Source organism: Papaver somniferum, chromosome 3, assembly GCF_003573695.1.
Source record: "Papaver somniferum cultivar HN1 chromosome 3, ASM357369v1, whole genome shotgun sequence".
Classification (NCBI taxonomy): domain Eukaryota; kingdom Viridiplantae; phylum Streptophyta; class Magnoliopsida; order Ranunculales; family Papaveraceae; genus Papaver; species Papaver somniferum.
In genome coordinates this window covers 5,401,831-5,546,009 of record NC_039360.1, presented here as the reverse complement: position 1 = coordinate 5,546,009, position 144,179 = coordinate 5,401,831, and the positions used below count along the sequence as shown (strand labels likewise).

The 144,179-nt window shown below is 38.2% G+C and overlaps 5 protein-coding genes, 1 long non-coding RNA gene and 1 pseudogene across 20 annotated transcripts; 4 read left to right on the top strand and 3 right to left on the bottom strand.

Moving 5' to 3' along the window:
- Nucleotides 1-22,231: 22,231 nt before the first annotated feature.
- LOC113358948 (codeine O-demethylase-like) lies at nt 22,232-22,854 on the top strand. The gene is made up of 2 exons (XM_026602657.1): nt 22,232-22,489; nt 22,639-22,854. The coding sequence occupies exons 1-2, from the start codon at nt 22,232-22,234 to the stop codon at nt 22,852-22,854; spliced, it is 474 nt and encodes a 157-aa protein (XP_026458442.1).
- Nucleotides 22,855-28,778: 5,924 nt separating this feature from the next.
- Nucleotides 28,779-35,503, top strand: LOC113358947 (annotated as a pseudogene).
- A 7,819-nt stretch (nt 35,504-43,322) lies between these two features.
- LOC113358946 (putative vacuolar protein sorting-associated protein 13A) lies at nt 43,323-46,800 on the top strand. Its single transcript, XM_026602656.1, has 13 exons — nt 43,323-43,382; nt 43,689-43,770; nt 43,859-43,962; nt 44,087-44,182; nt 44,337-44,384; nt 44,496-44,540; nt 44,747-44,850; nt 44,996-45,113; nt 45,514-45,615; nt 45,723-45,923; nt 46,024-46,181; nt 46,448-46,603; nt 46,704-46,800. Exons 1-13 carry the CDS (start codon nt 43,323-43,325, stop codon nt 46,798-46,800), a joined length of 1,371 nt encoding a protein of 456 aa, XP_026458441.1.
- Nucleotides 46,801-48,526: 1,726 nt separating this feature from the next.
- On the bottom strand, nt 48,527-50,097 carry LOC113355207. 2 transcript variants are annotated; one of them, XR_003362207.1, is made up of 3 exons: nt 50,028-50,097; nt 49,820-49,924; nt 48,527-48,830 (listed from the first exon to the last, which is right to left on the bottom strand). It is a non-coding gene; the product is annotated as an uncharacterized LOC113355207 (long non-coding RNA). The 2 variants fall into 2 exon arrangements; XR_003362208.1 differs by lacking the exon at nt 48,527-48,830 and adding an exon at nt 49,052-49,401.
- Nucleotides 50,098-73,991: 23,894 nt separating this feature from the next.
- LOC113355202 (L-type lectin-domain containing receptor kinase IX.1-like) lies at nt 73,992-76,543 on the top strand. Its single transcript, XM_026597992.1, has one exon. It carries the CDS (start codon nt 74,277-74,279, stop codon nt 76,374-76,376), a length of 2,100 nt encoding a protein of 699 aa, XP_026453777.1. The 5' UTR covers nt 73,992-74,276; the 3' UTR covers nt 76,377-76,543.
- A 4,630-nt stretch (nt 76,544-81,173) lies between these two features.
- LOC113355206 lies at nt 81,174-85,088 on the bottom strand. Of its 14 annotated transcripts, none has more exons than XR_003362202.1 (8): nt 84,836-85,088; nt 84,587-84,729; nt 84,437-84,491; nt 84,233-84,304; nt 83,623-83,748; nt 83,097-83,249; nt 82,181-82,282; nt 81,174-81,490 (listed from the first exon to the last, which is right to left on the bottom strand). XR_003362202.1 is itself a non-coding variant. In XM_026598003.1 (7 exons), exons 4-7 carry the CDS (start codon nt 83,665-83,667, stop codon nt 81,467-81,469), a joined length of 324 nt encoding a protein of 107 aa, XP_026453788.1. In that variant the 5' UTR covers nt 83,668-83,748; nt 84,233-84,304; nt 84,437-84,512; nt 84,587-85,088; the 3' UTR covers nt 81,174-81,466. The 14 variants fall into 14 exon arrangements, 9 of the variants coding, with proteins under 9 accessions (XP_026453788.1, XP_026453786.1, XP_026453783.1 ...); XR_003362203.1 differs by having other exon boundaries at nt 84,587-84,691; XR_003362206.1 differs by having other exon boundaries at nt 82,181-82,350; nt 83,029-83,249; nt 84,587-85,088.
- Nucleotides 85,089-102,680: 17,592 nt separating this feature from the next.
- Nucleotides 102,681-125,449, bottom strand: LOC113358945. Its single transcript, XM_026602655.1, has 6 exons — nt 125,337-125,449; nt 124,921-125,039; nt 124,141-124,216; nt 114,087-114,205; nt 103,168-103,286; nt 102,681-103,079 (listed from the first exon to the last, which is right to left on the bottom strand). Exons 1-6 carry the CDS (start codon nt 125,447-125,449, stop codon nt 102,681-102,683), a joined length of 945 nt encoding a protein of 314 aa, XP_026458440.1.
- Between the last annotated feature and the right edge of the window lie 18,730 nt (nt 125,450-144,179).

The following is a 144,179-nucleotide window of genomic DNA, read 5'->3' as shown; positions in this document are numbered from 1 at the left end:
AAACTGGTTACATCCTGCCTATTTTTATATTTTTGGCCATTTAAACAGTATCAAAATCTAACTGTACATTTCACCCAGGAATTGTTGATTTTGGTCTTTTTAACCAATTTTGTGTAAACGGAAAATGGGTCATTTGTCCAAATTTTTCTAAATCATGGTTCAAATGGACGGGTAAAAAATAGTTTGGGTGAAATGGCCAAAAAAAATAATAAGGACATCCTAGCTTAAATTTAAAAAATAGCAAGGATGAAACTGGATACATCCTGTGTAAATATTTGCTCGTCAATAAAAGAGCCAAATTTCGCAGAATTTAGTGCGCCGAGCGAGTCACAGACGAGGCCCGATATGGTGAATGACGTTTGAAAACCCAACGTAGACCCAGAAGTAACCTGGGGTAGCCTCTGCAATACTTCTGGCTCAACATTAACCACCTTACTCGACACAGATGTTTCGACCAACCGTTGATTGCCGGACTGTAAACAGGAAGTCACATCAGCGACCTCCACATCCTTCTCGGTTTCCTTCTCGTGAAGAGAGTCATCGCCGAAGATATCATCATCATCGTCTTGGTCAGGAATATCGATCACAACGTTTGCACCCTTCAGAACCACACCCTTTTCCTTCTCGTGAAGAGAGTCATCGCCGAAGATATCATCATCGTCTTGGTCAGGAATATCGATCACAACGTCTGCACCCTTCATCACCACACCCTTCGCAGCTACCTTACCTCGGGGAGGATTACGCCTCGGAACGTGCCCTTCACCACCTACAATTTCAAACAAAGCGTCAGATTGATTCCTTGCCGACCCTCTCAAGAGCTAAGGCAGGAAGGGACGAGGGATAAAAAACTTACCACCTTGAGCCGAGGACCCTCCGACATATTCATCTTCACGCCTAGGTAACTTCTGCATAAGCCTCAACATCAGAACACGTGAAGGAAAAAAACAGGGCAAGTACATGTACTTAGGATAAAAGATGTATGTTTGTTACATTCCCCTGATCTTCCTCGACCCTTGTGCTAACACTCCTTTTCTTGGAAATAAGAGCCACCTTACCAGACTCGTCATAGGGCTTGGCCTACGACGAGAAAATGATCAACACCTCAAGCCGATACAGTGGGAGTCAAAGAAAATTAAGAATGAACAACATACCTTATCATCATTAATCACCCAGAAAGGATACGGTTCAACAGGAAATTCAGGAGGAGGAAAACTACCATGCAAGATCTGGTCGCGAACGAGAAGTGGAACTCGGTCCCAGTAGGGGTCATTAGTGTCACGAGCACGCTTGTTCGAACCTTTGTCAATAGGGTCGGCATCTAGCATCAACCTTGAAGCACCCTCAAGAAGAACCTTTTGGCGATGAGGACTAGTGGATAACCCAGCAAGATCGCTCTTCCATTCGTTCATCACCCGAAAAGTATTTTCATTCCACTGAGTCAAGGCCCGATGCGGAAGGAGCTGCGACAACACCTCATAGTAGAATGGATCTTCAGGGTTCTATAGAGGAAAGCGAAGACCAAGCTGTAGTTGCCCTCGGGTAATGATAACCGACTCAGACGACTGCTCATACCTTTCGACATCGGCCTTCTTCAACACACCAGTTTGGTCCGATACTAGGGTTACCTCATAGCTCTGAAGAGAAAACTCGTCCTTCAACTGATAGATAAATTCTTCATCAGTCAAATCGTTGGAGGTTCTCTTATCATCCCTACATGAAAAAGAATGAGAACCATCAGGGAAAATGGATTTTATAGCACGGTAATAGTGATGTGAGGGACTCTCAAGCAAAAATAAGGAATCAAGGGAAACAACATCGCTATCAGAAAAAGTATCACTCACGCACCTCTTTTCGGTCATCGATGGATAAGAAGTAGCCATGGCGAAACCAGTTGTAGAACCCTGAAAATTGATGTCAAACGAACGAAAAAAGGAGCAAAGAGGAAGGACCAGCGACGACTATCACAGCCTTCACCAGCAAAGAAAGTGAAATCAAGTGATAAAGAAAACATAGATCACCGGAATCAATGACGGCAGTAGGGAAGTAGCGTAAGAAAGAAATAAATTGGTTCCTCGATTCTCAGAAAATCGTAAATGAATGAAAGATAAAGTAGATGGAGGTATTTATAGGGAGGGGTACTTCGACCGACAGCGACGGTTACATGTCATAAAGGGGTGATAGTGGGTAACTGCATGGCGGAATTCACAGCATGCCCAAGGACGTGGGAAGATTGAACGATTTTCTTGAAGAAGGGGCATAAATGTAGATTTAAATAATCCACAGGGCTAGGTGGAAAAATCCTAGGCTAGAATACACCAAGGAATGAAGAAAGGCGAAGCACAGAATAGATTCAGGTGGCGTGAAGAATAAGGAGTCACGTGGGTCGGACGTGATGGTCCTACAGTTGTCGGGTGTGACGTGACCCTTATCATCTGACAGGAGTAACGGACGAGAAAGGAGTACTCGATCAAACAAAGGAAACTGGTCAAAACCAAGGGGACGACAAGGAAGAATGGCGATATCGTGACTAATCAAGTACCAAGGACTCGGCCTCGGACGAAAGGATGTCAAAGACCAAGATTCCATCGGCCACACCAGAAAGACGGGCGCGTAACTAAGATAGGTCTGATAGGGAACAACAGAGTTGATGTATTGTGACTAACACTTTAATTTTGTTGTATCTCGACTATGGCCTATAAATATAAGGGCTTGTCGAGAGTGAGAGGTAGGTTGAAAAGGGGAGAGAAGAAAGGCATTACACTTGAGAAAAGGAGAGATAGTTCATTTTGAGAAAGAGAGCATACTTTGTAACATAAAACAATAAGTAATAACAATAATCCTTTCACCCCGTGGACGTAGGTAATCATGCTGAACCACGTATATCCTTGTGTTCATGTTTGAGTATGCGTTTCTACTTTTTTTAGTTTATCTTCTTCACCCTTGGATGTAGTTTGTGGTTTTATGCAACTACATTCTGGCGCTGACTAAGGGGAACGTCTAATTTCTCCGGATACCTTGGCCGCGTACATCAACAGAGACGATTAATACAGCTCCTAAGAACACCTCGTGTGTAGTAGTTGATGCTATGAGATGAACTCTGCTTGGTGAAGCATCTTTTCTATCTTTTGTTTCTCGAGTTTTCGTTAGACAGTTAAAATTTCTTTTCATAAAGTCGTGTGGTAGAGAAAAGTTTTTCAGTTCTGTCGGATTTAAGCAGTTGAGTTAGCAGGAAGTCTTTCGAGAGCTCCCAAATAACGCCATCAGCGTTTGGTCGAGACCATAGAGAGACTCTGTTGACAGATCGACTGGTTGTGCTTTGAAACGAGTAGATTCGAGTGTTTGTTTTCGTCTTCGATAATTGTTTTCACTACCGACAATATAATAGTTGAGAAACTTCACAAGACTCCCAAGTAACATCTTTGATGTCGGGTTGAAGTCACTTGAAGTTCCGTGCTGACTTACCAAGTGTCAGAAATTTTACAAAGTAGCTAATAAGCTTTTTATTTCGAGATTAGTTGAAACCCCTCTCGACAGATCGACTTCGAACCATGGAGTCAGATCCTAAACAGGGAACAAAGTAGTCGGACGGCGAGATCAATAGTTGCCGGAGAAAACCCAAGGAGTTAAGGGAAGTCATCCCTGAGTAATTCCAAGGAAGTTAATGAAATTTTGTCTAGAATTGATTTTCAGTACGGATTTGAACCTTGTACTTATAAAACACTAGGAGTTAATGATTTGGAGCATAGGGAATGTAGGACAAACTGTTATTAATGCAAATTCGGGTATTGAGAGCGACGTCATGCAATACTGAAAGCGACGTAGCGTGGTACCTGCCTAAAAGAGTACTTAGGGTCAAAGCAGGTCAGGTTGGTGAGGCTAGCCTGACAAAATAGAGGGAATCATACTTTTGGAGTCCAGTTTTGAGTGTCAGCCCCGTGTAATTTAAATCTGTACGTATTAGAAAAACTTTCAAAAAAGCAGATTAAAGTAAGGTGTTGTTTGTCTTTGCTGACGTAGGTAGGGACGATCCTTGGGCCTACGACATACCTGATCATATGGCAACCACTTCAAGGACGGGACGAATGCTAAGGAACCGCACAGTTACCAGCGGCAGCGTGCAAGAAGGAGTAACAGTTCCGAGACAAGAGAATGACCAACCACCACCACTTGAGAGACCTCGGGCAGATACAAGAGGTACGCCGACTGTGGAGGGGGAAGTTGAATTGGGACGAGATGATGATCCCATGCCATTGGAGCGGATTATCCCGACCCAGAGGATGGCCGATCAGATAGATGGGCTTACTGTGTCAGACACAGAAGATAACGAGGAAGCGATCATCGTGCATGCCCAGAGATGCAGAGCGAGACAACAAGCTGAATATCAGGAGGCTGTAGGGAGAGAGCAAGAGAGACTTAGGCAAGTTCAGCTAGTCCGAGAGGCAGTTAGTGGAATCATCCCGCCACCATCGACTCAAATACCCCCTATGCTGCCAGTTTCACCACCGTTGACAACAACACGACCTCCTGCTTACTTGAGCCACCCGAACGGTCATTATAGTCACGAGAGTACGGATCCAACGCTACTCGCCACTCTTGAACGACAAGGGAGACAAGAGGCGCATTAAGAGAGCCGCAACAGAGGAACCTGGCGCTGGAATTCGAGAACTATCAGCTGCAGAACCAGAGGTCCAGGTTTAGAGGATCCTCCAGCCGAGGAACATCGGGTAATCAAGGCTGATCAGGGCGATTACCACCAACAGCAAGACCGAGCAATCATGGCCGATCAGGGAAACCCCCGATACCCCCAAAACCACCTACCCGAGGGTATGGTCCACCTGAGGATTCATCAACAGAAGAAGAAGGGGACGGAAGAAATGAGAGGTCGGACACTCAACAGAGGCCAAGCTCAGGGAGTTAGAAGCGAGAATAAAGAAACTATCAGGAAACGGCGAGGAGGATAAGTTATCCGAGGTCATAAGCGAGGCCGAGAAAACCCCCTTCACCCAAAGACTTGAGCAAATGGCGTTTCCACCCAAGTGTACACTCCCTTCATTTCAATCTAGATTTGATGGGACGGGCGATGAGGTGGAACACATAAAAATGTATACTATGTCGCTAATCCAATGGAAGAACAATGAGGTGGTAATGTGTAAGTTCTTCCCAGCAATCCTAGAGGGCGAGGCGAGGAAATGGTTTTACGCGCTTTCACCAGGGTCGATCGACAGTTATGAGGGTCTAATTGAAGCCTTCTTAGAAACTTACATGCGTAACAGTAGACCTCAGCCAGATTCAATAGATTGTTCACTCTGGCTCGAAGGTTCAAGGAACCCCACAGAGCATTGATTGATCGGTGGAGAAAACTGTGCACAGAGATTGGGAAAGTTCCAGTCGATCAACAGATTTTTGGATTCGAAAATGCGTTGGGAAGGTAGGACCCCATATGGATAGCCATGTTTACGGAAAAACCGCAAACACTGAAAGAAATGCGGAAAATGCAAGAACACTACATCGCGCTGGAAGAGATCCAAGAAGAAGCGAGGGGTAGGGGAGTACAAGAGGCTAGTGCAACAACTAGGGCGACTCTAGGCGACACTCCCAGACGACCCGAGAAGAAACCAGACCCACCACCACGAGGAAACGGGAAGAAGGAGTGGATAGCAAAAGGGAAAAAGCCGATATACGAGCCGAGACCTACACCCCATTGAACACACCGTTGGAAGAAATTTTCAAGGAAGTCGAGAAGAGGAACGACATCATCAACCCGACATCGAGGGGGGTACAGTTCGAAGAAACCAAGGACCACCCCGAGTACTGCCATTACCATCAGTACAGAGGTCACTCCACCAATAACTGTCGAGAGGTGAAAGACATCGTGCAACATCTTATCCGAGACGGATACCTGAGGCAGTTCGTCCGAAAAGCACCACAGGCGACCACCGCACCCGATGCACCTTTTCACCAAGTCCGAATCGGCAGATCAACTCAGTTTGTGAACACCATATCACACTCATCCATACAGGAGTACAATCTAAGTCCGAGAATCACCTCTAGAATCCACAAGAGGGACCATAATGGTAAGAAATCTTCAGTGTAGCCAAGACCCTGCCGATAGAACCTTGGATGATGCAACCCATTTTCTTCTCGGCCAAGGATGTCCCGATGAACGGTCAAGCCCATAGCGACCCCTTGGTCGTCACTTGCTAATTGAAGAGTGGGGAGTGAGAAGGATATTGGTAGACAGTGGGAGCTCAGTCGAGGTGCTTTTCTACGACATCTTCAAGAGAATGGAATTGTCAGATGACATTCTCGTCCCCTCAACATACCGAATTTACGGCTTCAATAGGACAATGACCATCCCAAAGGGCGAGGTAACTCTGAGAGTATCGGATGGGGGCGGATATTTGGATACTCTAACCACCTTCTGTGTAGTCGATGTCGCCTCACCCTACGAAACCATTATCGGGAGACCTTGGATCGCCGGTATTAAATGGGTGGCATCATCCTACCATCAAAGGCTGAGATTTCCAATGTATAAAGGTATAGTAGAGATCGTCGGCGATTCATAGGCGGCCAGGCAATGTATACAAGTCGATATTCAGATAAATGAGGAACGACGATCGTAATGATTGGCTTGAGGTTTATATCTCTGATAGGCAAGATAGAAAAGTAATCATAAACATCTTTGTCTCATCGTTAGTGATTCTGTAATATCTTTTTTCACTGCGTCGATTAAGATTATTGTGAGGTGATTGATAATACTAGGCTGTTCTTCGGGAATATAAGTCCGGGTTATCAATTGGTTCCTGTTCACCTTGATTTATCAAAAGACGGAACAAAACTCGTAGGTATATTCGTAGGAGACGAATTTATCTATTACCGTAGACTTTTAATTTGTGTGATACAGATTTGTTTATTAAAGTCTTCGACTTTGGGTCGTAGCAACTCTTAGTTGTGGGTGAGATCAGCTAAGGGAATCAAGTACGTAGCATCCTACTGGGATCAGAGGCGTAGGAGCATAACTGTACCTTGGATCAGTGTGAGATTTATTGGGGTTCAACTACAGTCCAGACCGAAGTTAGTTTGGAGTAGGATAGTGGCTGTAACGGCTTAATACAGTGTGTGTTCAATCTGGACTAGGTCACGAGGGTTTTCTGCATTTGCGGTTTCCTCGTTAACAAAATTCTGGTGTCTGTGTTATTTCTATTCCGCATTATATTTGTTTATATAATTGAAATATCACAGGTTGTGTGTTATTCAATCAATTAGAATATCCGACCTTTTGGTTATTGATTTAAATTGATTGACACTTGGATATTGGTCTTTGGTACCATCCAAGTTATCTCTCTTTGATAAAGACTCGCAGATTTCTATTTGCTTGAGTAAAGATCAAATTGAGAGATTGAGATATAAACTCTTTGATATACTTTTCTCTAGATTGTGTCTAACTGTCTAATAGATTATCTGGAAAGTATATTGGAGTTTGTCCATACATATTGCTAATCGAATTATTGGGTGTGGTTGTGGTACCCCCGCTTTTTCAGTATTGTCTCAACTCAGTCCATAGACGATCACTTTCGGACAAAGAACTTATAGGTAGGAAAAGTTTTAGCTTGATGTATATTTGGGTACCCTCGCCTTTTCAATTGGTATCAGAGCAGGCAAATACAAAAGGATCTAACAATCTGTGTTTGGTGCGATCCAACCTATAAGAAAGAATCCAAAGGATGATTCAGTTAACGTAAGCCAAGATGATAAATCCGGTCTTGAAGATAACACCTTGTGTGAATCTACTGATCAGGCTGATCCCTACAATGTAGACTCTGGTGATTGGCAAACTTGCCTTCAAAAAAAACTTGATGAGATTTCTTAAGATGGTGATTCAGAAATTGATCAAGATGTTGAAGATAATCTATCTGAATACTCTTCACTACTAGAAGCTGTCTCTACAAAGAAACTATCTTCCTCAGATGTGGTTGGACTTCTTGCTCCTCTCAGCAGAGAAAACAGAAAACTAAGAAAAAAAATTTCTGGCTTCTTCTATGGATATCAAACCTCCAGATATCTTCTTAAAGACTACAAAGAAAGTCTTCACTCGAAAACCCTTGAGTTTGAGAATCTCAACAGGAAGCATTTCTTATTGAATAAAAAACTTCTTGAGACAGATCTATGATTAATTCTCAACATTCAACAAGCAACGTTCAACATGAGTCTGATTCTGTGAAAGAAAATCCTCTTGAAAAATAACTAGTTGAGTCTCTTGAAAAAATCAAGGTGCTAGATGAAGAAGTTGTGAGGCTGAGAAGACTTAATGATATCACAATTAACTTATCTTCCATGTTAGACGCAGGTAGATGTCATGGCGACAAACGAGGATTAGAATATGATGGGATTGATACTTCATCGATCACCAAAGAAGTAAAATTCGTAAAGGTTGTCTATTTTCCCACTCCTGAAGATCCACCGATACAAGTATGCTTACATGATTCACCCAAGTGCTCAAGTGAAAGTTCATCAGAAAAGGTCTCCGAATACAAACATAAGAAGAGTCCAACTAATAAGCAGTGTTTTTATTGTAGAGAAAAAGGTCATATGCAAAGGGAGTATAATATTTGAAAGATGCAGAATGCTCTATCATATGTCTCAAAAGAGTTGGATAACTTCTTTGTGAAAAAACTCTCAGATCACGATTGTCCAATGAGACAAACGAATTTTTACACAAATTCAAAATCATATCCAAAAGGAAACAAACCTAAAAGGAGAAATAATGTAAAGGGTAATACCTCTTTCAATAAGGATATGAGATCTGATGTTTCAAGGTGAAAAGATGCAATGTCTCCAGAAATGAAGAACCTTCATTCAAAGTCTACCGAAAAATTGTTACCAAAATCTGAGATGGTATCAAAAAGAAAGTCATCTAGAACAATGTATAAAAAGGAAAATCATGTTTTAATCCGAAAGAAAAACGTCTATGAAAGTCTAGTAGATAGACTCAAACAGGATCTAGATATATCCAGTGATATCAATGTGAAAACATCTTTTGACGATTTACTACAAAGTAGAAAAATAATGGAGGAGCCGAACAGGGTTCTAGAACCTCTCAAACCATAGAAATTGTTTCCTCACTTCTGTACGGAAAGAGTTGTTCTTCGGAATCTGTTAGAAAAATCTTTCCTTTTTGTTCTAAAATAAGGATTATAAATAAGTCCGATTATGGTCACCTTGTAATATAGTTTACATTGCTTTCACCGTTTGAAGAAAGTAAGGAAGACTTGACAGAAGAAGTTTCGGAAATAATTAGCTTTTGTATTACCTTACCTCGTTCAAAAATTCTTTACATGATTACTTTTCTATCTTGCCTATTCATATAAATGAGGAACGACGAGCACGTCAACGAAGGGAGAAGAACAAGGCCAAAGAAGCCAACGCGGCAGAAGAGTTGGAAAAGGTTATCTTCCAGGCGTTCATGGCGTACGAAGCAAAGGAGCAAGGACCCTTATAGAAATCACAGGAATCGACACCGGTAAGGGAGCCAAAACTAAACTTCTCGTCCGTAAATCCCACCCGAGAGATCAATTTGGAAGCGGAAGAAGAGCCGAGGATAGTAAGGATCGGGTCATTGTTATCGGATGAACAGATGAATCGGCTCACAAAGGTCCTGCGGGAGAATATGGATGCTTTCGCATGGAACATGCACGATATGGAGGGCATAGACCCGAAAGTATGCTACCGTCATTTAAAGATCGATCCAAGTTTCAAATCTGTCCGACAAAAGATGAGGTGAATCGCACCCGAGTTGCAGACGGCAGTCGAGAAAGAACTAAAGAAACTGCAGGAAGCAGGAATAATCCGAAAATCCCAGTACCCACAGTGGATATCTAACATGGTCGTAATACCAAAGAAGAATGTAGAAGTCATAGTATGTATTGACTTCAGCGACCTAAACAAAGCTTGCCCGAAGGACAGCTTTCCTCTCCCAAGCACCGATCAACTGGTAGAATCAATAGTAGGATATGAGGCGATAACCTTAATGGATGGGTACTCGGGGTATAACCAGATACCATTGGCCCCCGAGGATCAAGAACATACCTATTTCTTCACACAAAGGGGCCTACATTGTTACACCAAGATGTCGTTTGGATTGAAGAATGCGGGTGCCACATACCAAAGACTGGTAGGTCATTGTTATCGGATGAACATATGAATCGGCTCACAAAGGTCCTGCGAGAGAATATGGATGCTTTCGCATGGAACATGCACGATATGGAGGGCATAGACCCGAAAGTATGCTACCATCATTTAAAGATCTATCCAAGTTTCAAACCTGTCCGACAAAATATGAGGCAAATCGCACCCGAGTTGCAGATGGCAGTCGAGAAAGAATTAAAGAAACTGCAGGAAGCAGGAATAATCCGAAAATCCCAGTACCCACAGTGGATATCAAACATGGTTGTAATACCAAAGAAGAATGGAGAAGTCATGATATGTATTGACTTCAGCGACCTAAATAAAGCTTGCCCGAAGGACAGCTTTCCTCTCCCAAGCATCGATCAACTGGTAGAATCAATAGTAGGATATGAGGCGATAACCTTAATGGATGGGTACTCGGGGTATAACCAGATACCATTGGCCCCCGAGCATCAAGAACATACCTATTTCTTCATACAAAGGGGCCTATATTGTTACACCAAGATGTCGTTTGGATTGAAGAATGCGGGTGCCACATACCAAAGACTGGTAGGTCATTGTTATCGGATGAACATATGAATCGGCTCACAAAGGTCCTGCGAGAGAATATGGATGCTTTCGCATGGAACATGCACGATATGGAGGGCATAGACCCGAAAGTATGCTACCATCATTTAAAGATCTATCCAAGTTTCAAACCTGTCCGACAAAATATGAGGCAAATCGCACCCGAGTTGCAGATGGCAGTCGAGAAAGAATTAAAGAAACTGCAGGAAGCAGGAATAATCCGAAAATCCCAGTACCCACAGTGGATATCAAACATGGTTGTAATACCAAAGAAGAATGGAGAAGTCATGATATGTATTTACTTCAACGACCTAAATAAAGCTTGCCCGAAGGACAGCTTTCCTCTCCCAAGCATCGATCAACTGGTAGAATCAATAGTAGGATATGAGGCGATAACCTTAATGGATGGGTACTCGGGGTATAACCAGATACCATTGGCCCCCGAGCATCAAGAACATACCTATTTCTTCATACAAAGGGGCCTATATTGTTACACCAAGATGTCGTTTGGATTGAAGAATGCGGGTGCCACATACCAAAGACTGGTAGGTCATTGTTATCGGATGAACATATGAATCGGCTCACAAAGGTCCTGCGAGAGAATATGGATGCTTTCGCATGGAACATGCACGATATGGAGGGCATAGACCCGAAAGTATGCTACCATCATTTAAAGATCTATCCAAGTTTCAAACCTGTCCGACAAAATATGAGGCAAATCGCACCCGAGTTGCAGATGGCAGTCGAGAAAGAATTAAAGAAACTGCAGGAAGCAGGAATAATCCGAAAATCCCAGTACCCACAGTGGATATCAAACATGGTTGTAATAACAAAGAAGAATGGAGAAGTCATGATATGTATTGACTTCAGCGACCTAAATAAAGCTTGCCCGAAGGACAGCTTTCCTCTCCCAAGCATCGATCAACTGGTAGAATCAATAGTAGGATATGAGGCGATAACCTTAATGGATGGGTACTCGGGGTATAACCAGATACCATTGGCCCCCGAGCATCAAGAACATACCTATTTCTTCATACAAAGGGGCCTATATTGTTACACCAAGATGTCGTTTGTATTGAAGAATGCGGGTGCCACATACCAAAGACTGGTAGGGGACATGTTCGAGGACAAGATCCATAACACCACCGAAGTCTATGTCGATGACATGCTAGTAAAAATTCGCCTAGATAAGAATCACATCCGAGACCTTCAGGATATCTTCCAGACGATGAGGGAGTACAAGATGAAGGTTAACCCTCTTAAGGGTGCTTTTTGGGTAACCTCGGGCAAATTCTTGGCATACATCATCACACCCAAGGGGATAGAAGCGGATCCCGACAAAGTCAGGTCCATCCTCTAGATGTCACCGCCTGCAACAGTGAAGGATGTGCAAAAGCTAAACGACAGCATCGTGGCACTAGGACGATTCATATCCTGGTCTTCGAACAAGTGCAAAAACTTCTTCAGCACTCTTAAGAAGGGAGAAAAATTCAAGTGGACAGACGATTGTGAAGAAGCCTTTCAAAAAATTAAATTACATCTCGCAAGCCTCCTAGTATTGCAGAGAACCGAGCCATCGGAGGTCCTTACCCTATACCTCGGAGCAACTTCATATGCTATCAGTGCAGTCTTGGTTAAGAACGAAGGAAGCGAAGAGAAACCCGTTTACTTTATCAGCAAAACCTTGAGCCTGGCCGAGAAAAATTACACAAGGATGGAGCAAATAATCCTGGCATTAGCGTTCTCCTCTCTAAAGTTGATGACATATTTTCAAGCCCAACGGATCTGAGTACTCACAAAATCGTCCATCGAAGCGGTGCTAGACAATGTAGGACGATCAGGAAGAATTTCTAAGTGGGGGGCACAAATTAAACAATTTAACGTTTTCTACGATATGAGAACTGCGGTAAAAGCTCATGTGGTGGCAGATTTCCTGGCAGATTTTTCATAAAGTGACAAAGACGAGGTCGAAGATATCCCGGGAATGGAGGAAGATCGGGAGGATCCGGCCGACCTACTGGAGGCGAGCATCCCGACATGGTGGGAAGTGTTCGTCGACGGAGCATCGAACAAAGATGGATCAGACCTTGGGCTAGTCTTCACCACACCCAAAGGAATGAAGATAGTCTATTCATTTTGATTGGAGTTCAAAGCAACGAACAATGTTACGAAGTACGAGGCGGTGAACCATGCTCTAAGGATAATCATCAAAATGGGACTACGTGATGTGAGACTGACTAGCGACTCGCAGCTGGCAATCCGACAAATTACTGGCAAGTATGCCATCTATGACCCGATTCTGCAGAAGTACTGAGAACTCGCCCAATTCTACATCGACCAGATCCCCAACATCAAATTCCGTCACATATGAAGAAAAGACAACCGACATTCCGGCGCTTTTTCATACATAGCGTCTCAATTAACGGATCCTAGTGTGGAAGGCATCCGATTCATGAGGCTCCTTACACCCTCAATACCAGAAGTACGCATCGACGTCGTAGTCAACACGGCATATAGGTACCAGGAAGGAGATTGGAGAAAGCCGATCCATTTGTACTTAGAAACAGGCGAGTTACCCAGAGGGCGACCAAAGATCAACAAAATCAAGAGTAGATCGGCTGTGTATGAGCTGAGGGACGGGATCCTATACAGAAAGTCTTACTTAGGACCATTACTAAGATGTTTGAGCAAGGATGAAGGCCAATCAATCTTGAATGAAATACACTATGGAGCAGCTGGAAACCATAGCTCGGGATGGAGTCTGTCGGCTAGGGATAAAACGACGGGATATTTCTGGCTGTATATGAATGATGACGCAAAACATATGGCACCATCTTGCGAGGAATGCCAAAGGTATGGCAAGAAAATACATGCACCATCAGTAACCTTGAACTCAGTAGTAAGCCCATGGCCCTTCGCCAAGTGGGGAATCGACATTGTGGGACCACTGCATGTGGGATCGGGGCAAAGAAAGTACTTAATCGTGGCTAAGGACTACTTTACTAAATGGGTAGAGGAAGCACCTTTGAAACGTATCCGAGATAAAGACGTCTTCAGATTCATTTGGGAACACATCATATGTCTTTTTGGAGTAACAGCAGTTATCGTATCGGACAATGGAAAACAACTTCAAGGAGAAAACATCGATCTGTTGTTTAACACTTACAACATTAGAAAAAGTAAGGCCACCCCCATATATCCCCAGAGCAATGGGAAGGCTGAAATTACAAACAAAACAATCGCCGATAACTTGAAGAAAAAATTGGATAGGGAGTACGGTGAATGGTGCGAAGAACTTTACAACGTCTTATGGGCTTATAGAACAACTCGAAAGGAGGCGACTGGGCTATCGCCTTTTATGCTCACCTAGGGAACTGAAGCGATTCTACCAACAGAGGCGATGATACCCACCACGAGAACCGAAGCATGGAGGGGGAACATCTTGGCCGATCTTATTTTAGCCAAGCTCGACGACTTGGAAGAAACACGAGAGATGGTGCTACAAAAAATAGAAAACTACCAAAGGAGATTACAACGAGAATACAATAAACGAGTCTTCCAAGAGAATTCCTACCGGGGAAATTAATACTGAAATATCTAGCCGATTGGGAGCGTGATAAAAAGGGCGGTAAATTGGGGCAAAGTGGGGAGGACCATACACAATCTTTTCTAAAGCGGGCGAAGACGCTTATTGATTACTCAAACCAGACGGAAAAACAGAGTTAAAACCGTGGAACGCCCAATATCTGAAGCTCTATCACCCGTGAGGGGTTCGATAAAAACAGGTAAAGATACTTGTCATTTATTTCTTTAAAGCCACGAGGGGTAGGAAATATGACATGAGCGACTAATGGTCATTCGTACTCGGGGCAATGGCAGTGAGCAAGTGCCGAGGTGACTTACACTCGAATGGTCATTCGTACTCGGGGCAAAGCCAATGTGGAAGTTCCGAGGTGACTTACACTCGAATGGTCATTCGCACTCGGGGAAGTGGCAGTGTGCAAGTGCCGAGGTGACTTACAGTCGACTGGCTATTCGATACTCGAGGTTGTGGAAGTGTGTAAGTGTCGAGGTAGCCTAAGGGTACTGGTGGTTGGAAGCCATTTACCAAAGGTTGTTAGGATACAGTTTCTTCTCAGCCGGGTAACCTACTTACATCTGAAAGGTTACCCCCATCGCAAGTGGTCGTGACCACTTGCCCGAGTCGGTTGATCGATAACCACTCGGGATTATCGGGCCTAGTAACTAGGACGACCAATACCCTTCCACTGAATCTAAAAGATAGCGATGAGATACCTCGAACAGGACATGGTATCGGGCCCGATGACCCTCCTTGTTGAGTGTGTTCGACAGAAAAGGTTTTGAATACTAATATGTGTGATACGGAATGCAGGTGTGGAACGTAAATGACAAGATGACAGTAACAAATTCATACATCGTTAACTTGAACATAAAAAACAAAGGGTGTCAAAGAAAAAGCAACCAACAAACATGGCGACGCAGCACCCCATTAATAAAACTTATCAAGAAAGGATGGTTAAGTGTTTAAGCGAATTACAACCCAAGACAAGGGGCAAACTAGTGGCACAGCACTACAAAAGAACCATTCAATCTCTGGGCGAAACAACACCAACTCCTTCCCTCCTCAGAGCGATCTCTCGACGCTTCCACTCGATATATTCATTGATACCAATAGTAATCGCATCTGCAAGCTCGTTCTGATGAGCAATCCTCTCCTGAGCAATATGACGGGTAAGCTGCTGAGAAGTCGCCTCGGCAGTGTTAAGATTGGCCTGCATATCTCCCTCGACCTTCTTCAACCTCTGGACCTCCTGCTCCAGATCCTTGTCGCGACCTTGCTCGGCTGTAGCATAACACAAACAATTTATCAAACACGAAATTCGACATCATACAAAACAAGGACAAAAAGCTAGCCTAGTCCCGAAGTCACCCCGACATGCTCTCTAGAGACCTGTAAGGATTGGTAATACGAATTCTAGTGACTCAACAGATTTAGATAACTCTTCCTCAGCCTTGGAAAGCTTCATGGTCAGTTCATTGTAGTACTGCTCGTTGAACTCGTTGGTGGGGCAATACTTCTTGTGATCGCTCCGCTCGGCTCTCAACCGGTTATGAGATACTTGTAGCGTCGATAATTGAGATTGGGTCCACTCTAAGTCACTAGCCTGCTTATCAAATTCCTTAGTCCTCTCAAGAAGGTCTCTATTTGACTGTTCGGCCATAGTTTTATCCCTCAAGATTCGTCGCCGATCCTCATGAAGATCTCGATTCTGGAGCCGTAAAGAACGATTCTGACTTTCTAGTTTATTGGCGAATAATTTTTTATCAGCAGCAAGCCTTTGAAAAGTGCCTAGATGAGCTCGCAAGTTATCTATTTTCTCGGGTACATACTCGAACAGGCGATATCTATCCAACTCTTCTTGAAGGAGGTGGATCTCGGCCTCTTGACGGTCTATCTTCCCATCCTTGTTGGAAATTAGTTGCCGAAGATTCTCCATGAGATCTTTCTCGATGTCTCACTTCCTCTTCATGAGCCTATACTCCGAAGCAGCATCTAGATCTAGACTAGCTAACTCGGCTAGAAGAATAATACCCAACTCAGGATATTGGCACGAAGAATTCAATTACTAGCACAAGTGTCTAAAATAGCATACCTCAGGCGTCAGCAAGCTTGACCTCAAGTTCACGACATCGATCCTTCTCCAACTGCAACTGAAGCTTAACGGACTCAAATTGCCGGACCTCTTGTCGGCGAAGAGCAGCCTCCAATCTCGCCCGATTCACGGCCTACAGAATCCATCTCAAGGCAAGTCGGTAAGGTCCAATAACATCAAAGAAAAATCATAAACAAATCACTCACCACAGTGTCAAAGGTGGGCGCGATCTCGTGATACTGGGGCACGGCGGCGATCATTTGCTCATCAGTAAAAGAGCCAAATTTCGCAGAATTTAGTGCGCCGAGCGAGTCACAGACGAGGCCCGATATGGTGAATGAAGTTTGAAAACCCACCGTAGACCCAAAAGTAACCTGGGGAAGCCTCTGCAATACTTCTGGCTCAACATTAACCACCTTACTCGACACAGATGTTTCGACCAACCCTTGATTGCCGGACTGTAAACCGGAAGTCACATCAGCAACCTCCACATCCTTCTCGGTTTCCTTCTCTTGAAGAGAGTCATCGCCGAAGATATCATCATCATCGTCTTGGTCAGGAATATCGATCACAACGTTTGCACCCTTCAGCACCATACCCTTCGCAGCTACCTCAGGGAGGATTACGCCTCGGAACGTGCCCTTCACCACCTACAATTTAAAAAAAAGCGTCTGATTGATTCCTTGCCGACTCTCTCAAGAGCTAAGGCAGGAAGGGACAAGGGCTAAAAGTCTTACCACCTTGAGACGAGGACCCTCCGACATCTTCATCTTCGCGCCTAGGTAACTTCTGCATAAGTCTCAACGTCAGAACACGTGAAGGAAAAAAGCAGGGCAAGTACATGTACTTAGGATAAAAGCTGTATGTTTGTTACCTTCCCCTGATCTTCCTCGACCCTTGTGCTAACACTCATTTTCTTGGAAATAAGAGCCGCCTTACCAGACTTGCCATGGGGCTTGGCCTACGACGAGAAAATGATCAGCACCTCAAGTCGATACAGTGGGAGTCAAAGAAAATTAAGAGTGAAAAACATACCTTATCATCATTAATCACCCAGAAAGGTTACGGTTCAACAGGAAATTCAGGAGGAGGAAAACTACCATGCAAGATCTGGTCGCGAACGAGAAGTGGAACTCGGTCCTAGTAGGGGTCATTAGTGTGACGAGCACGCTTGTTCGAACCTTTTCCAATAGGGTCGGCATCTAGCGTCAACCTTGAAGTACCCTCAGGAAGAACCTTTTGGCGATGAGGACTAGCGGAGAACCCAGCAAGATCGTTGTTGGTAGCGGTCCCGCTCCGATAGTTAAGAACAAAGTTGGCATAAGTATACTCGGGAGCTTCAGACGGTTTGTAGGTTGACCACTCGGCCTCAGTACAACTACCCTCGCCTCGCCTCTTCCATTCGTTCATCACCCGAAAAGTATTTTCATTCCACTGAGTCAAGGCCCGATACGGAAGGAGCTGCGACAACACCTCATAGTAGAAGGGATCTTCAGGGTTCTATAGAGGAAAGCGAAAACCAAGATGTAGTTGCCCTCGGGTAATGATAACCGACTCAGACGACTGCTCATACCTTTCGACATCGGCCTTCTTCAGCACACCAGTTTGGTCCGATACTAGGGTTACCTCATAGCTCTGAAGAGCAAACTTGTCCTTCAACTGATCGATAAATTCTTCATCAGTCAAATCGTTGGAGGTTCTCTTATCATCCCTACATGAAAAAGAAGGAGAACCATCAAGGGAAATGGATTTTATAGCATGGTAATAGTGATATGAGGGACTCTCAAGCAAAAATAAGGAATCAAGGGAAACAACATCGCTATCAGAAAAAGTATCACTCACGCACCTCTTTTCGGTCATCGATGGAGAAGAAGTAGCCATGGCGAAACCAGTTGTAGAACCCTGAAAATTGATGTCAAACGAACGAAAAAAGGAGCAAAGAGGAAGGACCAGCGACGACTATCACAGCCTTCACCAGCGAAGAAAGTGAAATCAAGTGATGAAGAAAACATAGATCACCGGAATCAATGACGGCAGTAAGGAAGTAGCGTAAGAAATAAATAAATTGGTTCCTCGATTCTCAGAAAATCGTAAATGAATGAAAGATAAAGTAGATGGAGGTATTTATAGGGAGGGGGACTTCGACCGACAGCGACAGTTACATGTCATAAAGGGGTGATAGTGGGGAACTGCATGGCGGAATTCACGGCATGCCCAAGGACGTGGGAAGATGGAACGATTTTCTTCCCCTCGTGTCAAGTACACGAGCGGAAGAAGGGGGCATAAATGTAGGTGTAAATAATCCACAGGGCTAGGTGGAAATATCCTAGGCTAGAATACACCAAGAAATGAAGAAAGGCGGAGAACATAATAGATTCAGGTGGCGCGAAGAATAAGGAGTCACGTGGGTCGGACGTGATGGTCCTACAGTTGTCGTGTGTGACATGATCCTTATCATATGACAGGAGTAACGGACGAGCAAGGAGTACTCGACCAAACAAAGGAAACTGGTCAAAACCAAGGGGACGACAAGGAAGAAGGGCGATATCGTGCCTAATCAAGTACCAAGGACTCGGCCTCAGGAGAAAGGATGTCAAAGACCAAGATTCCATCGGCCACACCAGAAAGACGGGGGAGTAACTAAGATAGGTCCGATAGGGAACAACAGAGTTGATGTATTTTGACCAACACTGTAATTTCTTTGTATCTCGACTATGGCCTATAAATATAAGGGCTTGTCGAGAGTGAGAGGTAGGTTGAAAAGGAGATAGAAGAAAGGCATTACACTTGAGAAAAGGAGAGATAGTTCATTTTGAGAAAGAGAACACACTTTGTAACCTAAAACGAGAAGTAATAACAATCATCCTTTCACCCCGTGGACGTAGGTAATCATGTCGAACCACGTATATCCTTGTGTTCATGTTTGAGTATGCATTTCTACTTGTTTTAGTTTATCTTCTTCACCCTTGGATGTAGTTTGTGGTTTTATGCAACTACAAGGCCTATTTGAAGAAATTTATTTTGCATAAAACCGGGGGAAAATCATTCCTTGACTTCTTGAGGATAGGAGAACGTGATGAAGACAATAATTCACTTGTATAACTTATATTTATGAATATTTGTGTTTTCATGAAAGAATGTTGTTGCAGTACCGAGCTTTGGTATTGAATGAAGTATAATATATGAATTGTGACCATAGATGATCCATATTCCCTTCATTCTGTTGTGCATCCTTTAGATGCATCATTCACCGGCTTCATTCATATCACCATATAGATAAAATAGCCAATTTTGGTTAGTGAAAATTATCGTTTGGTCCTTTTTTAGGTGGGCCCATGTCTGTTTGGTCCTTTGGTCAAACGCCTTTACTGTTTGGTCCATAATTATTTAAAAATATTAAACTGACAAAAGTACCCTTCCGTGTTAATTTTTACTTATTTTCTTATAGCAGTTCATTCCAGAAATGAAGTCCATATAAAAAACTAAAAAAACAGAAATGAAGTCCATATAAAAACCTAAAAAACAGACTTCATTCCAGAAATGAACTCCATATAAAAACCTAAAAAATCAGACTTCATTCCAGAAATGAAGTCCATATAAAAACCTAAAAAAACAGAGTTCATTCCAGAAATGAAGTCCATAAAAAACCTAAAAAACAGAGTTCATTCCAGAAATGAACTCCATATAAAAACCTAAAAAAGAAGAGTTCATTCCAGAAATGAAGTCCATATAAAAACCTAAAAAAAACAGACTCCATTCCAGAAATGAAGTCCATATAAATGTTGGGGTTTTGTTCCGTGAAGATTCCGGAACTTATCGGAACGTAACTTGGGTGTTTCCAAAGTTATGTGGTTTCCTAGTTTAGGATTTCCTAATTAAGATATGAGTCTATTTTTAGGAGTTCTAAGACTTGGGGAGCAAGGATTTGTCTATTATATAAGAGGGTTTATAATGTGAGTATAAATTCATTCTCTTGGTTAATTCTCTTCGAGAATCCCCTCTTTATGGGAGTGATTGGGTCACAACCGTTGTGCCCTACAATGGTTGGTGATGGGGTAAAATCTATGTGAGAAGAGTGACTTGTAGAAAGAATGAGTATGGGAGAAATCTAGGGTTTCTAGGGTTCGAATGGGAGAAGCTAGAATTCATGATGTTCTTCATGTTCTTGTCTAAAGTCGAAGCAACCATGTCGGTGAAGGTTTATGGAAGAAGAAGAACAAAGGAGGAGGTAAACTCTTCGTAATATGTCTTGTTGTTTCTAACGTTTAGCGCTAGTGTGTTATATAATTAGTTGATTATATGAAATGTGTCGATGTAATAACTTGTTATGATAATGAAATATTCTCGGGGTGGTTTTGGCCGTGGATATAACCTACATAGGTGAACCACGTAGTCTTCGTGTCGTGTGTGATTGTCCATATCGTATTGATTATATATTCGTGCTAGTATTATCCGATCATGCTAATCTAAAGATGTAAGAGACGGATTCGAGCTAAGTTATCTAAAGTAGGATGTTTCATGGAATTGACTTCTATGGAAACATGCCGGTTCGAGATTAACGTAACCTCGGTATCCCGACAATAAAAACCTAAAAAAAACAGAAAAACTTAAAAAAACAGACTTCATTCCAGAAATGAAGTCCATATAAAAACCTAAAAATAACAGACTTCATTCCAGAAATGAAGTCTGTTTCCATATAAAAACATCATCATCTTCAAGGTCTTCAACACCAGCAACAACATCATCTTCCATCGTCTTCATCAAAACAGATCGGGTTCATCTTCATCGTCGTCGTCTTCATCAAACAGATCGTCGTCGTCTTCATCAAACAGATCGTCGTCGTCTTCGGCATAGTCGTCTTCATGAAACAGTCCGCCGTCGTCTTCTAAACGACAGATCTTCATCGTTTACAGTAGCAGATCAAAATCTTGAAAAATCGTTCACATCTTCAACATTAACACCAGTAGCAACGATGAAGAAAACCCTAGAAAAATTGTTTACATCTTCAACAGTAGCACCAGCAGCAAAAAACGATGAAGAAAACCCTAGAAAAACGTTTACATCTTCAATCTTTCGTTTACATCTTCATCTCTGTTTCTTGTTTCACAAAAGAAAAAAAGAGAGAAAAAAGTAGATCTGGAAAAAGAAAAGAAGATGAGAGAGAAAGTAAATCTGAAAATGATTCCATCTCTCTTACCTTTTGACTATATATATGGTCCTTATCCAAAAGGGTATTTTTGCCACTACAAGGTGACATTTACATCATCCATGACATCAGCCTAGGACCAAACAATAATTTTTAGAACCAAACTATAATTTATATTACCAAATAGGACCAAACAGAAGGTTGACTGGGTCAACTGGATTAGACCCTCTCTAATATTTTATTTCTAGGACCTAATGGTATTTCCTACTTTTGGTTAGCTAATGCGGGTCAAAGTCTTCCACCACACTGATTTAAATTCTGTTTGTACCTAATGCGGGTCAAAGCATGGTCAGAATATATATTTTTGGGATTTTGATTGATTTTTTATGCCTGATATGCTAGTAGTCAAAAAAATACAATTTTCCTGATATAGTCCATCTAATGTACATATATGAAGTAGCTGTCAATCTAAAACTAGTTAACTTCTATTTTTAATCAAACAGTTTCTTGTCTGACATTGATTAGTTTATTAAACAAGTTGGAATCGTAGTGAAACAAAAATACAGACAAATCATTTGAGAGAGTGTGACCGAGTTCATGTTTTGATATAAAGGAAAATGAGTCTCCTCAATCTGATTAGCAGCTATTTAGAGGATTCATGGAGACACCAATAAAGCTATGCGGTTCGTTGTTTGTACCTAATTTTCAGGAATTGGCTAAACAATCACTTATAGAAGTCCCAGCTCGATACGTACGCACTGATCAAGACCTGTTGATTAACGTCTCTGGTGCGTATGTGACAGATCATGCAATACCTGTTATCGATTTGCAGAATTTACCATCTCCGGAGCCCATCACTAGAGACTTAGAATTGGAGAGGCTTCACTCTGCTTGCAAAGAATGGGGTTTCTTTCGGGTAAATTTCATTTCAATTATTGATTGCGTATAGTCATTTTTTGATAGGACCATAGCTGGAGGAACAAAGATGCTTACGAGTTTCGGTTAGTTATGGTTTTGACTTGAACAAAGTAGCCCGTATGTTACTAATTTGAGTTTATGGTGTAGATGGAAAACCATGGAGTTGACATTTTATTGGTGGAGAAAGTGAAATCAGAAATTGAAGGTTTCTTCAATCTTCCCATGGATGAGAAAAAGAAATTCTGGCAGGAAGAAGGAGATCTGGAAGGATTTGGACAATCCTTTATTCAGTCAGAAGATCAAAAGCTATATTGGGGAGATATGTTTTTCATGCAAACTCTTCCTCGACATATGAGGTGTTAAGATATGGTCAAGATATGATATATCTTGACATTATTGTGTCTGTTATTTGGTTGTAACTGCATATATATTCTTTTTGTATATATCCTAGATATTGTTAGGTGTATCTTTTATTTGCATTATCTAGTTGTTAGGTGTATCTTTTACCTTATCTAGTTGTATAAACATGTATAAATCAGGCTTTTTCCTATCAATGAAGATACAGAGAATTATTCTCACAACTACATTATAATCTCTATGCTCATGTTTATCATGGCATCAAAGCTAGGAAAGATCTGAGAACCAGTTTCCACTGCAATATAATCCAGAGAAAATACAACCCAGAGAAAACATAGTAATCATGTCAAGAGAAGATTCTCAACCTATCACTGTCCGTTTTGATGGAACCAATTACAATCACTGGTCATTCCTCATGAGGATTTTTCTTAAAGGAAAGAGTATGTGGAAGTATGTTGATGGTACAAAAAAGAAACCTTCAACAAGCAGTTCTGTTGAAAAAGGGAAAGAAAATGAAACATAGAAAAAGGATCCAAAAGAAGAATGGGAGATTAACAATCACAGGATTCTCACTTGGATTGGAAACACAGTCCTTCCTTCCATAAGCATGCAACTCACAAGTTTTGAGGTAGCCAAAAATGCATGGGATTTTCATTCGAAAAGGTACACCCAAATCAACTTTGCTCAGAGGTATAAACTCGAACAAGATATTAGATCTATGAAACAATCGCATGATCAGTCTATTTCTGTTTTTCATTCTGAGATGTCTTTAATTTGGAATCAATTAGCACTCATGGAACCATTATGGACCGTAGATTTGGAATTGTGGCAGAAGTATAGAGAGGAAACACGTTTAGTTCAGTTTCTAATGGCTTTGCGTGATGAGTTTGAGTCTGTTAGGGAATCAGTCCTTCATCGTTCACCTCTTCCCACGGTGGAAGTTGCTTTGTCTGAACTTATTACAGAAGAAACAAGGAAAAGAATCACACCGGAGATATCAGGAGTATTTGTTGTGCGCTCACGATCCAGCCCTAACAATTTTCCAAGAAACTCAAATGCTCAAGTGCAACGTAATATGTCTCAAGTACAGTGTCATAACTGCAAGACCTTTGGACACTTAGTAAGGAACTGCAGTCTCCCATCGGCCAATACATCACCTGCTGCAACAATACCTGACACACCCACAACACAGTGTGGGTATTGTAAGGAATTTGGTCACTCATCTAGATTCTGCACCTCACCAACCTCAAGAAACATGAGAAGGATCAATGCTAATGGAGGAAACAAATTCAATACACCTACCAGATTTACGACAGCTCCAGTTTCATCTGCAACAGATCCATATGCAACATCGACAACCTCATCTGCATTAGTTGTACCTGGTGGTGGTTCAACACCAAACCTTTCTGATATTCAAGATATGTTTAAACAAGCACTCTCAATTGGTAACAACCCTACAGCTGCATGTGCCGTCTCTATCTCCTCAGGTATTTATTCAACAGAATGGTTTCTCGACTCAGGAGCATCAAACCATATGACTTTTAATCAAAAGTTTTTTGAAAGTCATCATCCTGTCATCACCCCTAAGATTCATACTGTTGATGGATCAACAGTAACTGCAAGTCATATAGGCTTGGTCAACAATTCAAATAACTTCTATGTACCAGATGTGCTTCTTGTTCCAAATATTATAATGAATCTTATTTCAGTTGGTCAACTGTGTGATCAAGGTTATAACACATATTGTTATCCTTTTGGTTGTGCTATACAGGATCCCAAACCGGGAAGCTAGTTGGGATAAGCCGTAGAGTTGGTCGGTTGTATCTCTTTCAATCTCTTGCTCTCTCAGCAGAATCTAAAAGTCACGTCGTAGCTGCTACTCCCACTGCACCTGTGTCAATATCTCCCTTCATGTCGTGGAATTCTAGGTTAGGTCATGTTTCCTTTTCTCGTCTTTCATATATGATCAATAAGGGTTTACTAGGAGATACTCGGTTAAATAAAGAAACAAATTGCATCTCTTGTAAACTGGCAAAACAACCAGCTCTTTCTTTTAATCTTAGAACTTCTGTCTCAACTGAACCTTTTTCTCTTATACATTATGATGTCTGGGGTAAATCTCCAATTATGTCAAAGGGAGGTGCTTTGTATTATGTCAGTTTTATTGATGATTATTCGCGTTATACATGGGTATATCTATTCAGCTCTAGAGCAGATTTTCTTAAGTTATATGTTGATTTCTCAACCATGATAAAAACTCAGTTTGGTAAAGTGATCAACGTTTTTCGTGCTGATCAAGGAGGGGAATATATTTCCAATCCATTCAAATAATTTCCTAAAACCCAAGGCATCATTCTTCAACCGTCATATACTGAAACTCCAGAACAAAATGGAGTTGCAGAACGTAAACACCGTCATATTATAGAGACAGCTAGAACTCAATTAATTTATGGCTCAGTTCCTTCAAATTTCTGGGGAGAATCAGTCCTTACTGTCGTCTACACCATCAATAGATTCCCAACATCTGTCATAGGAGGAATGTCACCTTATGAGCGTCTCTATGGTAAGAAACCAAACTATTCTGAGCTTCGAGTCTTTGGTTCAACTTGTTTTGTACTCCTTCCAGAACGTGAACGTCATAAACTTGGTCAAAAGAATGTCTTGTGTGTCTTCCTTGGTTATGGTATTGAACAAAAAGGGTACCGTTGTTATGATCCAGTTAATAGAAAGCTTCGTGTCTCTCGTCATGTCACATTCTGGGAGAAAGTTCCATTCTGGTCACTTCCAAGCAGCAAATCATCATCTTTTGAGTCTTTCACTTATTCTGATCCATTTCCTAGTGAATCCAATCCTAGCACTTTTCCTATATCTACTCCTGAAAGTCCATCTCCTCTAGTTGTTGATCCACCAAATACGGATGACCAAGACCACTCTACGACTCAACCTAACAGTGCAACTCAGGAACGAGATCCTGATTCTGAAGAAAATTCTTTGCCACCTCGCAATCGAAGACCACCAGCTAAGTATGCAGACTATCACTGTTCCTTGTCTTCTATTTTGTCATTTTATGAACCAAAAACATACAGAGAAGCTGCAGCCATTCCAGAATGGCAAGATTCAATGGATGATGAATTGGAAGCACATGCAGAGGCAGGCACATGGGAAATGGTGGACCTTCCTCCTGGAAAATCAGTTGTTGGAAGCAGATGGGTCTATAAAGTTAAGACCAAGTCAGATGGTGAGTTTGAACGATGTAAATCACGAGTTGTTGCAAAAGGTTATACACAAGAGTATGGTGTTGACTATGAAGAAACATTTGCACCAGTGGCCAGAATGGTTACAGTTCGTACATTACTTGTTGTTGCTGCAGCACGACAATGGGGCTTCATCAAATGGACGTGAAAAACGCGTTTCTTCATGGTGAGTTACAAGAAGAGGTTTACATGCAACCTCCTCCTGGTTTGCCTCATGAACCTAATCAAGTATGTAAGCTTCGACGGGCATTATATGGACTCAAACAAGCACCTCGTGCTTGGTTTGAGAAGTTTAGCAATGCAATTCTCCAGTATGGCTTTACACAAAGCTTCTGTGATTCAGCTATGTTTGTCAGATCGTCAGAAAAAGGAATTGTCATTCTTCTCTTGTATGTTGACGACATGGTTATTACTGGCAGTGATCTACAAGGTATTACTGAACTCAAATCATATCTCAGTGATTGTTTTAAGATGAAAGATCTTGGATCTTTAAGTTACTTTCTTGGCATTGAAGTTGGCATGTCACCCACTGGTTATTTCATATCACAAGTCAAATATGCATCTGAGATTCTACAGCGTGCAGGGCTATCTGACAATAAGGTAACTGACACACCTCTTGAATTGAATGTAAAATACAGTCCTACAGATGGGACTCTATTGTCTAATCCAACACTGTATCGTCAACTAGTAGGGAGTCTAAATTACTTGACCATTACGAGACCAGACATAAGTCATGCAGTTCACATAGTCAGTCAGTTTATGTCTGCTCCAAGGTCTACTCATTATGCAGCTGTTCTCAGAATTCTAAGATATATCAAGGGGTCTCTTCATCAAGGTCTGTGTTTCTCATCAAAGTCTGATCTCACTCTTCAAGCTTACTCAGATTCCGATTGGGCTGGGGATATTACAGATAGAAAATCTATTACAGGCTATGTGTGTTCTTGGGAGACTCGTTGATTTCATGGAGAAGTAAGAAACAAAGTGTGGTTTCTCGTTCAAGTGCTGAAGCAGAGTATAGAGCACTTGCTCACACCACATCTGAACTCATTTGGTTACGGTGGCTACTTCGTGATATGGGAGTTCTAATTTCTGCTCCTACACCACTGTATTGTGATAACAAGGCTGCTATTCAAATTACACACAATGATGTCTTTCATGAGCGTACAAAACATATAGAGATAGATTGTCATTTTACTCGTCATCATTTCAAGAAAGGTACAATCACTCTTCCACATGTTAAATCAGAATTTCAAGTGGCTGATCTTTTCACCAAGACTCACTCTGCAGCTCGTCTTCGATTCTTAATTTCCAGACTCAAGATGTGTACTCCACCACCTTGAGTCTGAGGGTGGGGGGGGGGGGGTGTTAAGACTCAGAAGATTCGCATTTCGAGTTTTCTGCTTGCACAGAGTAAGAACATAGAAATTACTATGAGGTGGGGAGAAGAGCTAGAGTGGATGACTCGCTACAATGAGTTGGAACTTTCCACTGAACCGTTCAAATTATCTTAATCTCGTATGAGTCACTAACCAAATCATCAAAGGACTATTTAATTTTTAAATTAGTATGACACATAGGATTTAAGACCTTTCTCACCAAAGTTCCATCTCCAATGCAAAAGTGAGGGTCATAGAAAAAGATGACATGACTAAAGTGGGGGTAAAGGAGAAAGTCTTATTTAGACTTTCTTCATGACCTTGGGTCATAAGTCCACATCATCTTTTGTCTCTAAATTTAAATAAAAAATGTTAGATTAGACCTTGGTGATTGGAGATGAAATTTTAGGTAGAGAGTGTTATCTTTATTAATTTTTGTCATGTAGTAAGTGACCCACAACTAAAAGGCATAAATAGGACCTCCACATAGGATTACCTTGACCTCTAGCATTGGAGATGCTCTAACGCTACATGGTTCTCAAAGGACCATGAATTCACGGTTGAATATATCCGTTTTTACTTTTTAGAAGTCTCATGCACAATATAAATCGAGTGGTAAGTAGATTTTGGGGTCACAGTAAAAATATTTGAGCCAGAAGGCAAATTTTTAACTTATCTTCCTTGTATACAGAAGGCCAATTTAGAAAAGAAAAAGCAAGCCTAAGTCTTATGGGCTAGATTAAGGTGCTAGATTAGCAACCCATGTGTTGCAATTCAAAAAAAAAAGTGTTGCTTATTTGTTAACATTACTTCTCTCCTACCATTTGCTCGCATGTGAATTAGCAGCTAGATAGTTACGCTGAATGATTCAGCGCTGAAAAAAGTACCTTTTCGCGGAATAGTTCAACGCTGAGAGATTTATTTTTGATATGACGGCTAAGATTTAAAGTGTTGAACCGTTCATCACTGGGCGCTGAATGGTTCATCGCTGGACGGTGGCCCCAGCTGACGTGGACTGCTAATCTAACTGCTAGATTAGCACTCCCATAAGACTTAGATGATTGTCCTAGATGACGTGAATTTCCAATCTAACTGCTAGATTAGCACCCATAAGACTCTAGACTTAATAAGATGAAGAGCACTTTCGGGAAAATAAAGAAAACTTTTCTTTTGTTGGTCTTCCAAGGAGGGGGCACCAGAAACTAACCCGGGCCTAGGCAACAAAGCACGGTTAGGTGCCTTTAGTTAATACTTATTCCTTGGGAAAATCAAATCTAGGGCTTCAAGCTTCCAACTTCAACTTCGGCACAGTCAATGTTCTTCTCTCTCTGAAGAACAACCTAGAATACTCCAATCGGTGAGATTTTTGGATCAAATGAGAACGTATTCGGGTGATAAATTGATCGTGGATCAAATGAGATTTTCTTTTGGTTAGTATTGGCGAACTTATTACAACTTCCAATTGATGAGTCGGTTCTTCTCCGCTTAAGTCGCTCTAATCTCAAAAGCTTCTCTCCAGATGTTCGTTTCTCTCTTGAGGTATTTCCTTTTTAGATTTCCGCAGAAATTAGAACTGATTTCGCGCTTATTTCATGATCCTTTTATCTAAATTTTCAATCCATTAGCCAAATCACTGTAGTGTCGAACCACCACAAAATAAACCATGCTACCAACCACCATTGTCAAATCAGAATTTATGCGTTATAATGTCTTTAAATTCGTGCCTCGGTGAAGCAGGATAGATCAACCACAGTGAATTGATGGAGAATTTTTCTGATACTATTAATTGAACAGATAATTAGCTTCTAAGTATGTTAATAAATCTAATCTTATGTACTTCATTCCTTACAAATTTATAGTTGACATAAATAGATGCATGAGTTTAGGTATTTGCGGCTGAATAATCGCATAGAAAGCATCAATACTCAATGGCCGATTGAATTTCCATCTACCTCTTTCTGATAAATGTTGTAAACATGAAATCTCTAGTTGCTATCAGATGACCGTGGAATCTGTGAAAGAGAAGCTCTGGGAAAAATCTGATACTTCTGTTGATTCAGTGTCCATTGAGCTTTTTGATGACACAGGAGTTAAAGTTTCAGACTGACATTTCCAAACCTTTCGGGTTTTACTCTCCACATGACGGGTGAGTGTATCTTCTTCTTCTTCTTTTTTTCGCTCTCACATACAATCTTTCATCCTTCCAATATTCATCACTTGCAAATTGTAAAAGCTATATTATGTTGTGCTTGATATGACAACAAATACGAAGGACATATATTTGCTGTAGTTAATGACATAGAAATTTTTAGTTACAGTTTCTTCTTAGTTTTATGCTATTTGTTTCCAAATGGTGTTTGAATCTAGAATTTGTTTGTGTTGTATTATTTTCTTTTACTTCTGATTTTATGTTCAGTTTTTAAATCATGGTGGTCCTCTATTTGCATCTCAATATTTCATTTGCCATCTTGCAAATATAAAAGTGGAAGTATAAACATTGTTTCACTTTCAAGTATTCTTCTGTCCAAATGAATCCCAATGAAAGAAGGAAAAGCATGAAATTTGTTTTTAGTTTATCTTCCTAGATCTAGTTGCCTTTTTTTCTGTACCTTTTTGTTGGAGTGAGAATAAAACTTGATACCGTAATTTGAAGCATGCATTTATGTTTATACCAAAGACGAAAAAGTAAGAAGAGTTTGGATAAACTGCTGAGATGGAACACATCATTCTCATATATGATACATGAAAACAATTTGTGAGCCTCTATGCAACTTAAAGTGTAGACTTTTAGATAGCTAAAATTGCTTATTTTCTTTTGAAATTCTTGTAATAAATGTTTTTCTTGGGTTTTTGTACTCATTGTGTCTAATTAACTTTTTTCTAATATATCAAAGGTATCGATTGCTGGATCCCTCATCAGTTATGGCTGGTGGCAGGCTTGAAGATGCCTCACTGGTGGAGAAGTACTCCATAAACTTGGGGGCAAGTTCCCTCATCTTTGCATTTGACATAGTTTATTGTGTTTTCCATAGTTACATGCGGAGGTTCAGTTTTATAGTGGTGGTTAAGATAAAGGTTGGTAGTATATTGTAGATTATACTCGTCGCCTTCTTGAAATTCATTCAAATTTACTGAGTCCCAATTTTTTATGAACTGAAATTAGTTATCCTCTGATGGATCATATGGATTTTATAACATGAGTACTTTAACCCAACATTACGTCAGTTTATTCAAAGTTTCCTGATATTGAAAAGATGATGTATACTGTGCATAATCTTAACATTGGAAACTTATCAAGATGACAAGAGTTATTGAGTATGCATTTTTATCTATTTTTAAATTATCAGGGTTGCCCAGTATACTCTGTTTTGGTTGGTGTTATTTGTATTTTCATTTCCACTTTCATTTTTGGGTTTATCTCAAGAATTCTTCTTTAAATGAAAATTGTGTAATTTCCATTACATTGTTACGTAGTTCCCTTTGACTCGCATGTGGAATACCTTTCCTAGCTCACAAGTTTAATCTGGATGGTTCAGGTACTTTTAGAAAATCTGAGGAAAAAATCGCTTCTCAGAGTCCACCAGTTCTTGAAAATAAAGTAAGTTGCCATGTTTTACAGTTTTCAGACACAAAGTAATGTTGTTTTTAGTCTTGATAACTGTGTAAAGTAACTTAGTTTTATTCATAACTCGTATTAAGTATCTAGATAATTATTCTCAAAAGTTTCACTTTTATTTGTTATTTTATTTGCCTTATTGATGCTTGACAGACTTGATATGCTACATGCATTATATGTACTTGGATGAACGAGTAGGTACCTGCGGTTACACTTGCGTTTCACCAGCACTTGCTTGTTTCAGTGAAATGTTTGGTGGGACTGTACAAAATGTTAGTTGTTATTAAGGAATATTTTGGTAGAAACAAAAGGCATTCTGGAAAATATACAATAATTGTATTCATTCAGATACTGATTAGAAACTGTAAAAAACAAGAGTGGAGGGATTTATTTTCTTTAGGTTGCTACTTAATAAGTTAATACTGAAATTCCGTACTTGTGCCTCTATTGACCCTTTTTTTCCCCTCTTATACAGATAACAGATGACTACATGGATGATCTCTGTGAAACATCAGGTTAGTATAAAAAGCTTACCTTGGTTTCAGTTTCCTTCCGTAGTTATATTAGTTGTTAGAAATCCTACCACTTCGTCAGTAACTAGTTCCATGTGTCCATGGTAAGCATGACTAATCTAAACTTTAGTTTTCTTAGTTTAAATTTTAGGTTTTAGAAGAGATGTAGTATGTGGATAGTTTCCCTTGAGAGATGTTTGGAAGACTGACAATGGTGTATTCCAAGGTGAAGGTTGTTCTTTTTCCTAATAAGTTGAGCAACATTGATCTTGTAAGAGCATCCACAAAGGCGGATGCCAAAATATCCAAGCTATAATTGGGTTTAGCTATGGCTTTTGGAACACTGGTCAACGATTGTATTATAGTCGCGTGGGATTTAAAAGAGAACCCCTAGAAATAAATTTATTAAAAATATTCCACTAGGCTCAGCTTTCAATTATACCCGTGTTCTTATATACCAAATATAGAATTCCTATTGCTTGGCGAAACTGCCAAATTTGGCTTTTTTAACCCAACATTGCAGATGCTCTAGCGTTGGGTAAATTTCTATTTACCCCACAAAGGAGCCACATTTGGCTTATACTCGAGATCACTTATAAAATGAGCAGTGAGCCTGGCAACATGGGAATAGCCTAGCGTGCATTAGGTGGGGTTTGCCTAAGGCTTATCTTATGGATTTATCATAAAAAAAGCTTTTATAAAAAAATAGGCTGACATTCAATCCCCGCTTCATTATACATCAATGTTTTCCAGTGAAGTTTTCGCCCAAAATCCATGGCTAAGTTTTCCCCGCTTCATTAGGTACCATGTCTTACATGCTTTAGAGAGTCTAAATCTATCTATATGCTATATTTAGTTGTTACTACAATTTGCAGATGGTGAGTCCAAATTTGTGAACCCTCGCAGAACCGGGGTGCAAATTCTAGCCAACATCATTGGTTTACTGTATTCTATTTGGTTTTCTAAACTTGTTCAACTTTTTATTTTTTATTTAAAGTTTTATTGGTAATAGACGAAAATAAAAACTTCGCTTGGTTTTTTAGGTTTCCAGTAACAACTCGTTCTTTCTTCTCTTTAACCTTCCCACCAACAAAAAAGAAAACGAAATGTCGAATCAATCAAGGATTGTACAAACAAGCAGCACTTGACATGTCTGTTTTTCACCTTTATTAGAAACCCTAGCAACATCAACATGTTGGGAGATCTAAATGAAAATTATGATTCCGGTGGTGATCGAGCTCATGAAGATTTAAAAATGATGGTAAAGAAAATTGTTTTTCTTTTCCTTTTATTTTTCTACTAAGATCTTACAAGTTATATGAAATTCAGTGTCGTGATTGCGTGTAGTAGTTTTTTTTTTCTTTTTTTCTTTTTATGTTTTGTTTTTGTGTGTGTTTTTTTGTCAGTTTTTAAAGATGACCATATTTTATTTTTAGTTAGGTTCAAAGGACTTTTTTTTTTTTGCTCAATCAAGGATTGTTTTCGTCTCTGCATTTGTTGTCAACACTTGTTAGCTTTCGTTGCTGTCTTTTATTGCAGATGTTTTTTTTGTGACAATTAGCTATTTGTCTAGTTTTTGTCTCAGTGTAGGCTAAGTCTTGTGGGGTGCTAATCTAGCAGCTAGATTGACAATCCATGTCAGCTAAGATAACCACCTAAGTCTTATGGGAGTGTCAGCCCATGTCAGCTGAGACCACCCCCAACGATGAACCGTTCAACGCCCAACGATGAACGGTTCAGCGTTTTAAATCTCAGTCGTCAGATCAAAAATAAATCTCCCAGCGCTGAATCATCGTAGGAGAGAGAACTAGTGTTAACAAATAAGCAACACTTTTTTTTTTTGAATTGCAACACACGGGGTGCTAATCTAGCACCTCAATCTAGCCCATAAGACTTGGTCTTAGCCATTTGTTTTTTTGGAAACTAAAGATGATCAAGTGCAGACATGGGATGGTTTTCCCCATTCTTCACCACCGCTCTATAAAAGCACATACAATTTGCTGTATTTCGTCAAAAATGTATGAAAAACAAAAAAAATGTGGTAAAAAATGTCGTAATGACTACATGATTTTTTATGTTCAATTTCATACTGTTCTTTATACTTGGTTACAATGACCAACATTTAACTACATAATAAAAGCCAAAGAAATTATTTCAAGCTAGTGGTGGTCGTTTTTACAAACAGATAGTGCGCGTCACAGCTGTACGGACTGGCAGTAGTAAAACTATCCCCTCCCGTTCTTCTTCCACTGATTTTTTCGGCGCAAACTATTACCGAGTTCTTTACAAACTATAACCCAATTTTTTTATAACTTCTTTATTACAAGAGTAGTGGAAACCTAAAAATCCGAGCGCAGTCTTTTTTTTCGTTTATTTCCAAGGAAATTTTAAATAGAAAAATAAAAAGTAAAAAAAGTTTTAGAAAACCAGGTAGTAAAATAGATCAATGATGTGGGCCGGAATGTGCACTCCGGTTTTGAGGAGGTGCACAAATTTGAACTCGTTGGACAGAGTAGTTGGTTTAGTGAGAGAGAAATGGAATATTTGGAAGTTCCTTGGAACTTGGGCGCAGAGGAGTGGAAGCACAGGAAGACTCGCGTATTAAATATTTGTATGTACAGTGATGTGTGCTAGTTGGACTTCTAGTGACACTAGAAGCCCTTAAAGATAGTTTGAATGAGTTGATCTAATGATAGAGAAATTAGTAGTTTCGGAAATTCATGGGGGCTGTGTTTACAACATTGATGTGATGGTGTTTTTAGGAAGTTCATGGGGGCTGTATTCACAACATTGATGTGATGGTGTTTGTGGCAAATGTAAGTCTCTGACTATTTGACGTGTTTGGGGAAAGTAGAGATTTCTTACAATTTGATGAGCAGTCAGTTACCTTGGTTCATAGAGGTCCCTCATATGCAGAGGAAGGGGAATGTCCGGTGGTACACTCTGGTATTCATGGAGGCATCGAATTCTCTCTTTAGCTGCTTCTGGTTACGGAGCTGTAGCTCCTGATTTACCTATGGCGATACGGATGCACCCACTTCTCCAGTCTTATACCTATTTTCACATAGTTGGTGATCTTGTTGGTCTTATTGACACACTTGGTCAAGACAAGGTTAGGATCAAGACAAGTACCCGATACAAGGCTGATACTATGTTTTTTCTTGTTGCTGCAGGTGTTTGTGGCAGGACATGATTGGGGATGCCATTATCAGCTGGTACCTATGCTTGTTTAGGCAAGAAGGTTAAGGCTTTGGTGAACCTAAGTATCGCCTTTCCTCCTCGCAGACCTACCGTTAAACCACTTGACGCTTTAAAAGCTTTCTACGGCAATGAATAATATATAATCCGGTTTCAGGTTACATTCCTTACGCCAAGATATTTACGTGCATTTTTTTTGAAAGGAGTTGGATCAAAAACGTTAAATTCCTTATGCCAAGATATTTACGTGCCAATAGTTGAGTAAGAATTAGAATTAAACTTAGCAAAGGACACCTAAATTTAATGTATGGTCGGAATTGGATGATCCAGTGACACTCAATTGGTTACAATTCACATGCTCTATTTTGCGTTGTCTGTTGCACTTCTTTGTGTTCTCTCATATGGAATATGTATTAGGAGCATGGAGAGATGAAAGCTGAATGCGCGCGTGTTGGTACTGAAACAGTCATCAGGAAATTTCTAACCCTCCACAGTCCAGATCCACTTATGATACCAAAAGATGAGGGGTTCCCAACCAATGGTCCAAGTACATTGCCTTCATGGTTGACGGAAGAAGACATTCGTTATTACACTACTAAATATGAAAAGTCAGGCTTCACCGGAGGATTTAACTATTACAGAAATTTTAATGTGCATGTACCAACAAAATACGAGGCAGTAGTTTTCATCCTTGTGTGATCCAATAAATGGTTTAAGCCAGTGTAGTTAATATCGGATATCGGTTCATCTCGGCCGGGACCGATACACTGGTACGATTTTATGTTTGGGATATTATCGTTGAAATATCGGTTCTAGATTTAGAGACTATAATTTTATATTAAACATTTCTCCACACATTTTCGGATAAGATATAATAGATAACATCAATTTTATCAAAAAAAATAAAAGAATAACTTTAGACTTGCTTCGAGAGCTACATGCACCTCTACTACCACCCGGAAGACTTTCTTCGCCAAAATTACCCTTAAACTTTATAGAAAACGACCAATACCGTCTCATATCAGGAAATGTAGGAAAATTTCGTATCGACCGATACGGCCGATATTTGACCGAAACGGCCGATTTTCGACCGATACGGCCGATATTATCGGACGAATATCGGGGATTCGTATCCCCGATATCCTTCTTATCGTATCGTTCCGAACCGATATCCGAAATACCCCGATATATCGGCCGTATGACTATATTGGTTTAAGCATACTGCAACAGAAACAACGGTCTATATATATGCTCAGAGGAACTTAGCTAACCCTGGTCTAAAACCGATATTTGCACAAAGACGTGGGATTATTTTAAATATAGTAAAAACTGATAATATTCTAATATTTAAGTATTATTAAAATAAAATAATATTTGATAAAAATATTAAACCAAATTAACAATAAGAAATATTTTAACGCTAAGCCTTCTGAAAATTAGTATTATACAAATTTAATGTATACGTCCTAAGAATAACTGAGGATCTACAGGATATTGTTTATTACTAGCCTTTCCCCTAGTTATCTGGATACTAGTTTTAACTAGGATGAACAAGGTTTTATCAAAGACAAAGGTTTATTTTCATGAAAATTGGACAATTGAAAATGCAGCCTTTTGCTTTTAGCAAGCTGACATGGATCACACAAAGCAGTGGAATGAGGGGTAGCTAAAACAATATGTTTTGAGGAGTGTAATTTTGAACAATGTTATCTGATGGATGACCTAACCTACTATGCCAAACATATGAAGGAGAAGAAATAGCAACAAACAAAGCAAGACTAGAATTAGATGGAAAAATAGAATGATGAATATGGTAAAGATTATTAACTACAGTTCCTTGAGCAAGCAAAGCATGTGTAGAAAGATCTCTTATTTCATATATAGTTGGAGTGAGTTTGAAGTAGCAGTGATTATCCCTTGTAAATCTAGCTATAGAAAGTAAATTATGCTTCATCTCAGGAACCAATAAGACAGTACTCAACCTAAAGCTAGTTTTAGGTGTTTTAATACTAGAGATTCCAGTAGAACTAATAGCAAGAAACTTACCATTTTCCACTTGTACATGGTCCTTGCCCTTGTAGCCAGAAGTATGTTGAAGTAAGATCTCATCACCAGTCATATGTGCAGTTGCACCAGAATCAGCAAGCCACTGTGGAGCAGTTGAAGTAGAAGCACTAGAACTGTTGAAAGCACCAGAATAACCCATGTCTTCATTCACAGATGTAAAAGCAGATTGTTGTGCCAAATTAGCTGACCATTTCCTGAAGTTAAACCAGAAGTATATGGTGGAGGATAATATCTGAAATGACACCTACTAGCAAAATGTCCTTTCTTCCTACAAATTTGACACTCAACTTGAGAATAATCTCTTCTTCTATTACCAGTAGCAGAGCCACCTTCATAAGAGGTATTAGACCTAAAATTACCATTGCCTGAGTTCTTGTTATTAAAATTTCCATTTCCAGAGTTCTTGTTGCCATAACTGCCATTACCTGAACTTTTGTTTTTATTTCCATTACCATTTCCATTTTTGTTATTAAAATTTCCATTCCCATTGGAATGATTATTTATTGAATAGAGACTAGGATTCTGAGCATCAAATGACATATTAGTATCATTAGTTTGATCAATAAGCCATTGCTCATGATTGAGTAATCTGGGTTTTAACTCTGCTAAGGTAAAAGGGACTGCTCTATTTTGTGCAGAAATCACAAAATATCATATACTATCCCTAGACCATCCAATACATGTATCACCAAATCCAATTCACTAACTCTTTCACCAATAGCTGCCAATGAATCAACTATAGTCTTCAAATTTTGCAGATAAAGCAATACAGTGAGATTTCCTTTCTTCAAGCCATACAATTGATTTCTTAGCATACTTTTTCTTGCTAAGAACTGATTTCTAAAGCTAACTTCAAGAAAAGACCAAATTTCTTTTGCAGTTGATAAATCCAATACATCTCCAGAAACCGATGGAGTTAAGGTTGCTTTCAAACATCTCATAACAAAAGAATCAAATTTCTTCCAATAAACCCATCTTGGATTTAAAACAAAAATTCCATCAGTAGTGTTATACTTAGAGGGTTCTCTTTCAGTACCAGTAACATAGCCATATAAATCAGTGGAAACTAAAATTGACTCAAACTGGTCGTGCCATAGAAGAAAATTTGTGGAATCTAATTTTAATGAAACAAAGTTTGATATATTCGAGAATGGTAAAGTGAAATTCATAGGATTACCATCTTGAGATGTACCAGCGGAAGCCATATTTCTTCTTCTTTGATAAACAATTACGAACATTAACAATCTAGATCTGAAATTGATGCCGTCCAAGAAACCATAATTCAATCTTGAAATAAAGTTCTGACCTAGAAGAAATCAGATTTGAATCTGAATTTGTAAAGAATCCAAAAGATTATTGTAGAAAGGTATGAAGAATTCTTTAATCTGCCTAAAAAAGTTGTGTAAGAAAGATTATTTGCAGAAAGAATATGTGAAAAATTTATGATAGGATCGTTCCCAATGATACCATGAGAAACCAATGACCTGAATATTATTGAAAAAGATAATCCTTACAGAAACTATCATTGGCTATTAATACAACCAATAACCGTGTGTGTAATGTTATTACAGGCACACACGTAGCCCACACACTTACACTCATAAAGATAGGTCAAGTCAACTAAGGTTGACTTGATAGACACACACATTATCTAATAGTATCTGCCAATATTTCTCTGTAATTTAGTTTTTCTCTGTAATTTGGATCCGAAACTTAGTATGTGAAAGGCATACTTTCCACTGTTTCCATGCACATCAACTATGTTTTCATGCATAGGATCATTAGTGTCAATAGAAGATTTACTTAAGTCATGCTCTTCACAGGATAATTGCACAATATCTAAATCAGTATCAACATCACATGCATATGAAATACTAGAAGAAATATCATTCATGAAGGTCGGGGCAGAAAAGCCTAATATATTTGAAACCAAAGGTTCCACAACATTTTCAGCATAGACATGTTCTTCTAACATAACATTATCATCATCATCATCATAGTAATATGCATACTTGTCCCTATTAGCAGTTGTGGTGTCATTAGTCAACTCATGTTCCTCTAGATTAGGTTCATATTCAATATCATACACATGAGAAGGACTAGACATGCTATTTTCAAAGTTCAATTCATTACCACCTATTTCATGTGACAGTGAGAGTAGTGGACAATTGAAAATGCAGCCTTTTGCTTTTAGCAAGCTGACATGGATCACACAAAGCAGTGGAATGAGGGGTAGCTAAAACAATATCCTAATACTTTATATACTTTTTCCCCATTCAGCTAGCCAACCTGACTTCACTTTCTATTCTTGAGTTAGCAGACTGTCAACTATATGGTTCAGTTCCTTACCTTCCTCAACTTACAGAACTCGACGTGAGTGGTAATTGTAATCTTTATCTTGATGCAACTAGGATGTTTAAACGTCAATGGCCTAAACTCAAAAAACTTAAGATATCATTCACCAAAGTAATCGGTCCCATTCTGTCTTTAATTTCTAACGCGCCGGTTTTGGCATGGCTTGATGCTTCATCATCTTCAATACAAGGAGCTCTACCTTTTTCATTATTCAATATTTGTGATAAACTGGAATATCTTGAACTCAGTGGCAATTCCATAACAGGTCCTATTCCCTCTCAAATCTCTCATCTAAAACATTTGTACTATCTAAACTTGGCTAGAAATAATACCCATAAGGGGAACCATTTTATATTTCCGCATTATAATTGTTTTATTATAATTAAAGTAAATTACACAAAAGTTAATTCCTATTTACTTGATAAGCAATCCTATTGAGTTTGGTTAAGTCCGAACCTTTGTATCAAGTAAACATACTTCATTGTTGTATTGTATCAATCTCATATCCATAGACGATCATACGAAGTGTGAACCGATTTGTTGTATTGTCTCGACTCAGTCCATAGATAATCACTTTCGGAGAAAGGACTTATAGGAAGGAAAAGTTTTAGCTTGAGGTATATTTGGGTACCCTCGCCTTTTCAGCGTGGCTATCCATTCTTCCCAAGTGTTAGTGGGTGGTCCACTTAGCTTGAATACCTCGTGGGCTTCTAAATTTCTTATGTTTTGAGCTAACATGAGGATGTCTTCGAGTAGCTCCTCCTGGCCTCCGCTGGAGAAGGTGATCATGTTGATGTATTTGCTGTCCTGAGGTAGTTCTACCCTTTTATTGGGGGCTACCTCGGTATCAGCTGGTTGTATCTGCACGTACTCCATGAATTTTCCTTCGTCTATGAATCTCTGAATCGTGTTCCGTAGGTGATAGCATGTGTCAATTATATGCATGTAGTACTTGTGGTACTCACAGTACTCCTTAGCCTCTTTTGTTTTATCCGGTTGCTTTCCTCTAGTATTTGGGTAAGGAAATCCCGTCTTTGCTCCTTCCTTGCTTAGAATGTGAGAGAACGTTGTGTAGATTTTATACACAAATTCTTCTTTTCCTTTTCCTCTTTTGCCATCTACGTATTTGGATCTTTTGTCTCAAGAGATGGTTCTACCCCCGGCATTGTTTTGCCTCTTAGGTATCTCCAGAATATTCCAGAGAGTTGGTTCGTTGCTTACGCCCTGGGGTTGTCCTTCTGGATTTCTTCGAGTCTGATGTAGCGATCTTGGACAACCCTAAGCTCTTCTTTGGAATCAAGGGCTCGGTTGTGAAGCTCCACGAAGATAGCTGAGGTTCTATCAAGTCCGTACTTATAACAGTTAATGTTAATTTATGAATTGACTTTCCCGATTGCTTGGCATATCTTCTGCCACCTATATGTGTATTGCATAAATATTTCCCGGGGTCCGATAGCTAGAGAAAATAGCCTATCTTGCCCTGCCTTTGTTGACTTGTTGTACATGTACGTCTCCAAGAACACCGTAGAAAATTGCTCAAAAGAGTCAATTGTGTTTGCTGGTAAATTGTCATACCATTCCAATGCTAATCCCATCAAGCTTGCAGGAAAGTACCTACAAAGTACTACCTCATCTCTTTCCCAATGGGCAACGACACGAGTGTAGTATCGTAGGTGGGATGCGGGATCAGAGGTACCGTTGTATGCCTGAAACGTAGGTACTGGGCATTTCGCAGGGATGGGTTCCCTCAAAATGCGAAAAGACAACAAAGATGTTGTCGCTTCCTGGATCACCTCTTCTAGCCTTGCTCCTGCGTGACCGGTTTTCAATCCTTGTATCTCCTTCCGCATTTTCTCCATTTGCTCCATGACCATGTTCACATTGTGAGCATCTCTAGAAAATGTATCATCATAATAAGATTGAGAGGGCTTGTAAGTTGGATCCATTTCGTTTGGATCATGTTGCGTTCTCCTGGATCCCCATGGTGGGTTAGCCTTTAGTGGGTTAAGATCCATACTTCGTCTTCCTGAGATAGCTCCGTTCTCACGCCTCTTTAACGGAAGGTGAGTTTGGGAATCTTCGATGTGCACATCCAGCATATCTTTTAGGTTCTGGTTCTCCTGGGCCATCACGTGCATTGCATCCTCATGCTCCTTGTTACGCAGTAGCAAATTTGCTACTTGTGATGCCATTTGATCTTCATTGTGGATTCCACCACCCTGAGGAGTGTTGTCGGCTGGATCCTCAGAGTCATCCACTTTTTCTTCTATGGCCGGAACATCGGAATCTAGCTGGATTGGAGTTAGGTTTCCCAACCCCGCCCTGTAGGAGCTAAGGTTCTGGGTAACCCTGCGTTGGCTGCAGGTGGCTTTGTTACATTAGGATGCTCCGGTAACGTCATGACGTAAAGTGGTTGAGCTCCCGATGTTTGTCACATCTCTTCAGCGGGAATGGGTGGCTTGTTAGCAACCGTTCTTCTTGCTATTTCACTTTGCCCGTCCTCTGCTTCTGTTCTTTGATTCGCTTGAGATGGCTTTTGAGATCTTCCTCTCGTAACTGATGGTCGTGAGCTTGTTGGTACATCACTTGGTTTTTGCATACTTTAGGTCTCTGGCTATCCTGTTGACACAGAAAAAGTGGAAAAATCTGCTACTTGGATGCCTTCGTTAAAAGTAGCAATTAATGCTCCGACACGGAAGATAGCTAAGCATCTTTTTCAGAAAAAGGACTTGAAAAAGCGGGGGTACAACAACCTCACCCAATATTTCGATTAGCAAACTGTATGGACTAACTCTAATATACTTTTAAGAGAATCAACTAGACAGTCAGACTCAATCTTAATAAAAAGTATATCAAGGAGTTAATATCTCTATCTCTCGATTTGATCTTTACTCAAGCAAATGGAAATCTGCGAGTCCAAATACTTGAGAGATAAACTTGGATGGTACAAAAGACCAATATCCAAGTGTCAATCAATGTAAATCAACAACCAAAGGTTGGATATTCTAATTGATTGATCTCAACGCACAGCCTGTGATATTTCAATTATATAACGAAATATAATGCGGAATAGAAATAACACGGACATCAGAAATTTTGTTAACGAGGAAACTGCAAATGCAGAAAAACCCCGGGACCTAGTCCAGATTGAATACCACACTGTATTAAGCCGCTACAGACACTAGCCTACTACAAACTAACTTCGGCCTGGACTGTAGTTGAACCCTAATCAATCTCACACTGATTCAAGGTACTGTTGCGCTTCTTACCTCTCTGATCCCAGCAGGATACTACGCACTTGATTCCCTTAGCTGATCTCACCCACAACTAAGAGTCGCTACGACCCAAAGTCGAAAACTTGATAGACAAATCAGTCTCACACAGAAAAGTCTATGGGATTGAATAAATATGTCTCCCATAGATATACCCAAGAGTTTTTGTTCTGTCTTTTGATAAATCAAGGTGAACAGGTACTAATTGATAACCCGGACTTATATTCCCGAAGAACAACCTAGTATTATCAATCACCTCACAATAATCTAAATTGTATGGTAGTGAAACTAGATATTGTGGAATCACAAACGATGAGACGAAGATATTTGTGATTTCTTTTTATCTTGCCCTATCGGAGATATAATCTCAAGTCAATTATTCAATTGAACTCCTATGATAGAAAATGGCAAGATCAGATCGCTCAACTACAAGGAAGTAGTTTCGTCTGGCTTCATAATCCCAATGAAGTCTTTCAGTCGTTAACCGACATGGTCTCGAGAAGAAACCTACGGTCAAAGGAGAATCGACTCTAGCAAAACCAACTAGTATCACACAGGAGGTGTGGGGATTAGTTTTTCCAGTTGCTTGATGTCTCCTTTATAGAGTTTTCAAATCAGGGTTTGCAATCCAAGTTACCTTGGTAACAAAGCATTAAATATTCATTGTTATGAAAAACCTTATTTCTCCAAGCTAATATATTTCAACCGTTAGATCGAAACTTAGCTTGTAACACAAATGAAATGTATTCATTTAGGTTTGAGTAACCGTACCTAAACGTGTACGCTTAGTTGGTTCACAATGAATATTTAACGGTTTTCGGGAAATGAGTAGTTATTGTAATTTGATTAAACGCGATATAAGCACATTCGACAAAGAACACAGGGTTAGAGTAGTTGCATGATGTAAAGAAAAGTAGTTGCGACTTTAGGATTTAGAAAGTTTGCAGTACTTTATGTTCTTAGGCAAGAGTTAGGATATAGAAGTTTCCCCTGCCGCTTTAATTTGACTACTGAGTTACAGATATGCTTAACATGCTAGTCTTTGAGGGACATCTGTATTTTAGTTAGTTTTTCAGTCTGGTTGACATAGGGTGCCACTGTCTGAATCCCTGATTTTTTAATGTTATACCACTAATGAACATATTTTCACCCTCTCCCTCCCTCCCTCCCATCTTTCTTTTTGTTTTTAGGTTCTGCATTTGCTGCGGAAATATTTAGGTGAATATGTCCATGGACTCTCAGCTGAAGCTTTAAGAATCAGCGTCTGGAAGGGTTAGTATCTCAAGTGTGTTTTCATGTTTTCAATGGCATCAATTTTCTCTAAAGAGGGTTTTTGTAATTGATTTCCCTGTCCTCGTAGGAGATGTTGTTCTTAAGGACTTGAAGTTGAAGGCGGAAGCACTAAATTCGTTAAAGCTTCCCGTAACTGTCAAAGCTGGATTTGTTGGTACTATAACGCTAAAGGTACTTTTAGTCGTTACTTATTCCTTATCCATTGGCGCTTCCCTAATATCCCTAGTATGTTCTTGTTTGTTCTGTTAAATCATGTTTCGGATTGACTTAATTTTCTTACTTATATCACCTTTAGGTTCCATGGAAAAGTCTAGGGAAAGAACCTGTGATTGTTCGTATTGATCGTGTCTTCATTCTTGCTCATCCTGCTCCTGATGGACGGACACTCAAGGTAAATATTCTTAAAAATGTTTTCTTCCTAGGGAAGGGATCATAACTAAGTTTTTCTGATATCTGCAACCTCTATTAAATAATTTATTAATATGCATTCATATCTTCCGCTGGCTTGATTTTTTGATTTTATGTTCTATTATAACTTTGTGCAGGCTGAAGACAGGGAAAAACTTTTTGAAGCCAAGCTTCATCAGATTGAGGTCTGGTTTTTCATCCATTTGACTCTATGTTTTCTTTTGTCATCTTGATTTTTGCAAGTTTTCTTGTACCATTGACTCACTTTCTTATGGAAAACTCCTTCGTTTTTGCAGGAGGCAGAGTCAGCAACTCTCGAAGCTAGATCTAAATTGGGAAATGTATGATCTATGACTGAATTTTATTTAAATCAAGTTTAGCATTATAACTCTCTCTTCAATAAATTGCTTGCATATCAATCACACACTATTTTTGTTTGTTACATTTACAAGTTTGTTTCATCGTTTTGATTAAAATTATTTGTTTCTGTAGTAGGTATGGAATATTTCTTCAATCTAGTTTAATTGATGGTTTCGGTTTTGTGCAGCAACCTGGTGGAAATTCATGGTTGGGTTCACTCGTTGCTACTATCATTGGGAACCTCAAGATCTCCATTACCAATGTCCATGTCAGATATGAGGATACCATCAGGTATGCTGAGACTGTTGATGGTGTATACCTTTAAGTTTTAACCCTGGCCTATTGCTATTTGAGTACATGGGTTTTCCTTTCGGGGTATTGTTCCATCACGCGTTGCAATCTAGCTAACATTTTGATGGTGCCACACGTGTCACAGTAACCCAGGCCATCCATTTTCTTCCGGTGTTACGCTGGCAAAGCTTGCTGCTGTTACAATGGATGAACATGGAAATGAAACTTTTGATACCAGTGGTGCGCTAGACAGATTGCGGAAGGTGAATTCTGCTTGTAACTTGAAAGAAAATACTAATGGTTATTGCTTTAAATTCTGGTTTGCATGACATTTCACGTATATTAAAATTACTTATACTTGTCATGAGCCAGTGTGTACTATATTCATTTCTACTAAACAGTTGGTTAAATATCTTTGAGTCCGAGGAGTATTTATCTAATTATAAGTTCTGGGCCATACGTGTTCGCATCAGAAAAAGGAAAGTGTTCCTTAGAAGGGAAGGAAGTTAAGTCCTGCAATATAGTTTTGATATCAAGATTTTGAGTGACACATTCATCAACAACTTTGATGGGCGTCACTGATTTCAGTTTTTCTTTTGCCTATGGTTTAAAAGTAAGTGACCCAATCCTTGTGTACTTAGTACCCATTCTTTTATTTTGTAGTCGTTGCAACTTGATAGACTCGCGGTGTATCACGACTCTGACACCCTTCCCTGGAAGATGGATAAGAAGTGGGAAGATCTGAACCCAAATGAATGGATTGAGGTATGTAACTAATATCCTATAACATACTCTGGGTGCTTTCACTACTTCATGATATAGACCATCTATTTCTTCGCTCGTCTTCATATATTTATTTGTTTTATCCTTAGATCTTTGAAGAAGGTATTAATGAACCTTCAGCTGGTCACAAAGTGGCTTCTTCGTGGGCTCAAAATCGCCAGTATTTGGTATCACCAATCAATGGTGTTCTAAAATACCATCGTCTTGGAAAGCAAGAAAGAGTAGACCCAGAAATTCCCTTTGAGAAGGCATCACTTGTTCTGAGCGATGTTTCTTTAACAATTACAGAGGTCTTGTTACTCTGCTTGTATAAAGTTTTGTGCTTTAGTTGTTTACTGTTCTTACTTGCATACGTTGTTGTGAAGCTGTTTAACATTTTTAATCTCTCAGGCTCAGTACCATGACTGCCTAAAACTCCTAGAAGTAGTTTCGAGATATAAAACACATGTTGATGTTTCTCACTTGAGACCCATGGTGCCAGTTTCGGAGGATCCTCATGTGTGGTGGCGATATGCTGTTCAGGCTGGTTTGCAGCAGAAGAAAATGTGGTAATGCTTTCTAATGTTATAGGACCTGTTACCACAAGTATTGAGTGGTGATTGTTAGTTTTTACATTTGGTATCTAATGTGGAACATATTTTTCTTGAAAAGAAGTTTACTTGGATTAAGAAATACGATCTTTACGTTTAAATGTAGGGTTGTTCTGTGCTTTTTTCGAACTTCTTTTCTACTACTTCGCGTATTTTGCAGATGTTAAGTAATCTCTCTGACCGTATAAATTCTTTGTTCTTATGTTTCAAACACCTTATTTCAGCTATCGCTTCTCATGGGACCGAATTCGATATCTTTGTCAGCTTCGTCGACGTTATATTCAGTTATATGCTAGTTTGTTGCAACAGCTAAAAGTTGATAATTCTGAGATTAGAGAAATTGAGAGAGATCTGGATTCGAAAGTAATCCTTTTGTGGAGGTAATTGAATTTGTCATACTTGTTCTAATTCTTCTGCGTTGTTTAAGCGTGAAATAACCAACTTGTATCTTTCTAACATAGCTTGAGTGCATATTTTCAGGTTACTTGCACATGCTAAAGTCGAGTCTACAAAATCTAAAGAAGCTGCACAGCAAAATAGTCAATTAAAGAGAAGCTGGTTTTCTTTCAGATGGTAAGCAAACTCTCCCATAGTTTTCTTCATTTGCAACTGAGCTGTCTAGTGCTTGCTTATCTTCCAGATTGCTTTTCACATTTTCCTTCTGAACTTCCACGGGAGGTTCTTCATGTTCTTATGTGCTTTTAGAGGTAACATTTTTTTTCATTTGGCTCATATCCCAGGCGTATGATTCTGAGGATGATGATGATGATGAGTATGATTCTGAGGATGATGAGTATGATTCTGAGGATGATGATGATGATGATTTAGATGATCCAGAACACTTCTTTTGGTTTGGGCCAGCGCTTGAGGATGAAGATGAAGACGATGATGTTGATGATGATTGGCCATACAAAGATGTGGTTACGATTGTCGACAACAGCAGTGAAGAAGAAGGGGATTCTAAATGATCTAGTCCTCTGTTTTCATGGTTCTGCTATGCAAGAATGGTATTGAATCACATCTCGATCCATCATCTTTTGTTTAGTTATGTCTTTTTTTTTTGTGTGTGTATGTGTTATTAGTGTATCTTATGTCTTTTTTAGATGTTTAATTAGTCTGTTTGTAAAGCTGCTTGTAAGTTTACTTTTTGTGAATGTTTAATATTTAAGGATGCAATATTTTGTTTAGATTCCAAGTGCATATGTTGTTTAATTTCTGTCCATTGTTCATCTGTTGGAGTATCAATCTCTTGATGAAACAGAATGAACTAGTAATGTGTTTAAGGAGGCTTGGCTTAGAGATTTGGATCTGAAGAGTTAGGGCTAACCATGATTTTGTTGTAGCTTTGCTGTTAAAGTGATAGGATCATGAATATGATAGGGACTATATACTGAGTCTTGTATTAGAGTTGAAAAACATAGCCAAATTTTTCATAAATTGCAATGCCAAATTTGACAAACCTAACCAAAAAAAAAATCAGAATTGAGAGCACAATTGAACAGTAGGCCTTTGACTGCTAGATCATTTTGCTTACACAATTAACAAAATTAGCATACTAAAAATAATGTAAAAAACTTGAATTTAGTCTATCCCGAGTGCTCAGCCATAAATTTGCTGGTCTTGGTGGCTTCCCATGTTCTTATTCATTATAATCATTATCCAAATGTTCACCATAGCTTTTCTCAAATGCATCCCAAGAAGCAAAACCCTTAGGAGGAGGATCATCTTCAACATGGATCATTTTCTTAATATGAACTAATTCCCATACTTCATCGACATACTCTTCTAGTATATCACTAATGCTTTCCACAAAGTCATCCCATGAAGAAAAGCCCTTCGGAGGAGGAGGATCATTATTAACAAGACCATTGGCAGGAACAACACATTTCTCATTCCTCTCAATTCCTTCGTTCTTTTACTTATGAACGAGGTATCTAGGATCCAAATCTAGCTAAATATATTATTTTTTCCTATAAATATCTAGTATGCAAATATAAATATAGTGGGTGGGTTATGTTTACCATGAATATAACAAACGAAAATCAAGGTGATATATGGAAAGTGCGATTTTTTGCGGATTTTGCGAGACCCAACAGAAAAATATTGCATTAGGATTCTAGGATTAGACTACTGATCGTCAGTTCTAATTAGACGCCTATATTTTTGCTGAAACCCTAAAGAAATCTCTAAATATCCTGACACGTTAAGCATTCATGTCAATGAGATAGTACACTTGTTAAAATTAAAAGTTTACCTTCCTTATTTAACAAAATAGTCCTTCCTTATTGAATTTCAGACGCAATTTTTCCTACTACATTATTACTACTATCATAATTGATTTTTTGTAAAATTCGTAGACCAGCACTTATTGATCATGCATGGTTTACCAGGGTTTACAGGCATTATGTGACGCTGGTGTATTACCATATCTTGATTTGTCAAAATACATCATTATTATCCTCTCTTGACCCGTCCCATCTCTAAATTGCACACATCGTTATCTTTAAGAGTAAAACGAGGCGGTAGCCTAATTTGAAGGCCATAACTGTAGCATTATGGTTCACCAGGGTTCGTATGTTTGGCTCATGTATCAAGCAATATAAGTACCTGAAAAAGTGACCAACAATAAGATCTAATTAATAATAATATTTTACATCGACGAAATTAGGGATGGTCATGGGGCGGGTAGTGTCAATCCCAGTCACTAATGTGTTTAAGTCAAGCTATGGTAATACACCAGCGTCACATAATGCATGTAAACCCTGGTAAACCATGCATGATCAATAAGTGCTGGTCTACGAATTACTACAAGTTTTTTGCCAAGAAAGTTAATAGGAAACGGGACATATCATATCCTGGTTCCCAATTCTTCACCATAAAAAGATCACCCATAACTACTCAAGTCTCTTAACGAATAACTCTAACCAGCTCATGGTAGAATTCGCCTAATCAAATACTCTATCTGTTAGGAGTAGTATTCATACCCAAACCTTCTAACAGATAGACCACCTTTAATCTTCAAGGCACACTTAAGCTTAAAACAATTAACATCAACCACAATTGAAAAAACCTAAAAGGGCAACACTATGACAGGTGATGTGCAGAATTTATATGCACTGGTGAGTTTTCTGTGTAACATCAAATGCCTTCCAGGTTTCAGGTTCATCTAAGTCGAAATCTGTGAAATGCCAAGGAATAGTTAATCAGTTCATTACGCAAAGGAAGATACATACATTAATTAAGGAAGAATTGCTTTGAACTAAGTTGGCTACTTATTGACCCTCATTAACTAGAATGAGGGTCAGGGTACCATAATTTACTAGACGCAGCAAGATAGAAAAAGAAAATAATTTACTTCTGTAGCTAAATCAATCAGTTAGGTCACTGGCATGATCCTACTTTAAAAAAAGGACATGAAGAGGCAGCTTCTTGGTAACCCCAAGCAGAAATCATGCAGTAAATTTTAGTGCAATAAAAGGTCGCCATGACCCATTCTAAGTTCAGATCGATCGTAAGAACCAAAAAGGTTTGTGTACTTGAGAAACTTGAATCACTCAAAAGAGTCAAATGACAGTATCCAGATTAATTAAACTTACTTATTGTTTTGAGAGGAGATACCATAATGCTTGATTTAGATTTTTGAGTCTCCACCACCACATTCCCATACAAAACCCTTTCTCATTCCAAAACCCATTTGTTGACTTAATTAAAAAAAAAAAAAAGAACAAAAACATTGAACACTTAAGAGAGTAGATCAAAGGATACCAAGACAGAAATTCAAAGACAGTATATAAAAAGAAATACCTTGTTCTTCTTCTAGTGTAAACAGAAAGAATGGAATGAAGAAGTATATAGAGAAGAAAAGAAGATACTAGAGTTTATAACCTAGGGTGAGTCTCAAGTTCTGACCAAGGTAAGGTTACTTTAACGCTTGGGTTCAATGTAAAAAGTAAAGCCTGCATTATGTACCAGTGAGCAAGATACTTTTGCTTGTGTGGTCGTGTCAAAGCTCAAAGCTGGCCTAGCTGATGAGGAGGAGTGGCTACTAGGTCCAGAAAATTCATGAAAAGTCGTAAAGATACTAATGAGAAGATACTGAGGATAGAATACGTAGTACTTCTGGAAAATTCATTACCTGACTGCATTTCACACTCTTTGCCTAGTAGATCAAGTAAGCAACTATGTTGCTCATTGCTCATCTTCTGCAAGCCTGTTTTGAAACGAAAAAAGTAAATTATTCCATTAGAAAAATTGAAATGAAAAAAGTAAATTATTCCACTAGAAAAATTATTGTTTGGCATTGATAACGGCAATGCAAATTCATTACGGATGTCAAAGAAAATGAAAAAAAAAGAACACTTCGGTCTTATTGGATGTAATGGTGTTCAAAATTCTTTTCTTTCTGTTCTTCTCTTATAAATTATTACATAATATGGGACGGAGATCCCCACAAGACAGGCAGTTTCAAAGAACGAAACAATGGAATCAGTGAATTCCCAACAAACACATTAGTCATTGTGGTACTAGGCTTAAAAGGGGTCGGACTGTTCTAGTTGTGGAACGACACGTCAAATTACATAAAATTCCGGGGAATAAATCCCAGATGATAACTGGAAAACAGGTTATTCTGCAAGAACAATAATGTCTGAAATCTAGATAGATCAAACCAGATATGTTGAACTACAAAACACTTGACAAATTGTTGATATATGGTTTCAGATGCAGTACCAACATTTCATTCCTTGGGAAAACAAATTGTTGATATATAGAGCAAACAATAATGTCTATTCAGATGCAGTACCAACATTTTCATTCCTTGGGGAAGGAGAAATTTCTGACCAAGCTTAATTGATATACCTCATTTCTCCTTAACTCAGTTTTTGTTTGAACGGAAACAAAACATTCCATTATAAACGGCTAAAAGGTATTACAGGGAATATTCAGTTGGTTTGACAAGAAGCTGGGATGGTGATACATCCAACTATTAGAACTTGTAACTTGCTTCACTAAACTAAGAGCTACACCGTTTTTCTTGGAAGATACAAACGCATACATACATCAGGCACCTTCAACAAATATCGAGATTAGGCATTTAGAGCAATTACTAGATTTACACATTCCCAGTGCAAGGTGCAAAGAGTTGTAGAGATGGCAGTTGCAGTCAGTTACAAAACAAACCTTAAATAACTTCAGTTCTTGTGCTCGCTGGACGCCGATGAAGCGAGACATTCCTTCAGCTTGCATTGACGATGGTAGTATCCTGTTGGGGTAAAAAGTACACGGCAAAACCTTCTTGTTGCTGAAGAAATGTAGCTGTCACTGACAGAATACTCATCTTCGGACACAAGCAACGGTGGCTGAAGCTCAGGCAGGAAGAGGATTGCAGGCTCATGTTGAACAAGTTGTTGCCAGACCTCCTAGTTGAAGTTATTATCTGCATCGCAATATCCTCTACTACAGCTACTAACTTCAGTCACTACAGCTACTGACCTCAGTCAACTGTGTCATTGCTTCAATAGTACTATCCACTGCATTTGAGGAAGCATTTTCATTGACAGGCTAGCAAAAACACTAAACAGATAACTTCAAGTTAGTTCTCAATAATTGAAATCATCTGATTTTGCAACAATTGCCATGTAAAGGATATATCAAAATGCCCAAAACTACCAAAACAAAACAAAAATTACCCCCATATAAGACATGCAGAGGTAGTAGCATTGAAAGTAAACCAAATAGTGTACATTTCAGTGCAATAAAAGGTCAGCATGATCGATACAAAGTTCAGATCGATCAAAAAAAGGTGTGTTTATGTACTTTAAGAAACTTGAATCACTTAAAAGAGTTAAGTGACAGTATCAAGATTAACTACACTTACGCATTGTTTTGAGAGGAAATATCATCATGCTGTAAGATTAACTACACTTACGTATTGTTTTGAGAGGAAATATCATCATGCCGTTTGGTTTGAGTTTCTGAGTCTCCCCCACCACATTCCCATACAAAACCTCTTCTCATTCCGATACCAATTTCCATTTTTGTTGCCTGTTTGAAAACAAAAAAAACATTGCACACTTAAATAGAATAGATCAAAGGAAATCTAGGCAGGAATTCAGAAACAATATACATAAAGAAATACCCGTTGTTTCTTCTTCTTCTAATTCACCCAAAAATTTAAGCTGAAGCACAAAAATTTAAGCTGAAGCACCAAAAATTTTAAGAGAGAAACTCAAAAGGAATGAACAATGAAGAAGTAAATATAGAGACTAGAATTTATAACCTAGGGTCCCAAGTTTTGACCACGGTTAAGGTTATTTTAAGTGTTTGACGCTTTTTTTTTTTTTTTTTTGAAAGGTTCACCAATTTTATTTAAGAGAGGAAACTTGAGGTTACATTTTTAGGATATTTAGTTCCAATCCTATCATTAAAAACATTGTCTTGGATGAAGGATGGGCAGCTGAATTCCCAGCTGTTTGTTGTTGGCGCTGCCGTGCTCTGTGTTTGGTTGGATCCTGCTTTGTTTGCCAGTCCATCAGCAGTCTGGTTTACTTCTCTCCAAGTGTGTGTGATTTTTTAGTACGGAATTTCAGTTAGGAGCGAGTTGATTTCTGCTAGCATATTTTTTAAGTACCATGGTGTTGGTTCCTTTTTTTGTATTAGACGTAGCAGTGCTTGTGAATCAACTTCAAACCAGATTCTCTGCCATTGGTTTTGAGTAGCTATCCTTGTCGCCAGTAGTAAACCCCATGTTTCCGCCTGTATTGATGTTGTTATCCCGAGTGGTGCCGCCATTGCCTTGAGTAGATTCCCGTCACTGTTTCTGCATATGATTCCTGCCCCTGCCAGTCCTGGGTTATCAAGCGACTCTTTAATTGAGTTTTGATTCACTAAAATGTGACAACCAAACTTGACATACCAACGCTTGGTGGGGTCAACCGACTTATGCTCTACCGTTTGTAAATTTTAGTGACAAAACTCTTACAATCATATGGATAAATAAATTACAAAAATTCATTATACATACGCTTGATTCCGAGTTTCAACGGCACAATACCCTGCATATATTCAATCCATAAATGCCATTGAAGACATTTAAATAATAAAGCTAATACTTCCCCTAAAGGTGAGATAGGTAGATTTTCAATCCGCACATCTTTGTTATTCCCCATTATAGTCCAAATAACTACAATCATCATATGATATGTTTCTCCACCTTAGTCAATGCTTTACTCTTTCGTTAGATATAACATTTAAGCACAATTCTCCTTTCCTAAGTAATTACAAATCACTTGTTTACTATATATATTTCTCCCCCCTTTTGTCACAAAATGACAAAGGTACGAGCAAATAGAAAAAAACGAAAGGATCTTACAATCTAAAAGAATTGTACAACCTATAAGAGTTAAGCACGAAGGTTTCACATACCACTTTAGATGACCAATATCAAAACCGAAACTACAAGTAATTTGGTTTTAATATGTTATCAAGGAAACAATTTCCCGAAGCAATTTTCCCTAATAGTTTAACAAATTGACTAAGTAAAACTTAGTTCCCTTGCTAAACCTATTGCACAAGTACAATCACTTGTTTCGATAAGACCAAAATAAAGATCAGAATTAACTTTATTTTTCTCATCATGCACTAATTATTCAGACAATAACTTAGACCTTTTCACTTTAGACAAGACAAATACTAGGTTAGTTAACTAATATTGCTTGTCAAGGCATTCGATTAGACTTGAATAACCGAATCCTTTACTTTGATAAGTCTAACTAAGATCAGAATTAACTTAGTTTCTCTTATCCGGAATCGAATTGGACTAAAAAAATGATCCCATATTTTGTAAAGCCATAAACAATACATACACAAAAAACAGATTGACCTGCACCATTATTTTTCTTAACCGGAAGCAATTGAAATAAACATAGACATTAAAGCACCGCAATTGCACCGAAATTTCGTTGATTATTTGAGTAGATCGGCATCAATGCAATTCTTTGTGATTAATAGTATTGATTGCATAGTCTAACAATTACTTCGGCAGTTGTTGAGAGATTGATCTAAGGACCCGACAAAGGAGTTTATTGGTTAAACGGAAGAGCCTTTGTCAAACTCATATCACGTTGTTTGAAAAGAGTTGTTACCGAACAAATTTGTTGTTCCTTTACTGTTTGGAATACGAACCAAAGAAATTGTTCCAAGTGCGTGACGTATTTACAAGTTGGAGGCGCATGGATACTGAGGGAACTAGGTGAACTATAGGTTTAGTTGCTTGGTCTCAACTATACGAAGTTGGTTTTATTTTGTATAGCAGCTTAATTATGAGAGTATTCAATTCTGGACTAGGTCCGGGGTTTTTCTGCATTTGCGGTTTCCTCGTTAACAAAATCTTGCTGTGTATTTTACTTTTCTATTTCCGCAATTATAATTGTTTTATTATAATTAGAAGTAAAATACACAAACGTTAATTCCTATTTTACTTGATAGAAAATCCCTAGAGTTTGGTTAAGTCCGAACCTATTATCAAGTAAACATACTTCGTTGTTGTATTGTCTCGATCTTGTATCCATAGACGATCACACGATGTGTGAACCGATTAGTTGTATTTTCTCGACTCATTCCATATACAATCAATTTCGGAAAAGGACTTATAGGTGGAAAAGTTTTAGATTGAGGTATATTTGGGTACCCTCGTCTTTTCAATTGGTATCAGAGCAGGCAAACACGAAAAGATCTAATAATCCGTGTTTGGTGCGATCCAACCTATAAGAAATTGAATCCATGGATGATTCAGTTAACGTAGAGCAATAAGATTATATACTTCAGAAAGACAACTTGGTTTCAAAACCTGATAAACAACTGCCAGATTCGACATTTTCTTTGAATATGCGCTTCAAAATTTTGCAATCACTCGTGGGATGGCTGACGTATCTATGGAAGCGACAATACCGAGGATTTTCCATGGCCTATTCAGTTGGTTCCTTCTTGACATAAGGCAATTTGATTGCGCCATCTTGAATCCAGGCATCGAGTAGTTCATTAACTTCTTCTATTGAACAGGGAAAATCAGGTGCTTCTGGATCTTCCGTATGCTGGGGAGGGATTTTCGAATTCTCCTTCTTGTGTGTGTTTAAAGGGGTGGAGGAAGTCTGCTTGTGTTGTGGTTCTGCTTTTCGCTTACTCCTTTCCGCGAAAACATTTGTTGAAGGTTGTAGGTTGTACTGCTTGTTGATCAAACGCCTGCTTCCTCGAGTGTCTTTTGAATCTTCAGTCTTTGTAGACTTTGCTCTTTCCAAAAGAGCGGATGCAGTGGTTGCCGACCTCTTCGCAGCTTCGTGAAGCTCTGAGAAAGTATGGAATCGAAGGTTTTCTAGCAAGGCCCTGTAGACCGGGAGCATGCCATTGATGCACAAGTCCACCAGTTGTTGCTCCGTGACGTTTGGGTCATGACAATCCAGGGCTTGGATCCTGAAGCTTTTCACATGATCATTGGGATTTTCACTGACCCTCTGAAACATCCTTCCAAGGTCGGAGAGGGTGACTTGTTCTGACACGAAGAAGTATTTCCTGTAGAATGCGTTAACCATTTCTCCCCAATTGTTGATAGTCCCTGGTGCGATGTTGGTATACCAGGTGTATGCTGGTGTCACTGTAATACACATTCCGTATGATACTAAATTACCACCGACCTGAGTTCGAAGCTCGTCAGTACCTAACTTTATCGATCAAAAAAAAAAAATATATATATTTTATAGACATCTACAAAAGGGGAAGACACATTACTGTACCATGTAACAATTTAGTCCGGACAAAGTGTTGGATGTTATAGGTTGAATTAGTCCTGATAAGGAGGTTTAACTAGAGGGGCAGTATTATGTTTTAGTTTGGTGAGTTTATTTTTCTTATGATTCCTAGCTAAGATCATGTCAATTTACATCATGTACAGCATTAAGAATGATCAACTTGGGTAGATAGGAAGAAGACTATTCAATTGTGTGTGGAGGTGCAAATTGACTGATTAACTGGTCAAAGAGTTCAATATACACAATGCGCTAATTGGATATCAAAAATTCTTGATGAACCCATAAAAAAACAAGGGTAAAAAAACTGCCTCCCACACATTCTTCCCTGCACGTCTCCCGAGAGGCGGGTCCTACTGAAACCCACCCGAAAAAAAAAGAAAGAAAATCTGTGAAAGGCGATTTTGTCACTGTTTCCTTCTCTCGGTTCGTTAAGAACCACTGATTGGTTATTGTGTATGAAACCTTACTTGGTTTGGAATGCATGCCTTTTCTTGTTCAAATATTAAAGACGCGTCTCAATTAATGCCTTTTGAATGTTGAAGCATTCAAAATTTCATAATCCTTGCAAGAAAATACGGGGTTTTATTTTCTTTAGTGTTAATGGGGTTGATTTTAGGGATTGTCAATTCCCTTCTAGAATATGCCTCTATTATGTGCTAATATTATAATGACTTCTGAACCTTATTTCATAATGAACTTCATCAAACTTGGATTAACGTATTGGTCTCGACTATCATCCATCCATTTTCTATATAAAACAGAATCTAGTGACATTCTCTTGGTTTGTTCTCTTCTTCTTTATATGGTCTTTTTCTTTTTCTTTTTTTGTATGAACTGCGGATTTGTTCTCTGTGACCGGTTCAGATAATTTACCTAAAAGAATAATACAACTACAGAGCTACATAATCACGGCTTATCTATTAGGATTATCTTAATCGCGTACGTGCTCTGATCAGAGATTGGACTAAAAATAATATGTAGACAAAGATATCTACCATTATCAGATAAAATTTGTTAACCCATTGTCTCTTAAATAAAATTAAAGCAAAATGAAACGGGCTTACAGTAATACCGCAAGTGCACGGTCGTCGGTTGTAACTCGTGCAAGTACGGGTCGATCCACAGAGATTGGGAGTGTTTTGTAGTGTTTAGCTATTTGGGCTCTAAATTGCTATTGGGCCTAATGGGTTTGTTTTTAACAATGAAATGAACTGAGCTTGGGCTCAGTTGGTCTCTGAATTAGGCTTTTGATTAAGCCTGAATTGGATTGGGCCTTTAATTGAGTTCAGGCTTTTGGATTAAGCCCACAGTTGACTGAATTGGGCTTTGAGCCTTAACCTAAACTGTGGCTAGGCCTTAATGAACTGGGCTTTGAGCCTTAATGAACTGGGCTTCAACTTTTGGTTCAAACCTGGGCTTCGTCTTGAACTGAGAACTGAGCTTGGGCTTTTGGATTGCTGTGAGCCAAGCTCAGTTGGAACATTGTTGAACACACTATCAGAAAGTTTCGTTTGGACCGTACTGCAGCCAGAACCATTTTAGAAGATTCAACAAATATTATCATCGCCAGTTGTCATGAAATAACCACAACTTCATAATTAACCATTCTGGTCTCAACACCTTCTTCGCTTCCCTCCCTAAGATCAACCCTTCTCCTTTACTTTGTGACCGAAGCAAGACCGGAACGACCATTTCTTGGTTTAGGCCAGGATTGTACGGATTGATCTCTCGAATCTAAAGCACTGCCGTGCAGTGCATTTGTTTAGGTCTAAATTCGTTTCTCAATAACACACCCACATTTACCAAAACCGGCAGAAACAGTTTTATCCCAAAACAACTGGCGACCACAATGGGAGATTAATCTCTCGGTTGCAACCCCAATTTTTAAAAGGATGGTCGGTCCTAGAACTGATTCAACAAATTCAAGTTCCGGTCAGAATCTTGCGAATGGCGACATCTCTCCTCCCAACGCCATACCCAATGGCGCAGCCAATGAAGAATCCAAAGATTGATCGAGTTGGCGCGAGTTCAGGAGGTCCACACAAGGAACATGGACCTGATGAAAGAGACGATAAACAACTTACTCAATTTTCTTGTCAGATTGACATCAGATTGGAGCGGCTCCCCTGTCCCAGAAATTCCAACACTTGGGACTGGCGCCCCAAATGATCGTCCTCAAGTCAACAGTTTCACTACCAACCAGAGGCCAGTGGACCAGGAAGCAGCTTCTTTGGTAGAAAGTTATGCGAACTTCTACACCTTTCAAAGGATCAGCGAGCGGAGACATTTGCTGCAATCAATCAAATATCCCTAGATACGCGCCTGGCACCTTCACATCTAGAGGCTTAAAAAATGTCAGAGATGTCCGTCAACAATGTTACATTTACTAAAGACGACATGATGGTAGAAGAGTGTCATAACAGAGCCCTACATGTCACTGCACGCATTAAGGATTCAGAATTCAAAAGGGATCTCATTGATACGGGAGCATCCTCGAATGTTATTACTGTTAGAACTCTCAGGACAACCAAGGTGCGGCCAAGTAAAATCGTACGACAGCGTACCATGATGACTGATTTCGAAGGAAACCAAACCAGCACGTATGGATACATCAATCTAAATATTCCAGTGGGACCAGTCCAGTCAAAGGTAAAATTCGAAGTAATAGAGAAGGAGTTGGACTACCACATGATACTGGGAAGACCATGGCTTCATGATAACAGGATCATCCCTTCAACGTATCACCAATGCCTGAAAACTATGCTGAATGAAGAAGTTGTTCGTATTCTCGCGTCATTATCTCCTTATACACCAATTTGTGGCGTGGAGATATTCGAGCCAAGGGAAAATTCACGAGACTCATCAGGAAAGGTTTATTGCACTCCACTCCCTACATGGACGTTGATTTAGGAGGAGGACAGGCTACCAACCAGTCTCTCCACCCAATGGAATGCAATCATAACGACAAGCCACAAGAAGAAGTACCAGACGCTCCGTGACAGTTACAAGACGACACCAACTCCACCACAGATGAATTCGAAATTGTCAACATTGGAAGAGAAGAATCTCCACGAACCGTCTCCATTAGCTCGGCTCTATGTGCAGACGCGCAAAACTTATGGATGTTCTTAAGGAATATCAAGATGTATTCGCATGGACATACGAGGAAATGCCTGGCTTGGATGAAAAACTGGTCAATCATCATCTACATATAATACCTGGATCTAAACCAGTCAAGCAATCTCCAAGGCGGTTCAGACACGATGTAGAGGAACAAATAAAGACTGATATCCAGAAGTTACTAGCCACCGGTTTCATCAAACCCATTCACCATCCTACCTGGTTGTCCAATTTGGTTCCTGTATAGAAGAAAAACGGTCAAATTAGGTGTTGTGTTGATTTTAGGGATCTAAACAAGTGCTTCCCCAAGGACGATTTTCCTCTTCCCATCATTGATATGCTAGTAGACACCACCAGCGGACATGGCATGTTCTCTTTCATGGATGGGTACAACGGCTACAATCAGATAAAGATGTATGAGCATGACGCAAGTAAGATAGCTTTTCGAACTCCTCTCGGAAACTTTTATTATACTGTGATGTCTTTCGGTTTGAAAAATGCTGGTGCTGCCTACCAACACGCCATGACTGCAATTTTCCATGAAAATGATGCACATGCAAGTTGAAGATTACGTAGACGACATAGTGGTCAAATCAAGAACTCGAGCAGCCCACATGGAGGTTCTGCGGCAAGTGTCTGAAAGGTGTCGTGAGTACAAACTGAAAATGAACCCTTTAAAATGTGTTTTTGGTGTCTCCTCGGGTAAACTTCTGGGATTCCAGATGACTGCTGAAGGAATCAAAGTCGACCCAGCCAAGACCCAAGCCATCCTCACGATGCCGCCTCCGCGAACTGTAAAAGAACTCCAGATTTTCATGGGCAAGGTAAACTACATTCGGTGTTTTATACCTGGTTTAGCCCAGCTTATTGCTTCATTCACCCCCTTGATGAAGAAGGGAGCAAGTTTCGTTTGGACCGTACTGCAGCCAGAAGCATTTTAGAAGATTCAACAAATATTATCATCGCCAGTTGTCATGAAATATCCCATACAAAAGACCATTGTGCCTCTACACTGCTTCCAGCGATACTGCTGTTGGAGCTCTCCTTGCTCAAGAAGATGATGAAGGAATTGAACACCTTATATACTATTTCAGTCGAACTTTGAGAGATGCAGTATGAAATAACCAATGAGCAAGTATGCTTAAACCAATGAGAATATACCGTCGAAAAACATATGCTTTTATGATAAACCAAAACCGATTCAACATATTGTGAATTTTTCACATATTGTTTCTACCAGAACCCCTCATGATTCTTTGATAAATCCAACCAACATGGGCTAGAACTTAATCCTGCTAAATCAAAAAGTCACCCAAACCACAAAGGTTCACAATATATGAGATCGAATATTAAGGTAGTAAAACCGAAATCAAATATCCCATAAACATACATAGCAATAAGATAAAACCATTCAAGCACAGACTATGTAAACGAAAACTATCACAAGAAAAATTATAAATCAAATAATTTTATTCATAATAGTTTTATTCATAATAGACTAATAAAATCAATGAAAGAAATCAGAAATTGATGTCTATTATTCTAGATTAAGTATTACAACATATAACTTAATCTCTAGTGGTGCTTTTGTTGTTCACCGAGGTCTCTTCAGTGTTCAAACTCTTAAAGCATGTCTCAAGAGACTTGTCCGCAACCACTTCTTGTTTTTAAAGTTCTTCAATTAGAACTTCGAGCTCATCAAGAATTCCACTTGTTCCTTCATACTTCTCTTTTACCCAATCTTGATGTCGAATAGTCATAGTAAGATTGGTTTCCAGTTCGTCAAAACCTTGGATATATTGAGACATACTATCAGAACAAATCCATTGGGTTTTGGTTGGATCTTGTTTGTTGTAATCTAACAGACATGACTCATCTTGTGATCCAACTAAACTATCAGAGTCATAATCAGACATGATATTTGATATGCCATTCTTCTTCCTCTCTGTATTGATTCCTTGACAATCCTTAACCTTTTGAGCTTCCTCCTTATTAGCCTTTGAGACACTGCGAGTTATTGGAGGCATGCTCGGTTATGAATAAATAAATATAAAGGATTGATTAGGGTTTTTGAATACAGACGAGAGAAAGTTTCTCTTTTAAAAGAGACAACTTTTCAGACCAAAAGACCTCTGGAAAATTCGAAAATATAAAAGAATATATTTCATTTCCTTAGTCCGAATTTCTCAGTTTGGAAGGTTTATTAAAATTCTAAAATTCTAAATAAAACCTTTTTTTGGAAGATCATGTTAAACATGAACATTTTTCAGACAACCATGGATTCACAGCTATCCATATAGTGTCACAGAATTTTCTGATAAACAACTACACAAAGACATTTGCTCATGTTTTATTGTGCCTTTCCGATCTAAGATTATGAGCACGAAAGGATGAGAATGCACAACATTTGATACAACTAAGTTGCATCGGAGTAAGCTTTTTCCAGCTTACAGTGAATATCAGAAACATAGTTAATGTTTCTTTTAGGGAATTTCTGCCCAAAATATTTTCTCCCAAGACGATGATCTTTTCTAACTCTAGAGATATGATCATGTGGAGAAAATGTACTAATGTGAGAATTCTCAGAGATGGATAAATCTTTCTTAATTCTTTCAATGATATTTTCATAAGATTTTCTCATTCTAAGGACTTCCTTATTTTTCACATTAGTGTGATCATCTGAAACAACTATCGGAAATTCCTGATTGTTCCTCTTGGAAGAGATTCGCTCTTTCCCTTCATTCTGAAGTTGTTTCTCATCAAAAATAGAACTGTTTCGATATGGTTGAGGATGATCCTTTTCCAGAAGCGATTATCAACTCTTTCCTCTGACTCCTTTGAGTTGATCTTATCGGGATGTGGTATAATATGTCTTTTTACTGAGGAATGATCTTTCAGTTTTTTAAGACAAGAAACTTCTTTCAAATTTTTTACCACCGTATGTTGAAGAAGTATAAGTTTCCTGTCAAGTGAGTGAAAAATTGTATTCCTTACAATCACCACGGAATCGATTCAAAGTTTCCTTTGGACAAGATTTCGTTTGATCATCAGTAGATTTAGAAGCTGGTTTCTCATCCTCTTCTAACTTGATGTGGTTAGGAAAACTACCATCATCTTGATCTGTTTCAGATGTGATTAAACCGGTTTTATCACAATCTGTAAAAGTCGAGCAAGGATTTTTAGTTTCCTCATCAGAAGAAATTACAACAACATCATTAGTCCGAATCATAGGATGTGTCTCTTTATCTGTAAAAGATCTACCAAGAGCCTCTAGTTTGACAACGAGATCCATTTTCTCTTTGGCTAGACAATTCAGTTGAATGTCTTTTTCTATGATATCCTGTTTAAGAAGATTTGACTCTGTATTTAAAATGAGTACTTTAGAAGACAGAGATTGTATAGGCTTTAGGAGTTTTACCAACTCTTTATCAGCAGCTTCTCTTTCATCAGAGATAGACATAGATGTTTTCGTAACTCCTGGATCATGAGTCAACGAAGTAGTAATATCTTAAACTTTTGAGTATTCATACTCTTGCATAACGTTAACTGAATCAGACATTAGACTCAATTCTTATAGGTTGGATCGCACCAAACACAGATTGTTAACTGAATCAGACATTAGACTCAATTGGAAAGGCGAGGGTACCCAAATATACCTCGAGCTAAAACTTTTCGTACCTATAAGTCTTTTCTACAAAAGTGATTGTCTATGGACTGGGTAGAGACAATACAACTAATGGTTCACACTTCGTGTGATCATCTATGGATACGAGATCGAGACAATACAACAACGAAGTATGTTACTTGATAAAAAAGTTCAGACTTAACCAAACACAATAAGATTAACTTATCAAGTAAATATGAATTAACGTTTGTGTAATTTACTTTAATTATAATAAAACAATTATAATGCGGAAATATAAAGTAAATGACACAACAAGATTTTGTTAACTAGGAAACCGCAAATGCAGAAAAACCCCGGGACCTTGTCCAGAATTGAATACTCTCAGGATTAAGCCGCTACACAAAATTACACCTAACTTCGTATAGTTGAGACCAAGCAACTAAATCTATAGTTCACCTAGTTCCGTCTGTATTCCCACGCCTCCAACTTATAAATAAGTCACGTACTTGGAACAATTCCTTTGGTTCGTATTCCAAACAGTAAAGGAACAACAAATCTGTTTGGTATCAACTCTATTCAACCAAGTGATATGAGTCAGACATAGGCTCTTCCGTTTATCTTAGCATAAACTCCTTCGTCAGGTCCTTAGATCTATCTTATGTTCAATTACCGAAGTAATTGTTTAAGATTAAGCCAACAACATCCAAAGAATTGTGTTGATGCCGATCTACTCAATTAATCAATCCAATCAATCACAAGGATAAAACGATTATTAATTGGATCCTCTTTTACCGAAACAAGTATTGTGCACACCAAAGATTATAACCCCAAGTTAGATCTTCGATATCTTCTTTGTCTTCAAATCTTCTTAAATATTCAATAAAAACCTGTACACAATCACTTGAATCTCTTGTGATCAATCACGCACAGAACGGAGTATGTTAACAATGGATTATCACAAGATCTTATTTAGAACTAACAACCGTCTAAAGATTCCTGTCGAAACTCTGAACTAGTTTGAATGAATCTTATATCAGAAGAGAAGATTCTCAAGCATAAACAAACTAGGTGCAATCAGATTTCAACCACCGTTAGTCAATCAAATCAATCAAAAACAAAAGATAAACCGCAATTATCTAGTTTCCCACCAACTGTACACGCTGGAGCTTCTCAATCCCAAAGAAGACTTTAAACTGAGCGGCCGTAAGAGATTTTGCCTAATTAGGTTACTCTCCTCTCCAAATAGGCGGCTACACCAGTAACAACAATAAAAGAAGAAGTTTGTTGTTACGAAGGATTAGTTTGCTAGAAAGGCAAACTTCAAGTATTTATAGACAAGGAAGTTTGGACACCAAGGAATTTCCAAAACCGAAAATATTCTCAAGATATTCATTAAATCACAAATTCGGTTACCACTCACGTGTAAGATATTGTTTATAACCTCAAATCTTGTGAATATAATTAAAGTAATGTAGGAGCATTCAATATTTTGAGTAACGTTGGAACATTGTTGAACAATGAATTTAAGTCGAAAGACCACCTTGCTGCTCGAATGGACCTGAAGGAGATGGGTTTTAGAGACGAGTTGCAACCTCGGGAAAATGGCAAAGGGGGATATATACTAAAGGCAACATGTCACTCATTAAGCCCGGAGGAAAAGGACAAGTTCTGTGCAACATTATCCGAGATAAAGGTTCCACAAGGGTATTGTTCAAACTTTTCAACACTGGTGAATCGAAAAGATCGAAAGCTTATCAGAATAAAATCGCATGATTATCACATACTAATGCAACATTTTTTTCCCATTGCGATTAAATCAATTATGCCGCGGCCAACAAGATATGCTATTATCAGGTTTTGTTTCTTTTTCAGGGAAATATATAGCAAAGAAATCAAGGTGGAAGAGCTAAAAAATTGCAGTCGGATCTCGTTGTGACGTTGTGCTTGCTTGAGCAATACTTTCCTCCATCCTTTCCCGACATCATGGTTCATTTAACTGTGCATCTTACCAGGGAAGTGCAAATTTGTGGTCCTGTATTCTTTCGATGGATGTATCCGTTTGAAAGGTGCATGAAGGTCATAAAAGTGCATGTGCGAAATAGAAACAGACCTGGAGGAAGCATTGCTGAAGGGAACCTTGCGCAAGGGACAATTGAGGTTATCAGTAAGCACCAACAAAGCATGAATGATACAGTCGGAATTCCACCAGACAAACTCAACACATCTGACACTGGCGAAGATTCTTATTCTTTAAGGGGAAAACCAATGTCAAATCCTAAGTTTCCTCGTGTTGATAAGGATCTGTTTGATAAAGCGCATTTCTACGTATTGCGGAATTCTCCTGAAGTTGCTCCTTACGTTGAGTAAGTATAACTAGATCTAACCAGATAACCTCATTTTTTATTTAGTTTTTGATTCTGTGTCCGAATTTCTGTAAAGATAATAACATTTATCATTGCACTGTCCAGTCGACACCAGAATTTTTTGAAGGATAAATATCTTAGTATGAGTGATAGACAGCTAGATCAAAAACATCGTGAAGAGTTTGCCAAATGGTTACAAAAAGTGGTAAGAATTTGCAGAAAATGTCACTCTTGGTACGTAACTTTTGCGTTGAGACGGAGGCTAATCCTTATAATGTATTTCAGGTTGACAGTGAGTGGGCAGACTCTAGGGAAAACTTCAATCAGGACTTAAGGTGGCTATCAATCCCACCGAATGCACAAGTAGAGACATACGAAGCATATCACATCAATGGATACCTGTTTCGCACAAAATCTCATGATGGTTCTGTTAACCAGAATAGCGGGGTTTACGTAGAGGCAACTGACACGCACATTAGACAAGCGGGGATTACCCTTATTCTGGCGGATTATGATGGTGTTTTACAAGAGATATGGGTGCTGACATATCATTCGCTGAAAGTGCCACTTTTCAGGTGTAAATGGGTTACCAAAGCAGGGGTCTCAAAAGACAAACTTGGCTACATTTTGGTTGAGATTGATAAGTTGGGACTCCAGGATGATCCTTTCGTTGTAGCCTCCCAAGCTAATCAGGTATTTTATGTACCAGACCAGTAAAGTAAAATAAAGTCTATTGTGTTAGGTGCACCTACCCAAATCTGGAAATATGCTGGTGATGAAGTCGACAAGGAATTCAGTACCGCAGTTATTTGTCGGAATGAGTATAAATTTCCAAAGGTAGATAAACTTGACCTGCAAAGGACATCCAGGGATGATTACTATCGGGATGACATTAAGGGTAGAACTGTAAGGAAACCACCAGCACCAACAGCAGTTTCTGCTTCTCAAACGACTGCATCTGAGCAACCATTTCCAAGGACTAAGCGACAAGCCAGGTGATAGAATGTAGTTGTTTGGATTTTTCTGTTAACTAGAGAATGAATGTATGGATTGTTGAAAAAACATTGATTCTTAAATCATGGTGGGGTTTTGTATGCAGATGGGTTTTAGCAATGTTGGATGAGTTTGGATTTGGCTATACTGATTATTGAATTAATATTCTGTCATGCTAGGATTAGTAGTAATAGTACTAGGCTTGCACATAGATTTTTTTTTGGAATTGGGCCTAAAATAGTCTTTGAATTAATCTTACTCCAACAACATTTTATAAACTGGAATAATACCCACCATCTTAAACAACATTTTATATACCATATTGATTCATTAATTCAGTCATTCCTACCCATCTCTGCTTAACAATCATTGGAATTTTAGAATCATTTACCAAGAACATTGCTTGTTTGTACATTTACAAAAACAAGAAGACAATAACAAAAACAAGTCCAATACTACAAACATTCCTTTAACATTTATCAGCTCAGCCTTTTCCTCATCCTTTCGTTCTTTCCATTCTAAGAACTTGGGTATCCATGCATTGTAGAGAGCCTCAAATCTTCTTTTCTTCCGCTCCTGAACAGCCTCTCTCTGACGAGTTTTCTCTTGAATCCGATGATCAATTTTAGACTGTGCATCTTCTCTTAACTGCTGCAATTCCTCTATGCTCAAAGAAGGGAGAATTGACTTGGCTTGTGCAAATTCAGGTGTTACTGGTGGTGCATTTGGAAGATTTCCGATGGAATTGGTTGAATTCTGGGAAGGATCAGCCATACTCTCAATTTAGTTTGTTAAACCTAAACATTTCCTCTTCTGTTAAAGATCTCTCTGAAAATGGTAATCTCTCTGCTAATTAACCCCTCAAATACCCCATTGTGCCAATTCAATTCCATTTATGGCGCTTAGTTAGCCGTCATGTCACTTTGTTAACTACGCTCTTCAAAGCCATCCGTGTCCCCTTCACTCTAATAACCATCATTACCCTATCAAGACCTATTTTCAACACCTAATTCCCATTAATACTTTTACCCTCTTTGGAACTACCATTAAGGGAGTATCTGGTGGGTCACCAAACTTTGATGTTTATCTTTGGGGTCTAATAAACTCTTTATGTTTTATGCATACTAGGAGATGGCAGCACCAGTTGGGAGGCTTCATTGCAACCTGCTAAAAATGCTCTTTCTGCTAGAACAATCCTTCATATAATAGCGTGTCCAAAAAAGGAAAATTTTGGCCATATTACGTTTCCAAAGTAATATTAACAATAATTAAAGCAAATACTAATTAACCACTAAACTCAAAATGGATATTAATAGAAGTAATAAGGAAGAAGGGAGAATTTCTTATTCACTTAAGAAATTGGGATACAAAATACAATAGCCTAAGGGAGCTATTTATACAAGTCTTAAGGTGTTAGCTTGTATACACCATCTAGTATTACATGTCACACTACATGTACGATGTTATGTAGCAATAACACCTCTAGCTTGCAAACCATGCAATTCAACACCCACTATCTTTAGGTGTTAATCTCATCCAACAAAGTAGCTTACTATTGCTTAAGTAGATTACAAAAGTTGCTTACACAAGGTGCTTGGTGTAACAAGGTGCTTATGCAAGGTGCTTGGTGTAACTAATGGTGCTAAGTGGATAGACATCATATCCCATGCATATTATAACAGGCCACACTTTGATTTGGCGTGTTTATTAAAATGTTGAGTAGCTGAACCAGTTTAGTTTTTTCAAAACACCCTATAGACACGTCTAAAGATGGGCAGCTTGGTGGATTGATACGTTACCTAACTTCTTTGACGTCATGTGTTCGAATATTGCGTTCGAAAGATTTTTATTAATTTTTTCAGAAGGATGGGCTTGTTCAGAAGGATGACAACGTCTTCTTCTAGAAGTTTTAAGGTAATTTGGCTTACACTTGCCACTTCAAGCCCGTCTCTGACGAAAATAGTTGACGGCAGCTGCGTTTCGGTACTGGGTTTCGACTTCGGGTCACGGGTAGCCCGCTTAGAGAGTCTGCTTGCCAAATAGCTGCCAAGTGTTTGTTTTCGGCCATGCCTCCATGCCGCTGGCTGCCAAACGGAAGGTTGCAACAATCAACGACTATCCTTCCTTTTGAGATGCAGATCTTAGCCGTACAAACTTGCCACCAAAGTGGAAACCTTTGGCTACACTCCCAACTCCTTCGCCACGGCACATACTTATCTATGCAAATTCTTTGGTCACGACACCAAACCCTAATTAGCCACGCTAAGAGCATGCGCAAGCTATGCCAGCACCATGGCCACGACACTGGCTACCAACGGAAGGTAACCAAAATCAACGGCTAACCTTCCTCTCAAGATGTGAAATCTCGGCCGTTGAAAGTCACCACCGAAACGGCAAACCTCTCAATATTAACTTTCCAAACAATAGCAACACGCTACACATTTTACACGAAAACACTCGAGACATCAAAAAATGTCACAAACTGGGGATGCTCATCAGGGTATTGGTCTGGAGGTTTACAGTGTGCGGCATACACTACGCCCGTTACAAGAAAGTGTCATAAGAGTGAGGAGGTTAGTAAATACAGGAAGTAACGGTGAAACGTTTCCTTCATTATGGAAACATCAATTCCAGGCGTTAACCATTACCGCTTTCTTCCATTTACTCAACCGTTTCCACTTCTTACGAGACCAGGGTACGTTTTTGTTGCGACTTGTATAAATAGGTCTCACCTATTTCCACCAAAGAACAAGTTTTGGTCAGGAGAATACAACACTCAAAAATCACTTGTTAGCTTTCCCATCTGTTAGCTTTATACTTTCTGATACAAGTCGTCTAACAACTACTCTTCCCGAATCAACTATTCTGATCTCAACACTCTCTTTGCTTCCATCCCTAGACCAACCCTTCTCCTTCACTTTGTGACCGAAGCAAGTCCGGAACGGTCATTTATTGGTTTAGGCCGGATTTGTACAGATTGATATCTCGAATCAAAGTACTCCCTTGCAGTACATTGTTTAGGATTTAGGCTCGTTTCTCACCCACACACTCGGCAGAAACTGTTATCACTCTCAAACACTAGGGTTTGAAGTTTTTTCCTTTTAAATTCACCATTCGATCACACATTATTGTACATTTTCTAATTAGGTCATCTTCTTTGAATTAAATTCTTTAGGAGTTCACTGATATTGGGGAATCTGAGCAATTTTTATCTTCTCAATAGGAGTTCACTGATATTGGGGCTTGGATTGTACTTTCCTGAAGCTAATAAGAATTATTTGATTGTCTGTTTGTGATACGGAAATCATACAATTAGAATTATTTCAAACCTAAACTTTTGAATTTGGTTTTAAGATTGTAATCAATAGTGGTGCTGCTGCTCATCTTTGTCTCAAAATTCAATGAGTTTTGAATAGATTCTGTGTTCTTTGTTTGGTTAATTCCTAGTAGTAACCCAAACCCAATCATCATATGTCAATAGAACCCTATCTTTATATGCATTGTTAAGTTATTAAGCTCTTAGATCTAGTATTTAAAAATTGTGGGTGTATTACTATTACAGGGAAAGCAAAGATGGTAGAGAAAAATTGGTACCTTAATAACTTGTGAGACAGAAAATACCAACAAGCTCTGGGCACCAGAAAACAATGGGAAAGGACATAGATTCAAGCTCAAATACATCCGCACTTGTCGGTAATAAGAAAAATAACTTGGCATTGTATATAGTCTTTAACGCAATCTTGCTTACCGGTATCTCTCTAACATCTCCAAGGTACTTTCTCTAGATTAACTTTCTTGGCAACAATTTAAAAAAAGAAAAAACAATCTTAACATTATAGCAACTTACTTATCTTTATTATGGCATTGCTACTTAGCATCAAAATGGGAATATCTTTTCTGGTGTATTTGCATGGATTTGGTTTTCTACGATGACTAATGATTCAGAAGAAACAACAGAGATTTTTGCATGATTGTCTTTAGATAATTTTCTTAGTTAAGTAGGTTCAGAACAAAAAGATGTATGATAACTTTTAGGTAAAAGGAATGTTTACTATTTATCTCGTAGTTAGGGGCACTAGAGTCTTTTAAATCTATCACTTTTAAGGATACTAACAAATAGACTCAGTATCCTTAAAATATTGTATTCTTAAGTTTGTTTCATTATCCTCTAGAAATTTAGCATCCGATCAAGAGATACTAGGACTCAGGATTTCACCAATTCTTATACTCATGCGATTCATGTATTTATTCTAAACAGTTATAGCTTCTAAACATCGATTCTTTATTTGCCAAAATAGATTTTAAAAATATTAAGTGGAAATATTAAGCATGGCCTATCAAAAAGATTAGTCCCAAGCATAAACCATCAAATGAAATCACAAATAATTAAGAAAAATCATAATTCAATTCATAATAATGCAAATAGTCATAAAATAACTAAATAAAAATTATTCATGCATAAAGAATGGTTTCCTCCATCATCCCAGTATTGGGGTTTAGCTATTCATATCAATCACACACTCAACATATTAATTTAAAGCTCAAAGTGTGACCAAAAGAGTCAAAAGTTATAAAATAGTAGTTCTGAGACTCACAAAACACGTCCAGAAAAGAACGACAACAGAAAACTGCAGCGAACTGCGACACCTCTCTTCTGCTGTTGAGCTGCTGAAAATAAGACTGTTCTGGAGCTGCTGAAAATAACACTGTCCTGGAGAGTCTGTTCTTTGTGTTCTTGAAGCTTTTTAATGGCAGCAGCAGCAGCAGGTGAACATTGCTGCTACTCCTTCTTCTTCGCTCCTCCTGGCTCTGTCTCGACCCCAAACTCTTGATCCCCTTTCTATGACGTAAACCCACTCTTATATAGCCCTCAAATCCCCAAAAAATCTCTACTAACAGCGACCATTCTTTTTATTCTTCTCTGCATGCAGTTGAGAGAAAATCTCTCCTGTGACTCTCTACGCGTGTTGTTAGCTATGAAATAGCAACCAAACTATTCTTAGGACTTGAACAGGATCAAATACATGTATATCCAGCGTGAAAGTCTCCCAAAAATTTCTCACAAAATATTTGAACGTGAACAGCAACATACGTGTCCTGTTTGGACTTTGATTTCTTCTCCCGGTCATTCCAGCCACTTCTGGCCCTTAAAATCACCCCTGTTAGCTTCCTATAAGTCCATAGAGTAAGCCCAAACATTTCCAGCCCTTTAATCGCACTATAGCTCCTTCAAAAATTCCGATCAAAAACTGCCAGTTAACAAACTCACTTTCCCGCCAAAACTTCATTTGAAATGTGAAGAAGAGATGCCCCCTATCCATCTCCGGTGTCCCTTTAGCAGCTGCCTGGAAATGGGTCACCCCTTAGTAATTAGGTTACCCCTTATCCAAAACTGAGGGTCCGTATAGTGAGTTTTCTGGGACATTTTACGCACTTTTTCGGGGTTCCTCCGAGGTATTTCTGAGGTGCTTCCGGTACTCTATCAACGGAGGTCCAAACGCCGCATTTTCAGCCAATTTCGCCGCAAAACCTTATTCTTCTAAAAACACCTACAAATAAATAAAATACCATAATAAGTACAAAAATGGGTACTAACAATATATACAATTGGGTTATATTAGACACATAAATGCGTCTATCAACAACTAAGAGTTGCTACGACCGAAAGTCGAAGACTTGATAAACAAACCTGTCTCACAAAGAAAATTCTATTGAATAGATAAATTTGTCTCCCACAAAAATACCTATGAGTTTTGTTCCATCTTTTGATAAATCAAGGTGAACATGAACCAATTAATATACCGGACTTATATTCCCGAAGAACATCCTAGTACTATCAATCACCTCACAATAATCTTAATCGTATGGCAGCGAAACAAGATATCGTGGAATCACAAACGAGACATATGGGGAGAGGGAGCTCAACCTAAACTCCTATCACACTCTACACACGATTCCCGAGGCATTCCATGCCTTTTCACGTGACTCATCCTAGTCATTCTCACAAATCAGAGAATATCTCTTTATCTTGGCCAACTCGGCTAAATAAAATATTTCTCTCTCAACACATCATCACAAAGGCTGAGTCAGCTTCACACAAATTGGGGTGGGGTGGGGGGGGATATCAATTAAGGTTTTGGTATGACAGTCTAAGGAATGTGTGAGAAATACCCTGCCTATTTTTCACCGCAGAAGAGACTAAAGGCGGTGGAATAATGAGATAAACTCAACCTAGTTTGTCTCTATCTATTCCTGAAGAGACGGGAAAATTTCTCCGCACGGCATGGCAAACAATCCTTATCTTCACCAACCTGAGATTAGAAATAGGTCATCTATTTCTCCAAGCTAACACAGAACTTTCTCATAAACTCTAAGAGCAATTCTTCTTCAAACCTAGAATTCTCTGATTTTTCTCTCTCTTCATGTGCTTCCCTCTCTAAGACCAGCTCTAAGCCTCTTCCATGTGACTGAAGCAGCCTTTGAAAGGCTACTGTGCATGGTTTAGCGAAGATTATTCGTGCTCAACCTCCCGTAACTCACTTTCAAAACCCTAGAATCCCACTTTAGCCTCTCATCGATTTTAGGTAATTACAACTGCATCACTCAATTTTTATACCGATCTCTATTGTTGATCAATACCACGAGAAGAGGTTAACAAGTTTTTACACCAAAGCCTTGCATGCTTCAGTATACATCAAGAATACTACCGGCTTCATCATCAGATTTTCCGCGCGTCTCTTATTCCTTATCTTGGTGTTACCTGCTATGACTCGAGTCATCATCTCATACTGCTGTTGTCGCTCATTGCATGTCCATACTTCCGCTGCTGGCTTCAAGGATTAAGATGTGATCATTCTGTGGTTACAGGTCGACGAGTTGGTGTTATCCTCCTAGCTATTTTGTTGATGCTGGAGACCGACCAGGACTACGCTATCAGGGCATATGACTACAACAAAATATGTAAGTTTACCTGCACCTTTATATATATATTAAGCAATCTTAAATCTACAAGAAATTTAGGCTAAGAAATAAACTAATATCTATAGGCATTCTAACCCGATCCCATAGCCTCTCTATGAAGCATATGCATCTACAAGTATTAGAGTTTTCCCCGGTCGAACTCTTAATAGATTAAGTATATGCAATATAAATATTGTATAACTCGGTATCTGATAGGTGTTATAAAACACCTAATTTTATATCCATTATTTATGCTTTCTTTGATATTATCCTCGTGAATTATATATCTTATATTTTCTTTTGAGTGTTTAGGTACAATGGAGTAAAACAAGGATTTCCTTGTACTATGTAGCAGCTTTTCATGTGTCCGGCCTATAAATTCTCGACGCTGCTACACTTCCCCACTCCTTTTCTCGACGCTGCTACACTTCCCCGCTACACTCCTTTCCATCATTAGGTGGCATTGATCCTAGCCAGTGAACCCTTGGATTAGAGTTAACAGCGGGCCTTTTGTGTGGATATTTACATGACACCTCATGTTGGCCTTTTGTGTGGATATTTACATGACACCTCGTGTTGGACATGGGTGGGCGAAGACTAGCATTTTGGATAAATTCTCAACACTGCCATGCATTGAAAGCCGCCATACACGGACCAGACCCTCTACCAGCAATAATACAAACTGCAATTTGACTGCAAACACAAACAAGTGGTAACACAAAGGGCCATCTTGATTAAGACCATTATTTTCTTCTTAAATTAAAATGCATCGTCGTATTATCACCAGTTATTCTGAAGATTGAAGAACAACAATTTGAGCCTCCCATATATTATCACCAAAAGCTTGATTTTTCAAATAAAGGACAGATTTCAAGTTCGTCTTTTCTAAGACAATTCTCTCGGAAGATTTTTCATTCGTACTAAAACTGGATGTCTAATGACGTCAACCTGTCCTGTTCATACTTCTTGCTAGTCCTCAGCATATTCTTCGAGCCTTCGAGGTGACAATTCAACGCCTACTTATCTTTCCATAGAAATTCACTGTCCTGTTCCAACTTCTTCCACAACTTTGCTATTATGGTACCTTTCGTTTGTTACGCTTAAAAGACGCCCTCAAGGTTATGTTTTGATTTCTCTAGTTTATGCATGCATACTACTACTGATTCCAGTCAATCATCGCTATTATCACCCAATGGCTTTGTACAATGCGTTATTATCAAATTATCATCTTCCTTGTTCAATCTTCTTCTTCTTCATCCTAACAACATTGTTGAATCTTCCTAGTACTACAAATTCAATCTCCTTCACCTTTCCAAGTTCCCCAAACAACGATCCTAAAATACACGTCCAAGGCGATTCGTTTCTAGCTGGTAACGCCATTCAACTCACCAAAAATGCAACCGGTAACGGAAGTGTTGGCCGTGCAACCTATTCAGAACCTATACAAATTTGGGATCCATCCACCGGAAGGGTTGCAGATTTCAGTACACGCTTCTCCTTGGTCATAGAGACCGTAAATAATACAGAATTTGGTGGTCACGGTGATGGCGTCACTTTTTTCCTGGCCCCTTTTAGATCCGAGGTTTCTCCAATGTTTGGCGGTGGGTTTCTTGGCCTGATGAGTTCAGGCGCAGCTGATCAAGAATCGCAAGAATATCAATTTGTTGCAGTTGAGTTGGACACTTATAAAAACGAGTGGGATCCATGTTCTAGTCATGTTGGTGTCAACGTTAACTCGGTGGTATCAGTGGATACCAAGGCATTTCAAAATGGTAGTATGAGGAATGGAAAACACGTTATTAATGCTTGGGTAAGTTACAACTCGACTACAAAAAAATTGTCTGCTTCTCTAACTTCTGCTGAAAATCCCGTTATCGGTCGAAACTCTACTTTGTCTCGTAGAATTGATCTAAGCAAGTACCTGCCGGAGACGGTTAGAGTTGGCTTCTCGGCTGCCAGCACTGGGATGACTTTAGACAACCATAAAATCCTTTCCTGGCAATTCAATTCCACCTTCAGAAAAGGAAACGGTGTTAACAGTTTGGTGGTGGGTCTTATTGTTGGTTTGGATGCTTTCGGTTGTTCGATTGGTTTCGCTATATTTATCTGGTGGAGCATAAAGAGGCGCCGCGCAAGGAACTCTCATCTTGATGCAGCGAATTCTGATTCATCCATGGATGATGCATTTGAGAAAGGAACAGGCCCGAAAAGGTTCTTATACAGCGAACTTGTTGATGCGACAAATAACTTCCACGAGGCAGGGAAACTTGGAGAGGGAGGATTTGGAGGCGTTTACAGAGGGTTCTTAAGCGGTGCAAACTTGAATATCGCTGTCAAGAGGATATCAAAAGGATCACAACAAGGAAGAAGGGAGTATCAATCAGAAGTCAGGATAATTAGTAAACTGCGACACAGAAATTTGGTTCAGCTCATAGGTTGGAGCCACCAACGAAATGAGTTGCTTCTTGTGTACGAATTCATGCCAAACCGGAGCCTCGATAAGCATCTTTTCCGAGGAGTAAATGTTCTAAATTGGGAAGTCAGGTACAAAATAGCTCTTGGTTTAGCTTCTGCATTGCTATATCTACATGAATTATGGGAACAATGTGTACTTCACAGAGATATTAAAGCAAGTAATGTAATGCTGGATTCAGATTTCAATGCTAAACTCGGCGATTTCGGTTTAGCGCGGCTGGTTGATCATCATTTAGGTTCTCAAACGACAGCCTTAGCGGGAACTCTGGGTTACTTAGCCCCAGAATGTATATATACAAGTAAATCAAGCAAAGAATCCGATGTTTATAGTTTCGGGATCGTCGCGCTGGAGATTGCCTGCGGTAGGAAGCCGGTTGAACAAAACAAGGAAAACTTGGTAGACTGGGTTTGGGAACTCTATGCAAATGGTAAGATTGTTGAAGCGGCCGATGAAAGGCTAAATATGGATTTTGATGGACAACAAATGGAACGTTTGTTGATTTTAGGATTATGGTGTGCGCATCCGGATCCTACAACTAGACCTTCCATTAGGCAAGTGATGAATCTTCTCAACCATGAATCCCCATTGGTGAATCTTCCAACAAAGCTGCCTCCTCCGGCTTATAATTATGCTTATGCACCCCGACTGGATATGTGCAAGCTTGCTTTTGCTTCAGCTTGTGGTGATTACTCGAATTCGCAGACAAATGGTAGCCAATGTAGATGCAGTAAATGTTCGACAGCCGATTCGTCTCAGATGTTGACGAAGACTACTGCTGGTTCTTCCCCATCAGAATCTCCCCTACATTCTTGTTAGACCTGATTGATACACGTTAATGTTCTAAACTCACTGTGTTTGCAGCTAGAGTTTGGGATGAAATTTACATAAAATTTCAGTAAACTTATCATTTATGACTACTGTGCGATGCACAAAATGTTGTATAAATTGGCAGAAAGATGAGAATTTGGTAATTCATGGATCAAGATTTTAAAATGTTTTAATTAGTATGCGGATGCTGAGGTATCTAATAATAATTCCTTCGCAGCAGCAGTGTCAAGCAACAATCAAGGTGACTTTGTAGGTGCTGGTACTGGGATGAAGAAGTCGACACCTTTTATGATCAAGGTGACTTTGTCAAGCAATAATAATTCTCGGCACTGAATAAGAAGCCTATCATAGGGGCTCCAACAAAACCCCTTATCTTATTATTATTTTTACTTTTTTTAATAAGCAGAAAACAAAACAAAAGGTAACCATTCATATTAACATTCCTCAATGCAGCTCTGCCTACCAAATCATTGCTTAGCAACCGGAAAATTGAAGCATGAGGAGAAGTGATCCGTTTCCCCTCAATCTCCTTTGCAACACCTGACTTGGTGTCACACCTGCAAATGCTCCAAGCAATTTTTCACGCAAGTATAACCCGACAATACAGTGGTTCAATGATCTTTTATCGCCCACTCGTATTTCAGCCTTATAAGTTTGCACCAATGCAAACAACCAACTTCACTGAGTGACGCAACAGAAGACTTAACTTAGACTTTTTCTACCAAACAATGTAGCCCATACTACAAAGAGGTTCCTGCCATGTTTATGCTTCACAGAAATTAGAGAGTAACTTCGAATTAACACTATACCAAAGCCAAACGTATAAGACAACAAACTTAATTTATTAGCTTAAGGGGAAGATACAAAACTCGTCCAACCAATGGACTTTATAAGCTTATTCTCTAAGCCTCACAGAATTCACTCTCTACTGCAATGTGGTTCCTCAACACTTGAACTATTGAACAACTCTCAAATGCAAGGGTTCTCTAGCTATTTATAATGCCAAGAACCAGGACCAATCCGTATGCAACTCTGTTGCATGCCCCATGAACAACCATCTGTCCATGGGCAGTTCCCAAACCGCCCGACTTACTTTTTAACTACTAGCTTTGGTGTTGGCTTGCACAATGGCGCCACACCTGTCTCAAACGGTTAGGCTATGCCAAACTCGGTTACAACGCTCCTTTATAACCGTCTCTAACTTGCTCTTTCACTTTGGCATACGTGTGATGCACACACACTCGCAACTGACAGCTTGAACTCAAATCCGACAATCATTGCATTGCACTAACTTTGGCCCATGCCAATGTTCGTCAATGATTGTGCTTTACTCACTCTTGGCCTCTGCCAAGTCTTCGGCAATGGTTGCGCTATATTCATCCCGTCATGCACTTAGCTCATTTGGATGCCAACATCCAAATATCATGCCAGTTGAGTCTTGACTTGCTTAGTTCAACTTCATGCTTCATATGCATCACTTGCATTCCTCTGGCCTGGGCAATTGATAGCAATGACGCGTTTGGCCCCGCCATTGTTGCATATGCATAGTCCAAGCCTTGGCCAAAGCTCAGGACCATGCCAAAGTCATTCCATGACTTTGAATATCATCCTTTATTCCTTCCTTGAGATGGGATAACTCTGAATAAGGATATGCAACACTATCGCATAATATTGCACGTTCTAAGTAGCCTTTCTTGTCTCAGAAAGCAAAACATCGTCGGCTTGTGCAGCTCCATCTGCCAGGCTATATTCTCAGTAACGCGCAACTGTTGCACTTAGCTGTTCGGCCATGTCATAGACCTCCCCCACATAATCCATTCAACGTCCTCGTTGAATGCAACATCAGTTCATCTGAGCCACTCTCAGAAATTAACAACTTTGTTTGGCCTTCAACCTGGCCAAAACATCTCTGCCTAGTACTTTATGCCACCGCTTAGTTTGTTTGCTTGCCATTCAGCCTATGAATTCCAGCTTCATTGTCGCATCGTCGACTATGCTTCAATCTCCACTTTATTCATATCTCAACACCCAAATGCTCTTGCGATCTGTTGCCATGCACTTTCAAAACTCCTCTGAAATTCAGCAGTACTCCCTTAGCTAAACCCTAAGCTAATTTTCCACTTCCGATTGCATCAGCGTCACAAATCTTTTTTTCAGCCATTCCGTGCCTAAGTGTACACGCCAAACAGCCAACATATCATCCTGATATGCATAACTTAGCTTACCTCCTTCAACTCCGACTGACATTGCACTCTTGCAATCCAACATGCCTTACTGTAGACTAAGTATTCTTCAATCATTTTGCAACACTCTTGTGCAAACTCGACTGAAATGCATGACATTAGCCATGACTTAGGATACCAGGGGCTTTACACCACTTCACTGGACAGGGTTCCTCTTCACGCGCCTTTGAAACTAACAAGGCCTCACTTGTTCTTTCAAACCGCTTCGCTTTAATGTAGCAGAAAAACAACATCATGCTCTTCCTAACTATGAGTTACTCTTAACTCATATGCTTGATGGACTTACATCTTCATTCTTGCTGCGTGACTCCATGCTATCACTGCCAAATACTGTCGCACTTCTACGTGACTCTCCCAACAACAAACTCGCCTATGCCACCAACTTCACTTCTTCTTGCTTGGTTTTGCTTTCAGCGTTTCTTATTGTATACTTTGGATAATTTACTTGTAGTGCTTCCCCAATGAACTAGATTTAAATTAAGCAAAAAGAGACAAGTTTTTTTCTTAAACACCACCTTCATTCATTACACCAGCCTTACATAAGAAACATTAGGGACTCATTCCCATTTACACCACTGGCCAACAATCGCCTTATTGAAAACAAACAACTAAACCAAAGTAAATACACCAACAAAAGTGTGCCATCTTCTAAGACCATGAGATCAGCAACACCCAACTTAAACTTCAAACAGAAACAACAAACAGATAACATGCCAAAGTCTCCAGTTTTCAGTAATCTTGTAGGTTCGGGCACTTGCAAACAGCGACGCAAGACCCCCGCTTCATACTTATATCAATAACGGCGAACAAGGGATGCTAAGATCCACGGATATCCAAATTCCTCATGAATCTCTGCCAAGCTTTCTTCAAAAGACTTTACAGGCGCAAACTCACTTTCCCTGCCTTTGTCTCGCCTCATATCATATGGACTGATGTTACTTACACCTTTCACGAAACAATGTGTACTAGGACTTTGTATGAAAATTCCGCCAAGGTGAGGCATCACTGTTGCCTCCGCTTCTTTGAAAAATTTGTTACCAAGGATCATCTCAAAGTCATTGAGATGCATCACCATTACACTGAATTGGCCACGCCATTCTCCAACTTCAACATTCACCACTGCCATCCCCTTGATTGGTTTGACTACATCATTCAATGTCTTCATGCAGTGATCAGCTTGATACACCTCCAAACCCAAGTACTCTGCCATCGACAAGCTCATCACAGTGTGCGATGCACCTGTATCTTCCATGCCCCATAGACGATGGTTGTGAATGCCAACTTTCACATAAATCAGGCCAGCGCCACTCAGCCCATGTTGTGTTGCTGCCTTTTGTGCTACTATGTTGCATAGTTGAATAGGATTAACATGCTCTACTTCATCAGTTTCAATCTTTTCTCCACTGCCCTCGGTGATTGCAGACAATTTTTCTTTCTTTGGAAAATCACGCGCAAGGTGAGGACCCTTGTATAAGAAACAACCACCATCTATGTTCTTCGCAGCCAAACTATCATCCCTTTGATAACTTTTCTCCTTGACCTCAGAACTTTTCTTATTCTCCTTGTCCTTACACTTCTGGTTCTTCTTATCCTTGCCCTTCCTATTAGCATCAGTTGAGGTATTGACTGACCTAAAATCAGCAAGGATGTCCACTATTGCAATGGATGAAGGTAGGTATTTGGCACCCTTCCTTCTCACTTTATCCTGAGCCCACGGTTGCATACCAGATGTAAAATTAAATAACTTGTCCTCGTCAGACATGTTGCGAATGTCTAGCATCAGATATGAGAACTCTTTCACGTATTCCCGTGGTGTACCGGTATGCCTCAGCTTGCACAAACTCTCTCTGGCTAGCCAAGCAGAATTGCTTGGTAAGAATTGACTCTTCAATTATTCTTTCATGACATCCCATGTCACGATACATGGAAGACCAGCAGTTAGGTCATCATCAGTTCTAGTTCTCCACCACAACTTCGCATCACCTTCCAGGTACATGCTAACGAGAGTAACATTTTGTTATTCTGGGATTCTGGCGGCCTAAAGTATTGGTCCATTCTCACATGAAATTCTCCAATGCCTTCGCATCTCTTGCGCCAGAAAATGCCCGAGGTTCTGGGACTTTAATCTTCGTAAAGTCACTGCCACTACCACCCGCAGTAGCTTGATCCGAACCAATTGTACTCACCATTCTCCTTAAAACGCTTAAATCATCCGTTAGATCTTTCAAGGCACCTGTCACTAGTGGAAAATGTCAGTTTCGCGACCGATGAAGTAAGTCATAGATACGAGTTAAATGACTTGTTTTGGCAGTCAAAGAAAGGGTCGTTGTTTGAGCGTCTTTTTCTACTATGACGTGTCTCTGGGGTCTTTGAAAATCTTATATCAACGACCGATTTCAATGGTAAATATTTAATGACTGACTTCAATCAGTCATAGATATAAATCTTAATATAAAAAAAAGATTCAGATTGACTGTCTGGCCTGACTGAATCCGACTAAATCTCAAATTAGAATTCAAATGAAGCTTAAATAAGAAGAAAATGAAACTCAAATAATAATGTTGGACCAAATTTCATTCCATTAAACATTCATTGTATTCATTGCACAACCCATAACTGAATTCAGTTGACATTTAATTTCAAAATCACACAAAGAGGATTCAAATCCTGAATTCGCATAATACAAGTCCTAATAAGTTTTCTTAAAAGATACATGTGGAATCCATCAACATAAAGAGCACAGTTTAACACAAAAACTCAAAGAACGAACACATTTAATAGCTAAAAGAAGAAAAATGAAAGTCAATGTGGAACCTTCTTCAGTTGGCACGAAGATTAAACTTTTGTTTGTTCCTGAACCTGAAAATACACAATGATTTCAGAAACAATCAGTCTATCTCATCATTATTCACCATAAAAAAGAACAAACCAGATATTGTGGCATATATTACGTCTTATAGGTCCATGTGCTACCAGAAAACCAGAACTAAATATGTTTAGATGCCACAATTAATCATAAGAACTAGCAGATGACACCATACACCATAGTAAGTTTAAGTTTTCATTGCAAGATTTGAGAACATATAAAGAATGAATAAGAATCAATACTTCTAAAGGAAGATACATATAAAAAAAAATTGTAATCTACACCATATATGCTCGTTTAAGTGAATGTAAAAACACTATAGTGTTGGAAACAAGGTTACCTATCTGCAGATAGAAGAAATAATACTTCGTGGAAAAGACAAATTAAATAACCCTGTTGAACTCATTCTACGTTATTCTATTACGTTAATTAAATGATAGTATGGGTTAATCTAACACGTTATTATTGTTTATTTACACTAACCGACATATGTGCCACTAAGACTGACAAAGGTTAGGTTACGAAGTCACTCCATAGTCATGATCCAAGAATTTACAAGTACAAAAGAAAAAAACCTCATGGTTTGAATGCCAAATAACCTCCTGTAACAGCACTTATAAGCTACATAGAGTCTTGTTCATCAACATGCAAAAGCGAAAAAAATGTCATCGATTAGAAACTACCTCTACGAACCAATTCGATGCCATAAGATACTGCTCTCCCTGAAATGCTTCTTTTCCTTTTGATTTTGCCTGGCGAAACTTCTCCTTCATATGGACTTCCCTCTGCCAAAGATTTTCCACATTGTTGTTGAATTCACATCAAATTTGGGGTTTCCAGCACATTTAGAATTCTGAATTAGTGATGAATGTAAGAGATATGAGATGCTAGGAATCAGTATTGGTGCACCATAACTAGATGAGTCAAACAGGTCCACCTGTTTAGTGACAGCCAAAGCCAACAGGGCATGCTAACAACTCAAGCTAACCCAGCTTGAGCCTGAGCTTGGCCTGCTATAGAGTGGGCCACACCCATTAACTAACCTGTGTGCACGTTGTCTTAGTTTTGGGTAATAAAAGCTCTCATGTGAGAGACGTTACATAGTCTAACAACTAAAATGTTTCATATTCGCCTTCAATGTATACGTACCTATCTCAAAGAGCGTGAATGAGGTTCCATTACGGAGGGAACGAGCCTAAAACTAGACAGCAAGCTCTACAGGTGATTGACTAGTTCAGGCAATGACAACATAACACGACTATATATGGTAATGAGCATCTCGTGGAGCCATACTTGCTCCCGAGAATATTGGCAAGTCAGCGTATACAAGTTTTAAATAACCAGGCAGTACTGATGTAGGCTTATTGAATGTAGGACTATAAACTTGATGACTCATAGTGGAGGATGCAAAATAAGGCATAAACTAGGAGGAAGTCTGCTAGAGGTTCACAAATAGTGGAGGGGAAAGAAAAAACTGTCGACAATTTTTATTAATGTAAAGAGGAGCCAGAAGAACCATTTGCTAAGTTACCATGAGAGTATAAGGAAACAAAGCAAAGATGAACAACCCATCAGACTCGGATGACATAAACTCCGTACCAGCATTTTGTTTGCATCAGAATTTACATGCCTCATTAGTCCGGTGATGCTCCAATCAGGATAAGTTGGAATGGGAGACGTCACAGGAAAAAAAACTTCAACAATTTGATAATTGCACTCCATAGCAGCTATTTCTAATGCTGTAACTCCTCCCTGGGATCAAAAACAGAAAGAATATAGCATAAAAAAAACTCAGTATGTCACAGAAGAAGGCTATTTAGTACTGAACGAACACGCCGCTTATAATTCTAATGTAATAAGTTTATAGCAGTTGAGATACCTTATACATTCTTTTGTTTATTCAATTGATGTGACAAGATATTAAATAGACTACTAAAACATCAACTATGATATGTATCAAATATAGGACGAGCACTACTACCCAGACTAGTCATTAGGATACAAAATTTATGATGAAGTTGTATGGGCCTGCATAATCATCTGTGTGTGTAGATAACACATACTCTCAGAAGACGTGAAAATTTGGACAAAAAGGAGCAAGTACAAAAGTTTAATACAGACGTACATCCATTTTATAATTTGGATCTGCACCAGCTTCCAGTAAGCGCATAATGGCATCTACGCAGTCATGCCTTGCTGCATATATCAGAGGTGTATTTCCATATGATACAGCATTTGGGTCAGCGCCTGCCTATATATATGCGAATTGGAAGAAGTTATCATATGCTTCAGCACAGAAAAGCTATGGAAGGTGCATAAAATGGGATGTAAATTTACAGAAGCGTGTGGCTCTGCTAATGTCGAGTAGCAAGATTGAGAGTTTTTCCAAACCTTCAGAATTATTGCTCCGACTATTAGAGCAGGACAAGCCAACCTTTTGCAATACTCAAAAGCATCAAAAAGGCCTTATCTTCAGTTTCAAAACCTATTTTAAAGTGTAACTCCCAGTCCAAGGAAAAGTTTATATCCTTGCTTCACACATCTAGTAAGCAGGAAACTAAAACTAACTATGTGAAACCAAGTACTTATTATTGCTTAATCAACTCAACATCCACAAACTATGAACTCATAAGCAAATTTCAAAAAAAAAAAACACATACTTCAACCGCCACCAAAAGGCCAAGACATCATCGATGAAACATAAATGATTTCAATCAAATAAACTCAAACTACACCTGTATTTGACCACTTCAGGAAAACAAACACATCCTCGTTCCATAAGGTCCTTCAAAAATATTCCTCCTCATCTTCAAAATCAACATGAAAACAAAAATTTGATAAGATCACCAACACCCAACAAAAATAAATAAATCAAAGCATCACAAATAACAAAATTCTGCATACAACCGAACCCTCAATTCTTGATAACCAGTTACCACCTTCAGTTTCTTGCCCTATCAAATGCTCATGTCATGGAACCTAAGAATGACTTAGCTGGAATCAACCAAAACCAAACTGAAATATCATCAACTCATGATATTGAATACCCCTAAATCCCAAATTGAAGAAACAAAAACCAATTAACTCACCTCACAAAAATACAAGCAATGTAACGAGCAATCTTATTGGCAAACTGAGTCATCTTCACCTTCATCACCACCACCACACCGTCAATAGGAACCAGTTGAAGTGATCTACAACCCCAATTGACAAAGATAACACTTGATCGAAACTATACCAGGAAAATCAAGAGCTGTGAAAATTTACCTAACCCTAAAATTAAAAATTAAATTTTTGTAATTGAACATGATGAATAAGAATCAGTCATAGATAGTTACCAAATTAGTCGTGAGAATACATACTAAAAACACATACTACCATTGAAATCGATTATTTGTTTGAGGGTATTGACTTCAACTCAACCTTCCAGATCTGGAAAAATTGCAGAAGAAGACGATGAAGGTCGATTGAGAGCAAATAATGAAAGAGATGAGAGAGGAAGTCAATAAGCAGACTTGATCTCCATTAAACTTTCAGAGGAAAAACCAAGAAAAAGATAGAGATGAGTTAGGCTGTGAAAGAGGTGAGAGATAAGAAATAAAATTATAGAGATAAGGTTCCTTCTGGTTTTAATGAGGAGATGAGGTATTTAATCACAGCCGTATGTCAATTATCAGACTCAATCTCGAGGAAATCTAACCACTGAAACATCTAGGATCAGCGGTCGCGACATCAGTAGTTGAAGAGAACTTAAATGGTATTAAAAATTTGTTATGCAACGACTGTTAATAGGGATTAAAAAACTTTTTCGTGTTTTTTTTAAATCAATGACCTTCTTGACCGGTCAGTGGTCCGTGACCGTCAACGAGGGTCACGGATGTGGGTTGAAAAAGCCTCATTTTCCACTAGTGTGTGAACATGGTCTTAACAGCACTGATTTGGCCTACCAAATCAGCATGCTTCTTAGTTGCTTCTTGGTTTGACTCCAACATATCAGCAACGTACTCATCAAGAGCATGAATGCGAGCCAACACCGTTGGATTATAATTGGCATTGTTAGGATGGCGCACCTCATCGCAAATCTTGTTTTTCAAGTCCGCTACCCTATCAGTTAAGGCATCCAACTTACTCTTCTTACCAGCCATTATCTCTAGCAACTTCAGAAACTAAACTCGAGCAAAACAGAGAAAATCCAAAAACAAAGTCAAAACAGAGCAATTTGCGCTCTGATACCCGAATTGTCACACCTGCAAATGCTCCAAGCAATTTTTCGCGCAAGAATAACTCGACAATACAGTGGTTCAGAGATCTTTTATCACCCACTCGTACAAGGGTTCTATGGCTATTTATAATGCCAATAACCAGGGCCAATCCGTATGCAACTCTGTTGCACGCCCCATGAACAACCATCTGTCCATGGGCAGTTCCCAAACCGCCTGACTTACTTTTTAACTGCTAGCTTTGGTGCTGTCTTGCACAATGGCGCCACGCCTGTCTCAAACGGTTAGGCTATGCCAAACTCGGTTACAAAGCTCCTTTACAACCGTTTCTAACTTGCTCTTTCACTTTCACATGCGTGTGATGCACACACACTCACAACTGACAGCTTGAACTCAAATCCGACAATCATTGCACTGCATTAACTTTGGCCCATGCCAATGTTAGACAATGATTGTGCTTTACTCACTCTTGGCCTTTGCCAAGTCTTCGGCAATGGTTGCGTTATATTCATCCCGTCATGCACTTAGCTCATTTGGATGCCAACATCCAAATATCATGCCAATCGAGTCTTGACTTGCTTAGTTCAACTTCATGCTTCATATGCATCACTTTCATTCATCTGGCCTAAGCAATTGATAGAAATGGCGCGTTTGGCCGCGCCATTGTTGCATATGCATAGTCCAATCCTTGGCCAAAGCTCATGACCATGCCAAAGTCATTCCATGAATTTGCATATCATCCTTTATTCCTTCCTTGAGCTGGGCTAACTTTGAATAAGGATATGCAACACTGTTGCATAATATTGCATGTGTTAAGTAGACTTTCTTGTCTCAGCCATGTTAGCGTTACATCGTCGGCATGTGCAGCTCCATCTGCCAGGATACAATCTTAGTAACGCGCAACTGTTGCGCTTAACTGTTGGGACATGTCATACTTCGCTAGGTAGTTTGCAACACAATTTGCCTCTCTGAAAAAGTGGGGGTCTAACAACACCACCCAATATTTCGCTTAGCAATCTGTATGGACTAACTCCGAAATACTTTGCTAGAGAATCAACTAGACAGTCAGACTCAATCTAGATTAAAGTATCTCAAGGAGTTAATATCTCTCACTTGATTTGATTTTTACTCAAGATAAAAACAATAGCGAGTCTTTATCAAATACAAGGAATAACTTGGACGGTACCAAAGACCAATATCCAAGGATCAATCAATATCAATCAACAACCAAAGGTTGGATTTCCAATTGATGATCTTAACGCACAACCTGTATTATTTTAATTATATAAAATATAATGCGGAAAAGAAATAACATAGACACCAGAAGTTTTGTTAACGAGGAAACCGCAAATGCAGAAAAACCCCGGGACCTAGTCCAGATTGAATACATACTATATTAAGCCGCTACAGACACTAGCCTACTACAAGCTAACTTCGGACTGGACTATAGTTGAACCCCAATCAGTCTCCCACTAATTCAAGGTACAATTTTACTCCTACGCCTCTGATCCTAGCAGGATACTGCGCACTTGATTCCTTTAGATGATCTCACCCACAACTAAGAGTTCCTTCAACCCAAAATCGCAGACTTGATAATAAACAAATCTGCCTCACATAGAAAAGTCTATCAAAGGATAAATCTGTCTCCCACAGAAAAACCCTAGGTTTTTGTTCCGTCTTAAGATATAAAATCAAGGTGAACATGAACCAATTGATAATCCGATCTTATATTCCCGAAGAACAGCCTAGATTAATCAATCACCTCTCAACAATCCTTCTTGACTACACAAGCAGTTTGTCGAGGAATCACAAACAGTGAGACGAAGATGTTTGTGACTTCTTTATCTTGCCTATCGGAGAACTCTCACGATCTCAAGCCAATCAAAGATTGTACTCGTACGATAGAAGATGCAAGATCAGATCACACAACTACGATAAAAGTAGTATCGGTCTGGCTTCACAATCCCAATGAAGTCTTTAAGTCGTTAACATGGTTTCGAGAAGAAAACCAAAGGTTAAAGGAGAATCGACTCTAGCGAGCGCACTAGTATCACACAGACGTGTGGGGATTAGTTTTGCACAATGCTAGATGTCTCCTTTATATAGCCTTCAAATCAGGGTTTTGCCTTAGTTACAAAGAAATCCATATTCATCGTTAGATGAAAACCTGATTTAGATGCAAGCTAATATTTCTCAACCGTTAGATCAAAAAATTAGCTTGTCACACACACTGGGGTAGACGTTTACTGGGTTTGTGAAAACCATGCCCAAACATGTACGTGTATGTTGGTTCAACATAGTAACCCAAAAGGTTAACCATATGAGCAATTCATATTAACCTAGTTCTTATTCACCATAACTAGTTCAATTGACTCAAATGAACTAGTTAGAGAGTTGTTCAATTTCTATGAGATCTTATGTAACTACAAAAGACACAATTGAAAAAAAAATGATTCGATTCGATTGAATCGTCTCATGAACTTTATAGCCACGGTTTGCATAAAACATTCCTTAGTAATTTAAGTTTCATGTTCAGAGCACATCTTTAGATCATAACCACTTAAGCTCACAAACAAGTTTGCGGACTTAAGGTAACCGGTAGAGTTTTCCAAACTCAGCAAAAAATCTCGGCAAAGAGACTTCCGCCAGTTCGCGGACTAAACACGCAAACGAGTTTTTGGAAAATCCCAGCAAAAATTCTCGGCAAGAGAACTTCCATCAGTTCGCGGATTGAGTTCGCGGACTTGGCAAAGCCAATTTCTCCGGTTTCTCTCAATCAACAAAGTTCGAAAACTTCGGATTAAGGAATACATGGTTATGTAATCTAAACTCTCATTCCAATCATTGAGACATTTTCAGAGGACGTTATATAACGTTATTCACAGACCGTTTCATGTCAGAGCAATTTTCAAAGTAATTGAAACTTTTCATGACATTCGTCACTAGGTGAAGATAAACTTGATAAAAGCGAAACGCTTTACCAAAACACGATTTCGAGAAAAAGATAAGTAGTCAATACTCAGCTCGAAATGTCAAACGCGTATGATCCCGTCTATATAGCATACGACTTTTTGTCTCATAAGAAGTAGGAGAAAGAACAGATAGACTTTTGAGTGATAGATAAGTTCAAGTCTCCACATACCTTTTTGTTGATGAAGTTCCACGGTTCCTTGAGTAGATCTTCGTCGTTGTATGATGAATCGCCATGAAGTCCTTGAGCTCAACTACACTTTTCTATCCTAGTACGAGACTTAGCTATAATAGAATAGAAATCAAGGCTCATAGTTTTGATCACTAACATTGACAAACATGCTTGATATAGCAACGCATGCGAGCTCGACCGAGCTATGCTCTAACAAGCTCCCCCTTTGTCAATTTTAGTGACAAAACTATTAATACATATGGAATACAAAAAAGATAAACTTTAGTGGCTCCTATTCCATAGTATAATCTTCAACGTTCCTTGAAATCTTCGTCCTTTCAAGTAATCCAATGATCCCAAAGGTTGTAAGTTTAGCACCACCGTTGTTGAAGATCCGTATCTATAACAATGAGAGAAATCGAGATTATCGATCATTATTATACAGTGTCATAGTATCATTATGTAACATCAAAGTCCAATTGCATCACGATTTTAACAACAATACTATGGTGATATGTATCACTCCCCCTTAGTCAATACTCCATCTCGATCATGGAAACCACTCCCCCTTACACAATGATCCGAAAACCATATGTATTTGTAGTGTGAACTACATTATTTCTCCCCCTTTTTGTCAATAAAATTGGCAAAGGTAAAAGAACGGGATCATAATGAAATTTCCACAAGAGACATTTCATAGACTAAAAGAAAAAATACATACCAACTTAATTTAGATGCAATCATAAAGCCGAAGCTAAATGCATTCATCAAGGAGTTTTAAGATACAAGATAACCCCTATAAAATTCCACAGCCGCACACCCCGCAAGATATTACCAATAAGCACAAGTTCAAAAGAACTCTCCCCCATTTGATGTCATTCCCGAAAGAACAACAAGAGCGACCTTAATTTCGAAAGAAAAGAAGGATTTTTTAATTGGACGTCAAAAACCATGGAAATGATTTTCTATATCCAAAACTCAACCAAATTAATCACAAGTAAACCCATGATTAATTTAATCGGAATACGCAACTAAATCAAACCACAAAAGTGATCAATTTAATTGATTGTGCTCAACATAAGAAAACTCACAGAGCTACGACTAAGATAACCACACGGAGATGACTACCTTAATCATTCAGATACTCAACATAAGGAAAACCTTACGGAATATACGACTACATCAACCGATAGAGCATGATTAGTATAGCCGTTCATATACTCAACACAATAACTTGTGGAATATATGAAAAACTCAACTAGATTAATTACAAGAGAACCTATAATTAATCTAATTGGAATACACAATCAAAATAATCATCGAAGCAATCAATTTAATTGTAAAAAGATTTTGCTCGACAAAAGAAGACTTTCGGAGCAAATAACTAAATAACCAATCAAGATGATTAATTTAGTTCAAGAATGCTCAACATATATCATCTCATGGAACAACCAACAAGGCCAATATTAATCGACATAGTTGTAAGGTGCTCAACATAAGATACACAATGGAGCCTTCACGGTAAAACATAACAAAATGGATCAATGAAGATCAATACCGTGGATAACATACAAGGATCTATTATATTTTCCATCACTATTTGCATAACGACATAATAGACTTTATCCTTGTCAAACAAAAGATTTCATCCTATTTTCCATCAAATAAATGACTACATGTGCATAACTTTTGTAATTTTCAAAAGTCCATTCGTCCTTTCATCAATACGAATATCAATTTATGAACGACTTTACTTTTGACACAATATGGGACCTTCAAGTTCACGGACGCAAACAATTCATATCCCATAAAAATATTTCAATACTTCAAAACAGATTAATACTGCAATAACATCATCCTCCAAATATTTTTAGAATTTAAAACCAATAAACCTAAAAAATAAACATAAGAATATGAAACCAAAAATAGCTATGTGTAGTCACAATCTTCGCTATTCAAAACACTAGTTATTCTTCCTACTAAATCAAAAAGAAGACTTACTAGGTATTGTAGATCTTTCTTAGGGAATCTAAAGAGAACTCCTTCTTGTTATTGAAAAACATTAATTATGGGATCTTTAATTCCTCTAAATCTTCAGAAATATCAGTTAACTCACTAAGTTCCCTTTTTATATCACGCAAGGTATTCTTAGTTAGAAACAACCTTTGTTCATAGTGAGTTATTTCTTCCACAGAGGAAATGAGTCGAGATTTTAAATCATTTCTCTTGCTGATGAAGTCTTTCACCATTTCTCTAAAATGATTATCAGCACGTTAAACAGAAAAGAGACAGTTAGAGGAAGAACTTTTTCTATTGATTGTAGACTTCTTGTTTATCATCCTTGAGGAAGTAATTCCTTTGCCCATATATACGTTGACAGCTTCTACTGCATTAATTTTTGAAGCGCCTCTAGTTAAAGGATCCATGAAAACGTATGATAAGAAAGAAGAAGATAAGAAGATTTATAAGTGTCAAACCCTAATCCTTGACACACAGTCTTCCATAGTTTAAGGATCCATAATCAATATCGTTAGAAGGAAATTTTCTTAACAACCATAGATACATACTTGAGCCACAAGATGCATAGCATCAACCTCTCAAGCTATGAATGAGGATGCAGGAGTCTCTGAGCTCAACCAGAGACAAAGTGAGCCGGATGCTCCCCTTGCTTGTCAAGGCTTGTTGCATAAACAGGTTTCCTCCTCCTTCTGATTCTGGAAGCATTGGTTTTGCACGACCTTTAATTATCCATATTCAACTTTTGCATGTTCTCTTGTAGTTTAGAAATTCTTTTGTTCCTCTGCTTGAACCTCCAACACGTGTTTTGAACATGATTTGCATTTCCACAAAACGAACAAATCGGCGATCCTTTGTCTTGTTGAAGTGCCTTCTGTTTATCACAACTGACAGCCTTTGTTTTCCAAAGACACTTAGGAACATAGTTGACGACTTGCTCTTAAATCCTAAACCATTAGTGTTTCCCAAGGATTTCTGACCAAATAACATTGTTTGGATTTTATCAGAACTTCCAGATAATCATTGAAGATCATCTTTGAGAGTCTTAATCTCTTTTTCCTTTAGACAAATGATCCTGGTGAGTTGATCATTAAGACAATCTATCTCAAGATCTTTCATTTGGATTAAAGATTCCATTTTCTTCAATAAAGCTTTTAATTGAAGATTTTCTTGAAGGACCTCTTTGTTCAAGAAATCGAAAATCTCTGTGTCAGACTCAATTTCTGAATCAGATTTTGAGTATATGGAGGTTTCTGCCGTGAGAGCTGTGGATTCACATCCAACAGACGTATTCAAGACGTAGATACAAAGAGATTTATCTTCCATAAAATCTTTAGAAGCAATAGCTGACAGGCGATTTTTATCACATCTAACGCTCCTCTTTATAAAATCCTTGATCATTTCTGTTAATAACGGTTTATTGAACCGATAACCATATGAATAACACTCATCATCCCAAGATAAGTTAGAGGATTTACTTGTCTCGGAAACAGCGTTGAATGCAAAGGTTTGGACATAATTTGGATCACAAATTGTTACCTGTCCACAAGAGGTATTCATGAAAGGAGTGTTGAAGTTGTTTCCTCCATTGATGGAATGTTTCTTAGAAACGTATCTCTTGTCTTCAAATACAGTTTCTAAGATATCCCAGGCTTCTTTAGACTTAGTGCAAGTATCCACATAGTACTGAAGATCTGGGATAACGGCATGTCTGATAGCATTTAATCCAAAAGATTTTTGCATTGCAGCAAGAGATTCTTTAGGACTATAACTACCAACATCCTTTGGTATAGATACATCGTCTTTTGTATTAACCGGAGGATTATAGCCTTTAACAATACATACCCAGGTTTGAAAATCACATGCTTGAAGATAAGCACACATTGCAACTTTCCATGATGAGTAGTTTGAGCCATCAAAGACTGGTGGTACGTTAATAGAGATAGCACCTGTGACCATAGAGTCAGATCGCTACAAACACGGACTTGTTAGGTCTTAAACGTGTTTGCATTCTCTGATACCAATTAAAAAAGCGGGGGTCTAACAACAACACCCAATATTTCGCTTATCGATATGTATGGACTAACTCCGAAATACTTTGCTAGAGAATCAACTAGACAGTCAGACTCAATCTAGATTAAAGTATCTCAAGGAGTTAATATCTCTCACTTGATTTGATTTTTACTCAAGCTAAAAACAATAGCGAGTCTTTATTAAATACAAGGAATAACTTGGACGGTACCAAAGACCAATATCTTAGGATCAATCAACAACCAAAGGTTGGATTTCCAATTGATGATCTTAACACACAACCTGTATTATTTCAATTATATAAAATATAATGTGGAAAAGAAATAACATAGACACCAGAAGTTTTGTTAACGAGGAAACCGCAAATGCAGAAAAACCCCGGGACCTAGTCCAGATTGAATACACACTTTATTAAGCCGCTACAGACACTAGCCTACTACAAGCTAACTTCGGACTGTACTATAATTGAACCCCAATCAGTCTCCCACTAATTCAAGGTACAGCTGTACTCCTACGCCTCTGATCCCAGCAGGATACCGCGCACTTGATTCCCTTAGATGATCTCACCCACAACTAAGAGTTGCTGCAACCCAAAATCGCAGACTTGATAATAAACAAATCTGTCTCACACAGAATAGTCTATCAAAGGATAAATCTGTCTCCCACAGAAAAACCCTAGGTTTTTGTTCCGTCTTAAGATATAAAATTTAGGTGAACATGAACCAATTGATAATCCGGTCTTATATTCCCGAAGAACAACCTAGATTAATCAATCACCTCTCAACAATCCTTCTTGACTACACAAGTAGTTTGTCGAGGAATCACAAACAGTGAGACGAAGATGTTTGTGACTTCTTTATCTTGCCTATCGGAGAACTCTCACGATCTCAAGACAATCAAAGATTGTACTCGTACGATAGAAGATGCAAGATCAGATCACACAACTACGATAAAAGTAGTATCGGTCTGGCTTCACAATCCCAATGAAGTCTTTAAGTCGTTAACCTGGTTTTAGAGAAGAAAACTAAAGGTTAAAGGAGAATCGACTCTACCTAGCGCACTAGTATCACACAGACGTGTGGGGATTAGTTTTGTACAATGCAATATGTCTCCTTTATATAGCCTTCAAATCAGGGTTTTGCCTTAGTTACAAAGCAATCCATATTCCCCGCTAGATGAAAACCTGATTTAGATTCAAGCTAATATTTCTCAACCGTTAGATCGAAAACTTAGCTTGTCACACACACTTGGGTAGACGTTTACTGGGTTTGTGAAAACCATGCCCAAACGTGTACGTGTATGTTGTTTCAACATAGTAACCCAAAAGGTTAACCATATGTGCAATTCATATTAACCTAGTTTTTCTTCACCATAACTAGTTCAATTGACTCAAATGAACTAGCTAGAGAGTTGTTCAATTCCTATGAGATCTTATGTAACTACACAAGACACAATTGAAACAAAGATGATTCGATTCGATTGAATCGGCTCATGAACTTTATAGTCACGGTTTGCATAAAACATTCCTTAGTAATTTAAGTTTCATGTTCAGCGCACATCTTTAGATCATAACCACTTAAGCTCACAAACAAGTTCGCGGACTTAAGGTGACCGGTAGAGTTTTCCAAACTCAACAAAAAATCTCGGCAAAGAGACTTCCGCCAGTTCGCGGACTAAACACGCAAACGAGTTTTTGGAAAATCCCAGCAGAAATTCTCGGCAAGAGAACTTCCGTCAGTTCGCGGACTGAGTTTGCGGGCTTGGCAAAGCCAATTCCTCCGGTTTCTCTCAATCAACAAAGTTCGAAAACTTCGGATTAAGGAATACATGGTTATGTAATCTAAACTCTCATTCCAATCATTGAGACATTTTCAGAGGACGTTATATAACGTTATTCACAGACCGTTTCATGTCAGAGCAATTTTCAAAGTAATTGAAACTTTTCATGACATTCGTCACTAGGTGAAGATAAACTTGATCAAAGCGAAACGCTTTACCAAAACACGATTTCGAGAAAAAGATAAGTAATCAATACTCAGCTCGAAATGTCAAATGTGTATGATCGCGTCTATATAGCATACGACTTTTTGTCTCATAAGAAGTAGGAGAAAGAATAGATAGACTTTTGAGTGATAGATAAGTTCAAGTCTCCACATACCTTTTTGTTGATGAAGTTCCACGGTTCCTTGAGTAGATCTTCGTCGTTGTATGATGAATCGCCATGAAGTCCTTGAGCTCAACTACACTTTTCTATCCTAGTACGAGACTTATCTATAATAGAATAGAAATCAAGGGTCATAGTTTTGATCACTAACATTGACAAACATGCTTGATATAGCAACGCATGCGAGCTCGACCGATCTATGCTCTAACAATCTCCCCCTTTGTCAATTTTAGTGAAAAAACTATTAATACATATGGAATATAAAAAAGATAAACTTTAGTGGCTCCTACTCCATAGTATAATCTTCAACGTTCCTTGAAAGCTTCGTCCTTCCAAGTAATCCAATGATCCCAAAGGTTGTAAGTTTAGCACCACCGTTGTTGAAGATACGTATCTATAACAATGAGAGAAATCGAGATTATCGATCATTATAATACAGTGTCATAGTATCATTATGTAACATCAAAGTCCAATTGCAACACGACTTTAACAACAATACTATGGTGATATGTATCACTCCCCCTTAGTCAATAATCCATCTCGATCATGGAAACCACTCCCCCTTACACAATGATCCGAAAACCATATGTATTTGTAGTGTGAACTATATTATTTCTCCCCCTTTTTGTCAATAAAATTGGCAAAGGTAAAAGAACGGAATCATAATGAAATTTCCACAAGAGACATTTCTTAGACTAAAAGAAAAATACATACCAACTTAATTTAGATGCAATCATAAAGCCGAATCTAAATGCATTCATCAAGGATTTTTAAGATCCAAGATAACCCCTATAAAATTCCACAGCCGCACACCCCGCAAGATATTACCATTAAGCACAAGTTAAAAAGAACTCTCCCCCATTTGATGTCATTCCCGAAAGAACAACAAGAGCGACCTTAATTTCGAAAGAAAAGAAGGATTTTTTAATTGGACGTCAAAAACCATGGAAATGATTTTCTATATCCAAAACTCAACCAAATTAATCACAAGTAAACCCATTGTTAATTTAATCGGAATACGCAACTAAATCAAACCACAAAAGTGATCAATTTAATTGATTGTGCTCAACATAAGAAAACTCACGGAGCTACGACTAAGATAACCACACGGAGATGACTACCTTAATCATTCAGATACTCAACATAAGGAAAACCTTACGGAATATACGACTACATCAACCAATAGATCATGATTAGTATAGCCGTTCATATATTCAACACAAGAACTTGTGGAATATATGAAAAACTCAACTAGATTAATTACAAGAGAACCTATAATTAATCTAATTGGAATACACAACCAAACTAATCACCGAAGCAATCAATTTAATTTTAAAAAGATTTTGCTCGACAAAAGAAGACTTTCGGAGCAAATAACTAAATAACCAATCAAGATGATTAATTTAGTTCAAGAATGCTCAACATATATCATCTCATGGAACAACCAACAAGGACAATATTAATCGACATAGCTGTAAGGTGCTCAACATAAGATACACAATGGAGCCTTCACGGTAAAACATAACAAAATGGATCAATGAAGATCAATACCGTGGATAACATACAAGGATCTATTATATTTTACATCACTATTTGCATAACGACATAATAGACTTTATCCTTGTCAAACAAAAGATTTCATCCTATTTTCCATCAAATAAATGACTGCATGTGCATAACTTTTGTAATTTTCAAAAGTCCATTCGTCCTTTCATCAATACGAATATCAATTTATGAACGACTTTACTTTTGACACAATAGGGACCTTCAAGTTCACGGACGCAAACAATACATATCCCATAAAAATATTGCAATACTTCAAAACATATTAATACTGCAATAATATCATCCTCCAAATATTTTTAGAATTTAAAACCAATAAACCTAAAAAATAAACATAAGAAAATGAAACCAAAAATATCTATGTGTAGTTACAATCTTCGCTATTCAAAACACTAGTTATTCTTCCTACTAAATCAAAAAGAAGACTTACTAGGTATTGTAAATCTTTCTTAGGGAATCTACAGAGAACTCCTTCTTGTTATTGAAAAACCCATTGATTATGGGATCGTTCAATTCCTTTAAATCTTCAGAAATATAAGTTAACTCACTAAGTTCCCTTTTTAGATCACGCAAGGTATTCTTTGTTAGAAACAACCTTTGTTCATAATTGAGTTATTTCTTCCACTGAGGAAATGATTCGAGATTTTAAATCATTTCTCTTACTGATGAAGTCTTTCACCATTTCTCTAAAATGATTATCAGCACGACAAACAGAAAAGAGACAGTTAGAGGAAGAAATTTTTCTATTGATTGTAGACTTCTTCTTTATCATCCTTGAGGAAGTAATTCCTTTTCCCAGATATACGTTGACTGCTTCTACTGCATTAATTTTGGAAGCGCCTCTAGTTAAAGGATCCATGAAAACGTATGAGAAGAAAGAAGAAGATAAGAAGATTTATAAGTGTCAAACCCTAATCCTTGACACAGTCTTCCACAGTTTAAGGATCCATAATCAATATCGTTAGCAGGAAATTTTCTTAACAACCATAGATACATACTTGATCCACAAGATGCAGAGCATCAACCTCTCAAGCTAAGAATGAGGATGCAGGCGTCTCCGAGCTCAACCAGAGACAAAGTGAGCCGGATGCTCCCCTTGCTTGTCAAGGCTTGTTGCATAAACATGTTTCCTTCTCCTTCTGATTCTGGAAGCATTGGTTTTGCACGACATTTGATTATCCATATTAAACTTTTGCATATTCTCTTGTAGTTTAGAAATTCTTTTGTTCCTCTGCTTGAACCTCCAACACGTGTTTTGAACATGATTTGCATTTCCACAAAACGAACAAATCGGCGATCCTTTGTCTTTTTGAAGTGCCTTCTGTTTATCACAACTTCCAGCCTTTGTTTTCCAAAGACACTTAGGAACATAGTTGACGACTTGCTCTTAAATCCTAAACCATTAGTGTTTCCAAAGGATTTCTGACCAAATAACATTGTTGAGATTTTATCAGAACTTCCATATAATCATTGAAGATCATCTTTGAGAGTATTAATCTCTTTTTCCTTTAGAAAAATGGTCCTGGTGAGTTGATCATTAAGATAATCTATCTCAAGATCTTTCACTTGGGTTAAAGATTCCAGTTTCTTCAATAAAGCTTTTAATTGAAGATTTTCTTGAGGGAACTCTTTGTTCAAGAAATCTAAAATCTTTGTGTCAGACTCAATTTCTGAATCAGATTTTGAGTATATGGAGGTTTCTGCCGTGAGAGCTGTGGATTCACATCCAACAGACGTATTCAAGACATCGATACAAGGAGATTTATCTTCCATAGAATCTTTAGAAGCAATAGCTGAAGGGGATGTTTATCACATATAACGCTCCTCTTTATAAAATCCTTGATCATTTCTGTTAATAACGGTTTATTGAACCGATAACCAGATGAACAACACTCATCAGCCCAAGATAAGTTAGAGGATTTACTTGTCTCGGAAACAGTGTTGAATGCAAAGGTTTGGACAGAATTTGGATCACGAATTGTTACCTGTCCACATGAGGTATTCATGGAAGGAGTGTTGAAGTTGTTTCCTCCATTGATGGCATGTTTCTTAGAAACGTATCTCTTGTCTTCAAATACAGTTTCTAAGATATCCCAGGCTTCTTTAGACTTAGTGCAAGTAGCCACATAGTACTGAATATCTGGGATAACGACCTGTCTGATAACATTTAATCCAAAAGAATTTTTCATTGCAGCAAGAGATTCTTTAGGACTATAACTACCAACATCCTTTGGTATAGATACATCGTCTTTTGTATTAACCGGAGGATTATAGCCTTTAACAATACATACCCAGGTTTGAAAATCACATGCTTGAAGATAAGCACACATTGCAACTTTCCATGATGAGTAGTTTGAGACATCAAAGACTGGTGGTACGTTAATAGAGATAGCACCTGTGTCCATAGAGTCAGATCGCTACAAACACGGACTTGTTAGGTCTTAAACGTGTTTGCATGCTATGATACCAATTAAAAAAGCGGGGGTCTAACAACAACACCCAATATTTCGCTTATCGATCTGTATGGACTAACTCCGAAATACTTTGTTAGAGAATCAACTAGACAGTCAGACTCAATCTAGATTAAAGTATCTCAAGGAGTTAATATCTCTCACTTGATTTAATTTTTACTCAAGCTAAAAACAATAGCGAGTCTTTATAAAATACAAGGAATAACTTGGACGGTACCAAAGACCAATATCTAAGGATCAATCAATATCAATCAACAACCAAAGGTTGGATTTCCAATTGATGATCTTAACACACAACCTGTATTATTTCAATTATATAAAATATAATGCGGAAAAGAAATAACATAGACACCAGAAGTTCTGTTAACGAGGAAACCGCAAATGCAGAAAACCCCCGGGACCTAGTCCAGATTGAATACGCACTGTATTATGCCGCTACAGACACTAGCCTACTACAAGCTAACTTCGGACTGGACTATAGTTGAACCCCAATCAGTCTCCCACTAATTCAAGGTACAGCTGTACTCCTACGCCTCTAATCCCAGCAGGATACTGCGCACTTGATTCCCTTAGCTGATCTGACCCACAACTAAGAGTTGCTGCAACCCAAAATCGCAGACTTGATAATAAACAAATCTGTCTCACACAAAAAAGTCTATCAAAGGATAAATCTGTCTCCCACAGAAAAACCCTAGTTTTTTGTTCCGTCTTAAGATATAAAATCAAGGTGAACAGGAACCAATTGATAATCCGGTCTTATATTCCCTAAGAACATCCTAGATTAATCAATCACCTCTCAACAATCCTTCTTGACTACACAAGCAGTTTGTTGAGGAATCAGAAACAGTGAGACGAAGATGTTTGTGACTTCTTTATCTTGCCTATCGGAGAACTCTCACGATCTCAAGCCAATCAAAGATTGTACTAGTACGATAGAAGATGCAAGATCAGATCACACAACTACGATAAAAGTAGTATCGGTATGGCTTCACAATCCCAATGAAGTCTTTAAGTCGTTAACATGGTTTTAGAGAAGAAAACCAAAGGTTAAAGGAGAATCGACTCTACCTAGCGCACTAGTATCACACAGACGTGTGGGGATTAGTTTTGTACAATGCAATATGTCTCCTTTATATAGCCTTCAAATCAGGGTTTTGCCTTAGTTACAAAGAAATCCATATTCCCCGCTAGATGAAAACCTGATTTAGATTCAAGCTAATATTTCTCAACCGTTAGGTCGAAAACTTAGCTTGTCACACACACTTGGGTAGACGTTTACTGGGTTTGTGAAAACCATGCCCAAACGTGTACGTGTATGTTGGTTCAACATAGTAACCCAAAAGGTTAACCATATGAGCAATTCATATTAACCTATTTCTTCTTCACCATAACTAGTTCAATTGACTCAAATGAACTAGCTAGAGAGTTGTTCAATTGCTATGAGACCTTATGTAACTACACAAGGCACAATTGAAACAAAGATGATTCGATTCGATTGAATCGGCTCATGAACTTTATAGCCACGGTTTGCATAAAACATTCCTTAGTAATTTAAGTTTCATGTTCTGCGCACATCTTTAGATCATAACCACTTAAGCTCACAAACAAGTTCGCGGACTTAAGGTGACCGGTAGAGTTTTCCAAACTCAACAAAAAATCTCGGCAAAGAGACTTCCGCCAGTTCGCGGACTAATCACGCAAACGAGTTTTTGGAAAATCCCAGCAGAAATTCTCGGCAAGAGAACTTCCGTCAGTTCGCGGACTGAGTTCGCGGACTTGGCAAAGCCAATTCCTCCGGTTTCTCTCAATCAACAAAGTTCGAAAACTTCGGATTAAGGAATACATGGTTATGTAATCTAAACTCTCATTCCAATCATTGAGACATATTCAGAGGACGTTATATAACGTTATTCACAGACCGTTTCATGTCAGAGCAATTTTCAAAGTAATTGAAACTTTTCATGACATTCGTCACTAGGTGAAGATAAACTTGATCAAAGCGAAACGCTTTACCAAAACAAGATTTCGAGAAAAAGATAAGTAGTCAATACTCAGCTCGAAATGTCAAATGTGTATGATCGCGTCTATATAGCATACGACTTTTTGTCTCATAAGAAGTAGGAGATAAAATAGATAGACTTTTGAGTGATAGATAAGTTCAAGTCTCCACATACCTTTGTTGATGAAGTTCCAAGGTTCCTTGAGTAGATCTTCGTCGTTGTATGATGAATCGTCATGAAGTCCTTGAGCTCAACTACACTTTTCTATCCTAGTCCGAGACTTAGCTATAATAGACTAGAAATCAAGACTGATAGTTTTGATCACTAACATTGACAAACATTCTTGATATAGCAATGCATGAGAGGTCGACCGAGCTATGCTCTAACACTCTCTATATCATTGGCAAATTGCAATATCATCAAAACTCGGCATGAGTTCTTCAATATCTTTGATCAAACTCCTCATCACCCATGGCGTTGGCGTCTCTCTTTTGCATAATTGCACTGCATAGGTAGAATCAGTTTCCACCTCCAGCTTCTTTATGCCAGCAACAAGCATTCTCTTATTGCCCACACCTCTGAAATATTATTGATCCCCCTAATTCCTGCATCAAGGACATTTTTGAATATATGTCTTGCGAAGCAAGCTTGAAAGCCACCATTAACATCTCATATGATCCCCCTAATTCCTGCATCCTTGGTATTGTTTGAGGCTCCATCACAATTAAGATTTCCAAAACCATGCCTTGGAAAAATCCAAGGAACTACAATGTCTTCGGTTCTGCACATTTCCTGCTCAAGGTTTCCCCTAGCATTGAGAAAATCCCTGGAACTTCTTAAGGCTCTAGCAAGAACACTAGAAGGGATAAACACTCTGTTGTTGAATATCCATTCATTCCTACCTTTCCAAATGGACCAGCGAATAAATGGGAAGATATTTAACCAATTAACCCTCCAATTTTCCCTTAAAAATCTTTCGGAGTAGTTAGGTTAATATAATACTTTATCTTCCTCCATAAAGGCGTCACTGTTTTGCAACCAAAGAAGAAATGATAAGAAGTTTCAAAATCATTGTCACATAAACAACATCAAGGTATATACTTATGGTAAAGAGACTCATTTAGATTGATTCAAGAAATATTTTATTTACTGTGGACATTTAAGTTTCCACAGAAGTCTCCAATTAAGATCAGGCAAAACATTGCTCATCTTATTGGAGATGAGAAAGTTATAAGCGTCTCGAACAGTAATATCTCTTTTCTTACTATGAGACTACACAACCTGATCCTCACACTTATCACTGCCAATGCTAATATGGCCTTAATTTCTTCAGCCACTCTCTCGGAAATGAAACCATCTATTACAGTTGAATCCCAAGTCTTAAAATCAAAGTTAATAATATCCTTGAGTCTTGACCAATAAGTCAGGCACAATCTGATTTGTAACCTCAGCTATGACAAAAAGGGGTAAGTTAGACACCCAAGGATCATTCCAAATACTCACATTACTGCCATATCCTATGCTCCATCCAAGACTAGATTTCACAGCATCTCTCCCTTTGAGAATGCTCCTCCAACTAACATAGGCTCTGTTTTTTTTCCACAATTCCAAAAATTAGAATCCGAGTAATAGTTAGCTTTAACAGTTTGGTGACCTCCGATTCAGGATTATCATAAATTCTCCAGGCCATTTTTGCCAAAAGAGCTAAATTATTCAACTCTAAGTCTCTCACACCTAAACCACCAAAGTCCAAAGGCCTACAAACTTTCTCCAACCCAACCTTATTAATACTTCTCTTATCCTTATCTCTCCCCCCCCCCCCCCCCACACACACATTTCTCTTATCCCCATCGATCTTAGTAATCAGGATTTTGGGAAGTTTAAGCATACACATAATGTGATTGGAAACAAGATCCAACATAGACTTGATCAAGGTTGTTCTACCTGTAGGGTTCAAAGTTTTTGACTTCCAACCCTGCATTTTGTTAGCTAGTTTCTCAGTAAGATGAAGTAAGTATTAGTACCAATTATTCCCCATTGCAGTGGGATTCCGAGATACTTACCTGGATCCTTTGCCACTTGAACCTTAAGTGGTCTTGTCGTTCCTTTAGAAAAGCTTCTCCCCAAATTTGCAGAGGTAAGCAAGGTTGACTTAACATCACTAATATTCTGCCAAGACCACCTGCAAAATTTATCAAGAATAGTTCTTAGATTGCAAGCATTCCCATACGAGGCTTTGAGAAAAATAATGCAGTCATCTGCGTCAAGAGAATATGTGATGACCCCCCCTCCCCTAGCAATAGAAATCCCAGAAAGATCTATATCATATATTCCTTTTTGAATTATCCTTGATAAAGTCTCAAGATATATTATTAATAGGAACGGGGATAATGGATCCCATGTATAAGCCCATTTACCGGTATAAAAGACTCACTAGCAGATCCATTTATAAGAACCTAAAAAGAAACTGAAGAAACACACAGTTTAATCCAGTGAATAAAAGTGTTATCAAAACCCAGACAACTCAAAACTTTAAAAACAAAGGGCCAACTGACTCTATCATAAGCTTTGTCAGAGTCAAGCTTTAACGCCATCCACCATTTTTCTCATTTCTTATGCGTAAATGAGTGTATAATCTCATTACTAATAATAGCAGAATCAAAAATAGATCTTCATGTCACAAATGCATGCTTACTAGTAAAAATAAACTTAGAAAGCAAGGGTCTAAGTCTGTTATCAATGATTTTAGTGATAATTTTCATAGTGAAGTTGCATAGACTAATTGCTCTATAACCCTTAATAGTACCATGACTACTGTTTTTAGGAATGAGAGCTATAAAAGTTCTATTAAGTTTAGAGTCCAAATAACCTTTTTGGAAAAAGTCGGTAACCACTTGAATGACACTGTCTCCTACCTGATCCCAATATTTGGCAAAAAAAAAGCCTTGCAGACCATCCGGTCCAGGGGACTTATAGGCACCTAACTATTTCATTGCTTTTTTTAATTTCATTTTCACTAACATTACTAATCAAGCTCAAATTCTCAGAAGCGGAAATGACCGGGGAAAACAAACATTCAATACTTTCATTATCATAAACATTGCAACTACTAAACAAATTAAAGAAATGATCTACAATGTGATTTTCAATATTATATTGACCATCCAACCAATTGTTATTATTATGTTTAAGCCTAATAATTGAGTTTCTACTTCTTTTAACCAGAGTAGAAGTGTGGAAAAACTTAGTGTTTAAATCCCCTTCCAATAGCCAACTAACTCTAGACTTCTGCTTCCAAAACATTTCTTTCATCCTGAAAAAATTTAGATAGATACACAAACAGTTAGTCATAATAACCTTATTAGCATCAGATGAGATCCTATCGAAGTCACATTAAGCCTTAGTTAGCTCAGCCAAAGCATTCTCAATATTCCTATACAAATTACCAAAGACTTCCTTATTCCATTTTCTAGAATCAGTTTGGAATCTATCAACACACCTGAAAAAACTCTGATCATGTCTATTTGTTTCACTAGGTTTCCAAACATTTTTAAACATTTCCACAAACCTATCATCTTTAGTCCAGATGACCTCTAATTTATACGGTCTATGTATAAACTTTCTTTTAGGTTCTAGATCAATTAAGAGCACCCTATGGTCTGAATTGAAATAAGGCAAATGCAATACCTGAGCATTGGGAAACCTATTACACCACATAGTATTTGCCATCACCTTTTCCAATCTCTCCTTGATGTTTTCCAGGCACACACACTTGTTATTCCATGTGACAGACCAGAAAATTACGCCGAGGGCATCGAGACACATAGCCCATAAATTCCCCTATGCGCCATGATGATGCTACTTATCCGTCCTTAAAACTTGCAAGCATGATCGTGGGGCATGATGCAGCTAAATTAGCTTCCACACAGTTCTAACTGACCTTTGTTCTGCAAAGGGTTTATTAAGAAAACAAAATTTTTCCTAAAACGGAAAGAAAACAACCTTTTGAGGCCCAAAACAATAGAATTTGGCTAAAATTCCAAGACCGTGGTGTATCACGTCTTGATCGTTGGTCCGCTTCTAATAAATTTCGACCCATCTTGAGCTAAATTATGACACTCCGGTTTTTAGCCTCCAGATAGACTGTAGCTTGCTCATCGGCATCAACTTTTCTTTTTCGTACCAATGGTGCATCTATCAGGCTCATGCCATACTTTCCTTAGGATTATGCAAGATCCGCTAACTTGCATATTGATGCAACTTACTTTCTTGGCCATGCCCAATTCGTAGTTGATGCATATGCCAATTCCGTGTAGCTTGATAGGTAGTATGAACATCCAGTGAATGGTATGCAACTACCCTCATCAAGTGTGGACACAATCATCTCTTACATCGCAATATCGATCCAGATGATATGAGAGGCCAATGTGCCGCAATCATCTCGCAATTAGATGATATGAGCAACAAAGTACTGGACCGGCAATGCTGCAACTCATTGCGGATGCCTACGTACCCTTCGATACTTTAAAGGGATCAAGCACTGACCGTAGTTCATCCTCGAAGGGACAAAAACTTAATCCAACTCGTTCGCAAGGCCGTGACCAAGCAACAATGGTAATGGCCTAGTCCATATAGGTCGTTCCGTCAATATGCACAATGATTGTGCATTATCGGATCCGCGGCATGGCGTAGTGATGCCTAAGAATCAAATGTCCTATGTGCAAGGTTACGCGTCTACAAATGGGGCTTATGCATCATTTGTACTCTTTTGGCTAAGCTATGAAGCTTACTTGGAATATAGTCCGCATATGCACCTTCAACCAACTACCCATCCCTATATATATTTACTTGACATTTCTACAACTTTGGAAAGGGGAGAGGATTGACATGACTGTTTCACTATTCATGGTTGTTTCCATGTTTTTCTAATTAATCTGCAATGATTGCTGAGTTTCTGTTCTGTAATGCACAATAATTGCGCACCACTCGTTCTGGCTGTTGCACAATGATTGCACCACTCTTTCTGGCTATTGCACAATAATTGCGCAACATTCACTCTGCCAGCTCGCTCTGGCATGTTGCACAATTGTTGTGCAATATTGGCACTATGCCAATGTTCCCTTTACTAAGTAACAAGATATTTGAATGAAGCTTCATTTAAGGCCTTTACATCATTCACCCCTTTATTTCTTGTGAACCGGGTGACCCGGACGATCCAACCAGCGAACCTTTCAACCCAGTCTGTTCTTAACTGATTTGACCCAACAAATGTCTCAAGTCTAGATTTTTTTTTATTTGGTTTCTTTTTGAAACTTCAATCAAGTAATCAAACATTTAATTCAACTATTTAGACATTCAATCAAGCCATTAATCATCCATATTTCCATTAACCAACAGGAAGAAAGCTTCATAAAAAGATTAAAAAACATCATGATGATGAAATATATAAGATTTTATCAATAAATCTTCAATTTGTAAATCTTCCATACAACAAACAAATCGATGTTGTAAATCTTCCATAAAACTCACAAATCTTAAACGTTTACAGCCGGTGTGATAAGAGGAAATATGCACAGAGTATATCTTCACTTTCTCCATGTTATAAATCTTTTATAACGGTGGATTTGAATCCTAGAACCCTTGATGGAATTATGAGACGTAGAACCCATGACGAAGGAAAATATAGATCTTACAAAAACTAAAAGAGAGGGGACCTTTTAGTTTCTTCATTAAGTCATGGATGTAAGTGAGACCGGGAGAGATGGGAATACGTGGAAGAAACGGAAAGATACAAAATTAACTAGGTTATTAGGTCGAGAAGTACGATGGGTTGGACTCATCAGATCAAGCACTAGTGAAAAATAAGTTATTTGAGACATAAGGAAACGACACAAAACAACCATTAAGAAATAACTGCATACCAAACGTGTCGTTGAATAAAATCAAGATGTCGTTGTGATATGACTTTCGTTGACTTCTACAATGATGTTGCTTACTAAAGTCAAGATGTCGTTGTGATATGGCTTTCATTGACTTCGACAACAACACTTAAATAGTATTGTTATTGTGATACGATATTTTACTCTTGATGGTTAGGATTTATTCTAAACAAAAAGGGAACGGATGGGTCAAACATCTCACCTCAACCTTATCTATACCCACCGTAGGAGAGAGAAGCCACTAAAAATATGATCACCTCATTCTCCCCGCCCCTGCTTCTTTCACTCTTTCCTATTTTCTCTCCTCTTACATTGAAATCTCCCCTTACTTCCTTCGATCTCGCTCAATAAATTTTTTCATTTCTCTCACCAAACCACATTTTATAATTTTCTTCACTTCCTCCTTTTTGTATTCTGAACTTTAGAAACTGCTGCTTCAACTCTACACTCTCCTTTTCCCTGAGGATCGACTTGTATTTGCACTTTACACAATTGGCACTGTGCACTTACAGTCATTGTAGGTATCTTTCCCGACCTACCACTAACATATGTATTTAGTGGATTCTAAGTAACCATTACCAGCTGAAAAATTGAATAGCATATCATATTGAATCGACACATAGTAGCAACCAGAAGAGGTAGAAGAATTAATTTTTTAGTGAGAAAAGTAAAAATATTTTTATTTTAGTTAATGAGAGAAATTGGGTCTTCCATCTTAAAATGAAGTCCCTGAATTTCCTCTCAAATTCCTGCATTATCTCTAACCAATACGTCAATTCATCATTTCCATAATTAAATCCCACAAATCCATCCTCCCCTTTTCATATCTATTCCAGACATGAAAATATTCAAGACGAGGTTCGGCTTCTAAAGGAAGAGAAGATAGATCAAAGGTGAAGAAGCCAGGTTAGGCTCGAAGAGCGTCTGAGGTAAGAGTACTATGATTCCTTTAACTTTATTTTACGTACTATGTTTTACTTTTTTCCACTTGTCTTCATATTTTAGGATCCTGGAGAGATAAAATCTAAATTCGCGCATGTTGGCATCGAAGTACTTAGAAGTTTTTGATCCACCACACTCAAGATCTTCTTAAGATAACTATAGACAAAGGTTTCTCACCCAAAGGCTAACTTATATTTCCCTCTTGGTTATTCGAGATAAACATTTAATATTACACTCGTGAACACGAAAAATTCAGTCTTCACTTGAGGATTCAATTATCATAGAAACATAAATGTATATGTATGACAAATTTTAGAAATTCTTGATTGTGACATCCTACCATAATGCTTGATTCTAGATTGACCAATAGTTTTTCCCCCTAGTTAATTGGTCGAAATTTGGAATTCACCGCATAATGGATAGGGGCACAGGTAAATGTACATGTTTAATTTATAGTGGGAGACCAGGATTTTTGCTATCATATGGTAAGCGTGAAAGCTTATATCCACAGTGGTTGAACCGAAATTTTGTTAAGCAAAAGCAACAAATACATATAATATAAACTCAGGCTTTTCTTAAATAGGAAAAGAATTAACTAATAAGATTGTTACCTCAAATTTCGCATCCACTTCTCCAATATGATTGCATCTTCGTCCAGGGAGAATTGATATCGAAATATCACCACGTTGTCATCCTTATGCATAAACAAAAGAATAACAACACACCTCAACCTTTACCAGAGAAAGGTTGAAAACCGGTTTTAACAATTGCAAGCAAAAGTTGAAAACCGTCGAAACACATATGCTTTTATGCTAAACCAAAACCGATTCAACATATTGTGACTTTTTCACATATTGTTTCTATTAGAACCCCTCATGATCCTTTGATAAAGCCTACCAACATGGGATAAAACTTAATCCTGCTAAATCAAAAAGTCACCCAAACCATAAGGGTTCACAATATATGAGATCGAATATTAAGGTAGTAAAACCGAAATAAAACATCCCATAAACATACATAGCAATAAGGTAAAAGCAATTAAGCACATGCTATGTAAATCGAAAACTATCACAAGAAAAATTACCAATCAAATAATTTTATTCATAATAGTTTTATTCATAATAGACCAATACAATCAATGAAAGAAATCAAAAATTGATGTTTATTTTTCCTTGCAACCTAGTCCTTCATGTCAGAACTGAATGAAGGTGGATTACTACTTTTCAGCTTTTGAATTTCTTCAAGTAGAAATCCTTGTTGCTTTACCAGAATCTCTTGCAGATGAGAAATTTTCGTGAAGGATTCTGCAAGAGCATGTAATTCTGTCTTTGATTGAACACATAAGTGTGTCAATGCTTCAATACATTGATCTTTCTTCAGAGTATTCTCTCTTTCCTTCTTGCTAAGCCAATCTCCCTTTCTGATTTTACCCTTGATATCAAGAGATAATCCGGACTTAGTCTTGAGATGATCTTTCTGATCCTGCATCTTCTCCAGAGAAACCATTTGATCCAAACCCATAGTTCAGACAAGGAATGATCAAAATAGGAGAAAAATCTTTTTATATTTTTCATACTACCGAAAATATAATATTCCTAAAAATACGAATATATCAAATATCTTCAAATACTAGATACTATTTCCATAATCTACAAAAGTGCCTTGATTTTTCTGCTTCCTCACTCAAGGATTTGGCACACGAGATGAGGAAAGCATTTTAATACCGATCAAGTGGCATTAGTGTGAGATTTTCTCTCATTATGGAATTTTGAAAAACCAGAGTGTTCTTGATCTAGTATAGTATGAAAAGATCCCTTTTTGTTACCTCGAACTAATGAAGTATCTTGGGGTAGACTGGAATTGCATATGCAACTTTTAGCAATTCTGTTTTTAAAACAGTATTTGCATATTGTCTTATTTCTCTCTTTACCATTAGATGATTTAACAACATCGGAAGACATGTCCATTCTTAAAATGGGTAAATCACTAATGAAGGAGGAAGAGACAAGATTGACAACTAATGCAATATTAGTTGTTTCCTCTTCTTTATAATCGTATAAATCGGAGGACTCATCTAGAGTTACAACCAATGCCTTGCTTCCAATGTACTTCTTAAGATTGGGACCGTCTTTAGCAATATGACCAAACCCTTTACACTTGAAGCACTGCGGCTGATATTCATCATCTTCTTCCTGATCCTTTTTGACAGGGACTCGATCATGCGTTCGAGAAGATCGATAAGTATGCTTAACGAATCTCTTGCTTCTTTTCTTCAAGAGATATCGAAACTGTCTAGTAATTAATGATAATGAATTTTCAATTTCATCATCATAATTTTCTGCAATATGTTCATTTGAATCATCCCACTGTCTATTCCTTTCCATTGGAGCTTTTGGAACTTTTGCTTTAAAAGCGATTCCTTTACTTTGAATAGACTGTGATTCATGATCAAAGATATTTAACTTACCAACGAGTGTGCTTCGTAAGAGAGTTGAAATATCGTTTGCTTCTATGATTGCATGCTTCTTAGAGTCGTATCTAGATGGCAATGATCTGAGAATCTTGCATATTATAACCTTTTCAGAAATAGTCTTTCCTAACGAGAAAGAAACATTAATTATCTCAGAGATTTTAATGTGAAACTCCTCAAAAGTGTCGTTGTCATCCATTCGAAGGTTTTCCCACTCGGAAGTGAGGGTTTGAAGTCTATCTTCTTTTTCTGACGAATTTCCTTCGAATACGATCTGAATATTATCTCAAGCTTCTTTCGAAGTTTGACATGTTGACACATGATGTTGCAGGTCACGACTTACAGCATGAATAATAGCATTCAAACCTTCTGAATTCTGCTTTGCAAGTGCCTTTTCTTCATTCGAAAACTCTGCTAAGCGTTTAAACTCAGTTTCTGAATTTTCTCTCTTTGGAAGAGTATAACCATCGACGACTAATAGCCAAGTATTAAAGTCTCGTGATTGAAGAAAAGATCTCATAGCATATTTCCAACATAGATAGTTTGTTCCGTCAAATCTTGGCGGTAGGTTAATTGAAGTCGATTCATGAGAACTCGGGTTCATTCTTATAGGTTGGATCGCACCAAACACAGATTGTTAGATCTTTTCGTGTTTGCCTGCTCTGATACCAATTGAAAAGGCGAGGGTACCCAAATATACCTCAAGCTAAAACTTTTCCTACCTATAAGTCGTTTCTACGAAAGTGATTGTCTATGGACTGAGTCGAGACAATACAGCTAATCGGTCCACACTTCGTGTGATCGTATATGGATACGAGATCGAGACAATACAACAACGAAGTATGTTTACTTGATACAAAGGTTCATACTTAACCAAACACAATAGGATTGCTTATCAAGTAAATAGGAATTAACGTTTATGTAATTTACTTTAATTATAATAAGACAATTATAATATGGAAAATAAAAGTAAATGACACAACAAGATTTTGTTAATGAGGAAACCGCAAATGCAGAAAAACCCCGGGACCTTGTCCAGAATTGAATACTCTCAGGATTAAGCCGCTACAAAAAATTACACCTAACTTCGTATAATTGAGACCAAGTAACTAACCCTATAGTTCACCTAGTTCCGTCTGTATTCCCACGCCTCCGACTTATGAATAAGTCACGTACTTGGAACAATTCCTTTGGATCGTATTCCAAACAGTAAAGGAACAACAAATCTGTTTGGTATCAACTCTATTCAACCAAGTGATATGAGTCGGACAAAGGTTCTTCCGTTTATCTTAACATAAACTCCTTCGTCAGGTCCTTAGATCTATCTAATATTCAATTATCGAAGTAATCGTTTAAGATTAAGCCAACAACATCTTTAATCCGAAGAATCGTGTTGATGCCGATCTACTCAATTAATCAATCCAATCTACCACAAGGATAAACCGATTATTAATTGGATCCTCTCTTACCGAAACCAGTATTGTGCACACCAAAGATTATAAAACCCAAGTCAGATCTTCAATATCTTCTTTATCTTCAAATCTTCTTAAATCTTCAATAAAAACCTGCACACAATCACTTGAATCTCCTGGGATCAATCACGCACAGAACGGAGTCTGTTAACAATGGATTATCACAAGATCGTCTTTAGAACTAACAACAGTCTAAAGATCCCTGTCGAAACTCTGAACTAGTTTTAGTGAATCTTATATCAGAAGAGAAGATTCTCAAGAATAAACAAACTAGGTGCAATCAGATTTCAACCATTGTAGTCAATCAAAACAATCGAAAACAAAAGATAAACCATAATTATCTAGTTTCCCACCAACGGTACACGCCAGAGCTTCTCAATCCCAAAGAATACTTTAAACTGAGCGGCCATAAGAGATTTCGCCTAATTAGGCTACTCTCCTCTCCGAATAGGCGGCTACACCAGTAACAACAACAAAAGAGTAAATTTGTTGTTACGAAGGATTAATTTGCTAGAAAGGCAAACTTCAAGAATTTATAGACAAGGAAGTTTGGAAACCAAGGAATTTCCAAAACCGAAAATATTCTCAAGATATTCATTAAGGCACAAATTCGGTTTCCATAATTCCTGGAAATGCTTTGTCCAAAAATAATGATCGAAATCTCTCGGAAAATATAATTAGTAAATGCACATTACTAATTCTGGAATTTTCCTACAAAATGAAATTAATAACCTTAATTAAAAGATTTTTAACTTACTTATGTTTCGATCTTGAGATTCTCTTCCCTTAGCCAATAAGGATATCTTTGAAAAATTAAAGAAATAAACATTCATAGCACGTGTTCAAAGTTTGTCGACATGTTAACTTTCTAAGTTCTCTTTCACACTTACAACCTTGAAACCGATTTTCCACACTTCCAAACAAGTTTATAATTGGTTCATCTGACTTTCAAGAACTAGTAAAAGTTAGTCAGACACACAAACCCGATCATACCACAGGTGATTACTTAAGATCGGTTTTACTAATAAAAGTTATACCAATACATAAGTCAGTCCTTTATGAATAGTTCTACCAAGAACACAATAAGTTTTGAACGGTTATACTCTATCTATCACACATATTGGTTGTTCATAATATATGCAATGAATAAGAAGTTTCAAAATCATTGTCATATAAACAACATCAAGGTATATACTTATGGTAAAGCGACTCATTTATATTGATTCAAGAAATATTTTATTTACTGTGGACATTTAAGTTTCCACAGAAATCTCCAATTAAGATCAGGCAAAACATTGCTCATCTTATTGGATATGAGAAAGTTATAAGCGTCTCGAACAGTAATATCTCTTTTCTTACTATGAGACTACACAACCTGATCCTCACACTTATCACTGCCAATGCTAATATGGCCTTAATTTCTTCAGCCACTCTCTCGGAAATGAAACCATCTATTACAGTTGAATCCCAAGTCTTAAAATCAAAGTTAATAATATCCTTGAGTCTTGACCAATAAGTCAGGCACAATCTGATTTGTAACCTCAGCTATGACAAAAAGGGGTAAGTTAGACACCCAAGGATCATTCCAAATACTCACATTACTTCCATATCCTATGCTCCATCCAAGACTAGATTTCACAGCATCTCTCCCTTTGAGAATGCTCCTCCAACTAACATAGGCTCTGTTTTTTTTTCCACAATTCCAAAAATTAGAATCCGAGTAATACTTAGCTTTAACAGTTTGGTGACCTCCGATTCAAGATTATCATAAATTCTCCAGGCCATTTTTGCCAAAAGAGCTAAATTATTCAACTCTAAGTCTCTCACACCTAAACCACCAAAGTCCAAAGGCCTACAAACTTTATCCAACCCAACCTTATTAATACTTCTCTTATCCTTATCCCCCCCCCCCCCCCCCCACACACACGGAATTTCTCTTATCCCCATCGATCTTAGTAATCAGGATTTTGGGAAGTTTAAGCATACACATAATGTGATTGGAAACAAGATCCAACATAGACTTGATCAAGGTTGTTCTACCTGTAGGGTTCAAATTTTTTGACTTCCAACCCTGCATTTTGTTAGCTAGTTTCTCAGCAAGATGAAGTAAGTATTAGTACCAATTATTCCCCATTGTAGTGGGATTCCGAGATACTTACCTGGATCCTTTGCCACTTGAACCTTAAGTGGTCTTGTCGTTCCTTTAGAAAAGCTTCTCCCCAAATTTGCAGAGGTAAGCAAGGTTGACTTAACATCACTAATATTCTGCCAAGACCACCTGCAAAATTTATCAAGAATAGTTCTTATATTGCAAGCATTCCCATACGAGGCTTTGAGAAAAATAATGCAGTCATCTGCGTCAAGAGAATATGTGATGACCCCCCCTCCCCTAGCAATAGAAATCCCAGAAAGATCTATATCATATATTCCTTTTTGAATTATCCTTGATAAAGTCTCAAGATATTATTAATAGGAACGGGGATAATGGATCCCATTTATAAGCCCATTTACCGGTATAAAAGACTCACTAGCAAATCCATTTATAAGAACCTAAAAAGAAACTGAAGAAACACACAGTTTAATCCAGTGAATAAAAGTGTTATCAAAACCCAGACAACTCAAAACTTTAAAAACAAAGGGCCAACTGACTCTATATAAGCTTTGTCAAGTCAAGCTTTAACGCCATCCACCATTTTTCTCATTTCTTATGCGTAAATGAGTGTATAATCTCATTACTAATAATAGCAGAATCAAAAATAGATCTTCATGTCACAAATGCATGCTGACTAGTAAAAATAAACTTAGAAAGCAAGGGTCTAAGTCTGTTATCAATGATTTTAGTGATAATTTTCATAGTGAAGTTGCATAGACTAATTGCTCTATAACCCTTAATAGTACCATGACTACTGTTTTTAGGAATGAGAGCTATAAAAGTTTTATTAAGTTTAGAGTCCAAATAACCTTTTTGGAAAAAGTCGGTAACCACTTGAATGACACTGTCTCCTACCTGATCCCAATATTTGGCAAAAAAAAGCCTTGCAGACCATCCGGTCCAGGGGACTTATAGGCACCTAACTATTTCATTGCTTTTTTTAATTTCATTTTCACTAACATTACTAATCAAGTTCAAATTCTCAGAAGCGGAAATGACCGGGGAAAACAAACATTCAATACTTTCATTATCATAAACATTGCTACTACTAAACAAATTAAAGAAATGATCTACAATGTGATTTTCAATATTATATGACCATCCAACCAATTTCTATTATTATGTTTAAGCCTAATAATTGAGTTTCTACTTCTTTTAACCAGAGTAGAAGTGTGGAAAAACTTAGTGTTTAAATCCCCTTCCAATAGCCAACTAACTCTAGACTTCTGCTTCCAAAACATTTCTTTCATCCTGAAAAAATTTAGATAGATACACAAACAGTTAGTCATAATAACCTTATTAGCATCAGATGAGATCCTATCGAAGTCACATTAAGCCTTAGTTAGCTCAGCCAAAGCATTCTCAATATTCCTATACAAATTACCAAAGACTTCCTTATTCCATTTTCTAGAATCAGTTTGGAATCTATCAACACACCTGAAAAAACTCTGATCATGTCTATTTGTTTCACTAGGTTTCCAAACATTTTTAAACATTTCCACAAACCTATTATCTTTAGTCCAGATGACCTCTAATTTATACGGTCTATGTATAAACTTTCTTTTAGGTTCTAGATCAATTAAGAGCACCCTATGGTCTGAATTGAAATAAGGCAAATGCAATACCTGAGCATTGGGAAACCTATTACACCACATAGTATTTGCCATCACCTTTTCCAATCTCTCCTTGATGTTTTCCAGGCACACACACTTGTTATTCCATGTGACAGACCAGAAAATTACGCCGAGGGCATCGAGACACATAGCCCATAAATTCCCCTATGCGCCATGATGATGCTACTTATCCGTCCTTAAAACTTGCAAGCATGATCGTGGGGCATGATGCAGCTAAATTAGCTTCCACACAGTTCTAACTGACCTTTTTTCTGCAAAGGGTTTATTAAGAAAACAAAATTTTTCCTAAAACGGAAAGAAAACAACCTTTTGAGGCCAAAAACAATAGAATTTGGCTAAAATTCCAAGACCGTGGTGTATCACGTCTTGATCGTTGGTCCGCTTCCAATCAATTTCGACCCATCTTGAGCTAAATTATGACACTCCGGTTTTTAGCCTCCAGATAGACTGTAGCTTGCTCATCGGCATCAACTTTTCTTTTTCGTACCAATGGTGCATCTATCAGGCTCATGCCGTACTTTCCTTAGGATTATGCAAGATCCGCTAACTTGCATATTGATGCAACTTACTTTCTTGGCCATGCCCAATTCGTAGTTGATGCATATTCCAATTCCGTGTAGCTTGATAGGTAGTATGAACATCCAGTGAATGGTATGCAACTACCCTCATCAAGTGTGGACACAATCATCTCTTACATCGCAATATCGATCCAGATGATATGAGAGGCCAATGTGCCGCAATCATCTCGCAATTAGATGATATGAGCAACAAAGTACTGGACCGGCAATGCTGCAACTCATTGCGGATGCCTACGTACCCTTCGATACTTTAAAGGGATCAAGCACTGACCGTAGTTCATCCTCGAAGGGACAAAAACTTAATCCAACTCGTTCGCAAGGCCGTGACCAAGCAACAATGGTAATGGCCTAGTCCATATAGGTCGTTCCATCAATATGCACAATGATTGTGCATTATCGGATCCGCGGCATGGCGTAGTGATGCCTAAGCATCAAATGTCCTATGTGCAAGGTTACGCGGCTACAAATGGGGCTTATGCATCATTTGTACTCTTTTGGCTAAGCTATGAAGCTTACTTGGAATATAGTCCGCATATGCACCTTCAACCAACTACCCATCCCTATATATATTTACTTGACATTTCTACAACTTTGGAAAGGGGAGAGGATTGACATGACTGTTTCACTATTCATGGTTGTTTCCATGTTTTTCTAATTAATCTGCAATGATTGCTGAGTTTCTGTTCTGTAATGCACAATAACTGCGCACCACTCGTTCTGGCTATTGCACAATGATTGCACCACTCTTTCTGGCTATTGCACAATAATTGCGCAACATTCACTCTGCCAGCTCGCTCTGGCATGTTGCACAATTGTTGTGCAATATTGGCACTATGCCGATGTTCCATTTACTAAGTAACAAGATATTTGAATGAAGCTTCATTTAAGGCCTTTACATCATTCACCCCTTTATTTCTTGTGAACCGGGTGACCCGGACGATCCAACCAGCGAACCTTTCAACCCAGTCTGTTCTTAGCTGATTTGACCCAACAAATGTCTCAAGTCTAGATTTTTTTTTATTTGGTTTCTTTTTGAAACTTCAATCAAATAATCAAACATTTAATTCAACTATTTAGACATTCAATCAAGCCATTAATCATCCATATTTCCATTAACCAACAGGAAGAAAGCTTCATAAAAAGATTAAAAAACATCATGATGATGAAATATATAAGATTTTATCAATAAATCTTCAATTTGTAAATCTTCCATACAACAAACAAATCGATGTTGTAAATCTTCCATAAAACTCACAAATCTTAACGTTTACAGCCGGTGTGATAAGAGGAAATATGCACAGAGTATATCTTCACTTTCTCCATGTTATAAATCTTTTATAACGGTGGATTTGAAACCTAGAACCCTTGATGGAATATGAGACGTAGAACCCATGACGAAGGAAATATAGATCTTACAAAAACTAAAAGAAGGGGACCTTTTAGTTTCTTCATTAAGTCATGGATGTAAGTGAGACCGGGAGAGATGGGAATACGTGGAAGAAACGGAAAGATACAAAATTAACTAGGTTATTAGGTCGAGAAGTACGATGGGTTGGACTCATCAGATCAAGCACTAGTGAAAAATAAGTTATTTGAGACATAAGGAAACGACACAAAACAACCATTAAGAAATAACTGCATACCAAACGTGTCGTTGAATAAAATCAAGATGTCGTTGTGATATGACTTTCGTTGACTTCTACAATGATGTTGCTTACTAAAGTCAAGATGTCGTTGTGATATGGCTTTCATTGACTTCGACAACAACACTTAAATAGTATTGTTATTGTGATACGATATTTTACTCTTGATGGTTAGGATTTATTCTAAACAAAAAGGGAACGGATGGGTCAAACATCTCACCTCAACCTTATCTATACCCACCGTAGGAGAGAGAAGCCACTAAAAATATGATCACCTCATTCTCCCCGCCCCTGCTTCTTTCACTCTTTCCTATTTTCTCTCCTCTTACATTGAAATCTCCCCTTACTTCCTTCGATCTCGCTCAATAAATTTTTTCATTTCTCTCACCAAACCACATTTTATAATTTTCTTCACTTCCTCCTTTTTGTATTCTGAACTTTAGAAACTGCTGCTTCAACTCTACACTCTCCTTTTCCCTGAGGATCGACTTGTATTTGCACTTTACACAATTGGCACTGTGCACTTACAGTCATTGTAGGTATCTTTCCCGACCTACCACTAACATATGTATTTAGTGGATTCTAAGTAACCATTACCAGCTGAAAAATTGAATAGCATATCATATTGAATCGACACATAGTAGCAACCAGAAGAGGTAGAAGAATTAATTTTTTAGTGAGAAAAGTAAAAATATTTTTATTTTAGTTAATGAGAGAAATTGGGTCTTCCATCTTAAAATGAAGTCCCTGAATTTCCTCTCAAATTCCTGCATTATCTCTAACCAATACGTCAATTCATCATTTCCATAATTAAATCCCACAAATCCATCCTCCCCTTTTCATATCTATTCCAGACATGAAAATATTCAAGACGAGGTTCGGCTTCTAAAGGAAGAGAAGATAGATCAAAGGTGAAGAAGCCAGGTTAGGCTCGAAGAGCGTCTGAGGTAAGAGTACTATGATTCCTTTAACTTTATTTTACGTACTATGTTTTACTTTTTTCCACTTGTCTTCATATTTTAGGATCCTGGAGAGATAAAATCTAAATTCGCGCATGTTGGCATCGAAGTACTTAGAAGTTTTTGATCCACCACACTCAAGATCTTCTTAAGATAACTATAGACAAAGGTTTCTCACCCAAAGGCTAACTTATATTTCCCTCTTGGTTATTCGAGATAAACATTTAATATTACACTCGTGAACACGAAAAATTCAGTCTTCACTTGAGGATTCAATTATCATAGAAACATAAATGTATATGTATGACAAATTTTAGAAATTCTTGATTGTGACATCCTACCATAATGCTTGATTCTAGATTGACCAATAGTTTTTCCCCCTAGTTAATTGGTCGAAATTTGGAATTCACCGCATAATGGATAGGGGCACAGGTAAATGTACATGTTTAATTTATAGTGGGAGACCAGGATTTTTGCTATCATATGGTAAGTGTGAAAGCTTATATCCACAGTGGTTGAACCGAAATTTTGTTAAGCAAAAGCAACAAATACATATAATATAAACTCAGGCTTTTCTTAAACAGGAAAAGAATTAACTAATAAGATTGTTACCTCAAATTTCGCATCCACTTCTCCAATATGATTGCATCTTCGTCCAGGGAGAATTGATATCGAAATATCACCACGTTGTCATCCTTATGCATAAACAAAAGAATAACAACACACCTCAACCTTTACCAGAGAAAGGTTGAAAACCGGTTTTAACAATTGCAAGCAAAAGTTGAAAACCGTCGAAACACATATGCTTTTATGCTAAACCAAAACCGATTCAACATATTGTGACTTTTTCACATATTGTTTCTATTAGAACCCCTCATGATCCTTTGATAAATCCTACCAACATGGGATAGAACTTAATCCTGCTAAATCAAAAAGTCACCCAAATCATAAGGGTTCACAATATATGAGATCGAATATTAAGGTAGTAAAACCGAAATAAAACATCCCATAAACATACATAGCAATAAGGTAAAAGCAATTAAGCACAGGCTATGTAAATCGAAAACTATCACAAGAAAAATTACCAATCAAATAATTTTATTCATAATAGTTTTATTCATAATAGACCAATACAATCAATGAAAGAAATCAAAAATTGATGTTTATTTTTTCTTTCTACATAGTCCTTCATGTCAGAACTGAATGAAGGTGGATTACTACTTTTCAGCTTTTGAATTTCTTCAAGTAGAAAGCCTTGTTGCTTTACCAGAATCTCTTGCAGATGAGAAATTTTCGTGAAGGATTCTGCAAGAGCATGTAATTCTGTCTTTGATTGAACACATAAGTGTGTCAATGCTTCAATACACTGATCTTTCTTCAGAGTATTCTCTCTTTCCTTCTTGCTAAGCCAATCTCCCTTTCTGATTTTACCCTTATATCAAGAGATAATCCGGACTTAGTTTAGATGATCTTTCTGATCCTGCATCTTCTCCAGAGAAACCATTTGATCCAGACCCATAGTTCGGACAAGGAATGATCAAAATAGGAGAAAATCTTTTTATATTTTTCATACTACCGAAAATATAATATTCCTAAAAATACGAATATATCAAATATCTTCAAATACTAGATATATTTCCATAATCTACACAAAGTGCCTTGATTTTTCTTCTTCCTCACTCAAATTTGGCACACGAGATGAGGAAAGAATTTAATACCGATCAAGTGGCATTAGTATGAGATTTTCTCTCATTATGGAATTTTGAAAACCAGAGTGTTCTTGATCTAGTATAGTATGAAAAGATCTTTTGTTACCTCGAACTAACGAAGTATCTTGGGATACTGGAATTGCATATGCAACTTTTAGCAATTCTGTTTTTAAACAGTTTTTGCATCTTGTCTTATTTCCCTTTACCATTAGATGATTTAATAACATCGGAAGACATGTCCATTCTTAAAATGGGTAAATCACTAATGAGGAGGAAGAAAGATTGACAACTAATGCAATTAGTTGTTTCCTCTTCTTCAGAATCGTATGAATCGGAGGACTCATCTAGAGTTACAACCAATGCCTTGCTTCCAGTGTATTCTTAAGATTGGGACAGTCTTTAGCAATATGACCAAACCCTTTACACTTGAAGCACTGCGGCTGATATTCATCATCTTCTTCCTGATCCTTTTTGACAGGAACTCGATCATGCGGTCGAGAAGATCGATAAGTATCCTTAACGAATCTCTTGTTCTTTTCTTCAAGAGATATCGAAACTGTCTAGTAATTAATGATAATGATTTTCAATTTCATCATCAATTTTCTGCAATCTTCATTGAATCATCCACTGTCTATTCCTTTCCATTGGCTTTTGGAACTTTTGCTTTAAAAGCGATTCCTTTACTTTGAATAGACTGTGATTCATGATCAAAGATATTTAACTTACCAACGAGTGTGCTTCGTAGAGAGTTGAAAGATCGTTTGCTTCTATGATTGCATGCTTCTTAGAATCGTATCTAGATGGCAACGATCTGAGAATCTTGCATATTATCTTTTCAGAAATAGTCTTTCCTAACGAGAAAGAACATTAATTATCTCAGAGAGTTTAATGTGAAACTCCTCAAAAGTGTCGTTGTCATCCATTCGAAGGTTTTCCCACTCGGAAGAGGGTTTGAAGTCTAGCTTCTTTTCTGACGAATTTCCTTCGAATACGATCTGAATATTATCCCAAGCTTCTTTCGAAGTTTGACATGTTGACACATGATGTTGTATCACGACTTACAGCATGAATAATAGCATTCAAACCATCTGAATTCTGCTTTGCAAGTGCCTTTTCTTCGTTCGAAAACTCTGCTAAGCGTTTAAACTCAGTTTCTGAATTTTCTCTCTTTGGAAGAGTATAACCATCGACGACTAATAGCCAAGTATTAAAGTCTCGTGATTGAAGAAAAGATCTCATAGCATATTTCCACCATAGATAGTTTGTTCCGTCAAATCTTGGCGGTACGTTAATTGAAGTCGATTCATGAGAACTCGAGTTCATTCTTATAGGTTGGATCGCACCAAACACAGATTGTTAGATCTTTTCGTGTTTGCCTGCTCTGATACCAATTGAAAAGGCGAGGGTACCCAAATATACCTCAAGCTAAAACTTTTCCTACCTATAAGTCCTTTCTCCGAAAGTGATTGTCTATGGACTGAGTCGAGACAATACAACTAATCGGTTCACACTTCGTGTGATCGTATGGATACGAGATCGAGACAATACAACAACGAAGTATGTTTACTTGATACAAAGGTTCAACTTAACCAAACACAATAGGATTGCTTATCAAGTAAATAGGAATTAACGTTTTGTAATTTACTTTAATTATAATAACAATTATAATGGAAATAAAAGTAAATGACACAAGATTTTGTTAACGAGGAAACCGCAAATGCAGAAAAACCCCGGGACCTTGTCCAGAATTGAATACTCTCAGGATTAAGCCGCTACAAAAATTACACCTAACTTCGTATAGTTGAGACCAAGTAACTAACCCTATAGTTCACCTAGTTCCGTCTGTATTCCCACGCCTCCACTTATAATAAGTCACGTACTTGGAACAATTCCTTTGGTTCGTATTCCAAACAGTAAAGGAACAACAAATCTGTTTGGTATCAACTCTATTCAACCAAGTGATATGAGTCGGACAAAGGCTCTTCCGTTTATCTTAACATAAACTCCTTCGTCAGGTCCTTAGATCTATCTTATTCAATTACCGAAGTAATCGTTTAAGATTAAGCCAACAACATCTTTAATCCGAAGAATCGTGTTGATGCCGATCTACTCAATTAATCAATCCAATCTACCACAAGGATAAACCGATTATTAATTGGATCCTCTTTACCGAAACAAGTATTGTGCACACCAAAGATTATAAAACCCAAGTCAGATCTTCAATATCTTCTTTTCTTCAAATCTTCTTAAATCTTCAATAAAAACCTGCACACAATCACTTGAATCTCTTGTGATCAATCACGCACAGAACGGAGTCTGTTAACAATGGATTATCACAAGATCGTCTTTAGAACTAACAACAGTCTAAAGATCCCTGTCGAAACTCTGAACTAGTTTGAGTGAATCTTATATCAGAAGAGAAGATTCTCAAGAATAAACAAACTAGGTGCAATCAGATTTCAACCATTAGTCAATCAAATCAATCGAAAACAAAAGATAAACCAATTATCTAGTTTCCCACCAACGGTACACGCTAGAGCTTCTCAATCCCAAAGAACTTTAAACTGAGCGGCCGTAAGAGATTTCGCCTAATTAGGTTACTCTCCTCTCCGAATAGGCGGCTACACCAGTAACAACAACAAAAGAGTAAATTTGTTGTTACGAAGGATTAGTTTGCTAGAAAGGCAAACTTCAAGTATTTATAGACAAGGAAGTTTGGACACCAAGGAATTTCCAAAACCGAAAATATTCTCAAGATATTCATTAAGGCACAAATTCGGTTTCCATAATTCCTGGAAATGCTTTGTCCAAAAATAATGATCGAAATCTCTCGGAAAATATAATTAGTAAATGCACATTACTAATTCTGGAATTTTCCTACAAAATGAAATTAATAACCTTAATTAAAAGATTTTTAACTTACTTATGTTTCGATCTTGAGATTCTCTTCCCTTAGCCAATAAGGATATCTTTGAAAAATTAAAGAAATAAACATTCATAGCACGTGTTCAAAGTTTGTCGACATGTTAACTTTCTAAGTTCTCTTTCACACTTACAACCTTGAAACCGATTTTCCACACTTCCAAACAAGTTTATAATTGGTTCATCTGACTTTCAAGAACTAGTAAAAGTTAGTCAGACACACAAACCCGATCATACCACAGGTGATTACTTAAGATCGGTTTTACTAATAAAAGTTATACCAATACATAAGTCAGTCCTTTATGAATAGTTCTACCAAGAACACAATAAGTTTTGAACGGTTATACTCTATCTATCACACATATTGGTTGTTCATAATATGCAATGAATAAGAAGTTTCAAATCATTGTCATATAAACAACATCAAGGTATATACTTATGGTAAAGCGACTCATTTATATTGATTCAAGAAATATTTTATTTACTGTGGACATTTAAGTTTCCACAGAAATCTCCAATTAAGATCAGGCAAAACATTGCTCATCTTATTGGATATGAGAAAGTTATAAGCGTCTCGAACAGTAATATCTCTTTTCTTACTATGAGACTACACAACCTGATCCTCACACTTATCACTGCCAATGCTAATATGGCCTTAATTTCTTCAGCCACTCTCTCGGAAATGAAACCATCTATTACAGTTGAATCCCAAGTCTTAAAATCAAAGTTAATAATATCCTTGAGTCTTGACCAATAAGTCAGGCACAATCTGATTTGTAACCTCAGCTATGACAAAAAGGGGTAAGTTAGACACCCAAGGATCATTCCAAATACTCACATTACTTCCATATCCTATGCTCCATCCAAGACTAGATTTCACAGCATCTCTCCCTTTGAGAATGCTCCTCCAACTAACATAGGCTCTGTTTTTTTTTCCACAATTCCAAAAATTAGAATCCGAGTAACTTAGCTTTAACAGTTTGGTGACCTCCGATTCAAGATTATCATAAATTCTCCAGGCCATTTTTGCCAAAAGAGCTAAATTATTCAACTCTAAGTCTCTCACACCTAAACCACCAAAGTCCAAAGGCCTACAAACTTTATCCAACCCAACCAATTAATACTTCTCTTATCCTTATCTCCCCCCCCCCCCCCCCCACACACGGAATTTCTCTTATCCCCATCGATCTTAGTAATCAGGATTTTGGGAAGTTTAAGCATACACATAATGTGATTGGAAACAAGATCCAACATAGACTTGATCAAGGTTGTTCTACCTGTAGGGTTCAAATTTTTTGACTTCCAACCCTGCATTTTGTTAGCTAGTTTCTCAGCAAGATGAAGTAAGTATTAGTACCAATTATTCCCCATTGTAGTGGGATTCCGAGATACTTACCTGGATCCTTTGCCACTTGAACCTTAAGTGGTCTTGTCGTTCCTTTAGAAAAGCTTCTCCCCAAATTTGCAGAGGTAAGCAAGGTTGACTTAACATCACTAATATTCTGCCAAGACCACCTGCAAAATTTATCAAGAATAGTTCTTATTGCAAGCATTCCCATACGAGGCTTTGAGAAAAATAATGCAGTCATCTGCGTCAAGAGAATATGTGATGACCCCCCCTCCCCTAGCAATAGAAATCCCAGAAAGATCTATATCATATATTCCTTTTTGAATTATCCTTGATAAAGTCTCAAGATATATTATTAATAGGAACGGGGATAATGGATCCCATTTATAAGCCCATTTACCGGTATAAAAGACTCACTAGCAAATCCATTTATAAGAACCTAAAAAGAAACTGAAGAAACACACAGTTTAATCCAGTGAATAAAAGTGTTATCAAAACCCAGACAACTCAAAACTTTAAAAACAAAGGGCCAACTGACTCTATCATAAGCTTTGTCAAAGTCAAGCTTTAACGCCATCCACCATTTTTCTCATTTCTTATGCGTAAATGAGTGTATAATCTCATTACTAATAATAGCAGAATCAAAAATAGATCTTCATGTCACAAATGCATGCTGACTAGTAAAAATAAACTTAGAAAGCAAGGGTCTAAGTCTGTTATCAATGATTTTAGTGATAATTTTCATAGTGAAGTTGCATAGACTAATTGCTCTATAACCCTTAATAGTACCATGACTACTGTTTTTAGGAATGAGAGCTATAAAAGTTTTATTAAGTTTAGAGTCCAAATAACCTTTTTGGAAAAAGTCGGTAACCACTTGAATGACACTGTCTCCTACCTGATCCCAATATTTGGCAAAAAAAAAGCCTTGCAGACCATCCGGTCCAGGGGACTTATAGGCACCTAACTATTTCATTGCTTTTTTTAATTTCATTTTCACTAACATTACTAATCAAGTTCAAATTCTCAGAAGCGGAAATGACCGGGGAAAACAAACATTCAATACTTTCATTATCATAAACATTGCTACTACTAAACAAATTAAAGAAATGATCTACAATGTGATTTTCAATATTATATTGACCATCCAACCAATTTCTATTATTATGTTTAAGCCTAATAATTGAGTTTCTACTTCTTTTAACCAGAGTAGAAGTGTGGAAAAACTTAGTGTTTAAATCCCCTTCCAATAGCCAACTAACTCTAGACTTCTGCTTCCAAAACATTTCTTTCATCCTGAAAAAATTTAGATAGATACACAAACAGTTAGTCATAATAACCTTATTAGCATCAGATGAGATCCTATCGAAGTCACATTAAGCCTTAGTTAGCTCAGCCAAAGCATTCTCAATATTCCTATACAAATTACCAAAGACTTCCTTATTCCATTTTCTAGAATCAGTTTGGAATCTATCAACACACCTGAAAAAACTCTGATCATGTCTATTTGTTTCACTAGGTTTCCAAACATTTTTAAACATTTCCACAAACCTATTATCTTTAGTCCAGATGACCTCTAATTTATACGGTCTATGTATAAACTTTCTTTTAGGTTCTAGATCAATTAAGAGCACCCTATGGTCTGAATTGAAATAAGGCAAATGCAATACCTGAGCATTGGGAAACCTATTACACCACATAGTATTTGCCATCACCTTTTCCAATCTCTCCTTGATGTTTTCCAGGCACACACACTTGTTATTCCATGTGACAGACCAGAAAATTACGCCGAGGGCATCGAGACACATAGCCCATAATTCCCCTATGCGCCATGATGATGCTACTTACCGTCCTTAAACTTGCAAGCATGATCGTGGGGCATGATGCAGCTAAATTAGCTTCCACACAGTTCTAACTGACCTTTTTTCTGCAAAGGGTTTATTAAGAAACAAAATTTTTCCTAAAACGGAAAGAAAACAACCTTTTGAGGCCAAAAACAATAGAATTTGGCTAAAATTCCAAGACCGTGGTGTATCACGTCTTGATCGTTGGTCCGCTTCCAATCAATTTCGACCCATCTTGAGCTAAATTATGACACTCCGGTTTTTAGCCTCCAGATAGACTGTAGCTTGCTCATCGGCATCAACTTTTCTTTTTCGTACCAATGGTGCATCTATCAGGCTCATGCCGTACTTTCCTTAGGATTATGCAAGATCCGCTAACTTGCATATTGATGCAACTTACTTTCTTGGCCATGCCCAATTCGTAGTTGATGCATATTCCAATTCCGTGTAGCTTGATAGGTAGTATGAACATCCAGTGAATGGTATGCAACTACCCTCATCAAGTGTGGACACAATCATCTCTTACATCGCAATATCGATCCAGATGATATGAGAGGCCAATGTGCCGCAATCATCTCGCAATTAGATGATATGAGCAACAAAGTACTGGACCGGCAATGCTGCAACTCATTGCGGATGCCTACGTACCCTTCGATACTTTAAAGGGATCAAGCACTGACCGTAGTTCATCCTCGAAGGGACAAAAACTTAATCCAACTCGTTCGCAAGGCCGTGACCAAGCAACAATGGTAATGGCCTAGTCCATATAGGTCGTTCCATCAATATGCACAATGATTGTGCATTATCGGATCCGCGGCATGGCGTAGTGATGCCTAAGCATCAAATGTCCTATGTGCAAGGTTACGCGGCTACAAATGGGCTTATGCATCATTTGTACTCTTTTGGCTAAGCTATGAAGCTTACTTGGAATATAGTCCGCATATGCACCTTCAACCAACTACCCATCCCTATATATATTTCTTGACATTTCTACAACTTTGGAAAGGGGAGGATTGACATGACTGTTTCACTATTCATGGTTGTTTCCATGTTTTTCTAATTAATCTGCAATGATTGCTGAGTTTCTGTTCTGTAATGCACAATAATGCGCACCACTCGTTCTGGCTATTGCACAATGATTGCACCACTCTTTCTGGCTATTGCACATAATTGCGCAACATTCACTCTGCCAGCTCGCTCTGGCATTTGCACAATTGTTGTGCAATATTGGCACTATGCCGATGTTCCATTTACTAAGTAACAAGATATTTGAATGAAGCTTCATTTAAGGCCTTTACATCATTCACCCCTTTATTTCTTGTGAACCGGGTGACCCGGACGATCCAACCAGCGAACCTTTCAACCCAGTCTGTTCTTAGCTGATTTGACCCAACAAATGTCTCAAGTCTAGATTTTTTTTTATTTGGTTTCTTTTTGAAACTTCAATCAAATAATCAAACATTTAATTCAACTATTTAGACATTCAATCAAGCCATTAATCATCCATATTTCCATTAACCAACAGGAAGAAAGCTTCATAAAAAGATTAAAAAACATCATGATGATGAAATATATAAGATTTTATCAATAAATCTTCAATTTGTAAATCTTCCATACAACAAACAAATCGATGTTGTAAATCTTCCATAAAACTCACAAATCTTAGACGTTTACAGCCGGTGTGATAAGAGGAAATATGCACAGAGTATATCTTCACTTTCTCCATGTTATAAATCTTTTATAACGGTGGATTTGAAACCTAGAACCCTTGATGGAAGTATGAGACGTAGAACCCATGACGAAGGAAAATATAGATCTTACAAAAACTAAAAGAGAGGGGACCTTTTAGTTTCTTCATTAAGTCATGGATGTAAGTGAGACCGGGAGAGATGGGAATACGTGGAAGAAACGGAAAGATACAAAATTAACTAGGTTATTAGGTCGAGAAGTACGATGGGTTGGACTCATCAGATCAAGCACTAGTGAAAAATAAGTTATTTGAGACATAAGGAAACGACACAAAACAACCATTAAGAAATAACTGCATACCAAACGTGTCGTTGAATAAAATCAAGATGTCGTTGTGATATGACTTTCGTTGACTTCTACAATGATGTTGCTTACTAAAGTCAAGATGTCGTTGTGATATGGCTTTCATTGACTTCGACAACAACACTTAAATAGTATTGTTATTGTGATACGATATTTTACTCTTGATGGTTAGGATTTATTCTAAACAAAAAGGGAACGGATGGGTCAAACATCTCACCTCAACCTTATCTATACCCACCGTAGGAGAGAGAAGCCACTAAAAATATGATCACCTCATTCTCCCCGCCCCTGCTTCTTTCACTCTTTCCTATTTTCTCCTCTTACATTGAAATCTCCCCTTACTTCCTTCGATCTCGCTCAATAAATTTTTTCATTCTCTCACCAAACCACATTTTATAATTTTCTTCACTTCCTCCTTTTTGTATTCTGAACTTTAGAAACTGCTGCTTCAACTCTACACTCTCCTTTTCCCTGAGGATCGACTTGTATTTGCACTTTACACAATTGGCACTGTGCACTTACAGTCATTGTAGGTATCTTTCCCGACCTACCACTAACATATGTATTTAGTGGATTCTAAGTAACCATTACCAGCTGAAAAATTGAATAGCATATCATATTGAATCGACACATAGTAGCAACCAGAAGAGGTAGAAGAATTAATTTTTTAGTGAGAAAAGTAAAAATATTTTTATTTTAGTTAATGAGAGAAATTGGGTCTTCCATCTTAAAATGAAGTCCCTGAATTTCCTCTCAAATTCCTGCATTATCTCTAACCATACGTCAATTCATCATTTCCATAATTAATCCCACAAATCCATCCTCCCCTTTTCATATCTATTCCAGACATGAAAATATTCAAGACGAGGTTCGGCTTCTAAAGGAAGAGAAGATAGATCAAAGGTGAAGAAGCCAGGTTAGGCTCGAAGAGCGTCTGAGGTAAGAGTACTATGATTCCTTTTTAACTTTATTTTACGTACTATGTTTTACTTTTTTTCCACTTGTCTTCATATTTTAGGATCCTGGAGATATAAAATCTAAATTCGCGCATGTTGGCATCGAAGTACTTAGAAGTTTTTGATCCACCACACTCAAGATCTTCTTAAGATAACTATAGACAAAGGTTTCTCACCCAAAGGCTAACTTATATTTCCCTCTTGGTTATTCGAGATAAACATTTAATATTACACTCGTGAACACGAAAAATTCAGTCTTCACTTGAGGATTCAATTATCATAGAAACATAAATGTATATGTATGACAAATTTTAGAAATTCTTGATTGTGACATCCTACCATAATGCTTGATTCTAGATTGACCAATAGTTTTTCCCCCTAGTTAATTGGTCGAAATTTGGAATTCACCGCATAATGGATAGGGGCACAGGTAAATGTACATGTTTAATTTATAGTGGGAGACCAGGATTTTTGCTATCATATGGTAAGTGTGAAAGCTTATATCCACAGTGGTTGAACCGAAATTTTGTTAAGCAAAAGCAACAAATACATATAATAAACTCAGGCTTTTCTTAAACAGGAAAAGAATTAACTAATAAGATTGTTACCTCAAATTTCGCATCCTTCTCCAATATGATTGCATCTTCGTCCAGGAGAATTGATATCGAAATATCACCACGTTGTCATCCTTATGCATAAACAAAAGAATAACAACACACCTCAACCTTTACCAGAGAAAGGTTGAAAACCGGTTTTAACAATTGCAAGCAAAAGTTGAAAACCGTCGAAACACATATGCTTTTATGCTAAACCAAAACCGATTCAACATATTGTGACTTTTTCACATATTGTTTCTATTAGAACCCTCATGATCCTTTGATAAATCCTACCAACATGGGATAGAACTTAATCCTGCTAAATCAAAAAGTCACCCAAATCATAAGGGTTCACAATATGAGATCGAATATTAAGGTAGTAAACCGAAATAAAACATCCCATAAACATACATAGCAATAAGGTTAAAAGCAATTAAGCACAGGCTATGTAAATCGAAAACTATCACAAGAAAAATTACCAATCAAATAATTTTATCATAATAGTTTTATTATCATAATAGACCAATACAATCAATGAAAGAAATCAAAAATTGATGTTTATTTTTCTTCTACATAGTCCTTCATGTCAGAACTGAATGAAGGTGGATTACTACTTTTCAGCTTTTGAATTTCTTCAAGTAGAAAGCCTTGTTGCTTACCAGAATCTCTTGCAGATGAGAAATTTTCGTGAAGGATTCTGCAAGAGCAGTAATTCTGTCTTGATTGAACACATAAGTGTGTCAATGCTTCAATACACTGATCTTTCTTCAGAGTATTCTCTCTTTCCTTCTTGCTAAGCCGTCTCCCTTCTGATTTTACCCTTGATATCAAGATAATCCGGACTTAGTCTTGAGAGATCTTTCTTGATCCTGCTATCTCTCCAGAGAAACCATTTGATCCAAACCCATAGTTCAGACAAGGAATGATCAAAATAGGAGAAAAATCTTTTTAATTTTCATACTACCCGAAAATATAAATTCCTAAAAATACGAATATATCAAATATCTTCAAATACTAGATACTATTTCCATAATCTACAAAAGTGCCTTGATTTTCTTCTTCCTCACTCAAGGATTTGGCACACGAGATGAGGAAAGCATTTTAATACCGATCAAGTGGCATTAGTGTGAGATTTTCTCTCATTATGGAATTTTGAAAAACCAGAGTGTTCTTGATCTAGTTAGTATGAAAAGATCCCTTTTTGTTACCTCGAACTAATGAAGTAATCTTGGGGTAGACTGGAATTGCATATGCAACTTTTAGCAATTCTGTTTTAAAACAGTATTTGCATATTGTCTTATTTCTCTCTTTACCATTAGATGATTTAACAAACATCGGAAGACATGTCCATTCTTAAAATGGGTAAATCACTAATGAAGGAGGAAGAGATAAGATTGACAACTAATGCAATATTAGTTGTTTCCTCTTCTTATAATCGTATAAATCGGAGGACTCATCTAGAGTTACAACCAATGCCTTGCTTCCAGTGTACTTCTTAAGATTGGGACGTCTTTAGCAATATGACCAAACCCTTTACACTTGAAGCACTGCGGCTGATATTCATCATCTTCTTCCTGATCCTTTTTGACAGGACTCGATCATGCGGTCGAGAAGATCGATAAGTATCCTTAACGAATCTCTTGCTTCTTTTCTTCAAGAGATCGAAACTGTCTAGTAATTAATGATAATGAATTTTCAATTTCATCATCATTTTCTGCAATATGTTCATTTGAATCATCCACTGTCTATTCCTTTCCATTGGAGCTTTTGGAACTTTTGCTTTAAAAGCGATTCCTTTACTTTGAATAGACTGTGATTCATGATCAAAGATATTTAACTTACCAGCGAGTGTGCTTCGTAAGAGAGTTGAAATATCGTTTGCTTCTATGATTGCATGCTTCTTAGAGTCGTATCTAGATGGCAATGATCTGAGAATCTTGCATATTATAACCTTTTCAGAAATAGTCTTTCCTAACGAGAAAGAAACATTAATTATCTCAGAGAGTTTAATGTGAAACTCCTCAAAAGTGTCGTTGTCATCCATTCGAAGGTTTTCCCACTCGGAAGTGAGGGTTTGAAGTCTCTTCTTTTTCTGACGAATTTCCTTCGAATACGATCTGAATTATCTCAAGCTTCTTTCGAAGTTTGACATGTTGACACATGATGTTGCAGGTCACGACTTACAGCATGAATAATAGCATTCAAACCTTCTGAATTCTGCTTTGCAAGTGCCTTTTCTTCATTCGAAAACTCTGCTAAGCGTTTAAACTCAGTTTCTGAATTTTCTCTCTTTGGAAGAGTATAACCATCGACGACTAATAGCCAAGTATTAAAGTCTCGTGATTGAAGAAAAGATCTCATAGCATATTTCCAACATAGATAGTTTGTTCCGTCAAATCTTGGCGGTAGGTTAATTGAAGTCGATTCATGAGAACTCGGGTTCATTCTTATAGGTTGGATCGCACCAAACACAGATTGTTAGATCTTTTCGTGTTTGCCTGCTCTGATACCAATTGAAAAGGCGAGGGTACCCAAATATACCTCAAGCTAAAACTTTTCCTACCTATAAGTCGTTTCTCCGAAAGTGATTGTCTATGGACTGAGCCGAGACAATACAACTAATCGGTCCACACTTCGTGTGATCGTATATGGATACGAGATCGAGACAATACAACAACGAAGTATGTTTACTTGATACAAAGGTTCAGACTTAACCAAACACAATAGGATTGCTTATCAAGTAAATAGGAATTAACGTTTATGTAATTTACTTTAATTATAATAAGACAATTATAATATGGAAAATAAAAGTAAATGACACAACAAGATTTTGTTAATGAGGAAACCGCAAATGCAGAAAAACCCCGGGACCTTGTCCAGAATTGAATACTCTCAGGATTAAGCCGCTACAAAAAATTACACCTAACTTCGTATAATTGAGACCAAGTAACTAACCCTATAGTTCACCTAGTTCCGCCTGTATTCCCACGCCTCCGACTTATGAATAAGTCACGTACTTGGAACAATTCCTTTGGATCGTATTCCAAACAGTAAAGGAACAACAAATCTGTTTGGTATCAACTCTATTCAACCAAGTGATATGAGTCGGACAAAGGTTCTTCCGTTTATCTTAACATAAACTCCTTCGTCAGGTCCTTAGATCTATCTTATATTCAATTACCGAAGTAATCGTTTAAGATTAATCCAACAACATCTTTAATCCGAAGAATCGTGTTGATGCCGATCTACTCAATTAATCAATCCAATCTACCACAAGGATAAACCGATTATTAATTGGATCCTCTTTACCGAAACCAGTATTGTGCACACCAAAGATTAAAACCCAAGTCAGATCTTCAATATCTTCTTTATCTTCAAATCTTCTTAAATCTTCAATAAAAACCTGCACACAATCACTTGAATCTCCTGTGATCAATCACGCACAGAACGGAGTCTGTTAACAATGGATTATCACAAGATCGTCTTTAGAACTAACAACAGTCTAAAGATCCCTGTCGAAACTCTGAACTAGTTTGAGTGAATCTTATATCAGAAGAGAAGATTATCAAGAATAAACAAACTAGGTGCAATCAGATTTCAACCATTGTAGTCAATCAAAACAATCGAAAACAAAAGATAAACCACAATTATCTAGTTTCCCACCAACGGTACACGCCAGAGCTTCTCAATCCCAAAGAAGACTTTAAACTGAGCGGCCGTAAGAGATTTCGCCTAATTAGGTTACTCTCCTCTCCGAATAGGCGGCTACACCATTAACAACAACAAAAGAGTAAATTTGTTGTTACGAAGGATTAATTTGCTAGAAAGGAAAACTTCAAGAATTTATAGACAAGGAAGTTTGGACACCAAGGAATTTCCAAAACCGAAAATATTCTCAAGATATTCATTAAGGCACAAATTCGGTTTCCATAATTCCTGGAAATGCTTTGTCCAAAAATAATGATCGAAATCTCTCGGAAAATCTAATTAGTAAATGCACATTACTAATTCTGGAATTTTCCTACAAAATGAAATTAATAACCTTAATTAAAAGATTCTTAACTTACTTATGTTTCGATCTTGAGATTCTCTTCCCTTAGCCGTTAAGGAATATCTTTGAAAAATTAAAGAAATAAACATTCATAACACGTGTTCAAAGTTTGTCGACATGTTAACTTTCTAAGTTCTCTTTCACACTTACAACCTTGAAACCGATTTGCCACACTTCCAAACAAGTTTATAATTGGTTCATCTGACTTTCAAGAACTAGTAAAAGTTAGTCAGACACACAAACCCGATCATACCACAGGTGATTACTTAAGATCGGTTTTACTAATAAAAGTTATACCAATACATAAGTCAGGCCTTTGTGAATAGTTCTACCAAGAACACAACAAGTTGTGAGAGGTTATACTCTATCTATCACACATATTGGTTGTTCATAATATATGCAATGAATAACAAAACCAATAACACCTGGCAATTTCCTTTTCGGTCCACAAACAAGTTTATGAACTTACTTCCTTAGAACACATGTAAACATTGTTCCCAGGATGAAATCCTCACCTCATACCCATACATAATCACAATAGCATTCAAATGATTATGGCGATGTCTTATCTACAAAGTTTAATGGTTAAGCAATAAACCTCGTATTGTATTCCTTAATACTATGTCTATCTAGAGTTCAAATATGCTTCGCAATTATGTTTTCAATATGCACGACTTGAAAGATACGTTAGGGAATGAAACAGTTCAAGTCAAATATCACTAACCTCAAGTGGAAGGATGATTGTTGTCGTTGTAGCTCCTTGCTTCTTCACATCTTCAAGTCTTCGCAATACTTGTAAAGTCTCATATCCTAATACTTTAAAGCTAACCTATACGAAGTTGACTCTAGTACATATTCAAGCGACTCTTAACATGAGTTTTGATTCACTAAAATATGACAACCAAACTTGACATACCAACGCTTGGTGGGTTCAACCGATCCATGCTCTAACACGTTGGAAAAATGTGGAAGCTACGTTAAGGAATCATGCTCGTAAACACATGTTTGCAACGGAAAATCAATGTGCATTTGCCTGGTGAGCTTGAAACTTTAAGGCTTGGTCACTTGATCAGAATAGCGCATCAGAGAGTTTCGTCTGGCGAGGCTGGGCATCGTAGGAAAATTTTTCCGCTCTTCCACATATTTTCCCTAATTTATGTTTCTTTCATTTGGAATCCTACTTGTTTTACAATTCTTCGTAATTGTAGCAATTCGTGGGGAATCACTTAACCATCCAAAAAGTTCATCAAATGCAGGGATTCGTAAGGGCATTTTGGAACTTTCCATGACACTGCGAAGACTAGATATTGCTTATTTTATTGCATGCTTTGCAGCATATTTTGTTGTTGTACCAATCTTAACAAGAACATTTTTTTTATCAAACACAACGTTTGAAACTTGACATATCAGTACTGGGGTTTCCAAAGTGTTTGGACAACTAGGTATGCTTAGGAAGGGTTAAGTATAAAATTGAAAATTAAGATCGATCTCTACAAGGAAGTTAATGGCGGTAGTCCAAATAACAACAATCGTACCCATTCTATCTGATATTATATTTGTTAATGGAACGTATTTGAAATGTGAATTCAAATTTTGTCTCGTTTTCTTTTAAACTCAAGAACATAAAAGAAAACTCTCACATGATAAAAAAAAGGCTTCTACCATTCTTTAAATTCTTTTCATCGAAATTCTAATTTTTAGTAGCCAAAGAAATAAATACAGAGATTAAATAAAAAATATTATTAAGATGTTAATTATAACATTAATCCATTCAACACAAAATGATTTTTGACATTAAAACAAAATAAATTTATTCTTTAAAAGAAAGAAAAATGGCCACACTAACCATTCAAATGAGAGACTAATATTTGGAAATCAATTAATATTTTTAAGAAATAACAGAGCGTTTATAAATTAGAAAAGAAAATATGTGAGTTCTCATTAAACGAGAATATGTGGGTTCTCAATAAACCTCTGGTAAATGCATTTTATACTGAACATTGGAGACCTTCTGGAGGTAAAAAGAGTTGAATTGTGTAGATCATGTACAAAATACCAGATCTCGTTCTCAAGTGTGGTATTGATTATTATTTACTTCTTTTTCCTGTACATGTACAAATAATGAGTAATGGGTTTTACCGTAGTGTTGAGCTCAGAGTAACAACAAACTCAAAAAAATCAAGGCTCTCAACTGCAACATTTATTAGCCTTGAAATGAACTCGAATATAGGTTTGATACTTGGCATGATCACATCAGAGACACCACCTTCCTTGTTCCGAACAATTGGATGTGAGGATTATTTGAGGAAATTTTATGCATCTATAAGAAAATCATACCTTGATTACATGCGGATAGGTAGCGATTAAGATAATAGGGTATATAATTGTCGTGCTAGGTGTACATTAAGTTAACTCTTTGAAGTAAAAGGGTCATATCAAAGAAAGAAAATAAACTACGGGTTGGTGCCGCTCTTCCTTGTTCACTATGGCAAAAGAAACAACTCACTACATCGAGTATATGTAGAGACATATTACTTTTCCGAATACTCGATGCATATGCGTTGTTTCTCTTGGCACAAATAATGCTTCCCTTATGGAGATTGATGATGCAGCAAGCCTGACAAGCAACCTACTTAATTCCAGTTGGTGAGTAAATTCTTACCACACTAGAGTTATGTGCATTACTTATCATTATTATGGTCTTTTCTAAATGAAAAATTTGGTTGATTCATACTACCATTCTCTTTGCTTTTTAAGGATTCATTGATGCTAACACCTGAAGCTGGACAAATGATGAACAAGTGAGACCATGTTGGCCTTGCAAAGCTGTACAAGCGAGGGATTAACTTGTAACCAAGATCAAGATTCTTGAATTAAGTTTATCCCTGCCCTTGTATTTGCGTTGCAGGACATTGATAGAGAAATATAATTAGAACTGTTGTTGTGCAAGAATACCTGGACATGTAGACAAGTTATAAGATATGAGACAGTGTTGGTCCTGCGAAGCTGTTGAAGTAGGACAACTGAGAAGTAACACATTCTCGTCTCTAATTCTTATGGTGAGTAAACTCTTACTACAACTTTTCAGAATTTTTCATATGAACCATGTATGTGAATTGCCAGTTACAATTCTGTCAAATAAATATAAACTTTTGATACTTAGGTTGTCAATGTTCAAATTATTATGATTGAATGGTATTCAACAATGAAAATGTGTGAAATCCAGAATGACAATGCACATGTAACTGAATGATTCTTTGTCTCTCCTGCGAACATTTTTTCCAATTTGATTGTCACTAATTTTATTGTTTGCAAATCATGTAAAATACTGAATGAATCTTTCTCTCCTATGAGATCTGTTTCTGACACGACTTTCAAAAATATGGACAAATGAGGAATCCTACACGGAATAGGAGAGAGAAAATATTATTAAAATAATAAATGGCGCCTGTGGGACCGGGCCCACCGGATGGCCGGTCATGCCGCCATGGCCAGTCCCCCACGCCCTTTTTCCTTTATTTTAATTATTTTATTATTTTCGTGAACTCATGAAAACTCCTTTATTCTAGCAATTTTCCTTGTTTGAGACAACCTAATGGTTTCTCCATATTTTCACGAAATCATGAAAAATAATGTAAAATTAGGGAAAGTGTTGCGGGACCGGGCTCCTAGCCAGCTGGCCATGCCTTGGCCGTGGTCGGTCCCACACTTTCCAAACCCTTATTTTATTATTATTATTTTACTTATCTCATGGAAATTTCATGGTTTCAACAAAACTCTTTGGTTTCATGGAATTTCCTCCGAATCATGAAAAATAATATAAAATTAGGGAAAGCGTCGCGGGACTGGGTACCTAGACGCCGGTACCACACTTTCCAAACCCTTATTTTATTATTATTTCCCTAATTTCATGAAACTCCTCCGTTTCAACAAAACTCATGGTTTCTTCATATTTTCTCAAATATTGCTCAAACCATGAAAAGGCCAAAAAGTCAAATGGTCACATGAACGACTAGGCTACTCACGCCAAATATTAAAATATCATTATTTTAATATTTTCCGAATTTTGATCAAACGAGCAAAGTTCTACTTGCTCATTCGAGCAAAATCAAGAATTTCAGTCAAATATCGAACTCTTCTGAAAATCCGAGATATTGCTCAAACGCACATCAGAAAATGCCGAAACTCTCAAGACTGAGAAACAAACATTATGGTGACACGGGCATGCTTCCTTGACCGACCTGGGCGGGCCCTAAGGCTTGCAAGGAGCCGGTCCCACACTTTTTCATAATTTTGACCTAATTTGCTCAATTGCTCATATTGGGTCCAAACTCTTTCCAACCGACTTGGAATTTGCTCAAACGACCATCGACTGGTCCCACGATCACCAAGGGCCGGTTTCATGCCCTCTTGGTCGGTCCCTCACTTTTCCACAATTTGGTTTTACCTCCTAATGCTCAATCGAGCATTATTTCAATAAATGATGAAACTGGCATTTAATCATCATTTTTCACCAACTGGTCAACTCAAGACCTAGTGCTCGCTCACTTGAGCATCACATGGACGTACATCATCCATGTGGTCGGTCTCTCTCTCACTCATGGCCTATGTTCAGCAATTCATCAATTGACGAACAATTGATCAAAAATTAGGGTTTCCAACAAACGCTTCACGAATTCATCATTCTGAGCAAGTTCAAACACTAATAAATTTATGTTGATCTATCAATCAATATCTGGATTAATTATATAATATTCGGTAGTCTACCAATATTTTAATTAATATTTATATGGGTCACACACCAATAAATAATTCTTCGAATTGAGCAATTGCTCATGTTTATGGGTGAAAACTATTCCTGTCGAATTTAGTAATTTGGGGTGTGTGGATGAGGAATGAATCTAAACCCTAAACAAATGACTGCATGGGAGTGCTTGTGAATCGAGAAATCAATTTGTACAATTCTGTCATAAACCAAGAAATGGCTGTTCCAGACTGGCTTCGGTCACAAAGTGAAGGAGATGAGGTTGATCTTAGAGAGGGAAGCGAAGAATGTGTTGAGATTGTGAAGGTGTTTGCTATGTATGACTTGTATCAGAAAACTGAACTGGCTTGCAGAATGTAAGCTATCAGTTCCGGTGTTTGAATACGGTTGTATCAACACTTGCTTCTGTTGTCTTCTCTTGTCGAAATAAGGAGGAGAACCTATTTATACAAGTCATTGATCCTTACTCACGTATCTCGTGGGAAGTGGAGTAGTGGAGTTGCGGGTGTTAGTGTTACACGATCAGTCTTGCTCGCTTCTCCCATCATCACTAACCGTCCATGACTTCCTGACACGTTCTTGTGACGGCGCGTTGTGCGCTGCACGCTGTAAACCGCTAGTATGTATCCCCCAGTTTGTGACATGATTGATGTCTCGAGTGTGTGGATCGTGGGACCCACAGAAGGTATCATGTGATGCTAGATTAAATAACTAACTTATTTAGGAAGTCGATACGTGTGAAGTATCGTGTGTATTCTATGCAAGTAATGCATCGAATATACTCAACATGTATGAAGCATCGCTGTTTGAGCATCTTAAAATAGCTTCATGTCCAGCCTACTTCATGTGATGGTTTGGAGGCTACGCAAGCAAGTCCTGACTTGGCCGATCACATGGTGTGGTAGAGTGGCGGATGATAATCACCACGACACCTCATTGACCAGTTAACTCCTGACCAGGGTTGTATAACCAAGCAGGTGAAGTTGAACGGACGAGATGATCTTTAAGACACTCATCTGCGACCGTTAGTGGAATTAGGGTTTATGAAGAGGTGCGCAAGCATCACTCTTCAGCTTGGTCGAAACCAAGCTTGGGATGCAATTTTGGCCGGGCCGATCGTGCACGCATGTAGGCGCCCATACCTCATTGTCTCGTGAAAGTGTGATCTAAGCCACTCAATTTGGCCGGCGAAGTTGAGTGGTTGAGATCAATTTGCAACATAAATCCGGTGCCTCAAAAGCCACGCGTCATGCCAACTTCGGGCGCGCGTTTCGAGACGACCAAACTTGGTCGGTCTTGACCGATTAGTATGGTATACAGACGGCGAGCCGGTGTACACGTCCATACTTTAATACCCCATAAAAACGTGATCTGAGCCACTCAATTTGTCCGGCAAAGTTGAGTGATCGATATTAGTTTGCAATTGGGAGGTGTGACCACGCCTAGTTTGGGCATGCGAATCGAGACGACCAGGCATGATATTCTTTGGCCGATCGGGTGTGGAGATATGTGGGCCCACAGTGATCGTGTTGATACTCACTAGACCTGCTTAATCGACTCCTTGACCCTTCGTTCGATCAGGTGAAAATAGACGCTCGTGATCGAAAACCCTAATTAGGATTTTTCCAGCCGTGCGTCACCCCTTGTTTAGGCGCACGAATTGGGACGACCATCCGTGTGTGGTCCTGACCGATCGGTCATGTATGTAGGCGGGCCCACGGTGTTTGTGTTGACATGCTCTGGACCCTTTGAATCTATATCTACACCCTCCATCTATGCCTGCGAAGATGGATGGTTGAGACTGATTTGCGACACATGTAATGTGCTGCAAACCCTAATTTAGGATTTCTCGTCCACGCTGCTTTGGATGTACGAATTGGAAAGCCATGCTACCCTTTTGGGGAGGCCGACCATGCGGGGTCCGCATTGGTCCGGTGTTGAACTTTCCAATACCTGCTTGAGGGTTATGGATTCGATCTAAGCCACCTAATCATGCTGGTGAAGCTGGATGGTCGTGATTGTTTCTGAGATTGATATGGACAGTCATATGCTCAATCGGGCTAGTATAACACTCCGAGAGTTATAGCCTGTACGGGTATTTCGTACGTGCCTCCTTATTTAATGCTTGGAGATTCGTGTTGCTCTGCTGAGAGCAATACTCAGTCGTCACGCCGCACCAATAATAAGAGTGGAGCAGTACAGGAAATACAAAGTTGGTCATGCATTAATTGCTAATACTATAAGTTTATAGTGAAGAAGTATTCTCCACTTTATCAGTGGATTTATCCTTTGCAGGATGTTAGTGCATATTTTTTGGGCTTTTACAATTTTAGCATTAAATGAAAATCCACAATCAACATTAAGTCCCCTGCTTAGCACATAATGGTTACACTATTGGGGTAGGTATGAGATGGTGACATACATATGTGAGAAAGACAGGATAAATGAAGCTTACCCGGAAGAATTTTGACCGACCGCTAGCAATTGTTCATGTAAACACCGCCGTGCAAACATGGAATCCTTTGGTGGGACCGGTTTCCTTCCTTGGGTGTTTGAATCAAAAGAATAATCCAAAAAGAGGAATCTTTTTTCTATTGGGATTCTTACAATTTTTGTCTATAAAAGGCCGACCCTTTTTTTTTTCTTTTCTCACGATTTTTTTTTGGAGCTCCCTTCTCTGTCCGCAGCTTCTGCTGCCGATCACGCCGCCGGAGCTCGTCGCCGCCACCGTCCGTCCGTCCGCAGCAAGGTAAGCTTTCCGTTTTTTTTTTTGAAAAAACCCTAATTTCTTAGGTAAAACCCTTTTGCAAGACATATCATGCTTAGTTTTTCCACCGAATGTGATAATAAAAACCGCCAATATTTGCTAGGATTGCTTAGCAATTGTGAATCCATGAAGATGTTGTTTTTGCTTCCTTTTCATCGTTGCATGAAAACCTAGCTTTTTAGGTTGTAGCTTGGAAAGAAGTTTGGATTGAATTTCGTAAACACGATTCCCATAAATATAAGAAAACTGTGCTATAATACGTGCACATGAATGCGTCCCATCGTGTGTTTGATTGAACGCGGGTCCCACCGCATATGCCTGACCGAAAGTCGACCTTATACCAACCTTGCTTCCTCGGCCAACACCGATTTTGTGATTTGAGCAATACCAGTCTTGTATGTTGTCATGGCTTAATGCCAGCCTCGTTTGAATCCAATACCAGCCTTTTGACTTGATGAATGTCGGATTTGTAAATTGATCAATACCGGACTTGTGACTTGATGAATACCAGCCTCCTTTGCTGACGTGGCCCGATACCTGACTTTGACGTTGACCAATATTGGACTGGCGTGACTAGTCTTGTCTTCACGTGAACCCATACCAGTCTCGTGACCTTGACTTGGCTACTATGACTTTATACCAGCCTGCTTGCTTTCCCTGCTTTGTGTGCTTTAACGCGAACGTGTGTCCTGTCATGTGTGACTACATATCCCATGCGTTTTGTATAAGTGTTGACCTCCACGTTTGATTTTCGTAGGATGAACAAAAAGACTTCTGTTGAAACGCCTTCTGAAGATAACGCTGGTGCCAAGTCAGGGAGTGTTAACAGCTTCAAAGATATGCCGAACATAGATGATGAGTTGTTCACTGTGCCTTTTCCGAACATTAGGAAACATCCTAGTCACAAGATAGTCCTGCTCTCTGGTTCAGAAAATATGGAAGCTGATCCATCCTCTTCTTCAACACTTGTGATGAGGTTCTGTCTTCGAAGAAGTTAATATCCGCCTTCACCTATTGACTTTAATATTTGTCATACTCCACTGGGTTCTTACGAAGGATGGATGAGACGCATGCTGAATAATAAGAGTATTAAAGCTAATTTGATCAAAGCGAAAATCCTCAATGCAGTCATGGCATCTGCTACTCTTGAAGTTAAGAAAGATGCTGCAGGCTTGATCACTTTCATTTCTAGGTGGCACCCTTCTACTCATACAGCCATATGTCGGTGGAGAGAGTTGACTATTACTTTGGAGAGCGTAGCCGTGTTGATGAACTTGCCTATCGCCGAAATCTTCTTTTACAAGTTTTCTGATACAGAACGTCGCAATTATGATGTTATACTTCGAAAGGCGGCAGAATTCGATGATCTGGATAAGGAGGAGAAGAAATATTCTAGATGCTTTTACACTTGGTGGGTGTCGGAGTGGTCTCCTGCAGACCCGAAACCAGGTCAGGAGTTGGAAGACGAGCTTAGCGTAATTGCATTCCTGTCTTTGTGGCTATCCAGAGATATATTTGATGATGTTTCTGGAAAGAAGACCATAAGAGGTGACCTTGTTAGGTTTTCCATAAGGCTGGAAAAAGGTGAGGTGCTTCCCCTAGGCGAATTGTTCCTTGGATCACTGTATTCTCATCTGGACGCCTTAGCAAAAGACATGCATGTTTCCAACGGGTACACGAAGGTAGAGTCGCATATCCGCATCGCTTTTCTTCAGGCGTTTTTGTGGGAACATTTCAAAAGTTATGCTCCTGTTCCTGCAACTTCGATCAGCAGTTTGTATGGTGGTTCGAGAATACTCCGTTGGCAGAAGAGACGTCCCAAAACCGGTGTGAAGCTCGTGGATGTCTTCGACAATGTGTCCTCCATATATTTTCGTCCATGGGGGCCGATCCATCCTTCCATTGTTCAGCCAAAGACTTTTGCTACTGTTACTGATGTCGTGTTGCGTACTGATGTTGAAACCGCAAGTCTTGGAGAACTCATTTACTTGCGAAGCTGCACTCCGGGATATGTCCCGTCTTTATTTGACGAAGGATTTACTGTAACTCCGTACAATATTGACAGGGCTGCTCGACAAATGGGATTTGACCAGGGTGTTCCATTCCTTCGTCCGTTGGAGGCTCCAAAAGGACTTTTCCCGGATATTATTAATGCTAACGCCTTTTCATCAGTGCATATCCTTCCTTTCTTTCCTATCGGAAGAAATGCGACGGTGACCAACAAGTATAAGGAGTTTTGGAGGACACAATTGTTGGATTTCAAAGAGTTTTCGGAG

What these genes read in the sequence shown, in the direction of transcription:
- LOC113358948 (XM_026602657.1), top strand. Translation starts at nt 22,232, where the DNA reads ATGGAGACACCAATAAAGCTATGCGGTTCGTTGTTTGTACCTAATTTT. An exon ending in AAGAATGGGGTTTCTTTCGG is followed by an intron (nt 22,490 to 22,638) that starts GTAAATTTCATT and finishes TTTATGGTGTAG; the next exon opens with ATGGAAAACCATGGAGTTGA.
- LOC113358946 (XM_026602656.1), top strand. Translation starts at nt 43,323, where the DNA reads ATGAGTAGTTATTGTAATTTGATTAAACGCGATATAAGCACATTCGAC. An exon ending in AAGAATCAGCGTCTGGAAGG is followed by an intron (nt 43,771 to 43,858) that starts GTTAGTATCTCA and finishes CTGTCCTCGTAG; the next exon opens with GAGATGTTGTTCTTAAGGAC. An exon ending in CTGATGGACGGACACTCAAG is followed by an intron (nt 44,183 to 44,336) that starts GTAAATATTCTT and finishes AACTTTGTGCAG; the next exon opens with GCTGAAGACAGGGAAAAACT.
- LOC113355202 (XM_026597992.1), top strand. Translation starts at nt 74,277, where the DNA reads ATGGCTTTGTACAATGCGTTATTATCAAATTATCATCTTCCTTGTTCA.
- LOC113355206 (XM_026598002.1), bottom strand. Translation starts at nt 83,667, where the DNA reads ATGCGCTTACTGGAAGCTGGTGCAGATCCAAATTATAAAATGGAT. An exon ending in ATCCAAATTATAAAATGGAT is followed by an intron (nt 83,250 to 83,622) that starts GTACGTCTGTAT and finishes TTTTGATCCCAG; the next exon opens with GGAGGAGTTACAGCATTAGA. An exon ending in CTGATGCAAACAAAATGCTG is followed by an intron (nt 82,283 to 83,096) that starts GTACGGAGTTTA and finishes AATCTTTGGCAG; the next exon opens with AGGGAAGTCCATATGAAGGA.
- LOC113358945 (XM_026602655.1), bottom strand. Translation starts at nt 125,449, where the DNA reads ATGGCGTTAAAGCTTGACTTTGACAAAGCTTATGATAGAGTCAGTTGG. An exon ending in GTGATAAGTGTGAGGATCAG is followed by an intron (nt 114,206 to 124,140) that starts GTTGTGTAGTCT and finishes TAAATTTTGCAG; the next exon opens with GTGGTCTTGGCAGAATATTA. An exon ending in TCAAGTGGCAAAGGATCCAG is followed by an intron (nt 103,287 to 114,086) that starts GTAAGTATCTCG and finishes TAAATTTTGCAG; the next exon opens with GTGGTCTTGGCAGAATATTA.